Here is a 144179-nt window from a genome sequence, read left to right as displayed (position 1 = left end):
TACTGATATATTTCTAGACCTTTATTTGAATGGTGGATGAATCTAGAAAGAAATGGAACCAGGAATTTTCAGTGTGGATGAGCTCAGCTGAGCTTAGATGGTTAGGAAGTCACCCACTTTTTCGATTCCAGCTGTTGTCTAATGAAACCCTTATTTGGGGGGAGGAAGGAGAGAAGAGAAAGGTGAGGGGAAATGGACGTCAACAGCATCTGGGGTTCTGGGCTAAGCATAGGGCTGGCCTTAGAGTCAGGAGGTCTGCCTTCTGATCACTGTGCCACTTCTAATGATGGCTGTAAGCCTGGCCCTTTTACTGGAATGCTCCAGCTTGCCTGGAAACTTTCTCTTTGTTTCAAGGCCACTTTCTGTGACTCTTGAATCACTCTCAGCAGAGTTAGACATTTTCCTTTTTGCTCCTCAGCATCCTGTTCATCCCTCAATTACAGCAGCTGCCATATTTAATTATAATCATTCCTGGTCAGTGTCACAGAGTAGAAAGAACCAGGAAAACAGATTTGGGGTTCCCAGTCCAAGCCTTCCTCTCACTATATGTGGCCCTGGGGAAGTCTCTGTTCTCTTTAGGTTTCTAGACCTCACTGTTGTGAGGTTTTAAACATGGGAAGAAAAATGTGCATAAACTGCATATTATCATGATGGGCACGTGCTAACTTAACAATAAAAAGTAGGCCCTCAACCCAAGAAGATGGCAAGTTCTGTTAGGACAAGGACCCTCTATCTTCTGTATCTTCAAGGATCTGGACTTTGCTACTAGCTTGAAAAGTGTCCATGTCCTGGCTCTGCTTCTTATCAGGTGTGTGTGTTCTTCGTTACTCAGTCATGTCCGACTTTTTGTTACCCCATGGACTGCAGCCCGCCAGGCTCCTCTGTCCATGAAATGGGTTGCCATGTTTTCCTCCAGGCGATCTTCCCAATCCAGGGATCGAACCCAAGTCTCCCACATTGCAGACAGATTCTTTACCATCTGAGCCACCAGGGAAGCCCAAGAATCCTGGAGTGGGTAGCCTATCCCTTCTCCAGGGGATCGTCCTAATCCAGGAATCGAACCAGGGTCTCCTGCATTTCAGGTGGCTTCTTTACCCAACTGAGCTACCAGGGAAGCCTCCCTTTATCAGGCAAGTGACCTTAGAGCAGATGGTTTTATTTCTCTGAGCCTCCATTTCCTTATCTGTAAAATGGTGACTTATAGGAAAAATGTATATCATAAATGTGAAGTGTCTGGTAGTGTCTGGCACCCACTGTTATAAAAGTCTCAAACTGTTGAAGTTAGCCTTTTAAAGTGTAGAGTCTGTGAGATCAGGAACTATCTCTGTTTTCACTAATGTAACCCTAGGCCTGTTGTGTACAGTCGTACAAGTTGTGCACTACACTACTCCAGAGCATCCTTCATACAGATTTGATGTGTATCGTGTCCTCTAGAGTGGTGCAGTGCATCCACCCTGCAAGCAATACATCTGGCATTGTTCTGAGTGCTGAAAACAGGATCATACTCTCATAGAGCTTGCATCATAGTAAGGAAGGGTAAACACAAGACAATAAGCTAAATATTACAATAAATAAAATAGGGTGATGTGACAGATGGTGAGGGCTGGGGAAGCCTTCAAGGTGACAGTGACTTGAACTGCAGCATGAGTGTCAACTGTGCAAATGTGGAGTGAGGTGTTACAGGGAAATCACAGAGACAAGGGCCCTGGGGCAGTCATGAGTGTGGTGAGAAGCAGGCAGAGGGCCAGCCATCTTGGGCGCACAGGTCCTTCTAAGGGATCCAGGTAGCCACAGAAGATTTCCATTAGGGGTGGGATGTAATCGAGTTTGTGATTGGCAAAGGGGAGGGGTGGAAGCAGGGACCAATCAGGAGACTGATCCAGTCATCCTGATGGTGAAGAATCCACCTGCATTGCAGGAGACACGGGATTGATCCCTGGGTCGGGAAGGTTCCCTGGAGGAGGAAACAGCAAACCACTCCAGTGTTCTTGTCTGGAGAAGTCCATGGACAGAGGAGCCTGGGGTGTTACAGTCCATGGAGTCGAAATGAGTCAGACACAACTGAGCAGCTAACACTAGGATCAGAGGGCGAGTATTGGAACCAGAGAATTCAGTTAGTACATACCAGAGGTAGAGAAGCAGTAGACACAAATGAACGGGATTTGGAAGAGAAGGACTGAGAACTGCTCTCGTCTCGGGTTAATGGGGAGCTGCTTATGGAAACAGGAAACCTGAAAGGGGAGAGTCTGCAGTGTCTACGAGGCAGCCTCATATAGCTGATATGGCTCAACTGGTCAATAAAACCCACTGGATGAATGAATGAACGAATGGGACTCCATGTCCTCTCTAAACTTGGGATAATAATTCCTCCCTTTGTGAAGATCAGAGGAGCTCATGGAGGTCATGGAGAAAGAACCTTGTCTCATGCTGCCCGGAAACGGGACAAATGGCCCTGGTGGTCTGATCCTGAGGGGCCCGCCTCCCTTTCACCTGCCTCCTCCAGGAGGATGGGAGGTGGCACTCCTGGTGTCCTGGGGAGGGGCCAGGACTCTGCAGGACAAAGCTGCTGCTCATTCCCTGTGCTTTCCTGTAACCCCCTAACCCCACTGTTCTCCACACCCCTCAGCTCCCTCCTCACATCTGGTTTTTTCATTTTCTGGCAGGTATTGTCTCTGAACCAAAAGTGTCTGGAAACACTGTGGATTCGTGAAAATGTCAGTGCTCTTCTTTCTGCTCCATTTCACTGTAAATGCTCTTCAGAGAGACCTACAACTTCATAGTAGAGCTATGGGACCAGAGAGATTTGGGCTTAGATCTTGTTAGTCTTGAGCAAGTTGCTTCCAGTCTCTGAGCCTCAATTGCTCACCTACAAAATGGACTACTTGTTCAGCCTAAGTGTTTACCCTCAGACAGGCCCTAGACCCAGGCAGAAGGTCTGGACCAGAAGAGCAGCAGATTGAATGTTAATGCTCAGCTTTCTCCCAAATGGATGTAAAAGCACAGGCCCCAGGAAGCTCACTTCCGAGATTCAAACGTCTACTCTCCAGCTGTTCATTCATTCAGAAGGTATTCCTGAGGCCTGTCCTGTGTGCCAGGGCCTGGGCCAGATGTTGGAGCAGATGGAGTGTGAGTGAGACAGGGAATCCCAAATCTTGGCAAAGGAAAGTCATGTGAATGGGCAGAGAGTGGGCTGCAGGGGGATCTGGGAGTCAAAGGGCCCCCCTGCCCCGGTCAGCCTCTGCACAGGCTGCAGAGAGGATAGGTGTCTGAGCTGAAACCAGGAGAGGGAAGAGCTCCCAAAGGCAAGATGGGGAATGTCACCTACTCCAGGCAATCAACAGCTCAATGAAGCCTAGAGGAAAGGAAGCATTTGCAAAAAGGAGGGAGGAGGAAGCATAAAAGGGGGAGGCCTCGCATGCCATCCCATCCCTTCACAGAGGGCTTGGCAGCTTTAGGCCACACACAGCAGTGCTATTCAATTTAAGGAGTGTCCTGAGGGTACAGACCACGTGGGTGGGCTGTTAGCAGGAGCACAGGTCTGATTTCTGGTTGCTTTGCAGAGAATGAATTAAGGACAGTAGATGGAGCAGGAATTGCTGAAATCAGGCAAGAAATCAAAGCTGAATTTCTCTTCCACTCATGAGCCCTGGAATCAGAAGGGGCCTCAGTTTAAATCTCAGATTAATATTTAGGCAGACGTGGCTAAGTCACTTTTTCTCTCTAAATCCTGGATTTCTCACCTATAAAATGAGAGTAGTTGTAACATTCATCTTTGAGCAGTTGCGTGTGTGTGTGTGCGTGTGTGTGTGTGCACGCTTAGTCGCTTCAGTTGTTTCTAATTCTTTGTGACCGTATGGACCCTGGCCTGCCAGGCTCCTCTGCCCATGGGGATTCTCCAGGCAAGAATACTGGAGTGGGTTGCCCTGCTCTTCTCCAGGGGATCTTCCCAACTCAGGGATCAAACTTGCACCTCTTACATCTCCTGCATTGGCAGGCAAGTTTTTCACCACTAGCACCAACTGGGAAGCCTCTTGGAGCTGTTATAAAATATTAAATGAGTTGATCTATGGACAGTGGTTGGCACGGGACAAGTGAGCGGTAATCAGAAGGTATCACTTTGCTCCTCTTCCTCCCTGTTGGGCACGTAAACACCCACTACTCTAATACACCCTTGGATTTCAGGTGAATCTCTCCCCATTTTTATAGCCTGTTCCAAAGCAGCCACTGTCAGCAGGTCTGGGTTGAGGGGTGAGTCGCAGAAAGGCCTCACAGGACTTGTGCTGTAGCTCAGTTGCCTAGCAACAGCATCAGCCTCTGCATCATTGTGGAGCCAGGCGGCATCCGGCACCCATCAAAACAAAGGCAGCAGCGGAGCTGACTCACAGCCAGTCACTGGGAACTGGTGGGAGCAGGGTCTTTATTGGAGGATGAGGGGAATCAAGTATACCCAAATTCTAGCTCGATTCAGGGACCAGCCTCAGTTCCAGCTCCGGTTTTCTCCCCAGGGGCCCACCCCTCTCACCAGCCCCTGGACTCCCTGGTACCAGGAGAGGACTGAGAGTTGCTCAGGTGCCACTGTTTGCCAGAGTACCCTGTGGGCATTATGCGTGCTGTCTTCAGGATGGTTCTTCTCCAGTTCCTCTGGAGGAGGAAACGGCAACCCACCCCAGTATTCTTGCCTGGAGAATCCCACGAACAGAGGAGCCTGGCGGGCTATGGCCCATAGGGTCGCAAAGAGGTGGACATGACTGAAAAATTGCACTGCAGTCAAGAAGATCAAAACTGGGCTCCTCGTCATCCCTCACCCAGCTCTTCCCTCTCCTGAGTCCTCCTCTTTGTGATAGTATTAGCACCAACAGGGAAGCCACATGAAATAAAGTAGGTGTCCTGGTGGGCCTTCCCTCCCTCCTCAACTTCAGGCCTGTCACCAAGTCAGCAACCGTCCCCTCCCCACCCTTCTTCCCAGGTCATTAATCCAAATCACTGCTGACCCTGGTCTCCCGGCTGGTGTGTGCTCACCCCTGACTGGTGACGGCTTCCCACCCCACACTCCACCCCACAGCTCCTCCCAAAGGCCAAGTCTGACCCTGGCACTTTTTGCTTCAACCCTATATAGCTCTACCCACCACAGTTTAAAGCCCAGACTGCTTACCAGGGCCTACAAGATCCCACTATCCAATTGCCATGCCACCTGCCTACTGCACACAGATACACACAGATACACACACACACACAGCCATCCTGGAAGAGGGTCCCACTATCCATCAAGCCTTCAGATGACTGAAGTATCAGCCAACCCCTGGATTAGTGTTTCATGAGAGAACCCGATCCAGAACCACCCAGCAAATCCACTCCCAGAATCCTGACCCACTGAAACCTTGAGATAATAAAGGTTGGCTGTAAGGTCCCAAGTTGTAGGGTGATTTCCTCCACAGCCATGGATAACTAATAAGATGTCCTGGAGGAAATTGTCTAATCTCTCTGTGCCTCCATTTCTTCATCTGTAAAATGGGATTAATAAGAACACGTGGACAGTGTGAAAATGTGAAAAGAGTTAGTGACTAGGGACGGTTTATCACAGTGTCTGGCCTCTGTGAAACATTCAATAATTATCAGTATTGCTTATAGTTTCCATTATTATTTATTATAAATGTTTCTTCTTCATCTCCAAAGACTCTCATTTCCAAAGTGTGATTCTCCTGAGTAACACTGAAGAACTTTTTGGTATTTTATTTTTAAATATAACTTGCGATGTTTGACAGTTTGTGGGACAGCATCCTTCAGTATTCTCCACTGTTTTGTTGTTTCAGTCCCTGAGGCATGTCCCATGCTTTGTGACCCTAAGGGCTGTAGTCTGTTAGGCTCCTCTGTCCATGGTGTTTCCCAGGTAAGAACACTGGAGTAGGTTGCCACTTCCTTTTCCTCAAGATCTTCCTGACCCAGGGATCGAACTGCATCTCCTGCTTTGCAGACAGACTTTTTACCACTGAGCCACCAGGGAAGCCCATCTGCTTCTTTACTTGCTTTCTTTACACTCGGCAAATATGGAGACATACCAAACCACACCATGCTCTCTTTACCTTGAATTTTCAACCATCAGTTCAGTTCAGTTCAGTCGCTCAGTCATGTCCAACTCTTTGCGACCCCATGAATCGCAGCAAGCCAGGCCTCCTTGTCCATCACCAACTCCTGGAGTTCACTCAGATTCACGTCCATCGAGTCAGTGATGCCATCCAGCCATCTCATCCTCTGTCGTCGCCTTCTCCTCCTGCCCCCAATCCCTCCCAGCATCAGAGTCTTTTCCAATGAGTCAACTCTTCGCATGCGGTGGCCAAAGTACTGGATTTTCAGCTTTAGCATCATTCCTTCCAAAGAAATCCCAGGGCTGATCTCCTTCAGAATGGACTGGTTGGATCTCCTTGCAGTCCAAGGGACTCTCAAGAGTCTTCTCCAACACCACAGTTCAAAAGCATCAATTCTTCGGCACTCAGCCTTCTTCACAGTCCAATTCTCACATCCATACATGACCACTGGAAAAACCATAGCCTTGACTAGATGGACCTTTGTTGGCAAAGTAATGTCTCTGGTTTTCAATATGCTATCTAGTTTGGTCATAACTTTCTTCCAAGGAGTAAGCGTCTTTTAATTTCATGGCTGCAGTCACCATCTGCAGTGATTCTGGAGTCCATAAAAATGAAGTCTGACACTGTTTCCACTGTTTCCCATCTATTTCCCATGAAGTGATGGGACTGGATGCCATGATCTTCGTTTTCTGAATGTTGAGCTTTAAGCCAACTTTTTCACTCTCCTCTTTCACTCTCCTCAAGAGGCTTTTAAGTTCCTCTTCACTTTCCGCCATAAGGGTGGTGTCATCTGCATATCTGAGGTTATTGATATTTCTCCCGGCAATCTTGATTCCAGCTTGTGCTTCTTCCAGCCCGGCGTTTCTCATGATGTACTCTGCATATAAGTTAAATAAGCAGGGTGACAATATACAGCCTTGACGTACTCCTTTTCCTATTTGGAACCAGTCTGTTGTTCCATAACACTTGTCAAATATGGAAACATACCGAACCACACTATGCTGTATTTACCTCAAATTTTCAACCATAGCAGAGACTATTTCTATATAGGAAGACCAACTAATTTCTGTTACCACTCTCATTGTTTGCAAAAGATAAGAGAACAAAACAGTTTCTGGGAATTCAGCTTCCCAATGAGGGAAGCCCACATCATCCATATTAAATGGTAAATAGAAAAAAAAAAAAAAATCACCAGCCTATATTCTGTGATCGCTGGAAGTCAATGTCCTTACTCAGCTTAGAAAAAATTTCAGCCTGATGATTCTCAGCCTTTTCCTGTAGAGTGATGCTTACCCTAAAAACAATAACAATAATAATAAAATAATAGGTAGCCACAGTCCTTACTACCAAGCTCTCACTCTGCTGAGTGCCTTATGTGCATGAATCCTCATGTGCGGGAGCGTCCTCTCCAGGGACAGATGGCAGACTTGAAGCTCAGAGAGCTGAGAGCTATGGCCGAGGTGCCCCAGGGAGCAAGCTGCAGAGCCAGGACACAAACCTTCCCCAGGGACATTTGGCAATCTGGCCTCTCTTCTCACCTCCTCAGGCTCTTCTAAAAGATTGAGCTGTGGCTGCAGCCAGTTTCTGAGTCTCTGTCTTTAGAACATGCTTCCACTTGCGCATCAGGGTCACGGGAACCCAGAGAGCATTCCCCGAAGCCGGGAGCCTGGCTTTGCTTCAGGGTGTAGCACATGTCCCAACCCCCACACCATCCATCAGCTGCCCCAACAGCCCTCTGAGGCCTGCAGATGGAAAGAAGGCGCGAAGGCGTGGAGCGAGTGAAAGTGCCATCCAATCCCGGCTGGGTGACCCCAGCATCCCCTGGCTGAGATGTGACAAAGGCCGTGGCACCGGAAAGCAGGAGGGGCCTGGCTCCATGCTTCAGGACTTCTGATTCAGAGCTCTGCCATCAACACCCTCCTTGAACTTGTCTGTTTGGACAATTCCTGTTCCACCCCCTCTTCCACCCAACAGATGCCCCAAGAGGTGGCTGGCTGTGGCTGTGAGCCCAACAGTGACCTAGCCAGCAGCTATCAGGAAAGTCATCTCTTCTGGCCCTTTGTCCTGGTGCCAGAACAGGAGAATGTGCAGAACTGAGATTCTGTCATCTGTGTGAGACCCATCAGATATTAAAGTTCAAAGACGTTGGGTTCATCTGCCAAAACACAAGCTAGCTTTCCGATCTTCTTTCTCACCCAGCAAGAAGAACTGGACACCATACAGCTAAAGCGTGAAAGAGGGCAGGCTCTCCTTTTGGTTATCTCCCAGAGGCAGGGGGACAAAGAGCCTTTATCTGGCGATGTGATGTTTGCACGACCTTTCAATAGGAAAGCCAGAACTTGAGAGTGGGCGGGAGAGGCCACACAGCCTGCCTTTCACCCTGTTGCCTCTTCTATTCCCTTGTTTAGGGATACTTAGCTTCTCCTTACATAACTCTACTGATGGAGAGCTTACCGCTTCTCAAGACAGCCCTCCCGGAACCCAGATTTTGGAATCAGAGCCCTGGATTGGGTATTCGGCCCAGCACATGACCCTGGAGAAGCCACTTCACTCCTGTCAGTTCCAGCCTTTCCCTTTCCATAAACAGGGCTCCTGGTTCACAGGTCTGCAGGGAGATTCATATACAATATTGGTTATGGATGTTTTGAAATGGCAAGCTGCATGCAGACGGCGAGGGTTATTTTTATCATAATTGCCGTTATTATGAGGCTGTGACACAGCGCTAATTGTTCTGGAGCTTCTCTGATGTAGCGCCCACACTCGCTCCCCATCAGCCTCTGTGCACTGGGTTCCCACCATGGGTCGATCACGGTGGTTGTGGCGAGAGAGAGAAGCATTTGTCCACTTTCTGAAGATGCCAATCCAATGTGAGAATTGTCATTCTGGAAAAATACTGACCAAGGTGGCACTCACTTAGACTCCTCACTAATGAGCCAGTCATAAGGTCATGTGCACCCAAGAGAGGGACATGCTCCCACCAACTCCCTCCCTCTCCTCCTTTCTGCCAGCAAGCATTCTAGAAGCTTCTGTGGTAGACCAGAGTCCTTCCCAGATCACCCAACATAGTCCCAACACAGGCCGCCCCCCTAGTCCTTCTCCTGCTAATATTTTCCCTTCTCTCTGCTTATAACCATCAGATACTTCTTATTTATTTCCCCCTAGCTGTCCTCTCCTGCTAGAGTAGGGCCTTCTCTTTCATGTTTTCCATCCAGGTCCCAGTGCCAGCCCAGGACCCAGCATAAGAGATATTGAATCTATGGCAGTTAGATGAATTTATAAACAAGTGGAGAACAAAGTGTAATCTCTGGACCCATAGAGCTCTGGTGGAGGAATAAAAGACAAGTATAAAGATGGTATCAATCCAGAGCGATTAGGGCCATGATGACAGATAACAAGGAATAGCAGGAACTCTGCTCCTGAGGTGTCTGGGAAGGCTTCCCTGAGTCCAGACTTGAGCTGGACCTTGACGGGTGAGTAGGAGTTAGCCAGGTGGATGAGGAAGCTCTGTGTCCAAAGAATCAGGGTGTGGAACAATGGGATGCATTGGTGGTAGGACATTTTGTTCTTATGGCTGCAGCTGAGGGTTTGTAGGCTCTGCTGAGACAAGGGGGGCTGGGGTGGGGAACTGCTTCTGAAATACAAGGTTAGGACCCAAGCACTTCATCATTAAGAGCAATGCAGTGTTCAGAGAGCTTCTTGGCATGAGTGTGGTGGGATACAATTACAGTTAGGAAGATCAGTTTGATGCCGTGGGGAGGAGAAGGTAGTAAGAGACTGGACGCAGCAATGGACAGGGAGGAGGCTGGTACAAGAGAGCGAAGGTGTGGTTTCAGGGGAAGGACAGGTCTAGGAGAGGGGTGTGTCCAGGGGAGGGGCATGTCTAGGAGAGGGGTGTGTCCCGGGGAGAGGAGGAGCCTCCTGAACAGGGCAGGAACTGGGAGCCAAAGATGCTGCCTGAATGAGAATGTCTGGAATCTGCATAAGAACAAAATTAGCAACTTCAAAGACCTGAGAGATTTTTACATGAAAAACTCAACTGCTTTGTGACATTAGCACTAGTCTAGATTCCAGAGGTAAAAAAAAGAAGGAGATAGAGCCACATGTATATATTTACTATGTGCCAGATACTTTTGGTTCATTGCTTAGCTTGGTCCGTGAGGTGGGCATTATTTTCTCCATTTTACAGGTGAGGAAAAATGTTAAGAGAGGTTCAAGAAGCTGCTCAATTTTTCATAAGTAAGGCAGTGTCAGGAATTAAACCCAGATTCTTCTGATGTTAAAAGCCAAGCTCCTCACCTTCTATCACCACCTCCCAGAAGACTCAGTGGGCATGGGTTTTAGAAAGAGGGGAAGAAAAGTAAGTAGCAAGGGTATGAACGTGTCCCCTCAAAATTTATATGTTGAAACCCTAACCCCTAAAGATGATGATATTAGGAGGTGGGGCCTTTGGAAGGTGCTTAAGTTCAGCAATGCTGAACACCACATTGCTCCTGTGAAGAAGTGCTCGGGTCCTGACCTTGCGTTTCAGGGTGGAGCGCTCATGAGTGGGATTAGTGCCCTTATAAAAGAGGCTCCAGAGAGCCCCCTCACAATTCTCACCATGGGAGGACACAGAGAGAAGGTGTGGGCTATGAGCAAGGAAGAGGACATTCCCTGGAAGGGGGCAACCATGCTGCATCTTGATCTTGGACTTCTAGCTTTCAGAAATATGACCAACATGTTTCTGTCATTTATAAGGTACCCAGTTACAGAGCAGCCTGGCAGGCTACAGTCCATGGGGTTGCAGAGAGTTGGGTACAAGTGACTAAGCGTGCACACACACACACACACACACACAGTTGGTGGTATGGTATTATAGCAGTCCCAACCAACCAAGACATTGCTATTGGAGCCCACCTCCATGGGGATCTTTCTTTCTGCTAAATTCTGTCTTGTTAAGTGTTAATAGTAAAGAGAACAAATTATCTTTTTTCTTCTGTGCTAGTTAGGTTAACATCAAACATTTTTAAAAATCCTGCCTCATTCCTGGATTCAGGCACCATTTTCCTTTTCATACATTAAACTGAGACTGTGGAAATGCAAACTCTGACCTGCTTTGCTCCCTCTTTTCTGGCACCAATTGTTGGAAAAACCTTTGGCTTTAAAATGAGAATTTCAGAACAGGCGGTCCAAGCTCTTAAAAGGGAAGGAAAATCCCAGTTATTGAATACCCAAGAGAGTGCTATTACCGGAGATGCCTTCTGTGCAAGATTGTTGAATCATGACATATAATCATCTTCATTTTACAGATGAGAAAACTGCGAGTCAGAGGTGAACTTTTTCACACCGGGTCACACTGGTAAATGAAGATCAAACATATCAGATCCAGCACATGGATCCGTGCCACCAAGTGGCAAAGGCCATGGCCGTTTCTTCATCACTGGGCACAGTATGGGTACTTAACAAATGTTTGTGGAATGCATGAATGAGTAGATGGATGCGTGTCACCTTGCTCACTGTGACATCTGCTTCTGTACCCGCATTTCCAAGTATACTACCTGATGACGAGTGTTACTCCAGCCAGGTTTATTGAGAAGACTGACAAATCATGTCCTTCTTGGTGCGGAGCAGCAGAACAGTCTCCTGCTGGGGTCCCAACAGTATACCCGTAGTACAGAGCTGTCCCTGCCCCCAGACCATGACTGACACAGGGTCGAGCCATGAAGGTGGGCTTGTGTAGAGCCACCACAGAGAAGGCAGGCTGGGAACTTACCCAACCCATCTGTCTGGTTTCCTAGGCATAGAGGGACCTTCCATTTGTACGCAGATGGGGCCATGTGACTGGAAGAGGGTATGATAAGAACAAAGAGCTTGAGTCAGAAAATAACAGGATTCGGGGTTGAGCTATTAATACAATAAAGTGGTAAGTGTGGCTGGGGTCTGCCATGGCCACTTTTACCCGACATGGCTTTTCTGGGGGTCATACAAAGTTAGATAAGGGGAAAATCTTAGGCAGCAGACTCCTCTTTGCTTTCTTCTTGGACCTGCCACGGAGAGATGGACCAGCTGAAAAGATGGACAAGAGCTTGAGCTTAATGGGAAGTTGAAGATGATGGGACTGAAGATGATGATGGTCCAGGAGGGTACCACTGCGTGGCTTTCAGTTGAAGTGACAAAAAGTGCCCTGACTCTGGTTCCTTTACTAAGAGCATTTATTTATCTCTCATAGAAAAAGTCAGAAAGTGACCCAGGGTTCGTATGTGAGCTCAACAGTACTACCAGGCTAGAGCAATACCCCTGGAGTTCTCTTGTCCTTCTCATAGTTGCAAGATAGCTGTCATGGCACCAGGCATCACAGCCTCACTTGATCATCTTCAAACACGGAGGCAATGGTGGCATGGGGCAGAGTTTATCCTCACACACCTCCTTCTTATTATGGAAAGTTTTCACTGGTCATACGCTGGGAAGAGACTAGTATTTTATGTTGCTGTGGTCACCATGCCCCCACAGCTGCTATTCAGTCTCTAAAGTTTATTGGTCAGTTCAGGACAAGTAGACAAACACATATTGAGCTAATCAGTCAGCCACCAGGAGTAACAGCTCTTCTTCGAACAGCACTTTATGATTATAAAATGAGTTCACATACATTATCTCCTTATGTCCTCAAAGGCAACTTTTCAGGAAGAGGAGATCATCCCCACTTTACAGATGAGAATACTGAGGCTCAGAGAGAGAATGACTAGCATATGGCAAAGCTACATTCATCTGACTAAAAACTTCCCCCGCTGCATCTACTTACTCTTCCTCCATCCAAACCATCTGCCTGGTTGGCTAAAGGGTTCTCACTGCCCAGAAGTTTCCTTCAGAAGGAAGGGGAAGGGGAGAGGGGTCCTGGGCTGTTAATCCTCCACTCTATGCAGAGAACAGATACACAAATCTCAGAGTGATGTCTCTAGATGGTCATTTGGGGTTAGTTCACATTCTAGGCTCTACTGATCTTTCTGTAGACTGGAGGTCTTGGCATGGCCATGTGGGGAATTTGGGTCATCCAAACAGGAAGACCAAGAGACAGACATGGCAGATGTGTGCCTTACTGACTCCCAAAATCGGCTCTGGAGAATCAACAGGAGAGGTTGTGCAGGAAGCGTGGTGCAGAGTTTATGAGCCTATATTTGAAAAAGAGAAGAGGGGGAAATTTACGCCTCTCTTGCCCTCACTTATGCCCCAGGCATGGAAGGAGTGAAACCGGGGAGTGGCTCTCTTCTGTGTCTCCCTCCCTCTCTCTCTCATATCCTTCCCTCCCTCTGTCTCTCACTCCCTCTGTCTCTCTGTCTCCCTCTTTCTAATCTGTCTCTTTACAACCACACACACACACACACACACACCCCATCAGGAAATCTCAGACCGATCCTTCAAAACATAAGTACACAAGGGGTTGTCCCACCATCATTATTATTTCTACTTTGACTTTCTAGCCACCCTCACATCCTAGATCCCGCCAACGTCATCTCTCACCTGAATTGCTGCACAAGCCTCCTAACTTACTCCCACACTCATCCCGCTACATTTTCCTGGCCTCGGCAGTCAGTGTGTTCCTTTAAAACCACAGGTTAGATAACGACACTCCTCTGCTCAGACTCCTACAGCACCATCTCACCTCACTCAGCATGAAAGCAAATGCCTTCTGTGCCCTGCAAGGTCCCACCTGCTGCCCCCAGAACTATCTCCCAGTCACATCTGCTGTGTCCACTCAGCACCAGCCACTCCACTTCCTAGTTGCTGCTCAGACACACTGAGCTCACCCTCTAGCTCAGGGTCTTTGCACAGGATCTACAATGCTCCCCGGCTGGCACAGAACTGACTCCTTTAATGTATTCAGGTTTGGGCTCAAACACTACCTGAGAACCCAGTCTCTATAAGTTGGGAAACATGGCTTTGTCTAGTTCTTTCATGGCTGTATCCCCAGCACCTAGGACAGTGCCTGATGTTCCTTTGTGATCAATGAATACATACTGGATAAATAAATATCCCATATTGGCAACTAACCAAGGGTCAGTCAGGTGGAATTCTGGATGTTGATGGATGTTGACAAAAACCAGATTAGCCAGCTCCTTCACTCCTCCAGATCTTAGGCTCCACTCTAGGAAGAAGCAGGGGAATATTTGATCATGTCCATCACCCTAGAACGGGGACTAAAAATAGAATTAATATAAATGATAGAAATGATGTTTCTTGCGCTAAGTGTGTGGCCTGGGATTCTCAGTAGGCATATTTTCCTTGAAGCAGAAATCATCAGCCAGTTGGGGGCAACCCATCCACAGCCTTTACAGTTTTCTGTAGGGCCAACTCATCTGCTTTTTTCACTTCTGGGCATACTTAAAGAGTAGTGACTCCCTTCTCTGTGCCATACCTGGGCTGGTGGGCACTAGGCTACTGCCAATAATAATGATTAACATATATTGGACATTTACAGTTTCAGAAACTTTGCTAAAGGCTTCCTAATGACCCTGTGAGGTTTGTAAGGCTTGCACTATTATTAACCACCTGTTAGATGGTCCCTGACCTAGAAGCAATCAGCGTTCCATTGGGAAAGCAAAGACACGAATCAATAATTACCATACAGCACAGGCTTGAGCAGAAAGAAGCACAATGCTGCAGGAACACAGGTGGGAAGCTGATTAATTCTCTTTAGGGTGAGGATCAGCAAATGTTCCTTTTTGCAGCTACCCTCCCAGCCTCTTCCTTTTTAGGGCTTCCAAGTCACTTGTGCCTTCTTTCACATACCCTGTCCTGGGCTGTTCCCATAGCTCCTCCTCCTTCAGCTCTAGTCTCCTCACAAATCTGCCCCCCAAAGTAGGATCCCATCTCCCCCACTAGAATGCAAGCTCCCTGAGGGTAGGGCCCCTGTCTATCCTGTTCACTACATAACAGAGATGCTCAGTAGGTATGTATTTACTGGACCAATGTCTATAGGAGTGTGGGAGTAAGTTAACTGAAATTACAGCAGGCTTGGTAGGCTGAGGGGAGGGGAGAGAGGAGCAGAGCATCCTTGTTTTTGGATGGCTAAAGCTGGAGAAGGGTTGCCAGAATGGTGGCAGGAAAGAGCAAAGACCCATCATAGATGTCCCCTACCCCACTCTGCTTCAGAAACCTCGTGGTCATTATTACTGGCCCCTGGTATGAGTACTAGAGAGTTCTAATAGAGCCCTTAGAACACTAAGTAGAGTTCTTAGAACCTACTAGCGTCTCTTGATATTTGATGAATGAGGGAATAACTGGAAATTACTACCTTTCACTGGCAAGAAAGGACATGATCAAATATTCCCCTGCTTCTTCTTAGAGTGGAGCCTAAGATCTGGATGGGTGAAGGAGCCTTAAAAAGGAAGAGGCTGGGAGGGTAGCTAAGCAAATGCACAGCCAAACAGGGCGGTGCCTCCCGCCAGCTTTCCTTCCTCAGCGAGTAAATGACTGTTCTCACTGGCCCACTCACTGGAAGCTTTGATTTAGGCAGATCTGAGTTGGTACCCCAACTCCACCACCTTGGAGAAGCTGCTAAGCCCCTGACCCCCAGCTTCTGCTCCTGAAAACAGAGGTGACAGTATCTGCATGTGAGCTGAGAGGACTGAATGAGATGAGGTGGTCTGCAAAGCCCTCTACATATGACCGATGCATAGTAAAGTCATAATAAATCACTGAGGATGAAGGAATGGATGGATGAATGAATGAATGAAAAAGGGAATATGTGTTTTGGTAAGACCTTAGAGTTTGTAAATATGAGACACCTGGATGCAAAAGAAGCTGAAAATCCACATTTCCAAGCATCCTGAGAGATCAAGCTTATTGAAAAGTGTGATGTGAGCCATGCTGGAGCCTTACCTCATAACCACCCTCCTGATGGAACTAGAGTGGTGGCTTTAAGGGCATTGTCCACGGACGCTGCTGTGAGGATCAGCATCATCCTGTCCTAGTCTGGCCAATCAACCAGAGGCCTACCCCAGCACATGGAGAAGGCCTCGCCACAGCAGAGACTGGGTGTTTTAGGCAGCTCCTAGGGAGCTTACTGGACTTTTGCAAACTTAGTTTAGTAGCCGAGAGTGTGCACTCCTGAGCTGTCTGAGTTTGAAAATCAACTGTGCTTTGTATTATTTGAGCAGCTTTAGACAAGTTACATGACCTCTCTATGCCTTGGTTTCCAAATCTATCAACTGAGAGTAAAACAGCATCTGCCTCTCTGGGTTGTTGTGGGGATTAGTGAGTTCTCACAGGGAAAGCATGAGAGTACGCCTGGAGCACTGTAGATACCCAAGAGATGGATACCAGTTGAAAGCAAAATCAAAGAGATTTTATAACCCTCCCTCACTCCATGTTTGCTCTGTTCTGGATTCTGGACTTGGAGGATACAGAGGTAAATAAGATGTGACTTCAGTCCTGACGTCACACCCCATCTGGAGAGGGAGGCAGCTGTGTCAACAGACGGTGGCCCACCATGGTGACCTTGGTGCCACGGTGGAAGACTAACAGGCCGTGAACCCCCACAACAAGGGCATCCAAGCCAATCTAGGAAACCAGAGAGTCCTTCCTGGAGGCGGTGAGGGACTTCAAGTGGGAAAGGGCACTGAACCAGGAAGAGAGCAGGGAAAGAGCATCCTATGTAAAAGACTGTGTGTGCCGTAGCCCTGAGGCGGGCGAGGTTGGCACAGGCAGGGCACAGGAGGGTGAGAAACACACTGGCAAGGTAGAGGGTGGTGGTCGGCGGGAATCTGCAGAGCTCACACTGTGTGCAGACCCTGTGCTCAGCGCTGGGAATGGGAAAAGCTGACTGGAGCAGCTCTCTAGGGGGCACGCACTCTAGGAAGAGCGATGGAAACCTAGATTACTGTATTATAGTCATAGTAATAACGTAATACGGAGGGCGCTAGGGCTAAATTTTGCCCAGGCGCTGGCAGGAGCCCTAGGCAAGCACATGAGAAGAGTTTTAGATGCATTCTCAGAGGAAAAAATAACTGCAACCATGTTTGTCCTTTCCTTCCTGCTCCCAAGAGGTGGCATGGAATGTGGTTGAGAGTGCCAGCCCTCCATTTAAATCTCAGCCCTGCCTATTTGCCAGGTTACTGTGTGGCCTTGGCTGAGTCTCTTAACTTCTGCATCTTCATTGGGATCATTATAGAATTACACAAGTTAACATAACTCAAGCACTGAAAACCATGCCCCCCACAAAAGTAAATGCTCTATACGTTTGATGGAACAGACCCACTTATTCAGTGACTGTGTATTAAGGTGCACTGCATGCCAGACATAGTTCTAACCACTGGAGACACGAACAGTTCAGTTCAATTCAGTCCAGTCGCTCAGTCATGTCCCACTCTTTGTGACCCCATGGACTTCAGCATGCCAGGCCTCCCTGTCCATCACCAACTCCCAGAGCTTGCTCAAACTCATGTCCATCGAGTCGGTGATGCCATCCAGCCATCTCATCCTCTGTTGTCTCCTCCTCCTGCCTTCAATCTTTCCCAATATCAGGGTCTTTTCTTTTTTTTTTTAACTTAATTTAATTTTATTTTTTAACTTTACAATATTGTATTGGTTTTGCCATATATCAAAATGAATCCACCACAGGTATACATGTGTTCTCCATCCTGAACCTTCCTCCCTCCTCCCTCCCCATACCATCTCTCTGGGTCGTCCCAGTGCACCAGCCCCAAGCATCCAGTATCGTGCATCGAACCTGGACTGGTGACTCGTTTCATATATGATATTATACATGTTTCAATGCCAATCTCCCAAATCATCCCACCCTTTCCCTCTCCCACAGAGTCCAAAAGACTGTTCTGTACATCAGTGTCTCTTTCGCTGTCTCGTATACACGGTTATCGTTACCATCTTTCTAAATTCCATATATATGTGTTAGTATATCAATATCGGGGTCTTTTCAAATGAGTCAGCTCTTCATATCAGGTGGCCAAAGTACTGGAGTTTCAGCTTCAGCATCAGTCCTTCCAATGAACACCCAGGACTTATTTCCTTTAGGATGGACTGGTTGGATCTCCTTGCAGTCGAAAGGACCCTCAAGAGTCTTCTCCAACACCACAGTTCAAAAGTATCAATTCTTCGGTGCTCAGCTTTCTTTATGGTGAGCTATTTCTCTGAGGATGAGAAGAAGACAGCTGGGAAAGAGCTGGAGACAGAGCTGGACAGTGACTGGCAGGCTGGATAACACTGGCTGAATGCATGGAACTCAGCCCAAGACTCACGCCAGAATATCTTCCAAGAGGTCGGGAATCCATGTGGCAAGTTCAAAGAGGAGAAAGCAGATCAGTGTGGCTGGAGCCAAGTTCACCAAAGGAAAAGTGGGAGGAAATGAATGAAACGTGGCCCAGAATGATGGGGTTTGATGAAGTCGGGGCACGGTGACCATTTGCAGGCCAAAGGCTCAGATGTGTGAGTCTGGTTCTGGCTGGACTTCAGGGTGGTTGGTGTGGGTAGTGATTGGAGAAGATGTTGCAGGGATAAAAAGGCACTTGAGCTCTAGCCTCCGTGCCATAGGAGCCACCATAAATCAAACTTGATGTTTTAGGAAGATCACCATACTGTGTCAGTCTCCTTGGGCTGCAGTAACGAAGCCCTACAAACTGGGTGTTTTAAAACAGAAATTGATTGGCTCACAATGTAGAGGCTAGAAGTCTAAAGTCGAGGTGTCAGCAGAGCTGTGCTCTCTCTGAGAGCGGAAGAATCCGGCATCGCCTCTTCTGAGCTTCTGGTTATTTGATGGCAATCTTCGCAGTTCCTTGGGCTTCCCAGGTGGCGCTAGTGGTAAAGAATCTGCCTGCCAATGCAGGAGACATAAGAGATGAGGGTTCTATCCCTGGGTCAGGAAAATCCCCTGGAGGAGGGAATGGCAACCCACTCTAGAGTTCTGGCCTGGAGAATTCCATGGACAGAGGAGCCTGGCAGGCTACAGTCCATGGAGTCACAAAGAGTCAGACACACCTGAGCTAATAACAATTTAATTGTTTTTTGTTCACTAATGATCTTCCCTTGATTACTTATTTCCAAATATAGTCATTTTCACAATTACCAGAGATTAGAATTTCAGCATATTTTTAGAAGATGCAATTAAACTTGCAAGAATGGATAACCTCAGAGTTGTCTCTGGGCCAAATTAGCACATATCTGTATGCTGGAAAATAGAGGCTGGCCTGGGAGAAAAGGTGAAGACACATGAGAGCTGTTTTTTCGAAATTTCAGCCATAAACATTTGCCTTTAAAACCTTCTCAAAAGTGTCTGGGGGGATTTGTTGCCTGGATCCAAACAGCAGTTACCTTCCTGCTGAGGATATGAATCAATAATCTTTTCTCAAAGGCTATAAAATTCAAGACCTTATCTCCCCACTAGAGAAGTGTTTGCCTCCCCTGACTTCAAATGCATTTCAGAGACACAGCGGTCCTCCTGTTAGCTCCACCTGAACAGCAGTGGGCTCCAAGGGCTGAATTCCATCTGCCCCCTGAGAGGGACATCTCTTTGCCTCTCTGGTCTCTGCAGTGGGAGGTAGGAGGCAGGGGTGGGGTGGAAGACTGAAACTTACCAAGCTCTGCCACATGCCCAGGGGGTTATGGACTCTGGAAAGAACCAGAATTTGAAACTAAAGATGCTAAACTTATCAGCCTTTGCCACAGTCATGCCTCCCTGCCTTCCTCTCTAGGCTAGAAGAGTGCTAAGTAGGTGCTTTCAGATCCTTTGTGTGTGTCAGAATAGACCAATTGCTGTAACAAACAACCCCTGCATTTTGGTGGATCATCGTAAGAAAGTCTCTTGCTCATTCACACAGAAGTTCAAAGTGAATGTGCCTGGGTGGTAGATTCCCTAGGTAATGAGGAAGAATCATGAGGCTCTAAGCTGGCTTGCCAGCACTCCATGGATGCTGGCAGAAGGCACCGGACTCTGGATCAGAGACAAACAAGCTGAGTGCCACATTCACATTGGCTCCCCTTGCCCCCAAGCCCCATGGCAGCCAGTCTGGTGCTGCACAGCTAGCTTACATTGGATGGGGAGACCCATGCTTCCGGAACCAAAATCTTTTGGCTTGGGTGGTAAGTCTACCTGATCTTTGCCCTGGAAGGAAGTATTATCTTTATTCTAAAGGCAGCAAACAAACCTGCCCTCTGCTCCAGAAGCAGACACCTCTTTATCTTCCAAAGCTCTTCACTGTAGAAACATCCTTGAAAAGAGTAGTCCAGAGTGAAAATTGCTAGTACCTCTGCTCTCAAGACATACAGAAAGGCAAGAGCCCCAGCAAACGCTGTCTCCCAGAGGGCCTCCCCGCCAAACAAGGGCTCAAGGATCCAGCCTCCTTCCAAACCCTCCTCCAGATCCTTAGAGCTTTCTCTATGTAACTGGAGGATAGTGAAAGAGAATAAAGGATCAGGAGGAGAGAGAATTTAATGGTGCAGACCTGAAGTGGTGTGGCCATATTACACTGGCCAGAACTCAGTCACTGAGCCATGACTGTCCACAGAAGGCTGGGAAGCGTGGTGTAGCTTGTGCGCAGAAGGAAGAGAAAAAAGGAATGATTTCATGAACCGCTAGCCAGACGCTGCCATTCTCTTTTTTTTTTCTTGAAGTATACTTGATTCGGAGAAGGCAATGGCAACCCACTCCAGTACTCTTGCCTGGAAAACCCCATGGACAGAGGAGCCTGGTAGGCTTCAGTCCATGGGGTTGCGAACACTCAGACACGACTGAGCGACTTCACTTTTACTTTTCACATTCATGCATTGGAGAAGGAAATGGCAACCCACTCCAGTGTTCTTGCCTGGAGAATCCCAGGGATGGCAGAGCCTGGTGGGCTGCCATCTATGGGGTCACACAGAGTCGGACACGACTGAAGTGACTTAGCATACTTGATTCACAATGTTGTGTTAGTTTCAGATATATAGCAAAGTGATTCAGCTAGATAGATAGACAGACTTTTTCAGATTCTTTTTCCTTATGCTGCTGCTGCTGCTAAGTCACTTCGGTCGCAAAGAGTCGCACACGACTGAGCGACTGATCTGATCTGATATATATATATATACTACATCTTTCTCATCTATCCCTCTGTTAGTAGACATTTAGGTTGCTTTCATGTCTTGTCTGCCATTGTGCTTTAATCCTAAGCTAAACTTTACAAAGATGTTTCAAGATTTCCAGGAATCTCCTAGGAAGCAGAGGTAAAGATAATGGGGAGTGGGATCAAGAAACAGAAATAAAGGGAGGACCACTTCTTTGAACATACAGTGAGGTATCTGTTTAACAAGAGTACAGAGACTTCCCTGGTAGTCCAGTGGTTAAGGCTTCCACCTTCCTATGCAGGGGGTTCAGGTTCAATCCCTGGTCAAGGAGCTAAGTAAGATCCCACATGCTTTGCAATCAAACATCCAAAATATAAGACAGAAACATCCAAAATATATCCGGTAACAAATGCAATAAAGACTTTTAAAATGGTCCACATCAAAAAACCCTTTAAAAAAAACAAAAGCACAAGATTTGAAAAATGAGAGGCACAATTTTAGAGACTATACTTAGTATATTTAAGAGACTATTTGAGACTCTATTTCCCTGGGATGACTCCTCACCCCAGTGTGAGGAGTTCTTTGGATATGGGACTTTGGGTATTTGAAGCCAACTGAAGCAGCCAATCCAACCAGTCCATCCTAAAGGAGATCAGTCTGGTGTGTTCATTGGAAGGACTGATGCTGAAGCTGAGACTCCAATACTTTGGCCACCTCATGTGAAGAGTTGACTCATTGGAAAAGACCCTGATGCTGGGAGGGATTGGGGGCAGGAGGAGAAGGGGACGATAGAGGATGAGATGGCTGGATGGCATCACCGACTCGATGGACGTGGGTTTGAGTGAACTCCGGGAGTTGGTGATGGACAGGGAGGCCTGGCGTGCTGCGATTCATGGGGTCGCAAAGAATCGGACACGACTGAGCGACTGAACTGACTGACTGACTGCCTGAAGCAGCCAACATCTTGGCTCTGTAGCCTCCAGAAGTGATTTTGCCTTTCTGAGCCCCATGCTCTTCACCTAGGAAGTGAGACATAACCTTGTCAGCTACCTTACAGACACTGTGCTGAGGGACCCAGGGAGATGATGGGTGGGGAAGTCTTCTATAAAGGATCTCATGCATGTGAGCCAATTTTGAAATATTGTTTTTCTAGTTTTCAGAAGTTCTAGTTTTCAGAAACTAGAAGGTCGGGGTGGAGCAAAGGGAATTGGATCTAAGCAGGGGGAAAGCTCGGAGACCTCATCATTGAACTGGTTTAACCTATAAAAGAGGAATCATGAGACTCAAGGACAGTAGACCTGAGAAGACTCATCCAAGGCCCCCCAGGAAGTCTGTGGCAGATTCGGAACCCAGGCAGTGAACGCGTGCCTTTCAGCTGCCTCTCGTGGAGTCTCTGCCTTCCAATACCTGTATCTAGCAGGACCCTTGTGAAGTCTACTACATCCCACACAGATGAGTGTTCCTGAAAGCCATTTTTGCTGTAGATGGGGAGAGCCATCATAGATGCTCAAATCCTTATTCCCCTGCTCCTCTGCCCTTCTGGTTGCCTGCTGCTGCTGCTGCTGCTAAGTCGCTTCAGTCGTGTCCGACTCTGTGTGATCCCATAGATGGCAGCCCACCAGGCTCCTCTGTCCTTGGGATTCTCCAGGCAAGAACACTGGAGTGGGTTGCCATTTTTTTCTCCAATGCATACAAGTGAAAATTGAAAGTGAAGTCACTCAGTCGTGTCCAACTCTTGGCGACCCCGTGGACTTCAGCCTACCAGGCTCCTCCATCCATGGGATTTTCTGGTTGCCTACTGCTACATAAATGGAGTGATCGCAAAAGGAAATTTTTTTCACTGCCATGAGTATTTATTTCCTTCAGTAAACTCTGGCATTGTATTATGAGAGCCCTAAAATATTGGTATTCCCCATGATTTGGAGTCAATAGGGAATAAAGTACTTTGCACAAATCCTGGCTTATAACTCTGAGATTTAAAAATGAACTTCAGCATTTCTGTTCAAATTTCAAATAAAAACATTGAATTCAGTCTGAGTCTGCCCAATTTTCTAACCTTCATTGGAATATAAATATGATTTGCTTTCTTCTTAAGTCCAGAAATGTGTTTGACTAAGTCTCCTAACTGTTTTTGTTTGCAAGAAGCTAATTTAGCATGACAGCTTGTGTAGGATTAGGCAGGGAATCTGCTCAGATGGACTGCCCCCGTCTTTATCTGCAATGAAATGTTCACACGCTTCATCGTGAATGCACCATCATGTATTAACAACCAAAATAGAATTCTTTTTTTTTTCCACCCCAAACCTGGTTTTCTTCCCAGGTTCCCTGTCATAGTAATGCCAGTACCATCACTTAGATGCCCAGAAACACAAGAATATTCTAAACTCTTCCCTATTCCTCTCTGCCATTGTTAATCTGGTACACGCCTCATCATTTCTGCCTCGTCGTGTATGTCTCCTAAATCAGTTGACATGCCTCAAGCCCTTTTATGTGCTTAGTTCAAGTCTTACCCTCTTTCCCCCAGACTATTACACCAGAGCCCTGACTGGGTCCTCTGACCCCCTCCCTCCTCTGATTTCTATACCACCTAAGCTAGCAGTCAAACATCCTTCTGATGGTCTGCATTTTTCTTTGTTTTACTCTTCTCTCCTTCCTCCCTGATTCTTTCTGAGCATTATCCACCTCAGCACTCAGCTTAATCTATCTCGTGTGTGTGTGTCTGTGTTAATCACTCAGTTGTGTATGATTGCGACCCCATGGACTGTTGCCCACCAGGCTCCTCTGTCCATGGAATTCTTCACGCAAGAACACTGGAGTGAGTTACCATTCCCTTCTCCAGGGAATCGTCCCAACCTGAGGATCGAACCTGGGTCTCCTGCATTGCAGGCAGATTCTTTACCATCTGAACCACCAGGAAAGCCCAAGGTATCTCATGTGTGACATTAAATATGCATTGATTCCTATCAGCTAAGAAAGGTTGCTTTGTATAAAATGCATTTTAATTTAAAAAATTGTATCATGTTATTAAGTTCATTTGGTTTCCCTTCTCTCTCTGTTGTGTTGCATGGAGACCTTTCCAAGCAGCTATAAATATACCCAGTTTGAGGTTTCAGGCTTCTGCAGACTATCCCAGCGGGCATCTGTTATATTTCACTTGTTCTTGCCCCAGTGGTGTTCACTCAAGTTGCCTTCCATCCTCTCTTCCTCTTCCATTCAGAGCCTAGCAATGACTGTCCTAGGACATGCTCCTTTGCAGACCTCAGAAGGGATTTATCTGTGCTGTAAACCTAAGAATGTGCTAAAGGGAATGTACGGAATATGCAGGCTTCATTTTGCTAAGTGATTCAGAGCACTTTCCAGAAGGACTCTGGATCGATGTTCCTGTTTCTAAGCCAGGGAGTTCTGGTCTCCCCACATGCCCATCAGCATGTAGAATTATTTGCTTATTAATGTTTGCAAAGTCATACATGTAAACTGGTGATCACAGTTGTTCTCACTTTCACTTTCCCCCATTTCCAGTGACTTTGAGCCCTTCTTCATGTACTAATTAGCCATATGAATTTCCTCTTCTGTCCCTCTCTTTTGCCCAATGTCCTATTGAATCCTGCCTTAAAAAAATTGATTTGTAAGAGTTCTTACATACCATTGGCTTCCTTGGTGGCTCAGCTGGTAAAGAATCTGCCTGCAATGAGGGAGATCTGGGTTCGATCCCTGGGTTGGGAAGATCCCCTGGAGAAGGGAAAGGCTACCCACTCCAATATTCTGGCCTGGAGAATTCCATGGACTATCCATGGGGTTGCAAAGAGTTGGACACGACTAAGCAACTTTCACTCACTTTTATATACCATTAACTTGTTGATATGACATACTACAAAGACCACCACTGAGTCTGTCATTTGTCTGCTAACTTTTCTGGTGCAATTCCTCATTGAGGGAGAATCCTCCACTTTAATGTCAGATTCATCCAGGTTTGCTCTATGGCTTGTCAGGAATGCCCCCTTTCCTCCCAGTTTACTCCTGGTCCCAAGCAGGTGATGACTGCTGAGACAATCTCATGCCTTCAGGGTTATCTTCCCTTCATGGATACACGTGACTGAGTCACAGGAGGGCACCTGGCTTCGCTGAGCCAGTGATCTCATTATTAAGGAAAGTGAAATGGGGACTCAGAGCAAATCAATCAATCTCTTCCCAAGTGTGGCTATCAAATGTGAGAACTGTTGATGACTATTTTCTGCTGTGATAAAGCTTCAGGATGACCCCAAAATACAACAGATGTGTGGAGAGAAGCAGAAGCAGGACTCAACGGGAGGATGTTGCAACACAGATGTCCTCCCCACTCTCTTGCTCCTGAGGTCCAGCCGCCTAAGATGACCTAGGGATCTTCCTTCTTATATTTCCCAATCACCTTACAAAAACCAGTGTTTGGGCATTCAAACACCATTTTTTTTTTATATTGATCATATTCTTTCGCCACATCTGCTACTACTTGCTAATACTTTTCTCTCAATTGACTAGATACTTTTTTCTTAACACTTTTGATTTGAAGAGGAAATTTCATGCGAAGGCTGTAAATAAAAAGTTTACAGAATTTGTCTACCCAGAAGTAATAATGGAAGTGAATATAATAGAAATTAAAGGATGTAAATGCTAACTTGGTACCATCACACGCTGAAGAAATGCATTCAGACAGAGTGGACCCAACCTGAGACTTTCTTCTCAATGTAATCAGGATCCACAGAGGTTTAGAGAAAACATAACCCTTTCTTGGAGTCATTCAGTGTGACTGCATACCTTCTCTCCAACTTCCTAAAAGCGTCTTCCTGCCTCAGTGGTTCTGAAACGTGGACACCAAAGGGGAAGGGAAGTGGGATAAACTGGGAGGTTGAGATTGACATATATATATATATATATATATATATATATATACGCTACACTGTGTATGAAATGGATGACTAATGAGAACCTACTGCGTAGCACAGGGAACTCTACTCAAAGTTCTGTGGTGATGTAAATGGGAAGGAAATCCAAAAAAGAGGGGAATATGTATAAGTATACCTGATTCACTTTGCTGTACACCACATCATAAAGAAACTATACTTTAATAAAAAATTTTTTAATCTAAAAAAAAAAAAAAAAAAGCTAGTTTTCAAATAAATCCCTTCTCTCTCCCTCTGATAGATTTGTTCTCCTTTATCTACATCTATTAACAGCAAGGAGATCCAACCAGTCCATTCTAAAGGAGATCAGCCCTGGGCGTTCTTTGGAAGGAATGATGCTAAAGCTGAAACTCCAGTACTTTGGCCACCTCATGCAAAGAGTTGACTCATTGGAAAAGACCCTGATGCTGGGAGGGATTGGGGGCAGGAGGAGAAGGGGACGACAGAGGATGAGATGGTTGGATGGCATCACCGACTCGATGGATGTGAGTTTGAGTGAACTCTAGGAGTTGGTGATGGACAGGGAGGCCTGGCGTGCTGCGATTCATGGGGTCACAAAGAGTCGGACACGACTGAGCGACTGAACTGAACTGAACTGACTGATTAATAGTTTTCTGATCACGGCAACCAAACACATAACAACAAAATGACGTACTTGCAATTAAGGGGCCCAGTGGTTCTAATTAACCATTAAGAACCAGGCTTGCAAGAAGATGGTGTGCGTCACCTCCGTGAACAAGTAGTCCAGGACTCGGTTACAGGAACCCCTCCTAGAAGCAAGAGTCTGGGAAATGTAGTCCAAAGCTCAACAGCTAATTCCTTGCAACAACTCTATACCACAGAAGGAATGCATAGGTCTTTTGTGGACGGTATCTGCCACACACTGTCACAGCTAGCACAGGGCCGAACAAGTTATGGGAACTCAGTTGAGGGAGGGAAGAATGGTAGAAAAAAGGGACAGAAGAAGACAATTTGCCCTAGTTCTTTTCCTTTAGGTGGAAAAAAATTCTACTCATCCGTAAGTCTCATCATTTTAAATGAGCATGAACTACTTTTTCTACAGATGTATGAATAGTTAGGATAAAGCAGTGAAAACCTTATTGTTTTATTAAGCAGATTTATTTTCACTCCCAGAATCTTTTGGGGAGTATATCATGCATAGATTTATTCCTGAAAGGTCACTTGTAAAATACTTTTCTATAAATTAAATCTTATCTTCCCTTGACCTTCACAGCGCTATCAGAGTTGTTCTCCGGGAACATATTTCTAAGCCATATCCTCTTTACGAATCCAGTGAAACATGTAATGTCACAATCTTGAGCGTGTGTGTGTAAGATGGTCCTTGAAGCAAGTCACAAAGGGAACTGACCGGGGACTAAGAATTGCTTGGATACAGTATTCGTTTCCTAAGGATGCAGTGACTAAGCACCACGAGCTGGTGTCTTAAACAACAGAAACCGATTATCTCATGGCGTCTTCTGAGATGGGGATGGTGCTGTTGGTCCCACATGTCGACTATGAGGAGGAACCTACCCTGTGCTTCCCTCCTGGTGCCCAGTGATTTGCTGGGCACCTTTGCATTCTTTGACTTGTGGGTGTGCCACCCTGCTCTCTGCTTCCAGGTTCCCAGGGTATTCTCACTGGGGCATGTCTGTCTCTGTGTCCAGATTTCCCCTTCTCATCAGGACACCAACCGTATTGGATTATATGACCTTAACTTGATCATCTGGAAAGAACCTATTTTCTTTTTTTTACCCTACAAATTATTTTTATAACTATATTTTGTTATTGATAACACTATTGATATTGCTGTTTCAGAATACCATCTATGTGGTATGGCTTCCTTTTTAGAAAAGTTTTAGGTTCACAGGAAAATTGACCGGCAGGCGCAGAGATTTCTCACGTAGCCCTGGTGCCCACATATGCATCTCCTCTCTCACTGTCGACATCCCCCACCAGAGTGGCCCATTCCTTACAACTGGTGAACCTGCTGACGTGTGTCATTTCACCCAAAGTCTATAGTTTATTGAGGGTCCACTTTGGTTGCTGTACTTTCTATGGGATTGGGCAAATGTAAAATTACATATATCAACCAGTACAGTGTCATACAAAGTAGCTTCACTTTCCTAAAGCTCCTCTATCTTCTACCTATTCGTTGCCTCTCCTCCCTAAGCCCTGGCTGATATTTTGACTGTCTCCTTAGTTTTACCTTTTTCAGAATCATATCGTTAAAATCACATAGTTGCAACACCTTGGAAAAACTCTTTTTTCCAAAGAAGATCGTATTCTGAGGTCCTGGGGTGTCAGACTTGAACATATGAATTTGTCAAAGGCATAATTCAACCCATAACAGTCATTGTCTCAAAATCAAAATGTCCAAAGGAGAAATAGCAGGCACCGTGTCGGAACAAGGCGCACTGCCCGGAAGCCAGTCCGCCTCTGTGATGCCTCCTGATCCGCAGCGAGAGGACAGAACACACCTCTGATTTCCCCAGGGTTCTTTACCAGGACTGAAAACAGGAACTGACCTCTAAATAATGGATTGTGGGCTCGTCAAGAGAATTAGACGGTGGGCGCTAGAGGCGGACGGCCTGGGCCCTGATCCAGGTTTACACTTAACCAACTAAACGAATTTATCACGAACCTTTGTTTTCTCCTCTATAACCTAGGCTGATGCAGAGCTCATAAGATCATCGTAATGACTCAGTGAGCAAAACACCTGATAAGTAGCATCGGGCTAAGGCGTACAGAGCGATGCTTAGGACAAGCTTACTCCAAAAGAGTTTTATGGTGAACAGCCATGTGCCCACCACCTAGATGAGATTAGTGCTTTGCTACATCCCCCTAACAAACCTCTCCATCTCTCCACCTCCTCTAGCCCTCCATTACTGCATCTCATATTTGATATATTTCAAAGTAAGTTGCCAACATCAATACTCTGCCTCCTTAACATTTCAGCACTCACTCAGCATTCAATATATTTTTTGAGATAAAATTTAGCATAGTGAAATGCACAAATCTTAAAAGTGCCTTGTGTTTTGACAAGTGATACCCCTATGAAATGCAAGCAATTATCAAGACACAGAACATCCATCGACTCCAGAACTTTCCTTCTTGCCCCTTCTGAATCAATCTCTACACCCACCTACTCTGCAGAAGCAGCCGTTGTCTTGATTTCTATCATTAGAGACTAGTTTTGATTGTTTCAAAACTTTATATGCAGAATCAGACAGTAGGTTCTCTTTGCGGCAAGCTTCTTTCACTCACAACATGTTTTCGAGCTACCCCTGTGTTATCATGTCTCAGTGGGCTGTTCCTTTTGTCTCTTGAGTCATCTTCCATTACACAGATAGATCACAGCTTGTTTAGCTATCCTCCTACAAATGGACACCTGAGCTGTTTTCTGTGTTTTGGTTGTTCTAAAAAACAGTGTTATGGATATTATTACATGAGTCTTTGTATCCGATGTGCTTTCATATTTCTTGGGAATTTAACTGTGGGTCAGAGAGTAGGGATATGCCTAATTTTATTTAAAAAAAAAAAAAACCTCCAGAGTGTTTTACAGTGTAGCTAAATCATGCTATGCTCCCAAAAACTTCCTAAGATTTTGAAAAAGGGAGATCACCCAGGTGGCCTCTCAGGAAGGTGAACTGGAGGAAGGAGGGCCCAGACCAGGCAGATGATGGACAGAGAGGCCTTTGCAACCTTCTGGAGCAGGGGACAGGAGCTGCGTAAGGGCCTCCTGAGTCCCCAAGACCTCTCTCTTCTGTTTAAAAGGTTCGTAATGCAGCAGAATTTTGATCCTGTGTGTGTGCTCAGAATAATCCCACACTACTACCGGGACACCAGATGGGGCTGAGAGAAAGAAGTCTCCATTCTGAATTTAGACAGTAATTCTTGGGAGAAAAGAGACTTATACATGTGGACTACTTTAACTTTTGTTAGAGCATATTTTTTTTTTTTATTAACTCTAAAGAGGTTTGACCTATTTCATACCAAAAGGGGACAGTCTGGGCCTGAAATGAGGATATTTTTGTGCTGTTTCTCATTTGTTCTCCAACCGGAAGCCGGTGCAGTGAATGGTCTCCCTGGCAGCGTCCCCCGACAGGGTTGTGGGTGCTGCCCAGGGAGCTAGGCTTAGCTTGTGTTGGAGTCTCCAGCTCTCTTAACCAAGCTATGAACCTCTTAGAATTTTTTTTTTTTTTTTCAGAATTTTTTTTTTTTTCTTTTGGCCACACCTGTGTGGCATGTGGGATCTTAGTTCTCTGACCAGGGATCAAACTCATGTCTCCTTCAGTGTAAGGCTGGAGTCTTAACCACTGGATCACTAGGGAAGTCCCACTTAGCAAACTTTTTTTATATTTATTACTTTATTTATTTGTTTCTTAGGCTGTGCTGGGTCTTAGTTGTGGCATGGTTTTGGTGGTTTTGTTGCTAAGTTATGTCCGATTCTTGTTACACCATGGACTGTAGCCCACCAGGCTCCTTAGTCTGTGGAATTTCCCAGGCAAGAATTCCTGGAGTGGGTTGCCACGCCCTCCTCCAGGGGATCTTCCCGACCTGGAGATTGACAGCCTCCTGCATTGCAGGCAGATTCTTTACCTCTGAGCCACCAGGGATAGATTGTCGCAGCATGTGGGATCTCTAGTTGCCACATGTAGGATCTAATTCCCTGGCAGGGATCAAAACCAGGCCCTGTATTGGTAGCATGGAGTCCTAAACCTCTGGATCAGCTGGGAAGTCTCCTGTAGCAAATTTTAATCAACCCCTTTTCCTCCTATACTATGTGGCAATCTTCAAACCAAGGTGGGGAGCAGATCCCAGAGAGAATGCAAAGACTCAGGTACGTTTTGGGGACTCAGTTTCCAGATCTTCAGCCTCCAAGAGCCCTGTTTGTAAAATGCACCCTCAGGTCACTTCCAGGATCTGCCTGTTCTTTCCCTCCTTCTCTTTCACAATCATGCCTCTTGCAGTTCACAAAAGAAAGCTTGCTTTTCCTCCAGGGTATTATTGCTACAAAAGTCAAACACCCCAGGACCAAAGAAAGGGTAAGAGTCCAGATGACCAGCTCCCAGCTGAGGGAGTCCCTGAGCAGTGAGGAGTCCCTCCCTGCAGTGAGGAGCTCCAAAGCAGACACCTTGCAGGAGCCCTCTAACTTGATTCAAATATCTGTCTGTCTAACTTATAGTTTTTGTTTTTCAATTGTTTTTGAAATATAGTTGATTTACAATGTTGTGTTAGCTTCAGATATACAGGAAGTGATTCAAGTTTATATCTTTAAAAGAATATATATATGATGTGTGTATGTATATATGTATGTATATACTTCTTAAGATTCTTTTCCATTATAGGTTATTACAAGATATTGAGTCTAGTTCTCTGTGCTATACAGTAGGTCCTTGTTGGTTATCTATTTTATATACTAATTTAGAATTCAGAACTACAGTAGTTACCTCATGGTCAAGTTTATTTGAAGTAAGTAATGAAGCTAGATGTTTTCTTTCGAACACTTTGAGTTGGGTGATGGTTTTAGTAAACGACTTTGCAATTTAGGTTGCCATTTTTCAAAGTTGAAAGCTCTAAATGTGTAGCTTCAAGATTTCAAAGAAAATTGATTTTAATAAAATACTTATACAATGAATAGTAAGCTATATATTTTACAACCATTTAAACTTGTCACTTAAAAGAATTTACATTATCAACCTAAAAAAAAAAAACGTGCAAAGAGAAATAAAGTTTTAAAATTATTATTGTTTTAGGGGGATTTGAAGTAAAATTTTTTCAAGACCCCTGCCTTGGGACGTCACCCTTCATCCAAACTGGCTTCTCAAGGTGCTTCTTCCAAATAAATGCTATTTGTGTTCTTTTCAGGAGGAAGTCTGGAGAATTGAATTCTCCCCATCTCATGGCATTAGAGGAAGGAAATGATAAAGCTGTCCCTTTACTGAGGGGAAAGGAAATGCATTTGCAAAGGATTTGATTAGCCACAATAAAGTTGCCTGATGGGCCTGATGAAAGACTGCACATGTCAGAGACTAACAGAATCACACGGTGCTCTTTTCAGCCCATTCATATTCCACAGGCCTCCACTGAAAGAGGCTCTCTTTCCAGAATTGCAGGAAGGGGCTGCAGGCTAAAGTCCAACCAAATGTACTGCTTGTTGCTTCCCACCAATGCTGAGTCTAAATCCCACTTGCCACCTCCACTTGGAGGACAGTGCTCCCTCCAGTGAAGAGCTTTTCCCACCAACAGTGGCCCCTTGCTTGTTTAGGAAACGTGGAAAGAGGATGGATCTGGCTGCAGGGCAGGCTCAAGCCCAGCTCCACGTTCCATGTGTGCTGTTGAGAAAAAGGTCAAAGAACAACTAATTAAAAGCACCACTTCTCACGCTGGAGAAAATACAATAATGCCTTTAAAGGATTTTCCTGTTTTCTTTCTGAACACCATTACATGCCAAGCACCTTGGCTGATCTCAAGTCCAAATGGCTGATGCTATTTTACCTAACTCATGATTATAAAAGTGTTGGAGAGCTAACAGCAAATATGCGAGGGAGAGAGTTTGTTTTCCAGCTCATCTAGTCTAAATGAAGTTTCTCTTATTTTTTTTTTCCCTCTGTAGGCAAGCTCATGGTTGGGCTGCAGTGGGGGGATGTGTAACAGTTGTTGTTGTTGTTGTTTTTAAACTCTCTTTTTAAAGAACATGACCTGTTTTTTTTTTTAATATATATTTATTATTTGCATATTTATTTGGCTGCACGAGGTCTTCATTATGGCACTTGAGATCTTTAGTTGTTGCATGCAAAATCCTAGTTGCAGCATGTGGGATCTAGTTCCTTGACCAGGAATCAAACCCAGGCCCTTGCACTGGGAGTGCAGAGTTTAAGCCCTGGACCACCAGAGAAGTCCCGTGACAATTGTTATTATCTGTGGAGTGTGCTTCCCTCAGCACACTGTGGAACCCCCAGCATCAGAGTCTGTGGCAAACTCCCTTCCCAAAGCCCCCTTTAAACTGTTTGTAACCCTGCCTCCTGTCTTACAAGGGTCAATCTGGGAGCTCTATAAGGGCAGAGATAGGTCCTCCCATCTGAAAGTCCCAAGCAGCTGATCCAGGCCATGTGGGCACTGCCTGCATGACTCCAGGATACTTGAAGGGATGAAAGAGCATGGCTTTGGAGCTGTATGTGTTTGGTATCTGTTACTGTTTCTGTAAAGGGGCTCCCCAGGTGGTGCTAGTGGTAAAAAACCGGTCTGCCAATGCAGGAGATGTAAGAGACTTGGGAAGATCCCTGGAGGAGGGCATGACAACTCACTCCAGTATCCTTGTCTGGAGAATCCTATGGACAGTGGAGCCTGGTGGGCTACAGTCCACAGGTCACAAAGAGTTGGACACGGCTGAAATAACTTAGCATGCACACACACACACACACACTGTCTCCTTGAAGGTGAAGTCTGCATTTTAGATGTCACTGGTTACTCAGTTCCTAGCAGAGACTCAGCACACAGGAGGTGATCAGTGAACACTGAATGGGATGGATCACTCAACTTTTTATTCATTTCTTGTAATGATGCTTATTCTGGCCTCTGTATCCTGACACCAAATTAAATCTCAGAGAAAGAGTTTTGGGTGAAGTAGAAAGAATAGCTTTATTGCTTTGTCAGCAAAGGGGGCCACAGTGGGCTAAAATTCTCAAAATTTACAACCTGGAGAAGGTAGTAAAGAGTTTTAGAGTAATAGTTCAAAGAGGCTCTGATCAGCTCATGGACATTCCTCTGACTGGTTGGTGGTGGGATAAGTTGGAATTAGCATCATCAATCTTCTGGTTCCAACCAGTCTGAGGTTTGCATGCTTGTGGACAGCATACAGCTAATTTCTTTCACCTAGTGGGGACTTCATTATCTGCAAAACAGCTCAAAGATGTTGTTATGATCGTCCCTCGATCACCCCTCGATGGGGGAACTAGGACCCTACCCCAAGGCTGCATTGTTGCTTCTAGATTGTCCTTTATTGTCTCCGCATCCCCTCCCTTCTTTGATTAGCAGCTGTTTGAACACGCCCTTTGGAACTCAGGGAAGGTCATGGAGGCTGAATGAAGCCTATTTCCTGTAATCAAAAAATGGGGGTAGAGATTGGTTCAAGATGGCAGAGTAAAAGGATGTGTACTCATCTCCTTCTTAAAAGCACCAAAATTGCAACTAGCTGTTGAACAATCATTGACAGGAGGACACTGAAACTCACCAAAAAAAAGATACCCCATGTCCAAAGCAAAGGAGAAGCCACAATGAGATGGTCGGAGGAACATCAGTTCAGTTGCTCAGTCATATCCAACTCTTTGTGACCCCATGGACTGCAGCACGTGAGGCCTCCCTGTCCATCAACAACTCGCGAAGTTTACTCAAACTCATGTCCATTGAGTTGGGGATGTCATTCAACCATCTCATCCTCTATTGTCCCCTTCTCCTCCCACCTTCAGTCTTTCCCAGCATCAGGGTCTTTTCAAATGAGTCAGGAGGAACATAATCGTGATAAAAGCAAATCCCATACTTGCCAGGTGGGTGACTCACAAACTGGAGAACAATAATACTGAAGAAATTCTCTCACTATTGTTAAGTTTCTGAGCCCCACATCAGGCTTCCCAGACTGAGGATCAGCAAATGGACTAAGAACCCCAGGGAATGTGAATTTGAAGGACAGCAGGATTGGACTGTAGGACTTCCACAGGACTGGGGGAAACAGAGACTCTACTCTTGGAGAACACAAACAAAATCTTGCATGTACCAGGACCCAGGGGATAGGAGCAGTGACCCCACAGGAGACTGAACCATACCCACCTGCTAGTGTTGGAAGGTCTCCTGTGAAGGTGTGGGTCACCAGTGGCTCACCATGGGATGGGGGCGCCAGCATCTTGCAAGTCACCATTAATCCTACCATAACACCTGTAGACTCCAGGGCTGGGTTGCCTCAGGCCAAACAACTAACAGGGAGGGAGTACAGCTCTACCTATCAGCAATAATCAGATTAAAGTCTTACTGAGCATGGCCCTGCCCACAGAGCAAGACTCAGTTTTTCCCACTGCCAGTCTATCCTACCAGAAAGCTTATACAAGCCTCTTAGACCCATCTACCATAGGGCACACAGAAGCAGCAAAAGAACCACACTTCTGCAGCTGACCACATCACAGAAAGTTCATCAAAATGAAAAGGCAGAGGATTATGTCCCAGATGAAGGGACAAGATAAAACCCCAGAAAAACAACTAGATGAAATGGAGATAGGCAATCTTCTAAAAAAATAATTCATAATAATGATAAAAAAGCTGATTCAGAATCTTGGAAAAAGAAGAGAGAAGATGCAAGAAAAGTTTTCCAAAGACCCTGAAGAACTAAAGAACAAACAGAGATGAGCAATACACTAGAAGAAACAGATAGCAGAATAACTGTGGCCAAAGAATGGAGAAGTGACCTGGAGGACAGAATGATGGAAATCACTGCTGCAGAACAGAATACAGAAAAAAATAAAGTGAAGACAGTCTAAGAAACCTCTGGGACATCATTAAATGCACCAACATTCACATTATAGGGATCCCAGAAGGGAAAGGGAGAGAGAAATATTTGAAGAGATAATATCTTAAAACTTCCATAACATGTGAAAGGAAGTAGTCAATCAACTCCAAGAAGCACAGAGAGTCCCAGGCAGGATAAACCCAAGGAGGAACACACCAAGATACATAATAATCAAATTGATAAAAATTAAAGACAAAGATAAAATATTAAGAGCAACAAGGGAAAAATGACAACATACAAGGGAATTCACATAAAGTTATCAGATGACTTCTCAACAGAAACTCTACAAGCCGGTAGGGAATGGCATTATATATTTAAAGTGATGAAAGGGAAGAACCTACAACCAAGAACAGACTATCTAGCAAGACTTTCATTCAGATTTGATGTAGAAATCAAAAGTTTTACAGACAAGCAAAAGTAAAGATAATTTAGCATCACTAAGCCAGCTTTACAACAAATGCTAAAGGAACTTCTCTAGGCAGGAAACACAAGGAAAAACCTACAAAAAATTAACCCCAAACAATTAAGAAAATGGTAATAGGATCATCAGTTCAGTTCAGTCGCTCAGTCGTGTCCGACTCTTTGTGACCCCATGAATTGCAGCACGCCAGGCCTCCCTGTCCATCACCAACTCCTGGAGTTCACTCAGACTCACATGCATCGAGTCAGTGATGCCATCCAGACTTCTCATCCTCTGTCGTCCCCTTCTCCTCCTGCCCCCAATCCCTCCCAGCATCAGAGTCTTTTCCAATGAGTCAACTCTTTGCATGAGGTGGCCAAAGTACTGGAGTTTCAGCCTCAGCATCATTCCTTCCAAATAACACCCAGGGCTGATCTCCTTTAGGATGGACTGGTTGGATCTCCTAGCAATCCAAGGGACTTTCAAGAGTCTTCTCCAACACCACAGTTCAAAAGCATCAATTCTTCAGCACTCAGCTTTCTTCACAGTCCAACTCTTACATCCATACATGACTACTGGTAAAACCATAGCCTTGACTAGATGGACCTTTGTTGGCAAAGTAATGTCTCTGCTTTTCAATATGCTATCTAGGTTGGTCATAATTTTCCTTCCAAGGAGTAAGTGTCTTTTAATTTCATGGCTGCAGTCACCATCTGCAGTGATTTTGGAGCCCCCCAAATTAAAGTCTGACATTGTTTCCACTGTTTCCCCATCTATTTGCCATGAAGTGATGGGACCAGATGCCATGATCTTCGTTTTCTGAATGTTGAGCTTTAAGCCAACTTTTTCACTCTCCTCTTGCACTTTCATCAAGAGGCTCTTTAGTTCTTCTTCACTTTCTGCCATAAGGGTGGTGTCATCTGCATATCTGAGGTTATTGATATTTCTCCCAGCAATCTTGATTCCAGATTGTGTTTCTTCCAGCCCAGCGTTTCTCATGATGTACTCTGCATAGAAGTTAAATAAGCAGGGTGACAATATACAGCCTTGACGTACTCCTTTTCCTATTTGGAACCAGTCTGTTGTTCCATGTCCAATTCTAATTGTTGCTTCCTGACCTGCATACAGGTTTCTCAAGAGGCAGGTCAGGTGGTCTGCTATTCCCATCTCTTTCAGAATTTTCCACAGTTTATTGTGAATAGGATCATATATATCAATAATTACCTTAAATGTTAATGGATTAAATGCACCAACAGAAAGACATAGACTGGCTGGATGAATGAAAGCACGTCTATGCATGCATTTCCACTCACCACATCACTCTACCTGACCCCTCAAATGTATGTAATTATTTTGTATTGTTAGGTTCATCATGTTTCCATTATGGCTTACAATTGTAATTATCTTTTATTTTTTTGGTCTGACTATTGATTGTGAAAACTGATAAACATCTTTTACTATTGTGATTATGTAACTTTTATTCATTTTAATACCATTGTATCATGATTGGTCAAAAGAAAATAATAGAATTCATTTAATAGAAAAAAAATGTAATCACTCTTTAAAATCTAGATGCAATTAGAATTAGCTTGGCATTTTTTGAAAAATAAAAATGCCCAGGTATTGTTTTTTCCCCTCCAAAGCTCCAGATATGATTCTAATGAAGAGTCATGTTTCAAAATAAATGGACTACCTGATTAGCTTTTACTTTTATCTAGTTTGTTTCACTTTTTCTATTTCATATTCAGTGCTCCCATTTCATTTAGTTTATGGTTTCCAATTTCTCCATTGGTTTTTTTTGTTGTTGTTATTGTTATTAATCAAGTATAGTAGAAAATCTTTATACACAAAGTGTGTATAATATATATTTTAGAAAACATGAATTTTTGCTTGGCTAAAAAATTTATGACATTTTGGTTCCACTTGTTTTACTTCATATGAAAAGAATGCTAGATTTCTAATTTATATTCACTCAAAACCTTAATATAGTTTTATTTATTCTGGCATCTAGTATTACTGCTAAAAGTCTAAAAAGCTTATAATTTTAGTAATTAAAAAAAATTTGAATGAGGCTTGAAACTTCTAATCCAACTCTGAGACTATAAAGAAATACTATGTTGTAAAAAAAAAAAAACAAAACAGGAAATTAACATGCAATACAGTATTATTAACTCAAGTAAAAATTTTACTGAAATTTCACAAAATTTTATACTAGTGTCAATTATCTGTTTTCGTAACTTATTCAAGATTCCATATTGTATTAAGCTGCACTGAGCAGCTTCAACTACCTACAACAAATTCTGGTGAATTCTCTTTTCATATTTATTCTATTACAAGCATTTTCTATTTCCTTGTTATGGCTTCTTAGATACATCCATCATTTAAAAGTAGACATTTAATTTCCAAATATATGGGTTTTTTTAAGTATCTTTGATATTAATTTCTCATTTAAATGATTTATTCTCTGCAACTTCTCTCTGTGTTTTTTCAGTCCTTTAACCTTATTGAGTTCAATGCTTAAGTCAAAGATCTTTCTTGGTAAATGTCACACTGCACTTGAAAATTTGTGGGCTCTTTTCAAATATCTTTTGATATGGATTTCTGACATAATTCCACAGTGATAAGAGAACAGACTCGGTATCATTTCAATACTTTTAGACTGAGATTTTTGCACCTTGTTTTATGCCCCTGGATATGTTCAAGTGTCTCCTGGTCTATAGTCTATGGGAACCTGAGTAGAATTTGTATCCTATACTGGAAATTGTATAAATCTTAATTATGTTGAACTGGTTCCTAGTGCTTTTCAGGTCTATTATATCCTTCTACTTTTCTGTCTATTCATTCTACTAATTTTTGAGAGTTTGACATTCAAATTAAAACTAAAAATCTTAATTTATCTACTTAAAAATTGTAATATATAGTTGAACTGTATGTAATTTTGTTCTGTATTTTCCAAGTTCTGTATTTCCACATGTAAATGTGTTATCATATTTTTATAATTTAAAAAATAAAAAAGAAAGAAGAAAAAATAGAATATGACACAAATAAAAAACAGAAATGGGGATCACCCAGAAAGACTTTTGTTCCCCAGAGCCCCCGAGTTCTGCTTATTTTCAGTAACAACTACACAGTGACTCTTGTTACATGCAGTTCAGGGAAAGAGCACAGCTCTGAGGTCTGTATTAGTCGGCCAGGACAACAGACTGAGTGGCTTAAAACAACAGAAATATGCAGTCCTCGTGGTTCTGAAGGTTGGAAGTCCGAGATCAAGGATGGGTTGACGGGGTCTGGGCTGCGGGGGAGAACCTGCCGCTTCCCCGCTCTGCATCCTGGACATGTGCAGGCAGTCTCTGTGTCTCAGTTTCTAGCTGCATGGCTCCCATCCTCTGCCTTCACAAGGTGCTCACCTCGTGCGTGTGTTTCTGTGTCTGAACTCCTCCTTTTTGGACACTATTCACATGGGATTAGGGGCCACCTTGCTTGAACTTGGTTATCTTGCTAATGACCGTTTTCCCAAATAAGATCACAATCTGAGATGCTAAGGGGCTCTAGCATATAATACATCATTTTTTTTGGTGGGGACACATTTCAATCCACAGCAGAGTCAACCAGACACGGGTAAGTTTTCTGCAGTGGGACCCTGTGCTCTAGGGTCTTAAGAGGATACACGTGTGTGTTTTACTGCAATTTAATGTAAAGCACTGTTCTTTTCCTACTGCCAGAGTACCTTAGAATTCCCCAAACACCTGGATTCTTTCTCAAATGAACTTTCTAGCCATGCTGTGCAGTAGCGATCAGCAGCACAACTTCAAAATTGAAGAAAGTGAGGCTCAGAGAGGTGAAGTGACCTGCCCAGAGCTGGTGGGCAGAGAGCAATGAGACTGGGATTCAAATCCAGGTCTGTTTGACTCCCAGCCCAGGACTCTGGATGCCACAATGAAAGCTCCTTCATTTTCCCTTTCAAGAGCTCACTGGTCTGACTTGTGTTGTTTTTTCTTTGTTAATTAGTGGGAAAATTTGCATGGAGGGGAATAAATTGCTGGCATAGAGAAATACATCCTCCTAATCAAGTGTGTTTGTTTAAAGCTGCGGGAAAAAGAGCTGGCCTGTGGAGATGCGGTGGATGCTGAAATCATGCAGGAGGGCAGGACCAGAGGCCTCCAAACCAGATTGCGGATGGCTGCAAGGAGGATGGAGGGTGGCAAGGGTGGACACAAACAGAGTCCCGGCCAGGGTGCTGAGGCTGGGCACCCGCACAGCAGGGAGCGTGCAAACCCAGCACTGACCCTTCTGAGCCTGTTTCTTCACCTATGAAATGAAAGAAGACGAAGAATACCGACCACATATTCTACTGAATGTATAAAAAGATTACAAAGTAAGGAATGCAATAGAGGAATAGTCAAGGAGCTCTGAACGCCCAGAGGAGGGGCTCATCCAGCCACAGCAAGTCTGTACCACGAGGCTGATGAGACTGACCTGAAAACAGGAAGAGATGAAGATGATGAGAAGGGCAGAGAGGGTATGTACCTCCCTCCATAAGTGCAGGGGGCAAGGTCTCTCTTTTCTCCCAAAACTCAGTGAACGCCTACCTTGAGCCCTCATCCTGTTGGGCCAGCAGGAGCTGGTGCCTCAGCCCTGTGAGAAGTCTGGTCCTGTGACCTGAGGCGTCTCTTGGAGACGCAATGTGCCTGTTTCGGCCACCTGTTCAGTCTACTCCGGAGCTGCAGATGGACCCCGACAGTCTCCTGGGTGACTGACCACTCTCCCAGACATGCAGTTCCCCTTCCTCTCCTGGGCCTTGGCGCCCTTGCAGGAGGGGCCCCCTGGTGAGCAGTGTGCAGGGCCCTCCTCCGTCTGAAATCCCCAACCTCTCTGCTCCATCCCCTGCTGCCTTCAGGAAGAGAATCTTTCCTGGAATGAGACAGATTTTCTGTATATTTCTTCAAGACACTTGATGTGTACCTAGGAACGGTCTCCCCTCCGTGGTATGGATTTTGGAAACAAGTGCAAGAAGGTCAGGAAAGCACTTTCTGTTTTCCTCGCTGCCTCATCTTTCTCCCACGAAAGGAGCACAAAGACAATTCTCAATCTCAGTCGGGAGTGGTGAGGAGGATGGAGGAAGGCGAAAAAGTGAAACAGTCTCCATCATAGTGCCCCAGCTCACAGGGCATATGAGACAGTGTGTGTGCTGTGAAGCACCAGTTCAGTGAGACGGAGAGTGCATGGTGGGGGCGGGGGCATGGTCCATGGAAGACATGAGGGGGTGAGAGCAGCCGGGGGTCAGACTGTGATGGGCTTTTGATGTCAAGGTCAGGGACCTACACTCAGATTCTGGCAAAGGAAGGGGCCGACTCGAGCTACTTTGAAAATGGAATGGTCAGAACTTAGCAGCCAATCCAATGTTCATTGATGTAAAGGGGAACATCAAAAGCGGCACCTGGGTCTAGAAAGCAGAGCAGCAGGTGGAGTCATCACCCCACTTAAAGGACATGGGACATAAAGCATCTTTGGGGGAAATATGATGAAGGCTCTAAAGGACATTTTGACCTTGAAGTGTCTGCAAGGATATTCAGTTATCAAGGACCAGAAAGAAAGAATATACATGGAGTGAGTCTCAATAGAGAGATCTGGACTAGAAACAGACATTTAAAAGTTATTGGCATAGAGCTGATTTTTTTCACCCATCCATTCAGCCATCCATCCAGGATACCACCGACAAGTAATTTGATGACAAAAATAGATTGTAGTCATTCTGTGACACAGGGATGCGCAGAACTAGTGTGTGTGGGAAGGTAGGGACTGTTGTGGAGAATCCTATCCAGTTTGGGGAGATCACAGAACAATCGGCACCTGAACTGAGCCCTGAGGTGTGGACTGGAAAGAGCTTGATGGATGAGAGGGCTTGGGGCCTGGGGGGCTTCTTTAAGAGAGCTCATCTGAGGACTGACCTGGAGTCACAAGCCTGACCCCAAAGGAGTGCCTGGCCTTTGTCACAACCAATCCTAAATACGGCGTGGTACCCAAATAGAAAATAGATTTCCTGTGTGTACTGGTCATGGTAATTCTTTTTACTGTAACAAATAGACCCCCAAATCTTGGAAGTTCTCTTTCATTCATATAAGAGCCCAGTGTAGGCAGATGGCTGTCCACCTGGGGACTCAGGGATCCGGGCTCCTCCCACCTTGCATCTCCATCATCCCCCCAGGAGTCCTCAGCTTCACCACATCACAGAGCAGGGAGGAGAGGGAAGGAAGAGAGATTAAAGAAGCTGCGTCACCTGCCTGCAAGTACCATCCTAGAAGGAACACACATCACTTCCACCTTCCACTCACGTTCGAATGCTGAAAACTAGTCTAATCAGGCTTGGAAATGAGGGGCTGGGAAAGAGAGTCCCTTACCAATCGAGGCCATCCTGGTGACAACTCCAGGCTATGGAAGGAAGTCACGGGGTTTTCAGTAGAACCAGTGATCCCTGTCACTCTCAGCTTCAAAATGAGAGAGAGGGGGAAGTGGGGAACTGTTGTAAGGAAAGATAATATGGCTGCGGCAGGGCTCAGTAAGAAAGTTGATGTGACAGAGTCATTGTCTGCTGCGGGTGCAGATAAGAACAGTTATGGTGTGTGGCCAGTTACTTCCAACCCCAGCGTCATAGCTCTTCCTCAAATTTGCCCTTTAGTGCAGTTGCATGGATTCATGTTGGGGTCCCAGGTAGAGTGTGAAGGAGGTAAAGGCGCTGTCAGTAGAAGAACGAGTCCTTTGGTTAAACTCTGGAGGGCACAGGAAGCGCAAGCCATCCTAGGTGGGCCCCGAGAGCAGAGTGAAATTCGAAGGGAAGAGGACGACTTCTTTCCTCACACCACCAGAGCCTGGGGAACCGTCAACTGCACGGCCCTAGCACATCAGTGGCCTCGTCCCTCAGTTTTAAAAGCTGGGGACATCCATGGAGCTCAGTGGAGAGCAGAGTCAGTAGGTTCACACCTGTTCTCCAGCACATGTGAGAGTCCCCCTGGGCTGGGGAGAGTGGTCTTCACAAGGGGGCAGAAGGTCCCATAAGCAGTTGGGAGCAAGTGTCTATGACATTTAAGGTGCTATTGTTTTTTTGTTTTTTTTTTTAATTTAATTTTATTTTTTAACTTTACAATATTGTATTGGTTTTGCCATGTATCAAAATGAATCCATCACAGGTAAGGGTGCTATTGTTATTAAAACCTTGTCACTACTCTGAATGTAGGTGGTGAGACCTGAGAAACTCAGCTTAAATATAACACAATACACTGTGCTAAGTCGCTTCATTCATGTCCGACTCTGTGCAACCCCATGGACTGTAGCCCGCCAGGCTCCTCTGTCCATGGAGTTCTCCAGGCAAGAATGCTGGAGTGGGTTGCCATTTCCTGCTCCAACACAATACACTGATTCCATCCAAAATGTTAGCCTAACAAAGTAAGTGGCTTTATATACGTCTTTTGGAGAAGGAAATGGCAACCCACTCCAGTATTCTTGCCTGGAGAACTCCATGGACAGAGGAGCCTGGCGGTATACTGTCCATGGGGTCACACAGAGTCAGACACAACTGAGCAGCTAACACATATACATCTTTACAATGAAACACAAAGCAAGATGATATATCCTAAAATACCAAGTTAATTACTCAAAACATCTCTCTAGTGATGTCAGAAATTCTAAATGTCAAAAAAAGTCACATATCTGAAACGACTTTGTATGTATATAAGAGATGAAAGAGTGAGTAAATATGTTGTAAATAATAGAGTCATCTTTCTCACTATCAGAGAAAGAAGCTACAATCAAGCAAAGAGAGGATGGTACAATACACCCTTTGGTTTTGCATTGAAATCAGAGGTATCAAAATAAATGTATATTTGATTTTGATAGAGATAGAGAGATAGATGATAGATAATAGAAGGTAGATAGATAGAGATATGGGGGGAGAGAGAGAGAGGTGTCTGTGCATACATACACATCCATCATGTCCCAACTGTCCATGAAGAGGACAGTGAGAAGCAAGGAGACTTCTCTAGCAAATGAGGGTGGGTGGGAGGTAACTGACTTTTGCTATGGACACGTCACAGCCACTGCCTTGTTTTAAGCCACAGCAACTCTATGAGGGGGAGGGGTTGTTGATAAGTAATTCCGATTTACAAGTGAGGAACCTGAGTCTGAGAGAGACTTACTCAAGATACAGCAGCCACAATTTGTTGAGTGCCTGCTATAGGTAGAACTTTACATATTTCATTGCATTTTTTGCAAAATGAGGCAGATAAAAATTATTATCCCCGTTTTAGAGATGGGAAGCTGCAGCTTAGAGCGAGAAGAAGGGAACCAACCAATGCCACAGAGCCAAGAGGAGCAGAATTTGAATGCCATGCTCCTTCTGAGCTCCTCTGAGCTGTCTTGCCCTCTGCCGCACACCCCACCCCACACCGGACCCAAACCCAGCACAGCACTCACGAGGGCCCTCAAACTGAAGCATAAATTACAGCACCAGTCCACACCTCCAGACACCACTCCCTTGAAGGAGACAGAGAGGCAGAGAAAAGACAAGGACAGATCCAGATGAGAAGGGGCAGGTGTCCGAGAGGGGTGTGGCCATCTCTCCAGGCAACTTGGACTCGTGATCTCTGGGGCTGGGTTCTCTGAAACACATCATTTCTGACAAAAGAGCAGAGTCAGATGAACACCCCGCCATTCCAGACTGCTTCTCATGGCCTTGATGTTGCCATGGAAACCAACCCTTTTCCCTCAGTGGTTCAGGCGTGTTGTTTTTCTAAAGAGACTGTGTTGTGTGCTTGTTGAGTTAGGGACTGAGGATTTCTTTCTCTTCCTCCACAAGAGACCCCCTGGGATTAGAGCACATTGTAGGGGTGGAGATGGGGGAATAAAGTGATTGACAGCAGTTCCGACAAGTGGTCTTTCAATTTGCCAGAAAAATGTACCTTTCCCTCATATCTTCAGACCTGATTGATGGCTGGGATTACCCCAGGCGCCATCCCTGCCTCTCCCCGAAGTGCAGCAACTGTACCATCATTTCTCTCCCTCCCGTCCCCCATCCTGAACCACGAGCCCCAGGGCAGCGGCAGCAGCTTCCTGTGCCTGTTTAACCTTGGGGTCTGGCACTGGCAGCGGGGAGAACTCCCAGCCCTGGGCTGTCTCCCCTTAGCACCTTGGCAATGCAGTTCCCAGAGCCTGGGGGGATGACTCTGGGGTGTCTTCTCTGCACCTTCTGATTTCTCCCTGTCAAAATGCAATGGATCAAGGCTGAGGTCGAAGTCGAGCTCCTCCAAGAGCCCCCACTGCCACGCTCTCCCTCCTGAGAATGTCCGCCCCAGTTCCCCTTCCTGTGCCCATGTGGAATGTGTGTCTGCCCTTCCCACAGACTGTGAGTGTCTTGAGAGGGGTCCCCACTGCTAGTGAGCAGATTCAAAAGTGCAGAAGCCACAAACAGAGCTTGTTCTATGAACCAAAGAGCTATCTTTACCATTTTCTGGCTTAACCCTTTGTCAGCCAGCAGAGCCCTGCAAGATCCCATTCTCCAAAACCCAGAGGAGCTTCCCCCAACCAAACTCCACTTGATTAAACTCTCCTAGAACTAATCTCCCACTCTTTGGGTATTTGTGGGAGGAGTTAAGCATCCTCTTTTTTTTTTCTGATGAGGAAATTCTGACTCTGCCAGGAATTGCACATAGCCCCAGGGCCTCTCTTCAAACCAGAAATTTCTGCCATGTCTCCAGTCCCTGACATGTGCCCTTCCTTCAGTCACACACTCACAGAGCCTGCTCGTTCCAGAGAAAAGATAGCTTTGGTTTATTTTTTTGAGGCAATGGAGTGGCAAATCCATTTATGACAGAATGTTTGAACATGTGTTCATTTAGTCTTTAGCTGACTCTGTGTAATTGAGAAAAATAGTGGGTGTTTACACACTGGCCGTATGGATGAGGCTGCCTCTGCAAGAGGGAGGCCAGCAAAACAGCCCTGCCTGCCCAGATCCCTGGGCCCTGAAACCGCAGTCTAAAGGCTTTGTGGGTGCAGGCGGGGTTGTCTAAGGCCCGCTCGTGCTCAGCAGCCTGTGCAGCCCCGAAGGGCAGGGCTCAGGTGGCCCTTCCTCCTTCCCGCCAGCCACGCGTGCACGGCCACCACCCCGGTGCAGCACTGAGCCTGGAGCCTCAGCCTCCAGCTCTGTCCCCAGTTAATCCTGCCCTCTCCCCCAGTGGCCTGCATCCGAGTCTGAGAGGAGTTGTGAACACACACTAGAAACTCCCAAAGTGCAGAGAGGAGCTGGTAGAATGGCACCATTGTTGAGACACTGGTATTCAACGTGTGGGTTGGAATCGGCTACCTCCTAACGGCAGGCCTCCTTTGTAGATGAGGCACTGCTCTGAGCTTCTATTCCTTCATCTCAAAGTAGGGGTGATGATCATATGAAGACAGCGATGTTAAGGATGGGGGTACCCAACTCATGAGACTGGAGGAAGAGTTACAGGAACCAGGACGCCCAGAGCACTTAACACTTGGCCTGGAGCAGTAGTTTAGTGTCAGTCGCTCAGTCGTGTCCCACTCTTTGTGACCCACCGGACTGTAGCCCGCCAGGCTCCTCTGTCCATGGATTCTCCAGGCAAGAATGGAGTGGGTTGCCACGTCCTTCTCCAAGGGATCTTCCCGACCCAGGGACTGAACCCAGGTATCGAACCCATTTCTCCTGCATCGCAGGCAGATTCTTTACCATTTGAACTGCGGGGAAGCTCTAATGGTATGTGGCATGTAGCAAGGGGCTGTTAAATGTTTACTATCCTTAACACTCACTGCTGATGCTGATTCAGGTAAAGGATAAGCTAGTTCGCTTTTATAAATGTGACTTGACTTTCTGAGGCATGTACCTTAACAGTGTTGCTCTGGGTCTTATAAAAGCAGTCGAAGGGGATAAAGTAGTCACACACACACCTGAGTTTGAATCTCAGCTCATCTGCTAGAGTCCCAGGCATCTCTCCATCCTCCTGAGCCTCAGTGTCTCAATCTGTCAAATGGGTACCAATAATTTCTACCTGCCTAGGTTATAATAAGCTTTAAGTGGGCTCATTATGAAAAGGGTCCACTCATCACCCATCAGCTTCCTCCTCAAACTGTTGGCAAATGGCCAGATGGCACTCTCAGACTCTTCTCATGCCAATGTCTATTTCCACATCTGACTCTACCTTCAGACTTCAGGGGGTGAATACGTGTCATGTGGGGCTGGGTGCCCCATACCCAGCACAGCCTGGCCCTCTGCAGGTGCTCATCAGATGCTCACAGGATGAAGGATGTTGTGCTGCAAGACAACAGCCAGCTGCATCTGTTGGTCCTTGCCTCTGACCTCAGCATCATCACTGGCGGAGGATCGAGGTCCCCCCACCTCAGTTCCACCCCCAGCCTAACAGGACACCGTGCCCGCTGCATCTTTCCCACCAGGTTCACTGAGCAGAAGATGAAGAAAAATGCAAAGGAAGGTCAAGACTCTCAGACACATCTATCTTTATTTGTTTCCTGTCAGAAAAGTTCAAGAATTACACCAAAAAATACTTCAGCCTCTGCTACCTACTGACAAAAATACACCACAAAATTATAAAGCGCTCAGCAGTTTCGCTAGGGACAATTTGTTATTCCACTTTAGATGACAAATGAATTTACAGGTGACTCGAGGTGACTGGAGGGTGGGGGCGGGGAGAGGAAAAGTCAAATGATAGCTTTTAGCAGAATAGTTTGAGCTATGCTAGTCTCGTTACCCAGCTGTTGTGCAGGATGATTTCAGCATCATAGCAAGCCACTAAAAAAATGCCCTTTAAACGGCCTGTTCAAGCTTCATGGGAAAACAGAATCACATCTCAAATAGCCAACTCTCCCAGCCAGTTCTGGCCCTGCTGGGCCCAGAGCCAACACCACACAGAGGGGTCTCCCCAAAACATTAGTGGGAGAGCTGTGTGGGACTGCCTGATGTGGGTGCAAGGCAATGGGTAGCCTGGGCAATGCCAGCTGTCGCCTCCTGATCAGAAGCTTCTAGAAGCAGATGGCAAAGTTTGGACTATGCCCCTGTCAACACAGTGAAGTGTGCACAAGACGGCCATGGTTCTCAGTTTCCCTTAGACAAAACGACTTAGCATTGCTGAGACCCAGTCGAAAGCCTCCCTGGCTGTCACCTGGTCACGACCCTTCCTGTTCTTCCTGGTCATTACCACTTTGGGAAACAACAAACCAACAAAAATGTTAAACTTGGGTGCTGTGCTTACAGCTCGGTCAAATGCCACCTGCCTGTCCATCCTCTGCCTTCTTCATCCTGCAGTCCCTCCTTCCTCCTCTTTCTACCCCTGCCATCTCCTAGACGTGGGCAGCACCCAGGTGTAGGGCTAGAAACTCAAGAGAAAGGCAAAGAAAGCCTGCCTGCTGTTGAGTGTTCACTTCTATCCTCTGCATCTCCAAACCATGCAGCCCAAGCCCCGCTCTGATGCCCATACAGACAAGTTTATCCTCACTCTGCAAAACACACATGGTTGAGGCTTCTCTCTTTGGGTTGTGCATGTCCCAGCCTTACAAATGCCAAACTCAGTCTTCTTTCTAACTTGACAGTTCCTAACTTTCAGTGTTCCTCCTCTGCAGACCAGAGGCCAAGCGAGCAGACTGCCTGCCTCACTCGCATTCTGCACCTTCCAAAGCCTACCCTGAAGCAACCATCTCCCCCAGTCTGAGCAGCCCGGAACGTCTGTGCTCTTCAACACCCTTCACCACACGCCAGATGCAGCCAGTCTACGACTTCCATGTTTGTTTTCTTTCTCTCCTTTCCTGTTTTTAAATTTTCCTAACAAATAATAAGCAGTGGCTTTGAAAATATCTTACATGGGAACAGTCAACACGAAACATGCCTTTGTACATGGGCCTGACTCAGGGACGAATCAACGATACCAAAGGACAAAAAGAAATACTGATTCAGACAACTCCAGCGCACGAGATTTTCGGTGAGCTCCCCCCACCCACCCCGGCCCCACCCCCGCCCCCTTTTCCCAGGAGTACAGTGTTGTCTTGTAACTGGAGCTCGGCTTAGCCAGCGGGGTTCTCCTCCCCACTCCCCATGCTGGCTGGCAGGGGCGGCCTCTAGTGGCCCTGGGTCTTGGGCGGCTTGGGCTCGTGGATGACGGCAGCCGCCGACAGCCACGGCCCGATGGCCCGGGCGGTGCTCTGCTTGGCCACGCTGTAGTGGCTGATGACTGTGTAGAAGCGGCTTCTGGAGCTGGGGTCCTGGGATGAGTAGTAAGCATCCAGGGAGGCCGGGATACAGCGCTTGTGCTGGGGAAGAGAGAGACAGTCAGGAAGAGCTCAGCAAACGCTTCCCACCTGCCCTGCAACGAGGCCATCCCATCTGGGGGCCCCGGCCATCCCCGGCTCACAGCCAGCCGGCAGGGGATGGCATCTGGCCCGGGCCTGGTACTCGTCAGACCTTCCTTCATGTCATCACCATCACCATCATCAAAGCTGCCACCTACAAGAAGACAGAAGAAACTAACCTGATGTTAGAATCGTTTCCAGAGGCGGAGAAGGGGTGAGAGAAATGGGTCAAGGAAATCAAAAGGTACGAGCTTCCAGTTATAAAATGAGTATGTCCTGGGGGTGTAACATACAGCATAGGGACACAGTTAATAATACTGTAGTGGATATTTTAAAGTTGCTAGGAGAGTCGGTCTTAAAAAGTCTTTATTGCAAGAAAAAAATTTGTGACTATGCAGAGTGATGGATGTTGACTTACAGTGGTGATTATTCTGCAGTATTTACAAATATTTAATCACTATGTTGAACTCTTGAAACTAATACAATGTTATATGTCAATTAAACCTCAATAAAAGGAGAAGAAATAAAGGAAGGGAAGGAGGGAGAGAGAAAGAAAGGAAGGAAGAAGAAGGAGGGAAGGAGGGAGGAAATTGATGCCAATACTAATTCAAGGTCAACACCCTCTGCTTACTAACTGCAGGGTCGCAGTGGACACTGTTGATAGGTCTTTGCCTGGCTGATTCACCCATCCCCTAACTGCTTCACTGGACCACTGCCTGTAGCCAGTTGCTGCCCATTTCTTTTCTTTGATTGGCTATTTATTACTGTGTCTTCTTATATCAAAGCCTTGGTTCCTAACAACATATAATTATATATTTGCATTATCCTACAATATCAATCAAATGGTCCCAAAATAACAGCAATATGATGAGTAACAGACTACTGAACGGACTATATCATTTCTCTGCAGCTCTCTGTGTCCTTAGAATATATTCCACTGAGGGCATAGAGTCAATATAGTGTATTAAACAGTCATTTGGAGCAATTACTTTCTTGGCAAGTTTAGTCCTCAACTTGATATACAGCTGGATTTTAACTTGGTTTTAATTTTAGGAAAAATTTTTTTTTAATTTAGTTTTTCCAAACATGTCAAACATTGACAGGCACCCAGGACAAATGCTTATCAAGACAAAGGCAGAGAAGCCTCGCTTCTCATCGTTCCTTCTGTTCCCTCCCTGCCCACCTGACTCAATGTATTTCTGTTATTGTTGTTGTTTTAATTTATCCTTCCAGAATTTCTCTCTGAAAATATAAGCAAACATCATTCACACTCCCTTTTCTCACTCAAAACCAGCACCTTCTGTTCTTCACTCTTATCCCAGAGGGTGTTCTCTCTCCATGTCTGGAGACCCCCTCACTCACTGTCACAGGTTGTTCGGGGTTTCATATGCAGACACACCCTAGTTTATTCCACTGTCTCCTACTGACATCCCAACACTGATAGTGGTTGCTAGTCTTTCCGAACCCCAGGTTCTAATGTCCAAGGAGGTCATCTTAGGAAGTCATGTGGCAGAACCAAAAGACATGTGTTTTTAAGGCAGAACAGTCCCTGTTTGATTCCCTCACTTTGGAACGTAACAGCAGTGATGTCTTAGAAAACTCTAAAGACAGAATGCTCTTAATCTCCGTTTCCTCACATGCAAAATGGGGGCAATGAAACCTCCTTTTCAGAATGGGTGGACAGCTCAATTGAGATACTACTTATGAAAATAGCCTAGGAAGGAAGGTGACATCTAATTGGTACTCAGTAAGTGGTAACTTATCAACATTCATTTCAACTCTGAACTAGATTCTAGCTTTATTACCTCTAATAGTTATTGCCAGCCCATTCTCTAGCAGGCCCTTTGCTGTCTTGATTTTACTTAAATTCTTTCCAAGATCCCGTGGGCAGACATCATTGGTGCCCACTGCAGGCGAGACACCCGAGGCTCAGAGGGGTGGGGGAGGGCTGGAGGTCATGCAGCCAGTTCAGTCTTTCAAGGGAAGGCATGCAATCAGAGTGGGGAGGAGGCGGCCCAGCTGCAAGATGGGGAGGCCACCTCAGAAGTTCTGTTCCCTGTCTTCACATCTCTGCAGGGACAAGGAATCAGCCATTAAACCAGGATCACCCCAAGGTGCAGTGTTCTGGAGATGGAACGAGGAGCTCTCCCCAACTTCTGACTCATAGTCCGAAGCCAGCCTGCCTCCCTTCCCCACACTCTGGAGGGCACCCTCCATTGCCTACTGGCGCCCAAGTGCTTCCTGGAAGCCTGAAAACTCCCTGCCACACGTAGGACTTTTTTATTGTGATTTTATAATTTCACATCAAAATGTATTGTAAATATACAGTATTTTAGAGAGTGAAAATAATTTTAGATTGCCACCATGGATTGTGCTTTGGTGTTACTTCTATATTTCTTTGTACTTTTTTTTTTTTAAACATATTTCAATTCCTTTATTGAATGCATAAAGTTTTCTTTTTTCTTGAGGTATACTTGATTTATAATACTTTGTAAGTTTCAGGTGTATAACAACAGGAGTCACAATTTCTAAAGCTTATACTCCATTCATAGTAGTTATAAAATATTGTCTCTACTCCCTGTGCTGTACAATGTATCATTATAGCTTATTATTTCATATACAGTAGTTCAAACGTCTTAATCCTCTACCTCTATCTTGCCTTTCTCCACTTCCCTCTCCACACTGGTAACTGAAGTTTGTTCTCTCTGTCTGTGAGTCTGTTTCTTTTATGTCGTATTTACTAGGCTGTGGTATTTCTTAGATTCCACATATAAGTGATATCATACAGTATCTGTATTTCTCTGTCTGACTTATTTCACTTAGTATAATGCCCTTCAAGTTCATCCATGCTGCTGTAAGTGGCGCATTTTCATTCTTCTTTATGGTTGAGTAGTATTCCATTGTGTGTATAACAGGTATAAAACATGTGTGTATACACATCACACGCATGTGACATCTTTATTCATTCAGCATTGATGGACACTTAGGTTGCTTTTATGTCTTGATATAAATAGTGCACTGTTATCAACATTGGAGTGCATATATCTTCAAATTAGTGTTTCCATTTTCTTCAGACACACATTACATTTTAAACAATTTGCAGAGAGGTGACCATACCCAGAATTTCGATGCCAATGAAAAGAGGTTGACCCTCTAACTGAAGTTGATGGTCACCGGGAGCCACTCCCCTGCCAGAAGCCCCTTACCTTGTAGACAAATCCCTCTGGGCAGCTATGGTCGTAAGTGAAGGCTTTGTAAACCACCAGGAACACGATGCAGGCGAGGAAAGCTAGGGCCAGGCTGACGAGGATGGTGACCTGGAGAAACACAGGACAGAAGGCTCCAGCCTCAGCTTGCCTGCTTTCTGTCCACACATGGAGCCTTCAAAACCTGGAGCTGGTAGGAGGCCTGGTATGTTAGAAAAGGTAGGGGGTGACCAGGGACCCCAAGAACCAGCTCAGTCTCAGCTCCGTCACCAACCTGCAGTCTTTGAGCCTTGGTGTCCGTCTTCCAATATTCTTGGAGGCTCCGTCCTGGCCCCATGTGTGAGGTCCACGCCCCTCCCCATGTACTCTCCCTGTTGATTTTGTATAGGGGTTGATCATCAAGCGATCACTTCTAGCAGTTCTGCCTTTGATCACCACCTCCCTGCCACTACTGAGTTCCAGTCTCAGATATCAAAGCTTGTTCTACCTCCACTTGGATGCTCAATACTCACCTGAATTGCATTCTCAAACCCCTGCTCCCCTCCCATCCAGCTCCACCCAACTTTCCCCATCTCAGAAAATGTCAACGCTACCTTTGCAGTCACTCTGGCCAAAGAATTTGAAGTTCTCTCTGACTCTCTCTTCCTCACGCTCTACATCCCAGCCACCAGCAGAAGCTATCATTTCTGCCTCCCAACACACGCCTCATGGAATCGCTTCTTACGCTCTCAGGCAGCTCCACCGGGGCCAGAGCCATCATCACCCCTCACCCGCGGGACTGCAACTGCCTTCTAACTAGTGGCCTCCTCGGCCCCCACGTGCATTCACACAGTAACCTGAGAACCCCACTCAAAATCCAAGTCAAGGCACATCCCCTTTCTGCTCAGAAGCATCTAATGGTCTCCAAAATTGCTCACAATGAAAGCCCAGCTCTTGATCATTATCAACAAGCTTTAAAAAAATACACCACCAAACAAACTGAAGGCACCATCAGGCTTTACTAGAAAGGATGGAGTGGCTGATTCCAGAGGCACCTTCAGGTCTGCACTGGCCCCATGTCGCCACCTGCGTACAAAGTGGGGGGGCCACCGCCCCGATGCTGCGCTCTGGGTGCTATACACAGAGCCGGCACCTGTGGACAAAGTCGGGGGGCAACCGCCCTGAAGCTGGGCTCTGGGCATTATACACAGAATTTTTTTCTACATTACTTTCAAAGCTGGTAGCCTTTTGAGTCAGTTGACCTAGAAATATGGCAGAATTCCTGTCATAGAGAGAAGGCTTATTTTGATTTGGAAGAAAAATAAAATCATCTTGGGGTGGCAGGTGTGGGGAGGTCCCTATCCCATCTCCTTCCCACCTCAGGCCATGGTTTATAAGGACAAGAGGAGATGGGATTCTGCATTGCTCCCAAAGGAGTTGTATGTTAGCAGCCATAAATCCTGAAAGGAAGGAATCTGAAGTGGAAAAGAGGAAGATGGATGTGGGATGCAGTCATCTGAATCCTATGGGCAGACACTGTCCATGAAATTCCTCTGCATGTGGGTATGAAGTTTCAGATTAGTGGACTATTGTGATATAAGAAACATATCTATTTGGTCTTGTTCCCAGTTCCTGGCACGGAGTTAAAACCCATATAATTTCCTAGGTGATAAGAGTAGGGTAGCAGCATCTTTTGTTCTAATATTTAGTTTTTGTGCCCAGTTCCTGAAATAATTCCAATTCATAAAAGTGAAAGGAGCAACTTTTATTATTCATAACAACCCCTTTCAACTATACCTGAGTTAACGCTATGTTATGTTATGAGGTGACTTTTGGAAGGCCCCTAAGGCTGGGGAAGGAACCACTGACAGGAGGCTTGTAACTTAACTGCCTCCCTCACCTCAGAGGCAAGAAAGAGGGGCTGGAGATCAAAGTAACCACCTTAATAAATCATGAAGGCTCCATAACCCTAACTGAAGGGCTCAAAAACCTTCCAGTCTGGTGAACAAGAACACATCATGCCTCTGAAGGGGGTGCACCCCAAACTCCACTGGGACAGGAACTCCTTGCTCAGGAGCCTTCCAGCCCTTGCTCCATGTGTCTCCTGGGCTGGCTGTTCATGTGTATCATTTAATATCCCTCACAATAAATCAGTAACAGTAAGTAAAGTGCTCTCCTGGGGTCTGTGAACCATTCTAGCAAATCATTGAGCCTGAGGAGGAAGTGGTGGAGAGGCCCAGTTTATAGCCTGAGATTTGCGAGTGGCATCTGAGTGGATGCAGGCTTGTGGGACTGAGCCGTTGACCTGTGGGGTATGTGCTAATGTAGGGCAGTTAATGTCAGAGTTGAGTGAAGTTGTAGGGAATTCAGTCAGCCTCCACCAAGAATTGGAGAATCGCATGGTGTGGGAAAAACCACACATTTGGTGTCAGAATCAAGGGTACAGAGAAAAAGTATTTTTCCCTTTTATATGGTGACAGGTGAAATTCATTTCTAATGACTGTCCACACGATGTGCTGTCCGCCCTCTCCACTGACATCCCAAGCTCTCTGCTGCAGCCTGTTGCTCACTCATCAGCCTCCTGGCCAGGACCGGGGTACAGTGGGCAGACTGGAGTCCCCCAGCAAGTTGTGGAAAGAGAGAGAGATCAGAGGCCAGAACATGGAGCAAGAGGTGCCTCAAAGACGCATATCCCCCTTGCTATGCTAAGCTGCTTCAGTCGTGTCTGACTCTGTGCAACCCATAGACGGCAGCCCACCAGGGTCCTCCGTCCACAGGATTCTCCAGGCAAGAATACTGGAGTGGGTTGCCATTTCCTTCTGCAGATTCCCAATAACCAGTGCATAAAAGGTAATTAAATGGATACCATAATTCACCATCGGCCAGACCAAAAAATTAAAGGAAAAAGTTTTAATCTTATATCTGATTAAAGATCAGTTCAGTTCAGTTCAATCGCTCAGTCGTGTCCGACTCTTTGCGACCCCATGAATTGCAGCACGCCAGGCCTCCCTGTCCATCACCAACTCCCGGAGTCCACCGAAACCAATGTGCATCGAGTTAGTGATGCCATCCAGCCATCTCATCCTCTGTCGTCCCCTTCTCCTCCTGCCCCCATCCCTCCCAGCATCAGGGTCTTTTCCAATGAGTCAACTCTTCTCATGAGGTGGCCAAAGTGTTGGAGTTTCAGCTTCAGCATCGGTCCTTCCAATGAAAACCCAGGACTGGTCTCCTTTAGGACGGACTGGTTGGATCTCCTTGCAGTCCAAGGGACTCTCAAGAGTCTTCTCCAACACCACAGTTCAAAAGCATCAATTCTTCAGCGCTCAGCTTTTTTCACAGTCCAACTCTCTCATCCACACATGACTACTGGAAAAACCAAAGCTTTGACTAGACGGACCTTTGTTGGCAAAGTAATGTCTGTGCTCTTGAATATGCTATCTAGGTTGGTCATAACTTTCTTCCAAGGACTAAGCCTCTTTTAATTTCGTGGCTGCAATCACCATCTGCAGTGATTCTGGAGCCCCAAAAAATAAAGTCAGCCACTCTTTCCACTGTTTCCCCATCTATTTCCCATGAGTGATGGGACCGGATGCCATGATCTTCGTTTTCTGAATGTTGAGCTTTAAGCCAACTTTTCCACTCTCCTCTTGCACTTTCATCAGGAGGCTCTTTAGCTCCACTTCACTTTGTGCCATAAGGGTGGTGTCATCTGCATAGCTGAGGTTATGGATATTTCTCCCGGCAATCTTGATTCCAGCTTGTGCTTCTTCCAGCCCACTGTTTCTCATGATATACTCTGCATAGAAGTTAAATAAGCAGGCTGACAGTATAGAGCCTTGACGTACTCCTTTTCCTATTTGGAACCAGTCTGTTGTTCCATGTCCAGTTCTAACTGTTGCTTCCTGACCTGCATATAGGTTTCTCAAGAGGCAGGTCAGGTGGTCTGGTATTCCCATCTCTTTCAGAATTTTCCACAGTTTATTGTGATCCACACAGTCAAAGGCTTTGCATAGTCAGTGAAGCAGAAATAGATGTTTTTCTGGAACTCTTGATTTTTCTATGATCGAGCTGATGTTGGCAATTTGATGTCTGATTCCTCTGCCTTTTCTAAAACCAGCTTGAACATCTGGAAGTTCATGGTTCACGTATTGCTGAAGCCTGGCTTGGAGAATTTTGAGCATTACTTTACTAGCATGTGAGATGAGTGCAACTGTGTGGTAGTTTGAGCATTTTTTGGCATTGCCTTTCTTTGGGATTGGAATGAAAACTGACATTTTCCAATCCTGTGGCTGCTGCTGAGTTTTCCACATTTGCTGGCATATCGAGTGCAGCACTTTCACAGCATCATCTTTCAGGATTTGAAATAGCTCAACTGGAATTTCATCACCTCCACCAGCTTTGTTCCTAGTGATGCTTTCTAAGGCCCATCTGACTTCACATTCCAGGATGTCTGGCTCTAGGTGAGTGATAACACCATCGTGATTATCTGGGTTGTGAAGCTCTTTTTTGTACAGGTCTTCTGTGTATTCTTGCCACCTCTTCTTAATATCTTCGCTTCTGTTAGGTCCATACCACTTCTGTCCTTTATCAAGCCCATCTTTGCATGAAATGTTCCCTTGGTATCTCTAATTTTCTTGAAGAGATCTCTAGTCTTTACCATTCTGGTGTTTTCTTCTATTTCTTTGCAGTGATCGCTGAGGAAGACTTTCTTATCTCTTCTTGCTATTCTTTGGAACTCTGCATTCAGATGCTTATCTTTCCTTTTCTCCTTTGCTTTTCACTTCTCTTCTTTTCACAGCTATTTGTAAGGCCTCCCCAGACAGCCATTTTGCATTTCTTTTCCAAGGGGATGGTCTTGATCCCTGTCTCCTGTACAATGTCACGAACCTCCGTCCATAGTTCATCAGGTACCCTGTCTATCATATCTAGTTCCTTAAATCTATTTCTCACTTTCACTGGATAATCATAAGGGATTTGATTTAGGTCATACCTGAATGGTCTAGTGGTTTTCCCTACTTTCTTCAATTTAAGTCTGAATTTGGCAATAAGGAGTTCATGATCTGAGCCACAGTCAGCTCCTGGTCTTGTTTTTGTTGACTGTATAGAGCTTCTCTATCTTTGGCTGCAAAGAATATAATCAATCTGATTTCGGTGTTGACCATCTGGTGATGTCCATGTGTAGAGTCTTCTCTTGTATTGTTGGAAGAGGGTGTTTGCTATGACCAGTGTGTTCTCTTGGCAAAACTCTATTAGCCTTTGCCCTGCTTCATTCCATATTCCAAGGACAAATTTGCCTGTTACTCCAAGTGTTTCTTGACTTCCTACTTTTGTATTCCAGTCCCCTATAATGAAAAGGACATCTTTTTTGGGTGTTAGTTCTAAAAAGTCTTGTGGGTCTTCATAGAACCGTTCAACTTCAGCTTCTTCAGCATTACTAGTTGGGGCATAGGGTTGGATCACCTTGATATTGAATGGTTTGCATTGGAAATGAACAGAGATCATTCTGTCATTTTTGAGATTGAGATATCCCCCTTAGGTCCCTCAAAGATAGTATTTGACTCGCACAGAGTCAGACACGACTGAAGCGACTTAGCAGCAGCAGTAGCAGTACAGGGACAGGAGCACCCAAGACCACTGCCCAACGCTGAGGACCTAGGAATACTCAGTGAGCAGACGTTTGGAATAAAGAATTTTAAATGCTCAGTCTTCCCAGTAACCAACAGGTAGAAATAGCCTGAATGTCTATCAACCGATAAATGGATAAACAAACTGTGGTCCATCTGTACAACAAAATATTATTCAGCTATAAAAAGGAACGAAGTTCTCATACAAGTGTGGGTGGGCTTTGAAAACATGCTAAATGAAAGGCCACATACTTTATGGTTCCAATTATATAAAATATCCAGATAAATAACTCCATAGAGACAGAGTGCAGACTGCTGGTTGCCAGGGGGCATGGGAGATGACTGCTAACGGGGACAGTGTCTCCTTTTGGGGTACTAAAGCATTTCAGAACTAGATGGAGGTGATGTTGCCCAACGCTGTGAATGTACTCAGTGCCACTGGAGTTTTTACTCTAACGCTCTTAACTTTACGTCATGTGAATTTTACCTCAGCTTTTTGCTTTCTTTGGCTGCTCCGGGTCTTACTTGCAGCACATGGGATCTTCAGTCTTTGTCGTGGCATGTGGGGTCTTGTTTCCTGACCAGGAATCAAACTCAGGCACCCTGTACTGGGAGTGTGGAATCTTAGCCACTGAGCCACCAGGGAATTTGTCCTACCTCAACTTTAAAATACATGCCCCGAGCTCTGGCTGATTCTGTCAAAGGGACCTTAAGCTCCTGCAAGCACCCCATCACCTGAACTCCCCCAAGACTGGGACAGACATGCTCAGAGGCAACTCCACGGACGTGCAGACCTTGAACTTGCAAAGAAAAAGTCGAGAGCTTTTGCCCACCCTGCCACCACCACCAGCCTGATGCAGGGTCTGGGAGAACACATGGACAGCCCCCCATCCTAATGGCCACATGCAGCTCCAGCCTCTGCCTGAGCAGAGAGCTGGGCCTCTCTGTGACTCAGGAGCAGGGCAAGACTCCAGCTCAGGCGTCTCCGGCGGGTCTGGTCCCCGGCAGCCCGGTGAAGCTGCTGGGACCTGGAGCAGGGCCCTGTAGGCTGGCTGTGGGACAGGTTCCCTTACAGTGGGTTTCTTTTTGTGTTTGGGTTGATGGGGGGGTGCTCTTTCATTCCTAACAGCCCTGAGCTAGCAGCCCCCCCCTAGCAGGGGCAGTGTCTGATTCACCACAGCACTCAGGCTTGACTGGCAGAGCACAGCACATGTTTCTGGAAAAGGAAAAGAGAGGGAGGGAAAAATGGAGAGAGGGAGGATCCTAAAGAATTCAGGGCTGATGCCTGGACGGCCACCAACCGGTGCATTCTGATTTATCAGGTCAGGGACAGTGGGCCCAAGACGCTCTCCAGGTGACTTTAGTGTACAACCAGACACGAGAACCACTACTCCAGGATGACTAGGTCTGAGGCTTCTGGAGCTTAGAATCACCTGGGTAGTGCTTTAAACAATCCTGATCTTCCGGCTCCATCCAGCCCAACTACATCAGAGTCCCATGGTGTTTGCCATGTGCAGGCAAGTGTCGAGAAGAGTCAGCACAGAGAGAGACGGAGGCGTGTATGTGCGACCACAGGAGTCAAGGGTCTGATGCTGACTGGGACGCCAGGAGCACAGCCCACCCCGAGGATTCTACCAAGCAAGGCTAACTTCTGCCATGCATTCCACAGCCCATAATGAGGGGGATGGGAGGCCATTTTAGGCAAAGATAAGTCTGCCTCCCCACACTGAACCTTGGTAACTTCTGAAACAACTCGAGGTCAGTCATCCCTTAGGGGCCTGTGGAGGTCAGAGAGGTCAGGGCTGTGAGCTGGGCACCAGTCTTCGCTCAAGGCCTCACAGGCCACAGGGTGAGGGAGAGGTGGGCCCGAGGACACAGGCACTTGGAACACAAGGGTGGCACCATGGTGGGGTGCAGCCCGGGGGGCGGCTGGACCTAACCAACCTGGGGGTGGGGGATCAAGGAAAGCCTCCTGGGGGAGGCGACTCCGGAAATGACTTCAGGGAAGAATGCCAGGACAGGGGAGGAAGAAGGGTCTGAGCAGAAGAAGCCACATCTGCCATAGAGCAGACTGGAGCTGTTCTAGAAACATCATATGGCTTGTCGTGGCTGGTCCAGAGGATGCAGTGAGGGAGAGATGGGCCTGGGGCAGTGGGCGGGTAGGAGAGAATAAGTAAAGAAGGACCAGGCTAAAACTTAGGCTTTAGCTCCAGGCTGACAGAGAGCCCCTTAAGGTTTTAAGCAGGAAAGTGACAGGATCAGAAAGATGGTAAAGGAGGGAAGTGAACACAGAGGCATATATAATTTGGGAGGGGCAAGGCTGGAGGCAGGGAGGCTGGTGGGAAGGCTGATGTACCAGGGCATGACCTAAATGCTGAGACCAGACCTGGGGTTGTGAGGGTGGAAGGGGTCGCCAGCTTGAAGAGGCCTGGGAGGTGAGGAGAGTGATGTGAAGAGGAAGGAGGAGGGGGCTGACTCTGCGGAGGATGTTTGAGCTGCGTCTGGATTCTTATCCTTAATGACCGAGTCAGTGTTGGCTACTGTGTGGGGGGATGGGAACACCACTGAGGTTTCTGACTGTGGTCGGGCTGAGATTTTTCCTGAAGGCGGGTCTCCATAGAGCACCCTGCAGGCAGCTACAACTTTCCCTTTCAGAGGGATTAACCTCACGGAAGGGGGAGGTCCCAGTGCCTCCTCCCGGCAGCAAAGCTCCCGATGCGGGGGTGGGGGGACTGTGGGAGCGAGAGGACCTGGGAGAGAACCACCTCCCCACCCCCACCCCACGGCTTCCCCACAGAGAGCCTCTGAACATGAAAGCCGGCCATACTTCAGCGTCTATTGGCTCAGTTTATATAACTTCGTTGCTTGCAGATGGTGGAAAGCCCTTGGCTTTACCTCCCGAATGCAACAGCCCAGGATTAGAAATAAACAAGTTCCTGGCGCTGGATTTGAGAGTTTCCTTGAGATGTGATCCTCCCTGCTCCCCATCTCCCTGCTCATCCATTCATTCCCTCAGCACATGGGGAGTGCAGAGAAGAGGGTCAGATGCTGAATAAGCAATCACCTGATAAAAAATGACAAAACCAGACCTGAGCAGGATCTGGACAGCGAACAGGAGAGGAGCCTGGATACGGTGGGCAGGGGCGGGAGGGGGAGCCCCACACAAGAAGACCCTGGGCCAGAGCCGCCTCAACCGAGGCTCCGCCTCAAAGCCTAAACAGAAGAGGAGCTCAGAGCTTGGGAGGAACAGCTGCCTGAGGTGGGGAGAGAGCATTGAGGGGAGTCCAGGGCTATGGAGACCACGGTCACCTCCTCCGACCCAGCAGAGGAGCTTCCTTCCTGCTTCCATCCGGTGCTTTCCTGGACAGGCCCCGCTCAGCCTGGCCCCCCCTGCCAGCCTCTAGCCTCCTTCTGCTGGAAGTGCCTAGGGCAGCCCCCAATCTCATCCTTTTCCCCTGTGCCCAGCACCATGACTCCATGAGGAGACCGGCATTTCCTGAAGAGAAATGCTGAACTGAATTAAGACCTGGAGTGCACACACACACACACACACACACACTCACACATACACACATGCACACCCCTCTCCCCAGACACACACCCAAAGATATGCAACCTGCCACAAAGCACACTGTATTCCCGTGGGATGCGATGGAGCCTGAAACATCTGTTCTTCTCCGGTCACTAGTCTCAACTCCTTCCACCACACACACACAGGCTCAAACTAAAGAACCTTAACCTTGGAAAGAATCAAGGTGTGGGGTAGCTTCAACTAAGACCTGCCCAAGATTCTTCTCCAACTTTTAAGCATAGGTTAAGGAGAGAACCACTTCAGTATTCTTGCCTTGAGAACCCCATGAACAGTATGAAAAAGCAAAAAGAGAGAACAGTGAGAGTTGAACTCCCCAGGTCAGTAGGTGCCCAATATGCTACTGCAGATCAGTGGAGAAATAACTCCAGAAAGAATGAAGAGAAGGAGCCAAAGCAAAAACAACACCCAGTTGTGGATGTGACTGGTGATGGAAGCAAGGTCCAATGCTATAAAGAGCAATACTGCATAGGAATCTGGAATGTTACATCCATGAATCAAGGCAAATTGGAAGTGGTCAAAAGGAGATGGCAAGAGTGAACATTGACATTCCAGGAATCAGCAAACTAAGATGGACTAGAATGGGTAAATTTAACTGAATTTAACTCATCTGAATTTAACTCAGATGACCATTAAATCTACTACTGTGGGCAGGAATCCATTAGAAGAAATGGAGTAACCATCATAGTCAACAAAAGAGTCTGAAATGCAGTACTTGGATGCAATCTCAAAAACGAAAGAATGATCTCTGTTCGTTTCCAAGGCACACCATTCAATATGATGGTAATCCAAGTCTATGCCCTGACCAGTAATGCTGAAGAAGCTGAAGTTGAATGGTGCTATGAAGACCTACAAGACCTTCTAGAACTAACACCCAAAAAAGATGTCCTATTCAGGTCCCTAGGGGACTGGAATGCAAAAGTAGGAAGTCAAGAAACACCTGGGGTTGTGGCAAATTTGGCCTTGGAGTACAGAATGAAGCAGGGCAAAGGCTAATAGAGTTTTGCCAAGAGAACGCACTGGTCATAGCAAACACCCTCTTCCAACAACACAAGAGAAAACTTTACACATGGACATCACCAGATGGTCAACCCTGAAATCAGATTGATTATATTCTTTGCAGCCAAAGATGGAGAAGGTCTACATAGTCAACAAAAACAAGAAGCTGACTGTGGCTCAGATCATGAACTCCTTAGAAAAAAATTAGACTTAAATTGAAGAAAGTAGGGAAAACCACTACACCATTCAGTTATGACCTAAATTAAATCCCTTACAATTATACAGTGGGAGTGAGAAATAGATTTAAGTGACTAGATATAATAGACAGAGTGCCTGAAGAACTATGGACGGAGATTCATGACATTGTACAGGAGACAGGATCAAGACCATCCCCAGGAAAATGAAATGCTAAAAAGCAAAATGGCTGTCTAAGGAGGCCTTATAAATAGCTGTGAAAGGAAGAGAAGTGAAAAGCAAAGGAGAAAAGGAAAGATATAAGCATCTGAATGCAGAGTTCCAAAGAATAGCAAGGAGAGAGAAGAAAGCCTTCCTCAGTGATCAGTGCAAAGAAAAAGAGGAAAACAATAAAATGCGAAAGACTAGAGATCTATTCAACAAAATTAGAGATACCAAAGTAACATTTCATGCAAAGATGGTCTCAATAAAGGACAGAAATGGTATGGACCTAACAGAAGCAGAAGATATTAAGAAGAGGTAGCAAGAATACACAGAAGTATATAAAAAAGATCTTCATGACCCAGATAATCACAATGGTAGGATCACTGACCTAGAGCCAGACATCCTGGAATGTGAAGTTAAGTGGGCCTTAGGAAGCATCACTATGAACAAAGCTAGTGGAGGTGATGGAATTCCAGTTGAGCTGTTTCAAATCCTGACAGATGATGCTGTGAAAGTGCTGCACTCAATATGCCAGCAAATTTGGAAAACTCAGTAGTGGCCACAGGACTGGAAAAGATCAGTTTTCATTCCAATCCCAGGAAAAGGCAATGCCAGGGAATGCTCAAACTACTGCACAATTGCACTCATCTCACACACTAGTAAAGGATGCTCAAAATTCTCCAACCCAGGCTTCAACAATACTTGAACCATGAATATCCAGATGTTCAAACTGGTTTTAGAAAAGGCAGAGGAACAAGAGATCAAATTGCCAATATCTGTTGGATCATTGAATAAGCAAGAGAGTTCCAGAAAAACATCTGTTTCTGCTTTATTGACTATGCCAAAGCCTTTGACTGTGTGGATCACAATAAACTGTGGAAAATTCTGAAAGAGATGGGAATACCAGACCACCTGACCTGCCTCTTGAGAAATTTGTATGCAAGTCAGGAAGCAACAGTTAGAACTGGACATGAAACAACAGACTGGTTCCAAATAGGAAAAGGAATACGTCAAGGCTGTATATTGTCACCCTGCTTATTTAACTTATATGCAGAGTTCATCATGAGAAACACTGGGCTGAATGAAGCACAAGCTGGACTCAAGACTGCTGGGAGAAATATCCATAACCTCAGATATGCAGATGACACCACACTTATGGCAGGAAGTGAAGAAGAACTTTTATCAAGAAGCCTCTTGATGAAAGTGCAAGAGGAGAGTGAAAAAGGTGGCTTAAAGCTCAACATTCAGAAAACGAAGATCATGGCATCTGGTCCCATCACTTCATGGGAAATAGATGGGGAAACAATGGAAACACTGTCAGACTTTATGTTTTTGGGCTCCAAAATCACTGCAGATGGTGACTGCAGCCATGAAATTAAAAGACGCTTACTCCTTGGAAGGAAAGTTGTGACTAACCTAGAAAGCACATTAAAAAGCAGAGACATTACTTTGCCAACAAAAGTCCATCTCGTCGAGGCTATGGTTTTTTCCAGTAGTCATGTATGGATGTGAGAGATGGACTATAAAGAAAGCTGAGTGCCAAAGAATTGATGCTTTTGAACTGTGGTGTTGAAGAAGACTCTTGAGAGTCCCTTGGACTGCAGGAGATCCAACCAGTCCATCTTAAAGGAAATCAGTCCTGAATATTCATTGGAAGAACTGATGCTGAAGCTGAAACTCTAATACTTAAGCCACCTGATGCGAAGAACTGACTCATTTGATAAGACTCTGATGCTGGGAAAGACTGAAGGCAGGAGGAAAAGGGGACAACAGAAGATGAGATAGTTGGATGGCATCACCATCTCAATGGACATGAGTTTGAGTGAACTCCAGGAGTTGGTGATGGACAGGGAGGCCTGTCGTGCTGCATTCCATGGGGTCACAAAGAGTCAGGCACAACTGAGCAACTGAACCAACTGAACTAAGGAGAGAAGAGAAGAAGGGAATGGCAACCCACTCTACTAGTCTTGCCTGGAGAATTTCATGGACAGAGAAGCCTGGTGTGCAGTCCATAGGGTCGCAAAAAGTCGGACACAACTGAGCTACTTTCACTTAAGGAGAGAAGAGTGGAAGAACTTAAACAGAGCATGCATCCAGGTGCTCTGGCAAAGGTGTGCTGACACCTCAGTCATCATGCCCATTCTCAGTGCGTCACACTCCAAAGAATGATAACAGTAGCAGTAGTGGTATTCATAGTAACAATAGGTGCTAAGAGTTACTGGGAAATTCAGTCAGTTAAGTTCAGTTGCTCAGTCGTGTCTTACTCTTTGCGACCTCATGGACTGCAGCACACCAGGCTTCCTTGTCCGTCACCAACTCCTAGAGCTTATCAAACTCATGTCCACTGAATCAGTGATGTCATCCAACCATCTCATCCTCTGTCATCCTCTTCTCCTCCAGCCTTCAATCTTCCCCAGCCTTAGGGTCTTTTCCAATGAGTCAGTTCTTCGCATCAGGTGTCCTAAGTATTAGAGGAATACTGGGAACTTACTGTATATTAATATCACCACCATCATATGAAGCAAATAGAATTTTTAACCCCATTTTGCTGATGGAGAAACTAAGGCTCTAAGAGGCAAGGTGATTTGCTCAAGGTTCCACATTTAGTAAAAGATAAGTCTGGCCAATGTCCTCAAGGACACCTTGAGCTCACCATGCCAAAACCAGCCTGGTATCTTTGCCTCACCCATGGTGGGAAGTCACTCTGCCCACCTGCCTCTGGAACCTGCCTTCCTGCAGCCAATCCCGCCATCACTCACTTGTTTCCTTGAACCCCACCCCAGTCGGCCACCAGTTCCCAGAGCTTCTGCCTCCAGCATGGTGCGTTTTTCTCTCTCCACCATCTTCATCATAACTTCCCTGGGTGGGACCACCATCCATGCAGTGGCTTCCTCAATGCTTCCCTGACCTCCAGCCTCCTGGCTTCCAGACCACCCTAGACTTTCTAATGAACCAACCTCGGCATGCAGCTTTCCTAGTGAATGAGCTGTCACAACTATAGGGTCAAGTCTGAATTCCTTACGCAGCAGACAAGACACTTCCTGGTGGAACCTCAGTGTGCCCCTCTGCCCTAACCCCTCTACTGCCTGATGGCACCCACGTTTCCCCACCTCCAAACTCTTGAGCCTACTGGTCCCTCTGCCCTGAACGTCAGCCTCCCCTCCCGAGTGCATCAAGCCCCTGTTCATTCTAGACCTAGGTCAAGTTCCTCCTCTTCCCCAAAGTCTTTAGGTGATATATAGCCACTTCCCCGTCTGCTCACAGCTCCTGAGACACTTCTCCCAGAGCACTCTAATTAACCACCACGTGTATGCCTCTCCTCCCTAGAGACAAAGTACAGTAATACTTCACATTTCCATTTACTAAGCACTGATGATGTCCAGGCATTCTTCTCATCACTGTATATGAATTTGTTCTTACAACAGCCCCATAAGATAGTACCATTTCATTTCTTTTGACTAAAGCACAGAGAGGTTATGTCGTTTTCACAAGGTAACACAGATAATTAAGTAATACAGTTAGGACTCTATGAAGTGTTTTTAGCCTATGATATATTCCTCATAAAGCATTTATTCACTAAACATTAACTGAGCACCTACAATGTGCCAGAGAATCCCACACACTGAGAGTAGAGTGCTGAGGAAGGGAGGTCCCTGCTCTCCTGAAGTTTACCTTTAATCTATTTCAACAAGTGTCCACTTCTGTAAAGCAGAATAGTAATGGAATCTGCCCCTCAGAGTTCGGAGGATTAAATCAGATGGTGCATGGGAAGCCCTGTAGTGTGTTGAATGATGACCTCTTAAAAGATAGGTCCACATATTAATCACCAGAATCTACAAATATCATCTTACTTAGAAAAGAGGTCTGTATGCTGCTGCTGCTGCTGCACTTGGAAAAGAGGTCTGTATAGATGTAGTTAAACTAAGGATCATGAGATGAAATCATCCAGGGCTGTCCAGGTGGGTCCTAAATCCAAGGACAAGTGCCCTTATGTGAGACACACAGGGAGATAAACACAAGGAGGAGAGAAGGGCATGGAACTAGAGAGGCTGAGATTGAAACGATGCAGCCACAAGCCAAGGGACACCTGGAGCCACCAGAAGCCAGAAAAGGCAAGGACAGATCCTTCTCTAGAGGCTTCAGAGAGAGCATGGCCCTGCCAACACCTTGATTTTGAACTTCTGATCTCCAGAAATGCAAAAGAATAAATTTCTGTTGCATTCATCCAGTGTGTGGCAATTGGTTGTGGCAGCTCCAGGAAACTAACCCACTGCCTTCCCACACTGCCTGGCATATGGGCTACAGATGTGTGTGCTCCCCTTTCTTGCCATGTCATCTGCCATGCTCTTCAGCATGCACTTCAAGGGCTCCAATCACTCAGGAAGACTGCCATTTCTCAACACGGATTTCTCTTGTATACATGTTCAGCCCTTTTTTCCTTGGAGAACTCCTATTCATGCTTCAAAACCCAACTCACAACATCTCACCTCCTCTAGGAAGCCTTCCCTTGCTAACTTGTTTTCTCACCACACTTTGCTTTCCCTTCACCACACAGCACTCAGCCACTGCATCACGACTATCCAGACCGTACCTTGTTGGCCTCTGTGGTCCAGCTCACGACTTGGCACAGATCAGATTTCCCATCCCACATTCTGATGCCACACGTCTTTCTTCATTTTTGGCACAAAGCGCTTCCTTGAGTGAATTTTAGGGCCCCATTTAACTGTTCCACACCTGACAGAGTAACCGGATAAAATCACTGCATTGAGCCATCTGAGGCAGTCTGTCTGATGCTGGGAAATGATTAGCCTTTCCCATGAAGCAACCTCCTTGTCTGCCTGCTATGCCCTGAGAAGATGAGAAATTTCTCTCTGATGGCTGGGAGAACTAGGGTTTTCGTTCTAGGCAATGTCCATGCAGTTTTCTGCAGTAGCTGTGGCCCCATCCCAAGAAGGTTCCCATTCTGCTTCAGATTCTGATGAGCTGTGTGACCTTCCACAAGGTGCTTCTTCTCTCTGAACTCCTACTTCCTCTTCTGTTGAATGGAAACGAAAATTCCACCCCACAAGATTGGTGTGATGATTGTATGAGATGATGCCTGTAAATTACCTGGTCTTGTCCTGGTCCCTGGCCTTAACCGATAATAGCAGTCGCTTATTGACTGTTCAGTGAGGTGCCGGGTACTGTGCCAAGAGCTTCTTATATAATATTTCCTTTAATCCTCATGATAGCCCCATATGCCTCATTATTACATCCATTTTACAGCTCTGCACACTGAGGCACAAAGGCATAAAGTAACTTGTCTGAGCTCAGGTGGTTATTGCAGTAACAGAGCCTGATTGGAATTCTGGAATATCAGCTTCTGAAGCCCTCAACCCTAAACGCTACCTTAACAGCCCTTTGGATAAATATTTCTCCGCCCTGCAGTTGCATTTGCTTGGAACAGTGCAATGAAGCAAGATGATGTGTACAGTAAACTTATTCCAGGAAGATAACGTCACAGCAGACATGAAACCCCAGGAGTGAGGAAGAGAAAAGAGAAAAACACTGTCTGTTAAGCCAGGGCGCTGATATAGGACACTCATTATGCAGTGAAACATAAACTTCATTAGCATTCATGTACTGCACCATCTCGGCACCACGATACCCAATAAACCATCCTTCTTTATGAAGAATGCAAACCCTGGAAACCTCAAAACAATAGAATCACTCACATCGGAGAAATAAGACTTTGTGGGGAGATAAAAACAGAGCTGCCCGACAGATATTTGTCTTCCGTATGTGACAGCTGGAACCTCTAGAGACAGAATTAGGCCGCCCGACGCCATGCTCCTGGCTCGGCCCCAAAGATCCTGACAAAAGGGCTTGAGTAGAAAGTGCAAGAGGATCGCCGAATCCATAAATTCTGCCCAAATGACACCCTCTCCTACCCCTCTCCCTAGTACCAAGCAGCAAATGGAGTAGAGTCTCCAGGGGGGTCTAGTCTTCAAGTCCAGCTCCGACTCTTATTTGCTGTGGCCCTGGGCAAGTTGATTGCTTTTTCAAATCTTCAAAAGTCCTTTCCACCAGCTGTTGTGAGATAGAATTTGATCGTGTCTGAAGCCCTAAAGCATAGGCCTAGCCCAAGGTAATGACCTCAGTTAGCATCCAGAGGGAACACACACACATCACTTTGTGTTCTGCAAATCTGTGGGAAAGGTATGAATAATGTACCCATTTTACAGATTATCTATCAGAGGTAGATGGAATGACTTTACCTACATGATGGGAGACAGGATTTGAACTCAGGTCTGTCTAACTCAGAAGTAAGCTACCTAACCATATGTATTCTGCCAATAAATCACAATAACTGTGTTAGAGTTTATTTTTACTAAAAATGTATTGTGTTATAAGAACAAAATGGGAAATCAAGAGGAGAAACACCTGTTATGACGTTGCCACCATCTCAAGTCCGTTTTTACATGCTTGCTGTATGTTTCTATCCATATAGAAAGTCCTGATCCCCCTGCTCCTTCTCATTTTACCCATTTGTGGTCGATCCAACTTTTTCTGATCACGTAGAACTTCATCACAAGCCCAGTCCAGGCCATCCCAGAACAAGACAGGTCTCAACTTCATCATCTACAAAATTACTCCAAATCATTACACTAATCTGCACAAAACTGTCATGAGGTGCAACAAAGATGAGTGATGCAAACGGCGAGTCACTCATGTAAAGGCAAAGAAGATAAACTCATGCTTCTTATTGCCACCAATGCTGTTGTTACAGTTGCGCATTACTAGAGTTAAGTTTAATTCAGTTACTTCCTCAGCACAAGGACCGCTGGGTGTTACGCTGCATTACCATCACCTGTGGCCTGTCCTCCCAGACTGACCAGCGGCCCCTCAAGAGTGGAGCAGTGCTCTGTCTTTCAGCGTCTGGGGCCCTGAAAGTAGAGCGTGTTAGTCCTGGGCCCTGCACTCACAGATCTGGGTTCCTCTGGTCTGTGCAACACTCACGAATCAGCATTCCGACCTAAGTTAGGAGGTTTGGATGCGAGTGACCTGGAGCCTACAGTTAGATCCAGACAAGGGCCAACATGCTTCGCCTGGCTTCTGAAGAGAAGGTGACAAGGACCGTACGTCCTTGAGAGTCAGATATTTAGCACAAAGAGGGTCTCAGTCGGTCCCTCCCAGTGTCCCATTAAGTGGGTACTGCCCACATTCTTGCTTCTCAGATGGAAACTGAGGACTGCAGAGGCTGTATAGTTGTCAGGATTTTCCAGGCCATCAGTCGTAGAGCAAGACCCAGAAGCCAGGTCTGTGTGGATCTAAAACACGTTTTCATCCCTTGGCACTGCATTTAATCCTCTGGTCCTGCTTACCTATCCTACACCACCAACCGCTGTGACCCTAGGAGCCCTCTCTCACGCACACAGAAATGCACAGATACACACACAGGCAAATACAGACACACAGAGACACATGTAGACACAGAGACCCATAGACACACAGACATAAATATACACACACACACAGACTCATGCATACAAATATACAGATATACACAGTAACACAGACACTACAAATACACCCAGATTCACACAGGCAGAGGCACACACAAACACATGCACACACACACACACACACACACGAACACCCAGAGACAGAGAAACACAGCCACACAGACACACGCAGACGCACACAGTATAGGCCTGGTCCCTTAAATCCCAGACTCTCTGCTGCTGGACGCCTTTCCACTGTCTTCCCCTGGAGGGTGTCTCCCCGACACCCCAGGAAGCTGCGCCAGACCTCTCCCTCAGGAGGGTGGTCTCTCTGGGTTCCCCCAAACTCCACCCTGGCCACTGTCACGTGCTGCTCTGTGTCATCAAGACTTCTAAACCCATCAGCCTGCTCCACCACACCATGAGCCTCTGGGGGGCAAGGACTGTACCTCACCAACCTCCAGCCCAGCTCTCAGCCGGGGCTCAGCACCACGAGTACACAAATGAGCTTCAGAGATCTCATATCCCTTTGCTTCAGCCAGCCCAGAGCTAGGCCCAGCACAGGGCAGGTGGTCCCTCCTCCAGGGTACCAGCCACACACGTCTTGGCCACAATCAGAGGTGCGCCACTGCCTCACTGCCTCCAGCCGAGCCTTGTCCAGACGCAGCCTGCATCTTCATCTCCATGGAGATGCCAGCCCTGCAGCCCAAATAGCCTGTTCTGTTAAGCTACTTTCTTTCCTCAATCCTCTTTCTTGGCAGAAGAACTGATAAAAAAAAAAAAAAATCAGGTCAGCAAAATTGGTTTGGAAAATTAGAAATCATCTTCTCCAAGTTCCCATGTGTGGCGCCGCTTGGATGCCAGCGTGGGGTTCTGAGCCAGATAAGCTGTTCCACGTCTTCCTGTAATTCCTGCAAGGCTGAGCGCCGATGCCTGCCAGTAACACAACAGCACACGCAGAGGGATCGCCTCGGTACAGAAGGTGGCCACGTTTGGGGGAGGCAGCATTTCTGCCTCTATTCAATTCGCTATTTTTGTCCACAAGAAGGAAGGAATCTCTACCCAATCTTCCACCTCCTCACTCCCTCACTCCTCCCACCCTACATATATACATGCATACACACACACACACACACACACACACACAGGCACACACTCCCTACCTAGGAGGAGTCTTGGAGGAGTTTTCACAGAACACAGTTAACATATCAGGCCTGAGACTGCTTCCCTTGGCAAGGTCCACTTACTAGCTGGCATCCAGGAATTTGGTAACAGGAGGGTTCCCATGATGCTTGCCTGGTGGCTCAGATGGTAAAGAAACTGCCTGTCATGCAGGACACCCAATTGTGATCCCTGGGTCAGGAGGATCCCCTGGAGAAGAGAATGGCAACCCACTCCAGTATTCTTGCCTGGAGAATCCCAGGGACAGAGGAGCCTGGCGGGCTACAGTCCATGGGGTCGCAAAGAGTCGGACAGACTGAGCAACTAACATTTCCCATGAGTCCCAGAGCTAGTAAGAAGGACTCGCTGTGCCTATACTATTCAAACAACATGGTTTACGCTGAACACCTGCATTCTTTTTGGAGTCCAGAATTAGGTACATGCAAGTCTGCTGATGTGACCCAGCTCCCAGCAGAAGCCCTGGGCACTGATATCTAGCTAGTTCCCTGGTCTACCACTCTCCATGAGTATGCTCACAACCCCTTGCTGGGGCGCGTGAGCATGTCCCGTGTGACTCCCGGAGGAGAGGCCTCTGCCAGCTCCCGCCTGCTTTCCTCTGGCGCGATCCCTGCACCTTTTCCCTTTGCTGCCTGTGGTTTGTATCCTTTCACTGCAATAAATCATAGCTGTACTACAGCTACACCCCGAGTCCTGTGAGTTCTTCCAGTGAACCATCCTCCTCAGTATTCTCTGATACAGCTCCCTTGATGTCCCCTTTTTGGTTTCCACTGGATCTTATTTTTCAGAGCCTGGCAGCAAAGGTTACACCTTACTACAGACACTCTGCCTTAAAAGCAGCGCCAGGTTCCAGCTGTAAACCTTTCCCTTCCTGCCCCCATCACCCAGACCCCATGCCTCCTTGCCACATGGGTCCGGATGGAGGGAAAGTTCCCACTCTTCCTATGTGGAAGGAGCCTGTGCCATCTCTTTTCCATCCATCCTTCCCCATACTTGCAGCATCTTGACCAAGGTTATCACTGGGTGAGACCGATTCACTAAGAATTAGGAACAAACACTCTCCTCCTGCCTTCTGCCTCAGTTTTCCCTCCAGGGATGGTGAGTATCCATCAGCATGAGATCCCTCCCTGGGGTGAGGGTGGGAAAAACAGGCTGAGAAGCTAGAAAACCGCCTGGGCTTCCCATCCAGAGCCTCAGGTCCAGCCATGCTCATGGGAGAAGCTGCCTCCTGGATTACCGGATGCCTGGCAGGTGAATAGGGTAGTTCTTCATCTGCCGTTTGGGGTCCATTCTTATGTTCAGATCTCCTTGGCAGTAGCCTCAGAAGGAAATAGTGGAAGGATACTGGCACTGAAAACTCTTTCCAGCCCTCGTCAGTCTACAGCTGTGGGTGTGTAGGCTGACCCCTTCAGCCAGCTGACTTGGTCAAGGGTTCACCATTCTCACATTTTAGTCTCTCCTAGAAGCTGAATCTACCCTCCAAGTACAAACGTTCCCAGGTCAGCGAAGTATGTTTCAGTGTGGCCTTAGATGGAAAATTTTCCATCATCCTGTTCTGTCTCAATAAAGAGAGAAAAATGGGGTGGTGGCCAGAGCCCTGACTTGGAAGCCAGAAGTGCCCAGGTTTGTATTCTAATCCCACCACCTCCTGGTTCCCTTTTTATATTTCCTGGGTTTCAGCTTTCTCATCTGGAAACTGGGATCCTAATAACTACCTTGGAGCATCAGTGTAAAGATGATATGAGATCACTCAGTGAAGACACTGCAGACAACACCTGTCACAGAGTCAGTGCCCAGAGATGTGTCCTGAGGATCCAGAAAGAAGGGACACATCTCAGGATATAAAACCATGTGCCTTCTGACTGTCCCATTGGTCCACGATTTCAGTGATTTTTTTTTTTTTTTTCATACCAAACAGACACATCCACTCAATCAGTGCTAAGGAATTCATTCTCCTGTTTTGGACTCATCAGACTGATGCACATAGCAATGAATGGGAAATAACCAGAAGGACCAAAGCAAAGACGTACAGCGTTTTTTGTTGGATGTTTGAACTAATCAGAAGAAAAGAAACCGTTTCCTTTGGTGGTGGGGAGGGGGGGAGGTTGTGAAATATTGGGACAAGACTGAAGACAGCCATCACTGCTAGCCAGAGCCAGGCCAGAGCCAGTGCAGACTCTGAGAACACACACGTTCTCCACTGGCAGCTCTTCCTGCTACTACCCAGGTGACTTCAGACAAGTTCTGTGACATCTCTAAGGCTCAGTTTCTTCATCTATGAAATGGAAGTTACAACGATCCCTAGTTCCCAGAGGCGAGGGTTCAGGATGGGGAACACATGTATACCTGTGGCGGATTCATTTTGATATTTGGCAAAACTAATACAATTATGTAAAGTTTAAAAATAAAATAAAAAAAAAAAAAAGACAACATGAGGTCATACAGATCACCTGCATGGCTTTGGTCTGAAGCAGTGTTCAGTAAGTGGCTTCTAAGTGAATGTATCAGAATGCTTTCTATTGAAATGTTCTCTCTCAGGTAGGAATGCCAGCCCTAAGATGGCAAGATCGGTCTGGAGGGTGAACATCTGTTCTGTTTACTGCTCGTATTCTGTTTAAGTCCTCAGTCGGGGTCAGTTCCTAGAGAAGGAGTTGGTTTTGCTTATGAACTGTGCTCCCATGAGCAAGATGGTTTCATTGGAAAGGCATAAGATAAACATTAAGGATTAATGAACATGGTATATATGTGTATATATATATGTATAATTTATTTCTTATTAATAATTTTTAAAACCTAGAAGATAGGTCTTTTAATTTTTTCCTGTTTTATAAATGAAGAACCAAAGACCCAAGGAAGTGAAGTCACTTGCCTAAGTAAATTCAAATAGTGAATGAAGTAGATTTTGAACTCAGGTATCAGCCCCAAGGCTGTGTGTGCTACTCACTCCCTCCACTTCCCCTGGAATGGATGCTACCAGATTAGCTGTTTGGAATACAAGTTTCTCTCTATCCCAAACCAAAAAGATTATGTATCATACTGGTTAGTCAGTTCCCCATGAAAGCCCTCCGATATCCATTAAAGAAGCCTATTATCTAGGGCCCCAGTGAATCCCGTTGAGTAAATTGCCTTCTGAAAGGAAAGGGAAAATGAAACATCTGTGGCCTCAAACTTTATACGAGCAATAATTCAAGGGTCTCTTTCAGAACCCAGAGAGGACAACTCCCCATGGAGGCAGGGGCAGTACAGAAGCGTGAACCTGGCCAAAGCCAGAAAGTCATTAATATCAGCAGAACCCTTGAAAGAGAGAAAGCACAATTTAAATTGGAACACTCCAAAGCAATAACTCATTTTCCAATTTAATTTGCTATTGGCACAATCATTAGAAAGAAGAAATGGGGGCCTGGGGCCCAGTTTACGTAGGAGATAAATCTCTGACCTCCTGAAGCATTTTTTCATTTTGAAAGTGCAGACCCTTGTTCAACTTGGATCAGAGGATATCTTTGAGAGTAAACTTCTTACAGGTTGGAGAAACTGAGGGCTTACTTCACAAGGTTGTGTCTTTATCAGTTGATTAACAAAGGCAAATGTAGAATATAGATCTTAACCAGTATGCACGTGTGCATGCTCAGTCACTTCAGTTGTGTCCAACTCTTTGTGACCCTGTGGACTGTAGCCCGCCAGACTCCTCTGTCCAAGGGATTCTCCAGGCAAGAATAGTGGAGTAGGTTGCCATGCCTGCCTCCAGGGAATCTTCCCAATCCAGAGATCGAACCCATGTCTCTTTTGTCTTCTGCATCGTCTTTACCACTAGCACCACCTCGGAAGCCCCTTAACCAGTGTACCTAGATTGAAACAACCTAACAAAGGGAGGAGTCGATGTTTCCTGGTCACCTACTCTGTGCAAGCCAGGTAACTGAGGGAAGAGGGCCAGGTGTGGGGAGTGGAGGGAAGAGGAGGGAACGTGCCACATCCACATGGGGCAGCTGCCCAGTCCCTGACAATTGTCAAGGATGGGAATGAGGCCCTCATATGATTGGTGTTCTGCGTTTTCCAGGAAATACGAAGATTTTGTCCATAAGCAAAATGTCCCGATCTTCAAACTAGGGGCAGCTGATACACTATGCTTTCTTTCATTATTTATTCTAAACCTTTCAATGACTCTGTAAAGTCAGTCTTTTAAAACCTATTTTACAGGAAATATGGTTCCAAAAAGTGGTTGGTCCAGGGTCAAACAGCCAGCAATGGTTGAAACCAGCACATGCTCCCAATTTGTTCTGAAAGGGAGGTGCCCAGGTCTAAGGGGATGAGCTGGGGAGTGTGACTGGTCTGGGGCTGAGTGGAAAGTCAGTGCAAAGTGGAAAGTCAGTGCACCAAGAATATCTGTGACACTGTGTCAGGCCAGGTGGGGATTAGAGGGGTCTGGAGTGCATTCTAGAAAACAGCTGAAAGTACTATCTACCATGGCGGAAGGATTGGGGGTCATGGAGAAGGAGGACCTGATGTTTACTGAGCAGCTACTAGACGCCAGACCCCAGGCTCTACATGCATCGCTTTACTGAATCTCCACACAAGGCTGTATACTGTCACCCTGCTTATTTCACTTCTATGCAGAGTCCATCATAAGAAATGCTGGACTGGATGAAGCACAAGCTGGAATCAAGATTGCCAGGAGAAATATCAATAACCTCAGATATGCAGATGACACTACCCTTATGGCAGAAAGCGAAGAAGAACTAAGGAGCCTCTTGATAAAAGTGAAAGGGGAGAGTGAAAAAGTTGGCTTAAAACTCAACTTTCAAAAAATGAAGATCAAGGCATCTGGTCCCATCACTTCATGGAAAATAGATGGGGAAACAATGGCAGACTTTATCTTTTTGGGTTCCAAAATCACTGCAGATGCTGACTGTAGCCATGAAATTAAAAGACGCTTGCTCCCTGGAAGAAAAGTTATGACCAACCTAGACAGCATATTAAAAAGCTGAGACATTACTTTGCCAATAAAGGTCTGTCTAGTCAAAGCTATGGTTTTTCCAGTAGTCATGTATGGATGTGAGAAGTGGACCACAAAGAAAGCTGAGCACCAAAGAATTGATGCTTTTGAACTATGGTGTTGGAGAAGACTCTTGAGAGTCCTTTGGACTGCAAGGAGATCCAACCAGTCCATTCTAAAGGAGATCAGTCCTGAATATTCATTGGAAGGACTGATGCTGAAGCTGAAACTCCAATACTCTGGCCACCTGATGTGAAAAACTGACTCATTTGAAAAGACCCTGATGCTGGGAAAGACTGAAGGCAGGAGTAGAAGGGGATGACAGAGGATGAGGTGGTTGGATGGCATCACTGACTTGATGGACATGAGTTTGAGTACACTCTGGGAGTTGGTGATGGACAGGGAAGCCTGGAGTGTTGCAGTCCATGGGGTTACAAAGAGTCAAACACTACTAAGTGACTGAACTGAACTGAACACAACTCTTTGAAGGTGTTATTATTGCTGTCTTCCTGAGGGCACTTCCCAGGGCCACACAGCCAGCCCACGGTGAACCTGTTCATTCTAACATTTACTCAAAACACCTGGGCTTTAGGCAAGGCGAGGCCTGGAGCTTCCACTGCCATGTGGTCAACCACCAGCATTTTGTGAGTAACAGTCCAGGACAGAAGGCCTCACAAATCTTACCAGGGTTATTTTGCACGTAGTGAAACTCAGTAAATTAAGATGTCATACAAGCTTTGCTATTTCCACGGCGAGGGACTGTAGCTACAAATCTGTCCCAACGTTCAGGCAAATGGGCTCTGAGCAGATAGGTCATGAAGTTTGTTTACTGCTGCTGTGATTACGATTTTTATTTACTGTTAAGAAAATGAAAGGCACCCAAGGGTCCAGGGTCCAAGGGGGTGACAGTCCGCTTGTGGCTCTGCAGAGACTGGGATACAGACATCCTACAGGGAAGCAATTTCAGGTGGTGTGAGAGCGAGCCAGGTCCTAGCACCACACTGACCTGGATCCAATCTCTGCTCCACCACTTACTGGCTGTGTGACCTCAGGCAGGTGATGCCACCTCTCTGAGCCTCAGTCTCCTTATCTGCAAAAATGGGATTCATCATAATGCTCACTACCAGGCACATTGGTAGGGACTCCCAAGGACACTGGGTATAAAGCTCCCAGCAAAGCTGGATATCATCACTGGATATCATCACTGGATATCATTCATTACTGAAGTACATTCCATATGCAGTTGCCCATAAAGCCACCTGCTTGACATCCTGTCACTAAAATAGCAGGATGCCTGGACCTCTTAATTTCATCAAAATCATCTGTTGAGTCACAGCTTCAATTAACCTTCCCATGGTTTCACTGGGAAACCACGTTTCAGGCCCTTGCCTTTCGTCCCTTCTCCCTGGCTCCACATGATGGACGTTACGTCTCTTATAAACCATTCTGACTCTACACAGATGAGTAAATCACCCGTAGAGTCACACGCTCAACCAGACTGCAACAATGCAAAGCTGTCCACAGAGCATTACGGAGGCAAAGGCTTGGAAACTAAGGAAATCGCCTTCCCTCAACGAGTTCCCTACAGTAGCTGCAATCTGGGTCCCCGGATGGTGAGCGTATTCAACTGTGACCTCAGGCCGCGTCTTCCCAGCACCCCTGGAGGGGTGAGCTGGGCTTGGTGACCCAGAGCAAAGGGTCAGTGTGCTTCACATATGTGAAGCTGCTCTTTGCAGGGTTGCTGGAAAGCATGGGGCTGGGAGGTGAGGTTCAGGTCGGGGCTGCTTCCTGGGTACAGAAATAAAGCAAGACAGGATATACCGAGAGGGCAGGATGCTCTGAGCTACAGGCTCCGTGGTGGGAAACTGCCAGCCGGCTGAGAAAGCTTGTGTGGGACTTGAATTTTGACTGAGCTGTTTGCTCCTTGGGGGCTCCAGCCCTTGAGGATTCATCTTGGTAGTCCCTGCATTTGACTGCAATGGGTGCAAGATAAATCAGTGCTTAGTAAATAAACGCCCTTAACTAGTTTCATTCATCTTATTTTCATTACACTCCTTTTTCCAGAAATAATTTAAGGCAGCTTACAGGCTACATGATTAGTAATTACTAACATTTGCTAAGTGCTCCCAATATGCTAGGTTCTGCCCTAAACATTTTATATGATTTCCTCATTATGTCTTTACAGCAATCTTTCATGATAGGTATTATTATTATTGTCCCCATTTTACAGATAAGGAAATTTTACGGATAAGGAAAACAGGAACACAGTAAATGGAACATCAGGAACAGACCCTGATGCTGAGAAAGATTGAGGGCAAGAGGAGAAGAGGGTGGCAGAGGATGAGACGGCTGGATACTATTAATGACTCAATGGACCTGAGTTTAAGCCAGCTCTGGGAGATGGTGAAGGACAGGGAAGCCTGGCGTGCTGCAATCCATGGGGTCACAAAGAGTCAGACGTGACTTAGTGACTGAACAACAACAACAAAATGGAAAAAGATGAGTGTTCATCAGAAGCAGGTGTTGCAATAGTGCCTGTACTTGCTGCAGGGGGCAATACATTGGTGAAAGGTATTTCAGAAGCCTAGCCAAAGACAGGAACTGGATTCACTGTAACATTCAGGAGTCCAGAAGATAGAAACAAACTGATTGCTCAGAATATACACAAATTGCTCCTATCTAATATGTGGTGTTGGAGAAGACTCTTGAGAGTCCCTTGGACTGCAAGGAGATCCAACCAGTCCATCCTAAAGGAGATCAGTTCTGGGTGTTCTTTGGAAGGACTGATGAAGCTGAAACTCCAATACTTTGGCCACCTGATGCGAAGAGCCGACTCATTTGAAAAGACCCTGATGCTGGGAAAGGTTGAGGGTGGGAGGAAAAGGGGACGACAGAGGATGAGATGGCTGGATGGCATCACCAACTTGATGCACATGGGTTTGGGTGGACTCTGGGAGTTGGTGATGGACAGGGAGGCCTGGCATGCTGCAGTCCATGGGATCACAAAGAGTCGGACATGACTGAGCGACTGAACTGAACTGAACTGAATATGTGTGGCCATGGGTAAGTCACAAGTCACTTCTTTTTCATCCTCTGGCTTCTTGGTTTTTTTTTTTTTTTTCCTGTTCAAAGAGAGTGATTACAATAATGTCCCCATCACAGAGCAGTTACAAAGGTCAAAGGAGATGATAAATGCAGCAAGCCCAGTGCCTGGAACCCAAAATCTGTTCCATCAATTACTCAGTCTGTCATATTTCTGGCCTTCTCTCTCCTTCCACTTATTGAAGGAGGCCTCTTGGAGCGTGGGTGTTTAACTGTAAAATCATTGGCAAGACTGCCCAGCCAGTTCATTATTGCCTAAAGAGAAGAAAGGAGCTGTGCAAGGCTTTTCAAGCATCCCTGCTCCTAAATTTCACGAGCAGTAGGCAGGTAAATGGTTCAGTGAGTTCCAGTCTGGGCCCTGCTTAAATCCACGTTAAAATGGAAGGTGCCTCTTACTCCCCATTATAGCGCTGTGCCCTGGGATGCTCAGGAAAGTCACGCTTTCCATAGTCTCCTGCAGCCAAGAAATGCAATTGATTTTCCTGGCCTCGTTTTCATATTTTAAAGAACTGTGTCCCCAGGGCTCCTCAGAGAACTGAAATGGGGAAAATCTCATCCATATTTTACCATGTACCCCAAAGACTAATCATGTACCTGACAACAGATCCTGGTGGTACACCTGGTCCAGAGCAGGGCCAGGACCAGACACATGGGATGCAGGATGACATGCTTGTGGCCTCTGTGCTCACGGGAGACTTCAGAAGGCAAGGCAAGAAGCACTGTGACGGAGAAAGCACTGTGACGGAGAAAGCACTGGAAAAGGGGTTCCTAAGCCAGCCTGGGAGGAGATGGAGAAAGGGTAATTCAGGCAGAGAGGACAGTCTGTGCAAAGATATGGAGGTGTGGGTGGTACATGAAAGATGAAGCTTAAAAGGTAAACAGAGGCAAGCTCAAAGGAGCATGGCTGTCAGACTAAAGGGTTTATTGTGAGCATTGGCAAGCTAACAGCTATTTGATATCTGGTATTCACTGATATGGCTTCATTGTTTTAAAATGAAATTGGATGGGTGGAGATTTAATTGGAGGAGATGAAACTGGGAGGTAGGAGAACCAGGCAAAGGCTCTAAAAATAGTCCAGACCTAAACAAGTATTCCATGAGTGTCTTCTTCACAGCCCAGTACTGAGTTACTTTGGGAAAAACCAAAAATAAAGAGGGAGAGATAAACTGACTGGGTGCCAAATGTATTTCCATGCTTTACAGATCTTGTCACATTTAAGTATCACAGAACAAGATTAGTACCTCTGTCTTACAGATTAAAAAGCCTAAAAAGTTCAGGAAGGTAAACAGAAGTGGTTCATAGGGGGAAAGCCTGTGATAAGGTAGGTCTAACAGGCTCCACCCACTGCTGACCAGTGTGGCTCTACCCTGGAGACCAGTATCAGAAATGGGGCAGGCTCAAACACAGAAAGTGTGTGTTAGTCGGTCAGTCATGTCTGACTCTCTGCAACCCCATGAACTGTAGCCTGCCAGGCTCCTCTGTCCATGGGATTTCCCAGGCAAGAATACTGGAGTGGGTTGCCATTTCCTTCTCCAGGAATAGAACCTAGGTCTCCTGCATTGTAGGCAGATTCTTTACCGTCTGAGGTATCAGCCTGCTGCTGCTGCTAAGTCGCTTCAGTCGTGTCTGACTCTGTGAGACCCCATAGATGGCAGCCCACCTGGCTCCTCTGTCCCTGGGATTCTCCAGGCAAGAATACTGGAGTGGGTTGCCATTTCCTTCTCCAATGCATGCATACATGCTAAGTCACTTCAGTCATGTCTGACTCTGTGCAACCCCACGGACAGCAGCCCACCAGGCTCCTCTGTCCATGGGATTCTCTAGGCAAGAGTACTGGAGTGGGTTGCCATTGCCTTCTCCAAGCTACCAGGGAATTCCCTCAAATACAGAAAGGAAAGACAGTTTGTTGCATCTCTGTGTGCAGCTTGGAATGAGAAGTTGTAGTCTCGATCCAAAGATGACTAATGTGTGCCTAAAGGGTGATCTATAAACACAGAGCCCCGAGCTCTATTAATATTCAATGATAAATGATGTTGCTTTCAAATCAAATTCATATAAATGGAGGTTTCAGCTGTGTGCCAGCATCCCAGGAACATTAGGTTGGGGGCCATGCCTGGTACATCCATGAATCACCTATACCTTCTTCAAGGCTGGAGACATGGTGGCTACTGTCTAAATACATATTGACTGAATGGGGCCACTACAAGAAAAATTACTAAAGGGAGCTACAATTAGGAGAATGTCAATGAGTGCACTTCGTACGTCACCTTTTAAAGCTTCAGAGAGATATCTGGATACAAATGGAATTTGTTTATTATTAATAACTCTCCACTTGTTTACTGAAAATGACCCACGCCCTCCCAATAACACTAAGCCAAATGACTTTATGGGTTAACTTTGTTTTATAAAGGGCTCAACGAATCATTATTTCTCGGCCTTTCCAATATTCTAAAGTGTGGAGAAAGGAAAAGGCATGTACATTCTCTTTACAAAAACAGTATAACTCTAATAACCTTACCTGACAAAAATGGCACATACACGAAAAGAAGCTCAACAAAACTTTTCATTATGATTAAAGTGACAGTGTTAAATAAGATATTAGCAAACAGAATGCAGTGATACACAACGACCAAATAGGAAATGTAAGAGTGAATTAATATTTAAAAGTCTATCAGTATAATTTACCAGGTTGAAGAAAATGAACCATATGATCATCTCCATAAATGCAGAAAGAGCTTTTGAGGGGGAAAAAAATCATCAAAATTTACATGGTGAGATGCTAGAAACAGTAGATCTAAAGTACTGACCCGTGCAAAAATGATATTAGGAGCCTAATAATTTCAAGGAGGAAATAACATAAGAAAACTAAATATACCAAAAGGGAAGCAATATTAGTATTATGGACAGAAGATACAATTATATGTGTAGAAAAGACAAAGAATTGAATTTTTAGATAAACTATTAGAAATAATAAGAGAAATTGGTAACTGTGTGGTGGCAAATAAAAGTACAAAATTCAAAGTATCTTTATTAAGTATAAGTAATAACTTAATAAAAATTAAGTTAGCAAATATAATGGCAGAAAAGGGCCTTTTAGGATACCAACAAAAATTAGGTAAAATACTTTGGAATAAATTTAATAAGAACTGTAAAGATGATTTTAAAGTTTAACTGAGAACCTCAAAAGGAGATTTTAACAAATGCAAAATTAAATCTTATTTGATATCTCTTATGCATAGAGTCTACAAAAATTGTACAAAACAGAATTAGAATTATAGATGTAGAAAATAATCATGGTTACCAGGGGTGAAAGTGAGGGGAGAGATAAATTGGGAATTTGGGATTGACATATATGTACTACTATATGTAGATAACTAATAAGGACCTACTAATATAGTATGGGGGTACTTTTGCCTAGAAAATCCCATGGACGGAGGAGCCCAGTAGGCTGCAGTCCATGGGGTTGCTAGAGTCAGACACGACTGAGCGACTTCACCTTCACTTTTCACTTTCATGCACTGGAGAAGGAAATGGCAACCCACTCCAGTGTTCTTGCCTGGAGAATCCCAGGGAAGGGGGAGCCTGATGGGCTGCCATCTATGGGGTCGCACAGAGTCGGACACAGCTGAAGCGACTTAGCAGCAGCAGCAGCATATAGCATGGGGAGCTCTACTCCATACTCCGTAATGACCTATATGGAAACAGAATCTTAAAAAGAGTGGGTATATGTATATGTATAACTCATATACATATGAGTTGTACCACAGAAAGCAACACAACATTGTAAATCAACTATAGTCCAATACAAATTTTTTAAAAATAAATAGACTAAATAAAGATGTAGTCCTCTTCAAGTTAATCTTTGAATTCATGCAACCCAAATTTGAAAGTTAACAAGAGTTGTACCACAGAAAGCAACACAACATTGTAAATCAACTATAGTCCAATACAAATTTTTTAAAAATAAATAGACTAAATAAAGATGTAGTCCTCTTCAAGTTAATCTTTGAATTCATGCAACCCAAATTTGAAAGTTAACAAGAGTTTTTGGACCTAAAGATACATTAATATGTATCTGGAAAAGTAAGTGTGCAAGAATGGATTGAGAGTTCTTGAAAAGTAGAAGAATACAGATTTTTAATACACAGATTTTTAAGAAGTATTATAAAACTATTAATTGAAACAGTTTGGCATTGTCTCGGTTATTGATAGCAAATAATTGTCAGATACATGGAAGAAAAGTGCAGAGAAGTAAACTCAAATGCATAGGAAATATCTAAAAAATGTGGCATGTCAAGTCAGAGGAAGGACGAAGGAGTAATCATAGATCAACCGTCAAACTGCCGTTCAAAAAGAAGTAAAACTGGACTCCCAGTCTACTGTTTACAAATTCCAGATGAATCCAAACATTAACACAAAATCACAAAAGTGGCAGAAGAAAACATGAGTTTACGGTGAGAGAAGGCTTTCATTTTTATAGTGTCAAATGTACCCATAATCGGGAGTCTGTGATTAATTTGAATTAAAGCAAAAGTAAGAAATACTGCAGGCTGAAGAAAGAAGTTTTACCATAAACAAAACAAAAAGGCAAAGGACAACTGAGAAAATACTAAATAAGTGAGAATGACTAAGTTCTCAGCTTCTGGAAGAGGTCATGCAAATCACTAGGAAGGAAGAGCAAATGGTCTGACCAAGCAGGGTGTGTTCCAGGAAGGATGCGTTAAACAGTCAATTGGTATGCGGGAAGAGGCACGCCCTCACCAGCAATGAAAGACATACAGACCGAAGCAAAGGTGAAGAGCCTTTTTCTACCCATCAGACTGATGAAACTTTCTTTAAAATTTAATTTAATTTTTTAATTTTCAAAGTACAGTCGATTTACAATGTTGTGCCAATCTCTGTTGTACAGCAAAGTGACTCCATTATACACATATAGACATTCTTTTCATATTCTTTTCCATTACTGTTTATCCCAAGTAAATATATCCAATCTTCCAGTGAAACTGTTAAACTTAATTAAAACAGATGCTGGCAACATGGGGGAAAACACATTTGTAGGCACAAAGGAGGATGTATAGATTCTTGGGAACTTTTTGGAAGGTAATTTGGTAAAATTTATTAAAATTGAAGACTCTCATTAACTCTGGAAACTTTGGACAATACAGATTCTCATACCTTACAAATATACTTGTAGAAATATATGAAGGGTGTGTGTGTGTGTGTGTGTAAAAACACATATACTAGGAAACGTACTGAAGCAGAGCTCTACGCAGCAAAAGACTGAAAGCTGAAACAATAGGGGACTGATGGAGAAAGACTGCAAAAATCCTCAGTCTACAGTCATTAACAAGAATAAAAAAGGAGCCCAATGTGCTGATGTGGAAAGATATCTGAGATACATTATTAAGAGCGAAAAAAAAAGCAAGGTACAGAAGAATGTATATAAAATGGTCTCATTTGAGAAAAAGAATATCAAATGTGCATATGCATATATATGTATATGCTGATGTGTAAAAAATGCCTCTGAATAGAAACATAAGGCGATGTTCCTGGGCTAGTCAACAGAGCTTTCTGCAACATGATGATGCCCTGTAAATCTGTCCAGAATGGTAGCTGCTAGGCTCACGTGATTATCGAGCACTTGAAATGTGGCTTGCGTGACTCAGAAATTCAATTTTGAATTCTAGTTTATTTTGATTAATTTAAATATATATAGTCACACGTGGCTAGAAGCTTCCAATCTGGATAGCACAGACATTGACAATGGATAGTTTGGATGAAAAGGATTGTGGAGAGAAGGGGAGACATTTTTTCAGTTTTTGTCTTTCTATACCGTTGGAATTTTGTGCATGTACTATATGTATTACTTTTTTATAGTTTAAAGCAGATTTTAGTTATCGTCAACTTCTTATCTGTGTAAAGTTTTCTCTACCCAGCAATCTAAGTGCTCTTCAATGGGCATTTCCTACACAAAATCTCCAAAACTTTTGCTTTATTTATTTCTCCCAGTTTTATTGAGATATAATTGACATATAGCGTTGAATACGTTTCAGGTGTACAGCATAATCATTTGACTTACATACCTTATGAAATGACTGCTACAATAAATTTAGTGAACACCCATCATCCCGTATGAATACAAAATAAAAGAAAAAGTTTCTCCTTGCGATGAATACTCTTAGGATTTACTCTCTTACCAACTTTCATATGTAACATACCGCAACATTAATTATATTTATCATGTTGTACACTAGTATTTATCTTTTTATAAATGGAAGGTTGTACTGTTGAGTACCTTCATCCAATTCTTACGCATATTTTAAAAGTTACTGACCCCTAAGGTCCCAGGGTCAATAGTCAGAGGAGAGGATTCAGAAGTGAACCAAGGGTGGTGCCTGTCCTCAAGAGCCCAGGCTTTCATAGGGCCGGAGAAAACACAAGCAAGAAAACCACTGCGAGGAGGAGGTTGAGCTGACAAACTCCCCAGTGAATGAGGTCCCGGGGAAGAAAGGGGCAGGACCACAGCCGACAGTGGGGGCGCGAGGAGGGGCTGTGAGAACAGCCTTCACCCGGAAGGGGATGCGTGAGCCAGCCTGTGCGATGAAAAGGTGCATGCTAGACCACAGCAGAGAGAAAAGCATTCAGGGCGGAAGAAACAGCTGTTTGGAGGAGTGGACGCAGGATAGGACAGAGTGCGTCCAGCATTCCATGAGTAATTTAGGTTGGTGTGAGGGGTGTGCAGTGAGAAAGGAGAGGAGGCTGAAGAGATGAGAAAGAGGTGCTGAGGACCAGGGACAGTAGACTTAGGAGTTTAGATTTCACCCTGAGGGCCAGGGGAAGCCCCAGAAGAGCTTTAAGCAGCAGGGAAAGGTAGTCACAAAATGACTCTCAGAAGAGACAAACACTGGCTAGAGCTTGGAATGTCAAAATCAAAGACAAGCTGGAAAATGAGGGATGCAGTTGAAATATATACATGACTTATTTTTGTCCTACCTATAAAGATAATAAAGCTATTTATGGATTTAAAATTGCATCGTGTACATTTTACTTTGCCCGTGAACAATCACCTTTGATCCATTAAGAGTTATGCAGTACCAAGGGAAAAGAAAATTCAAAAGAATTCATTTTGCCCACTTTCTGTGACTATCTCGTATTTTATCAAGTCCCTTAGGACCTTGAGAGGTCTTGTTTTTACCTTTACTAATTTTTCTAGGGCTTCAAATCTCCAGGAGACAGCTAGGATAAGAAACTGAATATTCAACAAATCTAATATGTCATGGTAGGGTGACAGGGGCGTAATTCCCATTTTCAGACCAATAAATTTAGTGATAAATCCTGGGCCAAGTTTTCCTCAGCCTCAGCACTATTGATATTTTAGGTAGGGTAATGCTTCATTGTGGGGAGCTGTCCTGTTCGTCATAGGATATTTAACAGCATCTCTGGCCTTACTTAACCCACTGGATTGGAGACCAGTAGCACAGATACATTCAAACACACATACAGACTGGTGACGACCAAAAATGTCTCCTGGGGAACAAAGTCACCCCTGATGGAAAGCGCTGCCTTAGAACATCTCAGACAGAAGCGCCCTTGGGGACCCTCCCACTCAGCTCCCTCATTCCACAGATGAGCAAACTGAAGCTCAGAGACTAAGACTAGAAACCAGGTTTCCTTACTCAGGTTAGAATATTTTTTAGAGATCAGATATCTTTTTTCTTAGCCTCAGAGAAATGCAATTGTTTTTAAAGTGTTGGAGGAATTCTAAATATCAGTTTCACATGGATGGGTCTAAAGATCATCATACTAAGTGAAGTCAGACACAGAAAGACAAATATATGATATCACTTACATATGGAATCTTAAAAACACACACACACACATACAACAGAAATAACTTATTTACAAAGCACACTCACAGACTCAGAGGAGGAACTTAATGGTTACCAGTAGGGAGGAGTGGGGCTAGGGCTAGACTGGAGGTGAGGGATTGACATGTACACACTGCTGTATTTAAAATAAGGTAACTGACAAGGATCTACAATAATAGGTCCTTGCTTGTTGTCCATTTCCTTTTTTTTTTTTTTTCTTTTATAACTGAGATTTTATTGGTTGTTTTGAGGATCACTACACAGACATTTCAATTTGTACACAATTCTTCACATATGTACCAGAAATCTAAAATATCATGTAGTTGTGATTCATAACAGTTATTCCAGTGACTTCCAGCTTAAAATTTGGAGCAAACTTTCCTTAACAGGATATCAAGTACCAATATCTTCAAATATTGATATGTTGTTACATCATAAGTCCCACTGATTCACAATTTAATATCATATACACTACATACCCAAACTGTCAATCGTTCACAGCACATTAACCAAGTTACTAGGAAAACTGGACTACCACGACGAAAGATGTTATAGTATAGTGCACAAAATTCTGACCAGGAGAGCCAAGATCAAAAAGTGGTTTGCTGTAGGAAATAATTCTACCAAAACGATATGGGAAGAGAAGTAATTTCAAGTGCTCAAGACATTAAATGCACAACTGACTCCAAACTGCCATTTAGTATGCTTTTGTGTTACAGGATATAAAAGCTACCCCCCATCTACGGAATGTTAAGCTGACACCCAAGACAATCAAAGCCTCCCGTATCCAATATCCCACTATTTTCTGGTTGTACCAAAAAATAAACAACCAGCAAATGATTTCACCTCTTAAAAAAAAGCATTTACACTTAAAAAATGGGATGAGGTGGGATTCCCTCCTTTTTAAAAATGTTTCTAGAGCTACTAAAAAACTTGCATTTACAAAATAGTTGATAAAAATATTCCTCTGGATTGTACAAGAAGGGAAACAGGGACCACTGACAGGACTCGGTATGTGGTTATTAATCCGACTTGGCTTCTTTCTCTTCTGCTTCATCAGAGGCTGGGCTCTCCTCGTTTTTATTCTCTCCGTTTTCTGCAGGTAAGTCTTCTTTAGTCTCCTGGCTCGCCACTTCCGCCTGTTTTCCCTTTGCTCTTTTCCCTTTTGTTTGCACTTTTTTGTCTGAAGATTTATCCTTTCCCGACGCCTTTTTTGGCTTCGTTTCCACTTTTGCAGGAGCCGGTTTAGCTGACAACCTCGCCGACCTCCTCTTGGGCTCCTCCTTCGCCGCCCCCTCGGCGGAGCTGACCTTCCTCTTGGGCATCGTGGCGACGGGGCGGGCGAGAGCCGGGTGCCTGAGGGCCGCGGCACGCCGAGAGCCTTCGCGAAGCTGAGTAGCCTGACCGCTGCCGCTCCTCCCGCCCGAGCTCTGTCCATTTCGAATACAGCAGTGTGTACATGACCTTCCCAAACTCCCTAACTACCCCTTCCCCCCAGCAACCGTCAGCTCATTCTCTAAGTCTGGGAGTTTCTTTCTGTTTTTGTAAGTAAGTTCATTTCTGTCATTTCTTTTCAGATAAAAGAAGTTGAAAAGGAATAGATACATCACTTTGCTATACACCTGAAACTAAAACAATACTGTTAATCAACTATGCTCCAAAGTAAAAGAAAAAAATAAAGCAAATTTAGTTTCATCTAGCTGAATCTTCATTTGTTTTTCCTCTCTCCTCTCTTTTCAACTCTCTCTCCTTGATATAAATTATTCAGCCTAGAATTTCTATTTACTTGTTTTCCTAGATACAAATGCTAACAAAATTAATAATAATAAAAAAGATTATGAAAACATCCATACTTCTCTAATTCAATATTTTTCTTTTTTCATTTGTTAGCAGTGAAGAGGTGAAGCGGAAGATGTTCAATATATATATTCGAGTGTCTGTGTGCCAGGCACTTTGCCTGGCACACCCTAAACACGGTTATTACAACAACCCTCAGAAGTGGGCATTGGCAAGCTTACTCATATTCCTAAAGAGGAAACTGAGGCTCAGGGAAGTAAGGTGACATGCTCACACAGCTAGTGAGTTCTCAAACTGGCATTTGAACTCAAGTCTGTCAGACTGTATAGTGAAACTGAGCTCAGGTTGTAGAGACTTAGAATGGGTTCACGATTACTGCCCAAGAGAGAGCTGAATCCCTTCAGAGAAACAAACTCCCCCGCAATTGTTCGGATCACAGAGCTGAGGAGCTTGCCAGCATCTCCAGGAGGAAGCCAGGCCTCTGAGGCAGTTGCTATGACGACTAGTTTTCTTATAATTATAGAACATGGTGGTGACACGACAAAGCTGCACAGACAATCACTTTGTTAGGACCTGTCTTCCTCTGACAGTTCCAGGAGCTTAAATATCATAATTTTTTTAAGTCCCATTTAAAATAATCATGCACTGCAGCAGCAGAGGCCCAGGGAGTGAGAAAGTCGAGGAGATTAACCCTCCTACTGTGTGAGAGGACCAGGAGGCAAGCCACACGGCAAGCCATGAGGAAAACAGCACTTCTCCCTTGGGAAGTGTTTGCTTCTCTTTTTCCTTTTGGGTCAATGCTTTTAGGATTTGGCCAAACAGCGTATTTAAAGAGAAGAAAAAAAGAGAGCCAAAGAAAAATTGGCCTAATGCTTGGCAAATAACAGGGATAGGCAGCAAAATTTTAGCATTCTAGTAAACCGCTTTTCAGTTTAGTTTAATTTAGCCAATTCCCCATATGTGTAGGGTTTCCTGATTTGGAAGCTGATACAGACAAAAGGGCACACACACAAACATATATGCACATCACAGACAAACATACCCCTCTGAGCCAGAAAGCCTGACTGTACCTTATTAGCTGTGTGACGTTGAGCGTCTTAACTAACCTATCTGATCCTCAGTTTCCTTACCTGTACGTCAGAAACAATGCCTACTTCATGAGTTAAAGATAAAATGGAAAATGACTAGCAAACTACACAGCACATAATAAGAGCTCAATGAAATCAATTAAGTAAAAATAATAATTTTTAAATCTTGTTTCACTTTCCATGAACATCTATCTTCCTTTTATTATCCCAGCAGGGGACGTGAGAAAACTTTATGAAGCCCTTCACTACTTTCAGCAATCCAACCAGGTATCACGGGAACTCTAGGTGAAGTCAATGTGCCATCTCAGGGGAGTGATGGGTGCAGGAAAGGCTGGGACTCTGGGACTCCAGATGAGAAAGTGACTTGGGGAATCAAGGGTAAGTTTCAGAAAGGAGGTGAGACCTGGTCTGAGTCACAAGGCAGAAAATGTAGGCAGTCGAGCCAGAGGAAACCGCATGGGCAAAGACCAGGAGAGGTGAAAGGAGAGGTGGTTTTGTAGAACTGAGAGAGGCCTGAAGCACTGAGAACAGGGAATGGCAGAGGGACGAGCAGCAGGGGCCACCTCTGGGGAGCCTGCAGTGCCAGCTAAAAGCTCACACTGTTGACCACAGGACGTGGGGGCCGCCGGGGATTTCTCAAGCAAGATCTGATGGTTGTCCTAACCACACAAAGGTGGAAAGGCAAAGGTGGGATGGAACTGGAAGGCCAAAAGCTGGCCTGGTGGAAAGGGTGGGAGAGGAGAAAGAGCTGAGCCACGGTGTTGAGACAGAGGGCCTAGTGAGATGCAGCCGGCTGTGGCTCCCCACTGAGGCCCGCCCTAGGTGGGAGCATTCCATCCACTGCGTGACCAACTTCCCAGAAATGAAACAGGAGGAGATTCACATTTCTAAAGCTTCTGTGGGGCTTATGTTGTCTCATTTTGTCCTCAGGCCAGGCCTATGGTGCAGACAGCATTGTCTTATTTTACAGCTTGGGAAATGCAGGTTCAGAGACATGAAATGACTCGCTGTCGTTTGTATAAACCCACAGTGCCAAACCTCCAACCCACAGAATTCCCCTTTTCTGTACTGCTCTTCACACAAGCGTGCTGGTTAACTGCCCTGGGCTCGGAAAGGAGGGTGATGCATGATTTAGTGTTTGCTCATTGCCATGGTATAAATATTCCCCCAAAGCTTGGTTACATACCTCTAACAGTTTAACAACTGGTGTGCAGACTTTAAATCGGCCAACTCCCTCAGGAGTCCCACAGGAAATAAGAATATTCACTAAATTCTAGGAGTCTTCTATACCAAACTTACTAACAAGTAATTTGCTTGACTACAGCATTTATGTGCCAGTGTTTGAATCAATGAGAATGACAACCTGGCAATAACAGCAGCCCAGGCATGAGGCTCTGGAGTGGAGCTGTCACCGAGTCATCCAGGGCTTGCACGAGCCTCACACCCTGCGCACATTCCGCCTGAGACAGCACCACAGACGTTTTCTCTCCCAGGGAAATGTTTTGTTAAAAAAAAAAAAAAATAAGCCACATTCGCTTTTCAATTCTCAGTAATATATGTTTCTCAAGGTTACTCCAATAGTGCAATTTCATGAGGCCAAGAGAAAGCACCCAGCCATAAACATAGGCTTGCATCTTTGTTCTGATTTTCAATAAAGCCCTAGCCAGAAGTGCAATAATAAACATCAAATACTCTTGCAGCCTTTTTTTTCCCACCAAGCACTCACATGCAAATTCTCTTCATGCCAGATAATGACTCTGCTCCTAACCCAGCAGGCAGTGTTTTTAATAACTTACCTAAAGTGTTTCTCAAAATTAAAAAAAATAAGAGAGCAATAAAAACCAAGACAACAGATAATAAAGTAAAATCGCTTATCTCCATTTGCTGCTGTCAGCAAATATTAGAATCCCGTCAATGGAAGGCAGCCCCTGGGATTTTGATAAAAAACTGGAAGAAGCAAATGGCAAAGCTATAAAAGAGGTCTCACCTCCCGGGGAATGTGATATCAGGAAGAGGACATCTATGAGAATGTGTCATCAGCAAGAAGCTTAGAAGCAAAGATATGGCCCCAATTTTAAATAAATATATTGAAAATGAGTCAGCCAGAGCTCTGGTGTTTATCAGCATGGAGTTCTTCCATCAACCATGGGGATATTTTGTTTGTTTATTCATTTACCTGCTCATTTATTAAAGATATCATTTGGTGCCTAGGGTGGCCAAGCATTCACTAGGCTTTTGGGGTGCAAAGATGAAGATAGTGGGAGACACAGCAGGTAAAGCTGATGCCAACACTGTGTCTCTGGAAGGTTATACAGCAGGTGTGGGAATCCCGAGGGGGAGGGACAGACTGCACATGGGTGGGCAGGCAAGCCTTCACAGGCAGGGCCATTTGAGTTGGGTGCTGAGGGGTGAGAAGGGAGTTTGCCCAATGGTGGAGGCAGGTAAGGCAGTTTGGTTGGAAGAGACAGCATGAACAAAGACGGGGAGGCATACGACATACGTTACGAGGAAAGGACCAGGACTTAGGGCAGGTGAGGGCACCTGTGGGAGGAGGCAAATGAGCAGGGCACCTGTGGAAGCCGTGGGATGGTTAGAAGGGCAGCAAATGCATCATGCATGTATGCACCCATACATGCATTAGGAAGAGTCTTCCTTTGGGGAGCGAGGAGAATGGGCAGGAGGGGGCTGAGAAAGGAGGCAGAGGGAGCTGGAAGGAGGCTGGGCCAGCAGATGATGAGTGGGACAGAGACCAGAGCAGAAAGCGTGGTGACCAGAGACTTGCAGGCGGGAGAGGGGTCTGGACTCTGCTGACTGTTAGACATGGCCACCCTCCTGGGGAGACTGGTTCTGGCATTCCACCGTGTAGTATTGGGGGGAAGGTGAGAAGAGTTGTGGCCTGAGACAGAGTGCCAACATCCCCAACCTTTGGCCAGAAGCGGAAGAGAAGAAGGAAAGAGGTGACTGGCAGCTCGGTGGGCTCAGCAGCAGCCCCTGGCTGTGATTCTCTGGTAGCCTGGCCCCCCTTCCCCTGGCAGCAGCTTCCCTCACCCCTTACACTCAGCCAAGGCCCCTGCTTCAGGCCTGTAAGTACAGCCTGGCTCCACAGCCTCCTGGGCATGGAACTCGGGAAAATGCCCAGCCTCTGTGAGCCTGTTTGCCTCACCTGCAACCAGGGTGACAATCTCACCAGTGGGCTATCTTACATAGTGCCAACCACAGGTCAGGCCGAAAGCAGAGCACAAGCCTCAGACGCTGAGTGGACCGACAAATGGATGGAACGCTAAGTCAGTATCCTGTAATATGAGTCCCGAGGCTTCAGCTGGGTATCTGTTTCTTTTTGTCTTATTGGTGTGCTGTCGCCGCTTGTTTTTAGCAACAGGCCACAGACACCAACCCTTTAAAAACTGCTAGCTTCTCACTTCTAATTCTCCCCACCACTTTTATGCTAATGTACCCATCTGCCTGACAGGAATAATGAGGCCTGGCCCCTTTGCACTGATGCGTCCCTTGCATTCCGCATTCTCCCCACTGACTGTGCTCTGGGTCTGGTCTACAGGCACCCTCAGGATCTTTCCCCACATACCTGGACACCCTCCAGTCTGAGTGTGCCCAGGTCATAGCCACCAGGGGCAGGTTTTCTGTATCCTGACTCAGGATGTATTATCAGGGATGGACGCTGAGGCAGTCCCAAGACTGGGTGGGGCTCAAGCTGTAACACACCGGACACTCACTCTATACTATACCCCCTTCCGAGAGCTGAGAACACACGAGTGGGCCACTGCCACCCTACCCTCCAGGGACCAGAGGCTGAAGGTACCAGAATAGCGCAGCACAGTAGTACGCATGACCCCCTTATGACCTGCAGAGCTCAGACCAGTCATCAGACTCGGAAGATCAGGGGAGGCATCTCAGAGGAGGTGCCCCTACAAGGACACAGACAAGAAGTTGGTTGGCATCTTCTTGTCTAAACCGCACGTTTGCAAGCTCCTCCAGAGCAAGGCTTCGGTCTTGCCCGTCTGCGGGTCTCCCAGCAACACATCTAGTGCAGCCCAGTGCAAATTTGATACAGACAAAAACAAAAGGGGAGAAAGGGCAGAAAGGGAGGAAGTCAGGCAAGCCACAGCTGGGCAGGGTGTCATCGAGGTATAGCAGAGAAAATGGGTTATGGAGCCATAGTTCTGGGTACTTATTTGTCCTTAAATGTCCTTGCTGCATGGCCTTGCCAGACACTTCACTTCTTTGAGCATCAGTTTCCTCAACCATAAAATGGAGGTAATAATAAGAGTGGTGATAATATAATAATAAAAGTGGTACTGATAATAATAAGAGTAGTAGTACATAAGGTTGTCATCAACCTGAAAAGTGGATATAAAGGCATTTTTAACAAGTACTAGGATTATTCATGTTATAACTGATGTGTTGAGAAGTAGCTTACCAAAAAATACTGCCTGCATTCCTCAAGAGGCAAAGAGATGACTCCCGAGGTCACTGTAGAGAGCCAGAGGCAGCCCATGGGTTCTGACATTGAATTGGCTACTCTTAGAACAGTTCCTCCCAGAGAAGGCAATGGCAACCCACTCCAGTACTCTTGCCTGGCAAATCCCATGGACAGAGGAGCCTGGTAGGCTGCAGTCCATGGGGTCGCTGGGAGTCGGAAACGACTGAGCGACTTCACTTTCACTTTGCACTTTCATGCATTGGAGGAGGAAATGGCAACCCACTCCAGTGTTCTTGCCTGGAGAATCCCAGGGACGGGGGAGCCTGGTGGGCTGCCGTCTCTGGTGTCGCACAGAGTCAGACACGACTGAAGCGACTTAGCAGTAGCAGCAGCAGCAGCAGCAGCAGAACAGTTCCTCCAGGTTTATCCAGTCACTTTCCCAGGAGGAAAAGCCAGGAAAGGGAGGACCAGGTCTGTCTCAACCAATTGTCAAAATCCAGCTAATTAGGCAGAAAACTTAAGAACCCAGGATGAAGGAAAGGGATCCGAACAGGAAGAGAATAAAATGATCATTCACTGAGAACTCGAGTGCTCCAAGAACTTAAAGTTCGGGCTATCTCAAGACTGTGTCTTAGCTAATGGATGAGGAATCAAGAGCTCAGAGAGGTGAAGAGAATTCCCAAGGTCATGAAGCTAAGAGGTGACAGGGACATGACCTGAGTTGCCGGTGAATCTGGTCCCGAAGTACAGGTGTTCCCTAGAATACCTCTCCTCACGTTAGCACAGCTTCCAAATGCAAGACTCAAGTTTCTTCTCTCAGGTGAGCCTGGGGACAGACAGCTCCTTTCCCAGCAAAATCAGCTTCAGAAGAAACTCCAGCTCTCCGGACTAAGAAAGAAGGCGGGGCTTCTCTCTACATGCTCCCATCTTCTCAAAGAAGCCTGATGAACATTCTCGCAAGTCTGTGACCCTTGGCAATGACTGTAAGAGCCTTCATGTTTAAAAAAAAAAAAAAATTCCAGGCGATTCTTTCAATCTTTCTCCATTCATCTCTCCCTCCCTGCTCTCTCCTCTCATTCTCTCTCAAGGTACAATTGCTATGAGCTGATCACCCCAGGTCAGATTTGAGCTGTGAAGTCACAAGCTGTTCCACTTCCTCGAAGGTACTGGGACTAAGGGTCAGATGCATCTTTGTCATCCCCATGGTTACTTCTGCCGTGGGTGATATCCTGGAGGGGGCGCCTGGCCATTGTTTATCAGCCTTATACTCTCTGAAATGAACTGGGAATTTTCTGACTTCAAGCTCCAGTTCCCTAGCCTCAATTTCCATCCTGAGCTCCAGACCAGTTACATCCAAGGGTGGCCAGACTGCCTCCTCCCCCACTCACCTCTCCCATGGTACCCGCACACCCTCCACTCAATGTGCTCCCCACTGTCCAGTCCCCCATCTCCCATCCAGTCAGCCAAGCCAAGCACCCAGAAGCTCCTGATGGAGCCTCTGATTCTCCAACCAGGAACAAGTCCTGCAAGTTCACCTCCGTAACAGCCCACCTGGATGCCTGAGTGCCCCTGCAGCTGACGCTCAGACCCTCAGACTCCTCTCAGTCACCACCAGCCTCCTCCTTAGACTGCAGCATCAACCATCACCCCAGTAGAAACATCTTCCACGTGGCCCAGGGGAAGCTCTCGTTAAGGAAGTGAAAAGCTGGTCAAATGGATGCTTGCAGCTTTACAAAAGCAAACAAATTTGCTCCATTCCTTCCATTTTGTTCCAAGTGGCAGGGCCCTCCACCCACACCACTGCTGACAAAGGTCTGACCCCAAATCCCAGCACCCCTTTTTTTCCCACCCCCAGGACCAAATGAGTCCAGTTGTGGGGGGCTGGGGGGCGGGCTTCCACAGGCCCTGATCCCTGATGAGCTACTCATTTTTTCTTGGCTGACTCACTTCTGTTCTAACCCATAGTTACCTATGGCAGGCCGCGTGGATGAACAGACAGTCCCGGCCACTAGCTAGTGCGGGAGCAGGTTGCATTGCTGCTCTGAGCTAAAGTTCCTCTTGGAAAAAAAAAGGGACTATATCAGCCTCTCAGGGACCCATGGGCCTCATGATATGATATGATGTTTACCATATGATAAAACAGCCACATCACCGGAAGCTGTCAACAAAGAGGAAACAAAAATGAATCAACGTGATCCCAGCGCCGCTGCTGATGACACAGCCACAGACGACATTCTGAAACATTTCTTTCCTCTGTATACTTGTGGTTTTTCCATAGTTCCAATCATAGAAAACATACAATTTTAATCTCTGCTTTTTTCACTCAACCTCCTCTATAATAAGTATCTGCCCAAATTATCACATGCCTTCATAACCATCATTTTAAATGATTGCTAAATAAGGATTAATTCCATCAAAAACTGTAACACTCTATTTGGTAAAACGAGCGAAATTTTTAAATGCGTCTAATTTTTTCTGATTATTGTAGCAAGTCATGCTCTTGTAGAATTGGGAAAGTAAAAGAAAGAAGAAAATATCTCACGAGCCCGTAATTCAGAGTAAACTACTCACCCCGCAAAAGTGGTTCTTAAAAAATTGTTGAACTACTCCGTCCTATGCATGTGGTCTTACATATGGAATCATGAGAAAGTTGCTGAAAACCTAGCATTGTTTCCAATGCTTTGAGTTTACCAATAACACTGCAATAAACATTTGTGCTCATGAATCTGGACATATTTCTGATGATCTCTGCTGCTAGGAGGACAGGTCAGCTTCACTCCCTGGCCTGGTCCCCACACACTGTGTACCAAGACACGCCCACCCTCCCCTCATGGCTATCTGCTGGCTCTTGCAGGTAGGTACCTGCACGCAGTTCAGGCCAGGTCCAAGCTCACTGGGCCCATGCTGTGTGCCAGACATTAAAGCCACAGTCAGAAATAAAAGCAATCCTTGCCCTCTAAGAGGGGGTCAACATCTAGCGAAGTCCCACATGCTGGGGGATGTACACAGAGGTGCCGTGCTCCCTCCCAGGCTCACACACCCAGCTGCTCTAATGTAGATCAAACAGGGAAAAACACAGGGACAGAAGCAGACCAGCATATGCACCCGCATACATACTCCAATCCCCAGACAAGCAACCAAGGACTGTTTCCACGTCCAAAGCCCCTGAGCCACAGTTGACACGAAATAGCTGCTATTAGTCATATACTTCTTCTGCTTTGCATGTATTTTGTACGTCATCCTCACAGTGACCTTCTGGTATTTCCCTTTGATAAGTGAGGTTTACTGACTTGTGTGTGCTTCCCAAGTGGCTCAGTGGTAAAGATTATTCACCTGCCAATGCAGGAGATGCAGGAGATGTGGATTTGATCCCTGGGTCAGGAAGATCCCCTGGAGAAGGAAATGGCTGCCCACTCCAGTATTCCTGCCTGGGAAACTCCATGGACAGAGGAACCTGGTAGGCTACAGTCTATGGGGCTGCAAAGAGTCGGGCATGACTTAGCAACTAACAACAACTGACTTGCTTGTGGCCACATGGCTGGTATGAGGCAGAAACAAGAGCTCAAACCCTGCCAGACTGCTCCAGCATCCTTCTACAGAACCACTTTTTCTACTGCCTCCATGGCAGATTTTGCCTCCAAAATATCTCTTAGGTCTCTAATCCACTCACCACCCTTCTCAAAGCCACTACTGGTGTTTGAGCGTGGACAAATGCAGTAGCCCAGCAGTCTCTGCATGTTCCCTCTTGCCCACTACACTCTGTTAGTCATGTAAAAGCCAGTCTTCTTTTTCCAAAAACCAGCTGTAATCATGTCCTTCCTTTACCTGAAGTTCTTCTAGGGTGTCTTCATAAAAACCCAAATTCCTCCATACAGCATATGAGACCTAGGATTGTCTGCCCTCTGCCTATTTCTCCTGCCTCCTCCCCACACATCTCCTAGAGCCCAGATTCGCTGCCCTTATGCCTATTCAGTGTTGGGTCCAACTCCCCTCCAGCCTCAGGGCCCTAAGTCCTAAGTGACTTCCCCATGGTACTTTCCTGAGGTTCCTCCACACATCTTTGCAGAGCAGGTTTCATGGCTCTTTCATGCAATTCATCACAGTGATATATACTCCTCAGTTCTCCTAGTGACCCCTCTACCAAGAAATAGAAATTCAATCATCTAGTTTTTACCACTAAGTCAACTTTTCTCTACCTTTGTTGTTTTCGTATTTGTTGCAATCAGCTACTGTCTACAATTTGCATTTCTTTACACATTTCCATCACATTTCCTGGAGACTGTGATGGAAAGGCAGAGAGATGGGGACCAGATGTAAAAGAAGAAATGAGACACATTTAACAATTATCAAATTGTCTGAACATTTCGGGGCCAGAGAAAGGCTAATTCATCCTCAAGAGGCAGAGTTTTGTTATTTGACTAGACTCAGTGACTCATATGCAGTCTTTCTGTTACACCATCAAGACACTGACCGTAAATTCGGCAATTTTCGGCACCCGGAACTTCCCTTTGTTCTTCTGTTCAGGCTGATATTCTGTTCTTGTCTTCACAATCACCTAAAATGATCAACCAGTGTTAGCACACATAAATACTTGGAAGAGTTTTCTCTTCATTTTTTTTTAGTAACTAGAATTAACTATATATTGCATAAAGATCAGAAAACACACACTTCCTCAAACACACACAAGAAAATTAAAAATTAAAATTACCCATAATATTTTCCCATTCCAACAGAGACAACCCATAATATTTTCCCATTCCAACAGAGACAACCATAGGTGACAATTCTGGTCACACCTTTTCAGACGTTTTTACACGCACATATACGTGGGCTGCTGTCTCTGGGGTCGCACAGAGTCAGACACGACTGAAGCGACTTCGCAGCAGCAGCAGCAGATGTATTATATTGCATTTATGTATTAGCTATTTATACAAATATATTTTTGTGAAATGGACTGGCACTTCATTTTATCACACAACACTACACTAACATTTTTTTCCATGTAGACAAATATATGATTTCAGTTTGCCTTTTGATGTCCTTTAATATTTCATTGTATGTGTTACTACAATTACTCTAAGCAGTATTGACCGTTGAACATGTAGGGTGTTTCCACGGTTTGGATTATCTAAGTAAGTTATGATGAACATCTTGTAGCTAAACTTTTGCACATATACTTAATTCCAATTTAATTTGGAGACTTCCACAAAGCAAAATATAAAGGTCTATTGAATCTATTGTATCATCCTATTTTTCTGAAGTCTGAATATTTTGCAGAGGCGGCTAATATCTTTTCAAGATAAGCTGTCAACCTGCCAAGACATTTATGGAACTTCATCCCACTGTGTAGGCAAAGTGGAAGAAAAAAAGAAACTTGACAGATAATCAATAACTATTGCTGAGTGCCACAGTGTCATGGGGGGCACAGGAGCTGTCTGAGCCTTGGGGTCTCACCTGTAAAGTAAGGACAATGATCATAATAATAACCCCTATTTAACAAGATTGTTTTGAGGGTTAAATTAGATGATCATAGGCAAAATTTTTGGAATAATTTATTATGTGCCAGGGCTAGATCAAGCTCTCCATATACTTTATCCACAAACCACTACTATTTCCATTCTCCTGAAAGGGAAACTGAAGCAGAGAGCTGCCAAGTCACATATCCAAGGTAACACAGCTCAAAGGAAGCAATCTTCTAACTATGATCAGTCTTCTCATTAGAGCTTAAATTAACTGAATTTTCACTGAAAACTTTCACCCTGAGTTTTCCTAGAAATGACAGTCAAGTGTATGGACTCCTGCAAGAATTCTATGAAGAATGCTCTTTAAGGTCTCTGAGGCATACTGTGGACAAAATACAGCTCACAAAGGAAGGGGCAGGGGAGGAACTTCCATGATTGAACATCTCCTGTATGGCACTTAGATATGTTGGTTAGGAGGATCTGGGTCCCAACCCATGCAAAACACCGCTCCCTCCCTGACACACAGAATTCATCTGCAGATGTAAATTCTGTTGCTGTGGCCCACCCTCTTTCAATTCTGCTCCTCCAAACAATAAAAAGTGATCCCTGGCTTCCTTAAACTAAGAAATGATACAGTCAAACAAGGGTGAGGGATTTGGGGGGAGAATGGGGTTAGGGAATGTTCAATTTTTTTCCATCTCCTGCTCTAAAGAAAAAGAAAACAGAAGCCTCCTTGCCACAAGTAAAAAAAATATCCCTCATGCTTTGCAAATGTACTGTACAGCAGACACTGAGCACTTGACAGGCACTACCTCATTTAATTCTGTGTTGTGGGGCAGATACTGACATTGTCAATATTGTAGGGAGGTGAAAGATTGCACAATGTGCTTGAATCCCAACTCTAGCGCTGAGCCTTCTGTGTCTTGGTTTTCTCATCCATTAAATGGGAAATAACCATAAGTTTTTAGGAGGCTTATGTGAGTCAATATAAGTCAAGCACTCACATCGTTTATTCAATAATAAATGCTTTTTTAAACACTGCCTCTGAGCGCTGCCAAATGTTTTTCCAATAGATGTCTGAAGCAGATGTAGCTTGGGCCTGGCTTGCACATGTCAACCTGTAGGTCCTCCCTATCCAGCCCTTACAGAACAACACAAGGAGTTCTCAAGAATGATGCTCTTCAAGCATGGTCTAAAAAGGGGGCTTTCAAGGATGAATACCGTTTTCCTGAGTGGACAAGCCAAGACATTTTATGCAAAGTGAACCACACGGTTTAGGAAACAAAAGTGTGAAACAGCATGTAGCCTGCGTGTTTGGATGCTTTGGTGTCACATGAACTTCAGTGTATAAGTAAGAATTGAGAGCTAATATAACTACAAGAGCAAGTGCAAAAGCACAGCTCATAGGCAGTGCTGTGTGCTTAGTCGCTCAGTCATGTCCGACTCTTTGCAACCCCATGGGCTGTAGCCCACCAGGCTCCTCTGTCCATGGGGATTCTCCAGGCAAGAATACTGGAGGGGGTCACCATGCCCTCCTCCAGAGCATCTTCCCAACCCAGGGATTGAACCTAGGTCTCCCACATGCAGGCAGATTCTTTACCGTCTATGCCACCAGGGAAGCCCAAGAATACTGGAATGGGTAGCCTTTCCCTTTTCAAGTGACTAAGCACAGCACATCACATCCCTTTTCCTGGGGATCTTCCTGATCCAGGAATCAAACTGGGGTCTCCTGCATTGCAGGCAGATTCTTTACTAGCTGAGCTACCAGGGAAACCCTCTAGAGATGGCTGTGTGGCCTCCATAGGCTAGCTGTTTCTATTAGAAACTCATAATATTCTGGGAAGGGCCAAATGAAATATGCTCGTGTTTTGTGAACTTAAAAGATACTCTATAAATTGTAATCATTAAAAATTGTTGGGATAGTACTAGAAAAACTGGCAGGTTATGAAATGTATAGAATATTTAGATGTCTGACCATTTAAAAAAATATTTACAAACTGGGAATTATAGTTTCTTCTCCCAATTCTTCATGTTATATGTGTGTATATGCCTCATGTGTGCATGTATATATAAACATATTATAATACAACTCAGTATCTATTTCTAAGCTTAGTAAATTTCCTGGTCAATGTGCTATGTAACCCATAAAACTTGGGGCAATAATTGCCTTTGTCTTTTATGATAGACAGCATTCTAAGATAGTCCCCAAACTTCCCAGCCTATCCCCACCCCCATATAATCTCCTTCCTCAACAGTGTGGACAGGACCCATGAATATGATGGCACAGTCACTCCCATGAGTATGTTATGCTATCTAAAACTCCATCAGAGCAGACTGGAGAGAGATGCTCCTTCTGGCCTTCAAGTAAGTCAACATGTTGGAGAGGGCTATGCAGCCAATGCCTGAGGGTGGACTCTAGGAGCTGAAAATGACCCGGGCCGATAGTAAGGTCATGCAAGAAAATGGCACTTCAGTCCTACAACCACAAGTAACTGAATTCTGCCAATAATTGGCATGAGCTTGGAATAGGGCCCCAAGCATCAGGTAAAATGCAGCCCAGCTGAAACCTTGACTTCAGAACTGTGAGACCCTCCTGAGCAGACAACCCACCTAAATTGTAACTGGACTTCTGACCTATAAAAACCTGTGAGGTTTCTGACCTGTGAGGTATCAAATTTGTATTGTTTTGAAGTACTAAAGCTTTGGTAACTGGTTACATAAAAACAGAAAAACCAAAATTCCTCCCCACATTATCAAGTCCATCTCAACCATCTCTTAACTAGACTTGTTCATTTCTAGATCCTTAGCCATCAGACTCATCTCAAGCATCACACATCAAATTTCAAGAAGTATTTCCTACTTAGTCTTCTCCTCTGCCCTTCTATTTTATAGATATCTTTCTCAAAACTTCTCAAAATGTTCTAGACCATTTATATCAGTCCATTTAATTTAAAAGACCTCACGCAGCAGTCAACATGTTGAGACAGGAACAAAGCTAAACAAATATTACTGCTGAAATAAGACAATGAATAACCATTACAGGCATATCATTCTGCTATAAATGCCATAATAAATATTTTGTGGTTGTTTCTCTAGTATCCATTCCCTTCTTCAATCAAAAGCCCCTAGTCCTCCTTTTAAGAGCCCTGTCCTATGTAACAGCCATGTGGTTTGGTGGAATTGTTGCCTTCCTTGAGGGCAGGGATGGTCCCTAATTAAGTTAGGCCAATCAGAACATACTGTTCTATTGATCACAAAATTTGATTGACTCAGAGATGCACATGTTACCCAATTTGGATCAAAGTATATGAGACGGTTGGGAACACGGAGCCATTGGAGTCTATTCAATGGGGTTCCAGACCAGGCAATGGAGCAGGTAAATGAGCTCAACAAGAAGGGCAACGAGGCCCTGAGAGCTGGCAACACTGACGATGCGCTACAGTGCTACTCTGAAGCCATTAAGTTAGACCCCCAGAACCATGTGCTCCGCAGCAATCGCTCAGCGGCCTATGCCAAGAAAGGAGACTACCAGAAGGCTTATGAGGACAGCTGCAAAACCACTGACCTAAAGCCTGACTGGGGCAAGGGCTATTCACGAAAAGCAGCAGCTCTTGAATTCTTAAACCGATTTGAAGAAGCCAAGCAAACCTATGAGGAGGGTTTAAAACATGAAGCAAACAATCCTCAGTTCAAAGAAGGTTTACAGAATATGGAGGCCCGGTTGGCAGAAAGGAAATTCATGAACCCTTTCAACATGCCTAATCTGTACCAGAAGTTGGAGAGTGGTCCCAGGACCAAGACTCTGCTTGCAGATCCTACCTACCGGGAACTGATCGAGCAGCTGCAGAACAAGCCCTCCAACCTGGGCACGAAACTGCAAGATCCCTAGATCATGACTACTCTTAGCATCCTGCTCGGAGTTAATCTGGGCAGTATGGATGAAGAGGAGGAAGTTGCAACACCTCTGCCACCACCTCCCCCCAAAAAGGAGACAAAACCAGAGCCAATGGAAGAAGATCTTCCAGAGAATAAGAAGCAGACGCTGAAAGAAAAAGAGCTGGGGAATGAAGCCTATAAGAAGAAGGTCTTTGACACAGCCTTGAAGCACTACGACAGAGCCAAGGACCTGGATCCCACCAACATGACTCACATAACCCACCAAGCAGCCATGTACTTCGAGAAGGGTGACTATGGTCAATGCTGGGAGCTTAGTGAGGAGGCCATTGAAGTGGGGCGACAAAACCGAGAAGACTACCGACAGATTGCCAAAGCTTATGCACTAATTGGCAACTCTTATTTCAAAGAAGAAAAGTACAAGGATGCCATCCATTTCTATAACAAGTCTCTGGCAGAGCACCGAACCCCAGTTGTGGTCAAGAAATGCCAACAGGCAGAGAAACTCTTGAAGGAGCAAGAGCGGCTGGCCTACATAAATCCTGACCTGGCCTTGGAGGAGAAGAACAAAGGCAATGAGTGTTTTCAGAAAGGGGACTACTCCCAGGCCATGAAGCACTACAGAGAAGCCATCAAACGGAACCCCGAAGATGCCAAACTGTACAGCAACCGAGCTGCCTGCTTCACCAAGCTCCTGGAGTTCCAGCTGGCGCTCAAGGACTGTGAGGAGTGGAGCCAACCTTTATCAAGGGTTATACCCGGAAAGCCACCACCCTGGAGGTGATGAAGGACTACACGAAAGCCATGGCTGTCTACCAGAAAGCACTCGACCTGGACTCCAACTGTAAGGAGGCCACAGATGGTTACCAGCGCTGCATGATGGCCCAGTACAACCAACACGACAGCCCTGAAGATGTGAAGCAGGAGGCCATGGCCAACCCGGAGGTGCAGCAAATAATGAGTGACCCGGAAATGTGGCTCATCCTGGAACAGATGCAGAAGGACCCGCAGGCACTCAGCGAACACTTAAAGAATCCTGGGATAGCACAGAAAATCCAGAAGCTGATGGATGTGAGTCTAATAGCCATCCGGTGATGACTTGCTCATCATCCCCTTCCCTTCGCCCTCATGTGGAAAGAGGAGCTGGGACCGCGCCAGGCAGCACGGAGCAGAAGGAAGAGAAGGGGAGACAAGCGAACAGCGTATCTATATGTTTATACAGACCTACATGGAAGATTCAGAGACTTACACTCGTGTATTCGTGCAGCTGCTGCCTCTGGGCCCTCCCAGCACACACATGGCCCTTCCCCTGCCCCCCAGTCATTGTCTCAGCTGCTCTCCCGTAGTTGGTTATTTTTTATTTGGGGCAGTGGGCTTGTATGGGGAGGGGAGGGTGTTCTTCCCAAACTTAGGTCCCAACTGTCTGCATTCACATTGTTAACTCCACGTCCTCTTCTCCAATAAAACAAGCCAGTCAGGTGTCGTTATATAAAAAAAATGGATATGAGGAAATACTGACTGGAAACTTGGGGGAAGACGCCTCCTTGCTCTTTACGAGTGCTCCTTAAAGAGCATGGTCTTCCTCTGGACTGTATAGTGAGGACCTCATTCTGAAACTGTTGATGCATTTGTTGCTACTACGAGGACGAGCCAGGATGAGGTCAAAGGCAGCATATAAAAGAGGACAGAGTCAAGAGGAACCCGGAGAAATGGATGTGAGCCCTGATGACACCCTGCCCTCTGGATCATACCTTGCCTGAAACCAGACCCACACTGAACCCTGCAGTCATGGGGCAGGGGTGGAGGAGTCAAATCTTACTCTTTGGGCCTTACTCCAATTTATGCTGGGTTTTCTGATATTTGGTGTGAAAAGCTTTCTATCTGATACAAGTGTGTTCCAAGAAAAATGAACTGAAAAGCTATTAGAATTTAGTAAGATAGCCAAGTACTAAAATCATAACAAAAGCAATAGATTCTTGGCACCAGCAAAAAAAAAAAAAAAAAAAATCACCTCAGAATATGATGGATCCACCCAAAGATACATACAAAAATGTTCACAACCACTTTTTTTCATGATAGCCCAAACTGAGAACAACTCAAATGTCTATTAACAGGAGAATGGATAAATTGTGGTTTACTCATAAGATGGAATGTTAAACAGCAATGCTATACACATGGGTGAATCTCACAGGCATTACATTGAACTGAAGGAATCTGATGCAAAACATTTTTTTATATCCTGTGTGATTTCATTTATATCAAGTTCAACATAAATGAAATAATTTTTATATGATCTTCTACTGCTTCTAAGTCGCTTCAGTCATGTCCGACTCTATGCGACCCCATAGACGGAAGCCTACCAGGCTCCCCTGTCCCTGGGATTCTTCAGGCAAGAACACTGGAGTGGGTTGTCATTTCCTTCTCCAATGCATGAAAGTGAAAAGTGAAAGTGAAGTCAGTCAGTCGTGCCCGACTCTTAGCGACCCCATGGACTACAGCCTACCAGGCTCCTCTGTCCATGAGACTTTCCAGGCAAGAGTACTGGAGTGGGTGCCACTGCCTTCTCCATTATATGATCAAAACAAATATATATATACTATATATGTATACTATATATAGTATATACATATATAATACTATATATATATATATATATAGTATCCCAACTACCATTTACAATAATACGAGGGATGCTGAGTTTAGTAGAGTCAGGGTCATAGCCCTCCACGTCCTGCTTTGCCCTGAACACCTAAGCGATGTTGCTTATGCTCTGAATGAGTTTCTAATGAAAACACTTCTTTTGGCTTCAGAATACTTCCCAAACCGCCACGTTCAAACTAGGCCAACAGACAAGGGGGCCCCTGACCCCATGCCCATCCTCAGTCATCTGCTCCTCCCTTTAGCTAAGCCATACTTTCTCCAAAAGCAGCCCAGCTAATATTTTACCTTTGCCCCAAGGAAATATTAGCTTATTAGAACCCCTTCTCCACATCAAAAGCAGGTCTTTGCCTGTTTGCCTGGAACAAATGGGCAGTCCTCTGGACTGGTCTTTTTCAACCTCTCAGTTATATTTGACAGGCTTGCTCACACACTCCTCCATAAAGGTCCTCCTCCCAGGACCATGGTCCTCTTCCTGCTCACTGACCATCCCTCCTCAGTTTCCTCCTCAAGTCTCACCCACTCTGCTTAACCTCTCAGCATTAGAATCTCTCAGGGTTAGGTCATGGGATACTTCTTTCCTACAAATTCCTTCTGAAGGTTCTTACTCCTATCACTTCAAGCTCCATCTTTATTCTCCTAAGTCTCAAATTTACACCTCCAGTTCAGACCCTATTCAGCATTCAGATTACCCTACTGGATGTTTGCCCTTGGACAGACACACCTGAATTTATCGTGTCCACAGCAAAGCTCTTGGGTTCCCTGACTCACCTTCCCCAGCCATCTTGCCCTTGACATTCTCTTCCTTGTGTAATCCCTAGCTAAGAAAAATAGCAGCATGATAAGCCATGGTTATGTCAAGTCATACACAGGAGTCCCTCATGATCCCTCCCTTCCCTTCAGTCTCCAGATCCATCCCACCACCACTAGTCTCCGCTTCCTCAAAACTTTCTCTCAAATAAACCCATTTGTCCAGTTATACTTCCCTAGTCCAGAGCACCATCCTCTCTCCACGAACATTTGCTCCGACCATCTTCCTTGCTTCCATCCTTGCCTCCCAAAATCCAAATAAAAAGAGCTTTCTAGACTAAGAGAGCATCAGCCAGCAAACATTCAGAAGACATCCAGGAGGCTGGACCTGGGAGGACCACAAAGACGTAGTTTTTTTTTAATATAAATTTATTTAATTGGAGGTTAATTACTTTACAGTATTGTATTGGTTTTGCCATACATCAACATGAATCTGCCACGGGTGTACACATGTTCCCCATCCTGAACCCCCCTCCCACCTCCCTCCCCATACCACCCCTCTGGGTCATCCCAGTGCACCAGCTCCAAGCATCCAGTATCATGCATTGAACCTGGACTGGCGATTTGTTTCATATATGATATTATACATGTTTCAATGCCATTCTCCCAAATCAGTGGACTGGGAACAGAGCGGGTGAAGTGAGGGGTAAGCCGAGGCTCTGCATGCCTTGCCTCACATATTAAAGATGAACTCGAGAGCAGTGAGGAGCTAAGGAAGGTTTATAAACCAGAGAATGGCTTTCCAGGCAGGCATTACAATTAGAGGAGAAGCCTCTGGCACAATGGAGATACACTGGAGAGATGCAGAGAGCAAGAAAAAACAGCCCTACAGTTACTGGAACCAACCAGCTATTGGGCATGTGATGAAGCATGGTGTGCTGTTCCCATGGACTGCCGCCAGAACAGATCCTTTCTATAAAAGGAGACATAGTAACAGTGACTTTTTTTAGTACTATGAAGGAGAAAGCATAAGAAATGTTAGCCAATCATTATTAATTGTACCTTGGAGGAATCAGCTTGCTTATGCAAAGAAAGAGAGAAGAGAGAAAACAAATTTGGTAAAAAGGTTCTATTTTCTGCAGTTGAAAAAAAAATGGAGCAAAATGGAGCTCTGAGCTGCTTGATTAATAACTGAAATGTAATGAAAAAGTGGGGAGGAGGGAGGAAAAATTTTTTCTACTTGTTTTTATTAAAAGTAGGGTTTTATAGATACTTGGAAGAATGAAACTCCTGGTTTTCAAATATCGTTTTGAATTTAGGCAAAGAAATAAATTTGTTTTCTTCTCATATCGATACATCAGCCCCTATTGTTCTGTTGGCAGTTGATATGAAAAACATAATTTAACATAATTGGCATTGTGAAAATGGGATACATTATTCATCCCAAAAGGACCCCTTGTCTGGATATATTCCCCCTTCGCTGGCAAGGCCAGATAATACATGGTGGTTCAGATGGCGCAAAGTACAGATCATAAAAATTTAAAATACTACTTCCCAGGATTATCAATAGTGAAGAGGTTCCCACATGAAAAGGCCCCAGGATTGGCAGGAACAATAAATAAAAGTGCAGAAGTGCTGACAAGGAGCATAATTGTATTTTTATGAGCTGGACTGGCACAGGCCAGAAATAGATCTAAGCTGTACTTTCAGCTCATTCTTGCAGCAAAGAGAGAAGTTAGAGCAGGACAATGAACCTGCCTCTGAGCACTTCCTGTGTGCCAGACACAGTGCTACTCATGTGTACTCATAAAGTCTCACACCCACTCCCCCGCTTATAGATTCTCTCTGACCTTCACGTCTCTCCTTTAAAATCATTATTATGCCCATCTTTCAGATGAGGAAATTTAGCCTCAGAGACTTCAGTCACTTGCCTGTGATCAAATGATAGGTAAGTGGTTGAGCTGGTATTCAAACTGAAGAACATGATGCTCTTTTCTATAATTTTTAAGGTACCTGCTATGTGCCTGGCACTGTACCAAAAGCTTTACATCCTGTATCTCAGACAATCCTTTCAATCACTTTGAGGAAGGAGAGAGTACCCCCATTTTACAAGAGCCAGAGTCTCGGGGAGCAGAAATGACGGCACAACCTCACATAACCACTAATGGGCTGACTCAAGGCTTGAGCCTGGGCTTCTGGCTCAAATCAACTGCCACTAGTAAGGCCATCATTCAAAAATCATAGCACTCAAACTCTGATCCTGTGGCACCTGATGCTCTATAAATGCTATTGAATGAATGCCCTAATGAGTGAATCCTGCACCTAAAGAGACAAGGTGAAGCTACCCCAATGGGGCCTGGGTACAGAGCTGGGAACCTTCTCCCATTTACCACCTCACTCCTCAACTCACACTCCATCTCTTTGGGTCTGAGTCTCTCCCTGGGCCCTTGAAGTTTGGTACTAGGCCCAGAACACAAGTAAGATATCAGTGTTCAAAGAACATTAGTGGTAGTATTGTCCAATCCCACCGATCCACAGATGGGAATATGGGAGCCCAGAAAGGGGGAGGGATTTGCTTGAGGTCACACAGCAAAGACTGCAGTATGGACCTGCTGCCTCCCAGTCCAGGGCTCTGTCTGTGGGCTCAAATCTCTTTTCCTTGCTGGGCCTTTGACTTCTCAGGGTAGAATTGAATATTGGCCTGGAAGGCCACATATGGATGGGCTAGCCCAGTAAGTCTATGACTCTTCAACTGTGACAAGGCATATAGCTGGGGAAGATGAGGGACTCTTCATTGGTCCTACAGGGACTGCCAACTCCTGCTCTGAGCAGAGGCTAGTTGCCTGGGCTGGAGTCTCTACAGCCATCCAGACCCATCCTCTACAGGGCAGAAGCTCAGCCCCCCTCACTGTTCAACCTTTCTTGCACCCCTGGGCACTCCAGGAAAAATGATCCTGACTATGGGACTGAATTGATGATGATGATTGTAACACCAATTGTAACAACAACCTTGCATTAAGCACCTACCCTGTGCCAGGTATTGTGATAGACATTTGACATGCATTTTCTCATTTGACCCTTTAAACACTTCTTAAAGGAAGATACTATGGTCCTCAATTTAACAAGAAAACAGAGGGGCAGAGTTAATTAGTAAACTTGCCCAGGGTCACACAGCAAGTAGGTGGTAGAATTAGGATTCGAATTCCAACTGCATTGTTACAGTGCATGTGTCTCTGTTTAGGCCACCCTTTGCTTGCAGGGGCACTGGCTCACTAGCTCGCTGTCTCTCTGTGCATGAACATAAGCAAGTAAGGCACTTCAGCTCTCCGAGATTGCTTCACCATCTGTGAAATGGAAGTGATTTATTAAAAAATACATAAAATTTGATATATCCTCATGGTAAATAAAATAAGTATGAAACTTGTAGAATTATATATATATATATACATACATACAGTCTTCAAATGGGCCCCAACCACCCCATCCATAGTCCCTAACCATTCGATGGTTTTTTGTGTGTCTTTTCAAGACTGTTTTATGAGTTATAAGAATGAAACATACACCCGTATTTCCACAAATGGGGCTCCATGACACATTCTTCAAAGTTGTTTTAAAGGAACAATGTGTCTGTTGCTTTTTCCACATTAGCACAAACACAAGCAAATCTGTCTCATCCTTATAACAATTGCTTACTTTTCCACATCCATGCACTATGGTTTATTTAACCACTTCAATCTCATAGAACATTTGTTTAACCACTCCAATCTCCACATACATATATGGCTTTGCAGATTTGAAAAATATATCCATAGGATAAATTTCTGCTGCCAGTAGCAACATACCAATCAAATGGGATATACAGTTCTAATTTATAAGCAATGTCCAAATACCCTCTAAAAACCACTGCATCAAATTATATAACCAACCGGAGTGCAACAAGAAGATCTGCTTTCCCCTAGCGTTAGCAACACCAGGCATTATCACTTTATTTATTTATTTTTTTTGCCAATCAGATATGTAAAATGTTATGTTCCATTTAAAATTATTATGTTTTAAATTATAGAGAATTTTCAACCTGCTTATTGGTCACTTTCTGTCTGTTTGTTGGAATCACCTAGTCAGAGCCTTTGCCCCAATTTGGGGTGATGCACAGTCTGCCTCTTGTGAGCCCCTGAAGAGCAGAACAAGGGGGCTCTATCAGCTTGGAATCTGCAGGGATGTGCATTTTCTGCTTCCCAGGGAAAGGCTGCTGGTTCTCTGATCCTGTGTATCAGGGAGAAAAATAAATCCTCTGGTAAAGCCACGACAAAGACCAAGAAGGCATGCAGGACTCAGTGACAGGAGCAGTGTCTCCTTTGCTCCTTTCTTTCCAGATCTGCCCCATCGAACCCTGAACCTCCACCATTGAAACCCCATCCTTCTCAGCAAGTTTTACTTTTATAGTCATCCTCCAGAAATGTCACTTTGGGGAGACACAGTCTGAATATCCAAGGAGAGGAAGGAAACTGTCAATGAGCCCCATGTTTGAGTCATTAGACAATTTTGACTTGTTTCCTCACAGTAACCCTGTTAGGTAGCGATATGCTCATTTCACAGAAAGAAACAAAAGGGCCCAGAGACACCAAGCAACATGCCTAAAGCCACACAGTACATGAATAGTTTAGCTGAGGTTTGCATAAAGTCTCTAGGACAACAGAGCACACATGGTCTACCACACAAAATGTGAAACGTGCCAAACATTAATAACTGATCTTTTAAGGCCTGCATTCCTTTCCTCCCACAGGCAGGTGAGCCAGCCTCCTGTGGGACGTGTAAAGATTAGTAATCAGGAGAAAGGAAAGGAACAAACTGCCTAGAGCCTCACAGCTGGCTTTGCTGAATACATGATTCATCTGGGCCTTTGCCAAGGAGCATTGTGCCTACCTGGCTTGCTTTCAGGGGAATAACCATCCTTTAGCTGGCATTTCCCAGACTCCTGGGTGCAGATCTTGGTTGCACTGTTTTCTTTTGGTGTGTCCTAGGATAGTATTTTACTTCTCTGAGCCTGTTTTCATATGGACATAGTGGTCATGACCTCATAGAGGAATTGTGCAGTTATCTGGGTTATCGTGGTCACTTAAATAAACCAAAGGCACATCCTGGAGTTTGGTATCTACAGACTGATGTCCCAACTTCTCAAGAGCTTGCTCCCATGGCCTGGAGGGAAGCTACCAAACTGCATAGATTTAAATGGATTAGCTAAGCCTACCTTTACACTAGGCAAGGGGCCAGGGGTCTCATTCAGCCATCATTTCCGATTTCCCACCATATGCCAGAACCAAGGCTACAAAGATGAGACAGAGCCAGGACCCTCAGGCCTAGTGGGAAAAGCTCCTTAGGGCTGACCCAGCACTGCCATAATCAATCCGTCCATCTCGCCATTTCTGTGCCGATCACAAACACAGCAGAGACTTTCTAGTTGATCTCCTGCCCGCCACTCTTCTCTTCCCCGACTCATGGAGGGAGGGTGCAGCTAGAAACCCAGTAGCCTCTATTTGGGGGAAATTTCTCTGGTGCTGCCTCGTTTGGAAGATGGATTGGAAGAAAGGGGGAAGAAGAGACCAGGCCGTTGGGTAGCCCACAGCAGCCAGAGTAATCTTCCTAAAATAGAAATCTGATTCTGTTACTCGACTTCTTTAAACGCCTTCCGAAAACGTACCACGTGAACTGGCGGCCACTCCACCTCACGTGCCACGCCGATCCCGCTCACGCACCCAGCAGCTCGACCTCCTGACTGTCCTCCTCCTCCTCTCGGCACCTCGCGTGCAACGTCGACCCCACTCACACACCCAGGCAACTCGACCTCCTGACTGTCCTTCTCCTCCTCTCGGGGCTTGTCCATATGCTTACCCCTCTGCCTCTACCCGCCTCACCGCCCCCCCCACCACCCTCCAGCTCTCAGCCAGGGATGCTTCTTCAGAAGGACCTTCCCTGACCACTGTTCCACCATAATTAAGCCCTCTTAAGTCTTAGCCTTTACAATCTAGCACCTTACTCTTTCCTTAATAGCCCTTCTTGCAAGTTGCATCTCTGAACTTCTATTTGTGTGCTGGCCTGTTTGAAGACCCTCTTTCCCACTGGGACTAGAAGCTCCATGAAAGTATTGACCATGCCTGACTTTTCCTGGCTGTGTATGTATAGCCTAACGTAGCGCCCAGCACATAGAAGGTGCCCCATAGAAATGCTGGATGAGTGAATGAAAGAATGAGTGAGTTCCTCCCAGCATAGTAAGTGTAACCTTAGCTATAATTATGAGTGGCCTGGGAGGGTGTCCAGGAGAGCTGCCATCTGAACTGGGTTTCAAGCTACCATGAGCACTGGCTTATCAGACAGGAAAAGGGACAAGCAGGGTATTCTGGGCAGAAGGAATGGCATGGGCAAGGAGGAGGGAGCAAGAAACACCCTGGAGAGTATGGAAAATTCCAGGGCTGGTTTTTCAACCTCAGCACTGTAGACATTTTGGGCAGGACAGTTCTTCAGGGGTGGCATTTTGTGCATTGTAGGGCATTTACCAGCATTCCTGGCCCAAAGCACCCCACCCCTTATTGTCACAACCAAAAAGTGTCTCCAGACACAGCCAAATGTCCCTCTAGCAGGGAGGGGAGTCACCCCCTGGTTGAGATCAATGGCTCAAGGTAGCTCTGCCATGCTGGTGTTTAAGGGACAAAGTGAGAAGTGGTAGGAATGGAAGCCAGTGGAGCAGGTGATGGAGGACCTGGAGTGTCAAGGTCAGGATTTGAGGACTGTACCCTGCAGGGAGGACTGTATCCTGTGGGGAGGACTGTACCCTGTGGGGAGGACTGTATCCTGTGGGGAGCACTAGAAATGCTTTCCAAGGGAGAAGGACTGATCACAGCTCTGGGGGCACTACCACAGGTGTGGTGTGGAGGACTGATCAGAGTGATAGAAGAGGTGGGGAAACAGGTATGAGGCCTCCTCTCCTAAGGTAGGCACAGCTTCTCCAGCACTGGGGAGGGAGGGAGCACTGGAGGCTGTGATGCTCTCTTTCTAGGATGGCCCCAGGCGTCACCTGCAGGCCTAAGAGAGCACAACAAGGAGCCTCGGCCAGGGATGAAGGGATGTAGAGTCTGAGGAAGCACTGCCTGGGGTGGGAAGTTTCTCGTTATTGAAGGCAGCAAGGTGCAGAAGGGGAAACCGAGGTATCAGGGGCACTGGGCTTCCAAACTCAGCTCTTCCACTCTCTCTGTGAAGCTTGGGCAAGTCTATTGATCCAAGCCTCAGTTTCCCCACCAGTGAAATGGGTGCACTAACACCCACCTCATAGGGTTGCTGGGAAGATTAACTGAAACCATAGCTGTGGATGCCCTGCATGGCCCATTTCTGGCCCAGAGCAAAGGCTTCAGACATACTCCTCCTCTCCACTTAGCCTCCAAAACCTTTCCCCCAGAAGCTCACATCCCATACTAAGAGTACTCAGTGGACAAGTCTAGAAATAATTGTCAGTATTACATGCCAAAGCACACTCTGTATTTTACATTTTCAGGAAGAAAACTCGTGATATTGGGGTCTAATATACACCTTTCTGATAACTTTTTAGCTTTAAACCCTCACCATCTGGCTGGACCCAATGAGAGAGCTGACAAATGTGTCAGAGCTCGCTTCACCTTCTCTAAAGCCCTGTAAGGTTGAGTGCTCCCTCTACCCACGAGGAGGCTGAGGCTGAGCCAGCTGGCCCCCTATTCCTGCTGAGGTGGAAGTTTCTAGAACAGCACTGCCTGGGCTCTGGATCCTCCAGGAGGCTTACCAACTCTCGGATTTGGGAAGTGACTTTACCACCATGCCTGAGTTTCATCATCTTTAAAAACTGGATTAAAGAAGCAACTCCTTTATTAGATCCTATTAACTACTGAAAGGATGAAAGAAAATTCTGTGTTTGTGTGTACGTGTGTACTTCTGACTTAAAATCTAGCAAAAGTAGCAAATGAAAATGATAATTATTATCTCTTATGGCTAGTTTTGTGCCAGGCACTGTATACATATGGCCAAATATAACACTGCTCCGACTATTAACGAAGTAGGTGTGATCCTCCTCACTTCACAGAGGACACTGAGGTCCACCTGGTATGAAGGCTCTGTTAAGGACACCTGCCAAAGTCTGTGAGGTGCCCCTGGGGATGTGTCCACTCAAGGATTTTCACCCTTCAGGATGCACTGATTTCCCTTTCCATGCCTGCAAGTCCACAGTGTACTTATCTTCAGGCTTTGGGACAGTTTTTTGGCACATCTGGACTGGCTTAGTTGTTATCAGGCACATTTCCTGTCTCAAGGAGAGAAAGCAGTCCTTGGAGGTGGGAAATGGGGTGAGGAGGAAGGGGTGACAGAGACCATGATGTCTCTGGATGGCCCGCAGGTGTGTGTAGAGTTAAGGGGAGAGGTAACCTCACCAGTCCCTTTTCCTTGCATGCCTCTCAGGGACGTAAAGATTCTTGAGACTACAGGGGAAAGATTCTTCCTAAAACTTTGCAAAACTTTGAGTGAATATCCCCTCTGCTTGTCCTCAGTTTCCACTAAATCTGTGATCAAATTCCAGCATTGCCACTTACTCCTCTGTGAGTTTGAATAAATCACCAAATTTCTCTGATCCTCCTCCACCTTTTGCCTGCAAACCGTGGATGGATGTATAACCCCCCAGTAATGTGCATCTAGCACAGTGGTTCTCAACTTTGGCGGCACACAGGAGTCTACCTGGGAAGGTTTAATTAATAGTGATGCTTGGGTCTCACCCCCCAAGAGATTCTGATACAATTGTTCTGGGGTGTGGCCTAGGTATCAAGATTTTCCAAGGTTCCCCAGTTAACTCTAATATACAGTCACAAACTGAGAACCTCTGCTATACAGGTAACCAATACCCAATTCATATTACTCCTTCACAGTAACAGTGTTAACTGCCTGTTAGCAAATTTTATTTTCAAAGGGCCTTATCAGTTTCTCAGGATGGCTCAGTGATTCTTTATTTCTGGAACCCCTATGCATATTTTCATATTGACAACCTCTGCACTTTCAAAACAGATGACTCAACCCTCAGCCAATCAGCCAGGCCCTTTATCTAGCTTTGACTTCTCTTCTGTTCATTGGATACAGCCAATTGGTTAAGACACACAATGCCCTCCTGGAGATGCCAATGAGAAAATCAAACAAATGGAATGATCCATTGTTCACTCTTCAGCTAGGGAACTTCATCATTTGCCTCCTAATCTATCTCTTATGGCATGCAAAAGCTCACATTATAAAACCCCAAGTTCTCTCAGAGGGATCTTAATATCACTTCTCCCACCTGTGCTCATAGGATAACTCCCCCACTTTTGTATAAATGCTCACCTCCATTCTTCATGGACTACTCCCATGTCAGGAGATGTGCCATCAGCCAGTCACTCATTTCCAGCCACGCCTCCCCAAAAAACACTCTATTCCAGTCATGCTATTTTCCAAAAGCTCTCCATGCTTTGCACATTTGTGCCCTTTGCCTTAGATGCCTTTCCCTCCAATGGCCTACCTGGGAGGATTTTACTCACCTTTAAAAACCAATTTCAAATGTTCCCCTCTGCAGCTGACCTAACCTGTCCTCCCAGTTCCCTCTCTGCCACAACAGAATTTAGCTGTTTCCACCCCAGTGATCTCACAATCTTTGTAACGCTCAGGCATTGCATTTACCATGATGCTTTATATTAAGTCTTATATTGATGAGGGATTTTGTAATGTGTGTTTTTATAACCAACTTCCAGGGTAGGAACATGGCTTTAGCAGATGCAAACTAAATGCTTATTGGACTGAATCCAATTCTCTGTCCTCCGATTTGTAGCACTCAATTTTTAAAAGACCTTCCTCAAATAATCAAGACCATTTTCTTTTTCTTCAAATCTAGAAGCTTATTAGTATTCATCCACTGTGATAAAACTTTTTAAAAGAAAGATTAATGTTTTTGCCTACATATGTGAACAAAAACATGAATAAGCACTTACCATAAATCTGAAACAACACAAGAGGTGTCATGTCTCTAGAAGGAATAACTACATTTTACAAGAAACGGAACGTATTTGGCTGGTAAGGGAATGAAAGGGTTTGAGGGAGGTGGGATTTTCTTGCTGCTTTATTTCCTGAGATGGGGGAGCACAGGGGCTGCTGATGAGGACCGGGGCACCTGCTTTACCTTTTCCGGAGCAGGCAGCTGTAAGTGATTAACCTCCAGGGGCGTGATGAGAGGGACGGTCTGGAAGCCGTCCTCAACCGACGGTGGTTTGGCTCCCTTCTCGCTGGGGTTACTGTTCAGCTTCACCATTCTGACGCCTTTCTTCCCAGACCTAAGACAAGCAGTAGAATTCTAGTTACAGTGGGGAGAGAGGCAGGAAAGAGAGGGCTGATGACAGAGAAGACAGCACTGCCCTCAACAGCTCCACTCTGGCGGCTTCAGTGTAGACATCAGTCATCGGTCTTCCGCTAGATTTCCTGACATGATCCCTATTATCCAGGAAAACTTCTTTAATCGTCAAGAAATGCCACCTGCCTATGGCACTCACCAGCTTTCAAATTTGAGGAAACTCAAGGAAAATTCCAGTCTTATACACAAAATATACAACCTTAAAAATATAGCCAAGACACCAGAGCTAACATAATCACATAATCTCAGTGGAAAGCTAATTCTTAGTGAAAAAAATAAATCCTATTATTCTGGGTCATCCTGCAGTATGATAAATTTCACCTTACCATCTTGATAGCTATTTTATTATATTGTGTTTCCCCCCCATTAATCTCCCTAAAATACAATAAACACATTTAATGCCTCTATGTGTAGTATACCCTTTTACACAATATGTAGGTTGTACAGGAGATACAATTTCTTAAAACAAAAAAGGACTGTCTTGAACCTGATCCTGTTATTCAGCCATGGAATGCCTCCATTTCCTCAATAGCAAAGGGCCATTTTTTTTTGTTTGTTTCCACGGAAAGTTAGCAACCCCCGAATTGCAAGATTGCCAACTAAATAAACAAATCACATTTATTTCTTTCCAGCTCCCTTGGAAGTCAAACGGTGTTCTCTCCCCACCCCCAGAAGCCCAGCACAACTGAATTTTTCTTGTCAATCCTGCTGATTGGAACGTTATTAGACAAAATAGGGTTGTTGTCTGGGTGAAAGGGATGGGCAAGGGTTGGAGGATACTGGGGAGTGGTTATAGCAAAAACAAATGCCTACTTACTGTGCAGCACTCTGGGGGTCAGAGCAGATTCAAACCAGTTTGAAGAGGAGGAGGGCGGCCAGGAGTCCTGCCTCCTCAGCCGGAGCTTGTGGTGCTGAAAGGACAGCGCCTTGCGTGCGTCTGGATGGGGAGCTTCTGAGAGCGAGGCGCCAGCGAGCGGGCTCCTGGCAGCTGTCTGCCGCTTGCTCGCTCGCTCGCTCGCGCCCCCTCCCACCGGGAAACGGGCTCCCACACCATCTGTCATCTGGCACCACCTGCTGTTTCTCATGCATGGCCACAACCACAGCATGGGACAAAATGGTTTCAAGAAAGTGGGAGGGATTCTGGCCATTTAAAAAAAAAAGAAAGAAAGAAATTAATAGGCACTGTATTATTATACAAGCAACCCTTAAGCCTTTAGAAAAACTGGAGGAGGCTGCATATTCATTAGGAAAAGGGACCACTCCGAAGATTTTCCAGGACAATATTATGAAACACAAAATTGTTCAGGACTTAACACCGTGCTCTGACCTGTGTATGGAAAGAAGAACTAATATTTATTATCTACCATGCCTTGGGCCCTTTTCCGGGTTATTTCAGACTATTTCTTTCATTTGCAAATTGTGATTTCTAATAGTGCCTACATGATGGGGTTAGAGTGAAGTGTGAATGTGATAACTTGCAGAAAGCGTTTAGCTCAGAGCAAGGTGTATGACTAGCAGTGCATAAACATAAGCACCTTTTCTCACAATGCTGTGACCATGCAGGTCAGCTAAGGTCACAGAGCTAGCAGAGCACCAGGTATCTGAACCCTGATCCACTGTTGTCAAAATTTGTATGCAGTCCACGTTACAGAGATTCTAGGTTGGTGTCTGGAATCAGAGAGGGCAAAGTGCTGGAGTCAGTACTATGCAGTTCCGGCTGTGGGGACATTTTGAATTCCCTCTCCAAGCCTTCTTTATCTCTGATATGGGTATAATAACATCTCCCTTGCCAAGCGGTTGTGAATATGAGAAGATATTGCACTCAAGGAAGCCCCTTTCAGCTCAGGGACAGGGTTCTGAATGGTTGAACTGTTTCATCCCTGGAGATTGCTCTTACATGCCCTTTCAATCCTCTGAGGTCAAGACTGTTTCCACTAGTTCCTCCCAGACGTATTCACATCACCACTGGCCATTCATTCCCAGCTGCAATGCTGTTTATGATGTACTTCATAAGGTCTCGGTATAAGTAATAGCATCCTCTTTCACTGTCAAAAGTATCCCAGCTTGCACGATAAATTATTTGGTCACCTTGGCTGGTGTTCACATATGGAGCATAGCATACACTCGCCTAGTTAAAATGCCAGGAGAAGACACATATATTACCTGTACTGTTTAGGAATGAAGTGGGTGTGTGTATATGTGTGTGTGTGAGTGTGTGTTTGTGTATAGAAAAAGAGATGTTTATGAGACAATAGAGGCTATATTGCATCAGAGCTGAGTAGGACACTTCTATTAATAGAAGAATGCATACATATAAGAGGGAGGTATTCCAATAAATGTGAGCCCTCCCTTCCCTGCTTTTCCAAAGACCTGGGTGATTTTCAGGTGCAGGCACTAAGGGCAACCTAATGGAAGCAACTGTGAACACTTGTACTTGATCCTGTTACTGCTGCCTCCAAAGGAAAAGGGAAGTCCCCTTAACACAGCTTACGACAGAGTCACAAGCAGAAAACCACAGGACCTGAGAGTTTAGTAAGGTCCAGGATAAGGGCCTGCCTCGTGTAAAATCCAGGATTCTTGATATTTGAGGCCAGGAGAGAGGGTGCAGAAAGAAATGAGGGTCTGGAGTGATGTAGAGAAGCCCTTTGTTGGAGAATGATATGAGGGATATTTAATATAATGGACAATTATTCTCTTGTAGAGCCCTGGAAAAGATGTTTGACAATTGACAACAAAAATAATGACATTCTGTCATGAGGTTCTCCAAGTATGTATATGTAGATGTAGTATATAAGACAGTAAGTGAAGGGTAAAGGGGCCAATCTGATGGTATTATTTCTGTATTCCACTTGAAGTGGTAAAGTATTGATTCCAATTAAACTATAAAAATTTAATTATGCTTATTGTAACCCCTAGCATAACCAAAACATACCAAAAGGTGAAGTCCAAAATGTGACATATAAGTTTAAATGAAATACAAAAAAAAAAAAAAGTTCAAGTAGCCCAAAAAAAGGCAGGAAATTGAACACAGAGGTACTGGGTCAGGCTTTCGGCTTTCAGCTCAGAGGAGGTCACAGTGCAACTTTCTTCTCTCCTCCCACATCTGGGTTTATCTGACACCAGGTGCCTCTGTCATGCTGCCCAAGTTTGACCCCAATGAGATCAAAGTCATGAAACTTAGGTTCAACAGTGAAGAAGTCAGTACCACATCTTCCCGGACCCCCAAGATCATCCTTCTGGGTCTGTCTCAAAAAACAATGTTAGTGATGACATCACTTAGACAACTGGTTACTGAAGGGTCGAAGGATTACAGAGAAACTGACCTGACTCAAAAGAGACAGGTGAGATTAAATCTCAGCTCTGTCACTTGCTATATTTCTGATTTTAAGTAAAAGTTACCTAACCTCTCTATGCCTCAATGTCCTCATTGTAAATTGAGGGTACTAGCAATAATTCACAGGGTCATTATAAGGATTGGATAAGTATAATGACCCTGTGAATTATTGCTATATATATACATATATATTGCTATATATATACATATGTATGTATATATATGAAGAAAGCCTTCCTTGGTAGCTCAGATGGTAAAGCATCTGCCTACAATGTGGGAGACCCGGGTTCGATCCCTGGGTCGGGAAGATCCCCTGGAGAAGGAAATAGTAACCCACTCCAGTATTCATGCCTAGAGAATTCCATACACCAAGGAGCCTGCAGGGCTACAGTCTTTGGGGTCGCAAAAAGTCGGACACGACTGAGCGACTTCATTTTCACTTTCACTTTATATATATGGGCTTCCCTGGTGGCCCAGATGGTAAAGAATCTGCCTGCAATTCGGGAGGCCTGGGTTTGATCCCTGGGTTGGGAAAATCCCCTGGAGGAGGGCATGGCAACCCACTCCAGCATGCTTCCCTGGAGAATCGCCATGGACAGAGGAGCCTGGTGGGCTACAGTCCATGGGGTTGCGAAGAGTCAGACATGACTGAGCAACTAAACACACACACACACACACTGCACTGAACAATACCTATAAGTGAAAAACAAGTATTTATTATTATTATTCAATTATTAGATAATCATTTTCTATAATTAGCTTTCAGGGCTTTTTTAGTTTTATAACCTATCAATTTATTTTTAAAAATTATTTTCTTATTCTTTACTTCCTTATTTTTGTCCCATTTTTCTGTTTTGAGCTTCCCCAGATATCTAGTTTTGATTTGCTTTCTGTTTTATAATGAATGAAATTAATGCTACTACTTTAATGTATCTCTGATTAGTGATGCTTTTTATTATCCTCCTTCAAATAGTGTATAACTGAGTATTTGCTTCTTTGACTCAAGTCATTCAGTAATAGAGTTTTGTTTCATAAAATGAAAAAAAAAATTTTTTTAAATGCTTGACTTTCATGGTTGCTAATTTATATCTCTTGAGACTAGTTTCTAGTTTCATTGCATGTAGTCCAAGACTGTTTTCTGTATATTTTCTGCTTTGGGGAGTGTATTAAATTTTCTTTGTAGCCTAAAATATGAACTATTTCAGCTAAAATCCTCTGAGCATAAGGAAAGAAATAATATTCTATATGTGTGGACTGTGTGGAAAGTCACTCAGTCATGTCCAACTCTGCGACCCCATGGACTGTAGCCTATCAGGCTACTCCGTCCATGGGATTTTCCAGGCAGGAGTGCTGGAGTGGACTGCCATTTCCTTCTTCAGGGGATCTTCCCAACCCAGGAATTGGACCTGGGTCTCCCACATTTCAGGCAGACGCTTTACTGTTTGAGCCACCAGGGAAGCTTTTATATTCTATATAAATACAGATTATTATACATAACTATTAAGTCAAGTCTCTTCCTTAAGTTATTCAAATCTTCTATACTCTCATTGGTTTTTTACTTATTTATCTATCAAGAAATGAGAGAGGGGTGTTTCTATTTTCCATTACTGTTGTGATATTTCTCCTTGATGCCACATCTTATGGGTTTTGCTTATAGATGTAAAATAACCTATTAATCATAATTAATGTTTCATGATTTGAATTCTTGTCTGTATAAAATGTAATTGCAAACATTGTAAATACAAACCCTAGTTTGTATTTTACTCTTTCAAACACAGGAAAACAATAGAATGGGAAAGACTAGAGATCTCTTCGAGATAATTAGAGATACCAAAGGAACATTTCATGCAAAGATGGGCACAATAAAGGACAGAGATGGTATGGACCTAACAGAAGCAGAAGATATTAAGAATAGGTGGCAATAATACACAGAAAAGCTGTATAAAAACAATCCTAATGACCCAGATAACCACAATGGTGTGGTCACTCACCTAGAGCCAGACATCCTGAAGTGTAACATTAACGGGGCCTTAAGAAATATCACTACAAACAGCTAGTGGAGGTGATGGAATTCCAGTTGAGCTATTTCAAATCCTAAAAGACAATGCTGTTAAACTGCTGCACTCAATATGCCAGCAAATTTCGAGAACTCAGCAGTGGTCACAGGACTAGAAAAGGTCAGTTTTCATTCCAATCCCAAAGAAGGACAATGCCGGAAAATGCTCAAATTTTCATACAACTGCACTCATTTCACATATAGCAAGATAATGCTCAAAATCCTTCAAGCTTGGCTTCAGCAGTACATGAACTGTGAACTTCCAGATGTACAAGCTGGATTTGGAAAAGGCAGGTCAAATTGCCAACATCTGCTGGATCATAGAAAAAGCAACGGAATTAAAAAAAAAAAAAATCTGCTTCATTGACTATGCTAAAGAATTTGACTGTGTAAATCACAAGAAACTGTGGAAAATTCTTAAAGAGATGGGAATACCAGACCACCTTACCTTCTTCCTGAGAAATGTATGCAGAACTAGAAGCAACAGAACCAGACACGAAACAACAAACTGGTTCAAAATTGGGAAAGGAGTACATCGAGGCTGTGTATTGTCACCCTGCTTATTTAACTTCTATGCAGAGCTCATCATGTGAAATGCCAGGCTGGATGAAGCACAAGCTGGAATCAAGATGGCTGGGAGGAATATCAATAACCTCAGATATGCAGATGACACCACCCTAATGGCAGAAACCAAAGAGGAACTAAAGAGTCTCTTGATGAAAGTGAAAGAGAAGAGTGAAAAAGTTGGCTTAAAACTCAACATTCAAAAAACAAAGATCAAGGCATTGGTTTCCATTACTTCATGGCAAATGGAAGGGGAAAAAGTGGAAACAGTGACAGATTTTATTTTCTTGGACTCCAAAATCACTGTGAATGATGATTGCAGCCACGAAATTAAAGACACTTGCCCCTTTGAAGAAAAGCTATGATGAAACTAGACAGCATATTAAAAAGCAGAGACATCACCTTGCCAACAAAGGTCTGTCTAATCAAAGCTATGATTTTTCTTCTAGTAGTCATGTATGTATGTGAGAGTTGGACCATAAGGAAGTCTCAGGGCCAAAGAATTGATACTTCTGAAGTACAGTCCTGGAGAAGTCTCTTGAGAGTCCCTTGTACTGCAAGGAGATCAAACTAATAAATCGTAAAGAAAATCAACCCTGAATACTCATTGGAAGAACTGACACTGAAGCTGAAGCTCCAACACTTTGGCCACCTGATGCAAAGAACTGACTCACTGGAAAAGACCCTGATGCTGGAAAGATTGAGAACAAGAGGAGAAGGGGGCAACAGAGGATGAAATAGCTGGATGGCATCACTGACTCAGTGGACATGAGTTTGTGCAAACTCAGGGAAATAGTGAAGGACAGGAAAGCCTGGTGTGCTGCAGTCCATGGGGGTGCAAAGAGTTAGACCTGAGTTAGCCACTGAACAAGTATTTTATAATCGAACTTTCTTGATGAGGTCACTTTACGTAACTTTTTTAAATATGGGAATTTGACTCCTTATAATTAACACTTGGAGAAGGCAATGGCACCCCACTCCAGTACTCTTACTTGGAGAATCCCATAGACAGAGGAGCCTGGTAGGCTGCAGTCCATGGGGTCGCTAAGAGTCAGACACGACTGAGAGACTTCACTTTCACTTTTCACTTTCATGCATTGGAAAAGGAAATGGCAACCCACTCCAGTGTTCTTGCCTGGAGAATCCCAGGGACGAGGGAGCCTGGTGGGCTGTCGTCTATGGGGTTGCACAGAGTCGGACACGACTGCAGCAACTTAGCAGCAACAATTAACACTTACCATGAATGAGCAACTTTACTTTCACTTTTCACTTTCCTGCATTGGAGAAGGAAATGGCCACCCACTCCAGTGTTCTTGCCTGGAGAATCCCAGGGACGGGGAAGCCTGGTAAGCTGCCATCTATGGGGTCGCACAGAGTCGGACATGACTGAAGTGACTTGGCAGCAGCAGCAGCATGATGTGTATTGTCCTGTACTTATTATAATTTTGATAGTTCCTTTCGAGCTCCTTCATTGTTTTCCTACAATACACTTTTGCTACAGTAACCCTACATGAACTTTTTTCCACCAGTAACTTGGAAGACACAAATAATTCTTTAAAATCATCCTTCAGTTATTTTTTAATATGTCAAAAAAAGATATGAATAGACATTCATCTCCTAGCCTTCAGAATAAAACAGATTATTTTGATACCCACTATATGTAAAATGAGATAATTAGCTCACATGTATTTCTTCTCCTTTCCTGCCTCTCATTTCTCCCATATGTATCAGATGTTAAACCCAAGTTTTTATTTTCACTAATGCATATTTTCCTGCTTTATTTCCATTTCCTGTTACACTCTTGTCAGAATTGGAAATGGAAGAAAAGTGAATACAATGTGAGCCATTTTCCAATGGGCTTGATGATGACTTATCTGAAAATAATAATTCTGCATACATAAGTTTCAAAGGATCTGTGATGCTTCTGTGATTGGTTTTCAGTATATCTTAGCACTTAAGATCCGTTTTGTTTTGTTTCCATGCATAGATACACCTCCGATGAAGAGATGATAAAAGCACTTTAGATGTCTCATTATAAATCTCGTTGTCAATTTAAGAATGTATTCAAAGTTTAATAGTATGATAGGAACATAAGCTTTTTAGAAATCTGTCCTAAGAATCTCCCAGAGGCAAGTATAAAAGGAAGCTATTCCTATGTTATTGCTAGGGTGCTCTATATTTAAATTTCAAATAACGGCAGTTGGAAAGCTATGAAAAGCTCGAGATTCTCTTTCTTCTTAAAAAGGGAAGCAGACATTGCCTACTTCTGATTTAAAGGGAAAAGGGACAATGAAGAGGCAGAAAGGCAAATGGCAGAAAGGCCAGCCCACATTTCTCCTCTGATTGGCTAGAAATAGATGAAGGAGACACTAAAGGAGGCAAGCCCTGGGGGTGAAAATTGACATCAGCTTAGTTCAGGCAGGAGGCTCACAAAGAACCTTTGCAATTAAAGTCTGGGGATCCACTTAGAAAGAAATAAGCTGATAAGAAGAAAGGCTTTTTGAGGAAGTTTTTGAATTTTGCCTGGAAATCTGTCTTTAGAAGGCATTCCATGGGACTCTTTTCCTATTAAATGATCGATCCAGTTGTGTGTCTCTTCCAACAAAAGCCTTCGCAGTCTAGGTTGTAGAATTAGTCCCAGTTGAGTAGAAAGTTTTGTTGTGGGACGGATTCCTCCAAAAGCTGATTTTCAGAGTTTTGAATGCACAAAGTTTACTCGGGAGTGCTCTCAGGAAAAAGAACAGAAGGGAAGAAAGCAGAACTGGTTAGAGGGAGAACTTGAATGGTGAAACTGTCCCGAGGAAGCCCTCAGCCAACATCAACACGCACCTATAAAGCTGGGATAAGCCCTTTGTAGTTGTGCTGAACTGAGATACAGATGAGCGCCCTTCCCCAAGAGAGCAGGGCCTGGGCAAGGCGTCACTCTTCAGCCAAGGGCAATTCCCGGAGAGGGTTAATAGCTAAGGCTGTTAGCTAGCAGATGAGGAACAAAGGCCGGACTTCCCAGCCTGAAGGGGGGACCTATCTGGGAGCGTGGCATCCACCACGGGCTCTGTCCTCGTCTGTCTTCACATCATACTTCCTCATGTAACCACCACAGCCTGAGACTTCAAACGCCGTTCATATATTTGTAAGTCTTAGATTCCAGCAGACAGATTTCTTCTGGACTCCAGACCCTATCTGCAACTATTTCCTTGGCATCTGCACTTGAATGGTACACAGCCACCTGCATCTCAACATGTCCCAAACCAAACTCCTGATCTCTCCCGCAAAACTGCTCCTTCTCCTGTATTGTCTTTCAGTGAATTGCCCCACTGTCCCCATTGCTCCACCCAGAAAACCGAGAGGAGCTCCTGATGCTTTCCTCAGTCCCACATCGGTCACCACGCCCTGCTTCTTCTCCCTCCCAAGTGCTTCTCTCAGCAGTCTGCCTTCCCTTTGTCGATGACTCTCCCTATGTGCACTCTACCTCCCTACCCAACAAGCTTTCTAACAACTGTGCTTTCCTCGCCACCAACCTATTCTTTAGACAATAGTCCAAGCAACTTCTATAAAATAAAATTCTGGTAGTGTTGCTTCCTTGCTTAGACCCCTTGAGAACTTTTCTTTTAAGATAAAGACCCAAATCTCAAACTTAGACTGTAAGGCTTTCATGATTTCTCCCGACTACTCCACAAACTTCACCTGCTGTCACTCTTCCCTGGAAACTGCATTTCAGCTTTACTGACCTTCCAAATACGCACTCCTTTCCCACCCAGGTGACTTCTCACCTGATGCTTCCCCTGTGGTTTGCTCGAGGGCATGCCCTTTCCCACTCCTTTAATTAATGTGTCGTGAGTCTTCAGACTCATTTAAATATTACTCCCTCAGAGAAGTCTCCTCTGAGACACTAGACTGTATCAACTCCTCTTGAACTCAGTGCTCCTTCCTCTATGCTTAAATACCTTTTCTCAAAAATATAACATATGATTATCTACATAATTACAGTTTAGTGACAGTAGGGACTGAGCTCTTGGAACCTAAATAACAGCCACTAAGGAGTGAATGGGTGAATTTTGGTTCATCCCATATTGTGAAACAGTATGCAGTCTTTAAAAATATAATAGAATAGTGAATAACATGGGAAGTGTTTATAATGTTGAATAAAAAGAGGAATCAAAATTGTATTAGATAGTATGATTTCAACTATATGAGAACATAGAGACTGAAATAACAACTACTAAAAAGAAAAAAATTATGTAATGTAATAGAGGTGCTAATTTTTGCTACAATGACAATCATATTACAATACATAAATGTGTCAAATTAACATGTTGTACATCTTACATTTATAGTGTCATATGTCAAATATATTTAAATTAAAAAAAGACTGAAAAAAAAAAAGACTGAAAGGAATAAAAATGCTTATAGATTTTTTTTCTGGATGGTTTATGGGTGATTTCAATTTTAATACTTTTTGTTCATCTTACCAAAACACATTATTTTTAAATCAATCTTTAAAAAATGAATAATTTCCTGCTAGAGAAAAAAAAACTACCAAGTTCTAGAAAACATAAAGCACTTTTTCAAAACAGTGAATTTACAGAGAGACTAGTAAGCCAACATGGTGAAATCAAATAGGTGAATATTAGTTCACTTGCTGTTATGAAAGACCAATGGAAAATTTCTTTTATTCCCCTGTGATGTACCAGAGACGATTAATGGCTTATAAATATCTACTAATATTTTTTCTTCCAACTTTATATATAATTAACAAATAAACATTATTCATATGTAATCAATGTAGTATGTTAATATATGTATACATTGTGGCATGATCACCACAATCAAGCTAATTAACATATCCATCACTTCATATAGGTTCCATTTGCATGTGGGGGGAGGGATAAGGACATTTAGGATCTACTCTCTTAGCATATTCAAAAACATGATACAGTATTATTGACTGTAGTCACCAGGCTCTACATTGTATCTCCAAAATGTATTCATCCTGAATAACTGAACTTTGTACACTTTGATCAACATATGCCCATCTTCCCCTCTTCTCAGCCCCTGGCAAATACCATTCTACCCCCTATTCCTATGAGTCTGACTGTTTTGGATTCCATATATAAATGAGATCAGGCAGCATTATCTGTCTGTGCCTGGTCTAATCAGTTAGACAGTCTCCTTTTAAGGTAGATAGTGCAGTGAACATGAGAGTGCAGATGTTACTTCGAGATAGTGACTTCATTTCCCTTGGGTATATGCCCAGAAGTGGGACTGCTGGTCATATGGTAATTCTATTTTTTATTTTATTAGGAACCTCCATACTGTTTTCCATAGTGGATGAACATTTCCATCAACAGTGCACAAGGGTTCCCTTGTCTCCACACACTTACCAATATTTGTTATTTTTTACCTTTTTGATAACAGCTGTCCTAGCAGTGTGAGCTGGTATTTCACTGTGGCTTTGATTTACATTTCCCTGATGATTAGTGATGTTTAGCAATTTTTCATGTACCTGTCATTCCTGAAGTGCAAGAAGAATGTGAGTGACCTGTCCCAAAAGGTGGACTATGTATCTATCTACACAAAGGAGGGAGAGCTTATATTTGCAAATTCCAATGAAAAGTTCCTCTTTGTAGAGAAATTTCACTTGCTTGACTTTTTACGTCCATATTAAAGAATGGAAAAAAAAAAAAAAACTGTCTCTGTATCATATAAGAAAGGCCTGCCTCCTTCTAATCCATTCTCAAAGCAGTTGCCAAAGCAGTTCTGTTAAATGTTAGTCCATTCTTGGCAGTTCTCTGCTCAAAACTTTTTAATAGTTTTCCATCTATGGGAAGTACTCAAAACAGCATACTTCACTTCTCTACCCTCTCCCCTCATCTTCTACCACACCTTTCTTACTCCACCAGGACTCTTCTGCCGGGGACCAGCCCCGGCTGATCCAGGGTATTCGAAGGAGAGACGGCGTAGGCAAGGATCAGGAAACAATTGCTTAATTAAATGTTAATTAAGGATATAAAGAGTAATAGAATGAGGATAGCTCAGTGAGGAAATTTCAGTGAAGAAAAGAGGCTGAAATAAGTATAGCTCAGTAGGAAAATTCAGTGAAGAAAAGAGGCTGAATAATTCAGCCAGAAGGTAAGAGAAAGAACGACATGGTGAGACCAAGTTTCGGTGAACAAGGCCCGCACTTTATTTTCCAAAGTAGTTTTTATACCTTAAGTTATGCATAGAGGATAATGGGGGAAGGGGTAGAGTCCTGCAGCAAGCCAGGCTTTCTTCCTGCAAACCTACCATATGCAAAAGCTTAGGTGATTTGCATCATCTTCTGGCCCGGAGGCCTGTTAACATTTTAAGACCCTTTCTTCAGAAAACTTATTTTTCTCTAAAGGTGATAAGTCAAGCGCCACCCTCCAAAAGCATTAGATAAAGTTGCATTCCTATAGGGCAAAGGTGTGGTGGGCTATAACAAGAAAAAGAATTAACTCAAGGGTCCCAGGTTACAAACATTAAAGCTACTACTTACACCAATTATATTAATCAATACACTGCCAGGGACACAGCAGGTAAGGGATATGGAAACTTAGCAGCAAACATTGGCCCAACAAGTGAAAATCCCTTCACCAATACAATTTCTAATCAATCTTTTAACTGCTCAAAGGAATCTGTATTTAGACAGTTTAGAACATCTCCTGCCTCTCACAGTTGGGAGGCTCTGAACAATCACATGTGGCCAGAAAAACCTATTCAGGTAGGCTAGAGGATTTCCAAAGGAGTTTGTAGGTTGAAACACTGTCACACCCAGGAATTATTAACTGGAGCTGTAAGCTAACTCTTTTTTCAGAGAGAGGTAGTGGGGGACAGCCCCCCGTAAAGTCAGAGGTGTAGGTGAAAGCACAAAGCAGAAAGTAGGCAGACTCTGGTTTTGGGGGTAGATGGGGGACTCCTGAGGCTCGATCCCGCCTTTGCGTATGCCGAGCCTCCTTCCTCATGACCTTTGTCATGGGCGGAGTTCCTCACTGGCTCCTGGCAGTGATAGAATTCCAGTTGAGCTATTCCAGATCCTGAAAAATGATGCTGCGGAAAGTGCTGCACTCAATATGCAATATGCAATATGCACTCAATATGCAATATGCCAGATCCCGTCACTCTTCCTTTTTTTTTCCTGATCTCCAGCCTCAGGTCCTTGACCTCTACCCAAACATTCTATGCTGCTTCTGCATGTCTGACTTCCTTACTTTAGGTTTTTATCTAAATGTAACCATCTACATGATTTCTTCTCCTCATCTCCCTAATTAACAGGGCATCCCTTGACATACCCTCATCTCCTTTATTTTTCTCCAAAGCATTTTTTTCTTACACTGTACATCTTAATTATTTTATGTCTTTCCCTGCAGATATTGATTTTTGCATATTTTTTCACTTCTGTTTCCCCAGGTCTAGAACAGAATCAGCAGTGTGATATGGATTCAGCAAATATTTCATAAATAAATGAATTAGTGAAGAATGAATGCCTCACTGCAACGAGACTCATATAAGTTAGGGTTAGATGTCACCACTCCTCCACAAGCTCTACCCTCAGTTCAGTTCAGTCACTCAGTCATGTCCGACTCTTTGCAATCCCATGAATTGCAGCACGCCAGGCCTCCCTGTCCATCACCAACTCCCAGAGTTTACTCAAACTCACGTCCATCAAGTCGGTGATGCCTTCCAGCCAACTCATCCTCTGTCGTCCCTTCTCCTCCTGCCCCCAATCCCTCCCAGCATCAGAGTCTTTTCCAATAAGTCAACTCTTCACATGAGGTGGCCAAAGTACTGGAGTTTCAACTTCAGCATCAGTCTTCCAATGAACACCCAGGACTGATCTCCTTTAGAATGGACTGGTTGGATCTCCTTGCAGTCCAAGGGACTTTCAAGAGTCTTCTCCAACACCACAGTTCAAAAGCATCAATTCTTCGGTGCTTAGCTTTCTTCGCAGTTCAACTCTCATATCCATACATGACCACTGGAAAAACCAGAGCCTTGACTAGATGGACCTTTGTTGGCAAAGTAATGTCTCTGCTTTTGAATACGCTATCTAGGTTGGTCATAACTTTCTTTCCAAGGAGTAAGCGTCTTTTAATTTCATGGCTGCAATCACCATCTGCAGTGATTTTGGAGCCCCAAAAAATGAAGTCTGACACTTATTCCACTGTTTCCCCATCTACTTCCCATGAACTGATGGGACCAGATGCCATGATCTTAGTTTTCTGAATGTTGAGTTTTAAGCGAACATTTTCACTCTCTTTCACTTTCATCAAGAGGCTCTTTAGCTCCTCCTCACTTTCTGCCATAAGGGTGGTGTCATCTGCATATCTGAGGGTATTGATATTTCACCCAGAAGTCTTGATTCCAGCTTGTGCTTCTTCCAGTCCAGCGTTTCTTATGATGTACTCTGCATATAAGTTAAATAAGCAGGGTGACAATATACAGCCTTGACGGACTCCTTTTCCTATTTGGAACCAGTCTGTTGTTCCATGTCCAGTTCTAACTGTTGCTTCCTGACCTGCATATAGATTTCTCAAGAGGCAGGTCAGGTGGTCTGGTATTCCCATCTCTTTCAGAATTTTCCACAGTTTGTTGTGATCCACACAGTCAAAGGCTTTGGCATAGTCAATAAAGCAGAAGTATATGTTTTTCTGGAATTCTCTTGCTTTTTCAATGATCTAATGGATGTGGGCAATTTGATCTCTGGTTCCTCTGTCTTTTCTAAATTCAGCTTGAATCTGGAAGTTCACGGTTCACATACTGTTTAAGCCTGGCTTGGAGAATTTTGTGCATTACTTTGCTAGTGTGTGAGATGACTGCAATTGTGCAGTAGTGTGAGCATTCTTTGGCATTGCCTTTCTTTGGGACTGGAATGAAAACTGGCCTTTTCCAGTCCTGTGGCCACTGCTGAGTTTTCCAAATTTGCTGGCATATTGAATGCAGCACTTGCACAGCCTCATCTTTCAGGAGTTGAAATAGCTCCACTGGAATTCCATCACCTCCACTAGCTTTGTTCGTAGTGATGCTTTCTAAGGCCCACTTGACCTCAAATTCCAGGATGTCTGGCTCTAGGTCAGTGATCACAGCATCATGATTATCTGGGTCGTGAAAATCTTTTTTTGTACAGTTCTTCTGTGTATTCTTGCCACCTCTTCTTAATATCTTCTGCTTCTGTTAGGTCCATACTACTTCTGTCCTTTATCGAGCCCATCTTTGGTTCCCTTGGTATCTCTAATTTTAATATTCCCTTGGTATCTCTAATTTTCTTGAAGAGATCTCTAGTCTTTCTCGTTCTGTTGTTTTCCTCTGTTTCTTTGCTTTGATCACTGAGGAAGGCTTTCTTATCTCTCCTTGCTGTTCTTTGGAACTCTGCATTCAGATGCTTATATCTTTCCTTTTCTCCTTTGCTTTTCGCTTCTCTTCTTTTCACAGCTATTCGTAAGGCCTCCCCAGACAGCCATTTTTATTTTTTGCCTTTCTTTTCCATGGGGATGGTCTTGATCCCTGTCTCCTGTACAATGTCACGAACCTCCATCCATAGTTCATCAAGCAATCTATCAGATCTAGTCCCTTAAATCTATTTCTCACTTCCACTGTATAATCATAAGGGATTTGATTTAGGTCATACCTGAATGGTCTAGTGGTTTTCCCTACTTTCTTCAATTTAAGTCTGAATTTGGCAATAAGGAGTTCATGATCTGAGCAACAGTCAGCTCCTGGTCTTGTTTTTGTTGACTGTGTAGAGCTTCTCCATCTTTGGCTGAAAAGAATATAATCAATCTGATTTTGGTGTTGACCATCTGGTGAGGTCCATGTGTAGAGTCTTCTCTTAAGTTGTTGGAAGAGGGTGTTTGCTATGACCAGTGCGTTCTCTTGGCAAAACTCTATTAGCCTTTGCCCCACTTCATTCCATATTCCAAGGCCAAATTTGCCTGTTACTCAAGGTGTTTCTTGACTTCCTACTTTTGCATTCCAGTCCCTATAATGAAAAGGACATCTTTTTTGGGTGTTAGTTCTAAAACGTCTCATAGGTCTTCATAGAACCGTTCAACTTCGGCTTCTTCAGCATTACTGGTTGGGGCATAGACTTGGATTACTGTGATATTGAATGGTTTGCCTTGAAAACGAACAGAGATTGTTCTGTCCAAGGAGTGGTGGCTGCGCGAGTCGAGAGGAGCTACTCCACGTTCAAGGTCAGAAGGAGCAGCCATGAGAAGATACCCCTCGTCTAAGGTAAGGAGCAGTGGCTGCACTTTGCTGAAGCGGCAGTGAAGAGATACCCCATGTCCAAGGTAAGAGAAACCCAAGTAAGACGGTAGGTGTTGTGAGAGGGCATCAGAGGGCAGACAGACTGAAACCATAATCACAGAAAATTAGTCAATCTGATCACACTGGGACCACAGCCTTGTCTAACTCAATGAAACTAAGCCACGCCGTGTGGGGCCACCCAAGATGGACAGGTCATGGTGGAGAGGTCTGACAGAATGTGGTCCACTGGAGAAGGGAATGGTAAACCACTTCAGTATTCTTGCCTTGAGAACCCCATGAACAGTATGAAAGGCAAAATGATAGGATACTGAAAGAGGAACTCCCCAGGTCTGTAGATACCCAATATGCTATTGCAGATCAGTGAAGAAATAACTCCAGAAAGAATCAAGGGATGGAGCCAAAGCAAAAACAATACCCAGCTGTGGATGTGACTGGTGATAGAAGCAAGGTCCGACGCTATAAAGAGCAGTATTGCACAGGAACCTGGAATGTTAGGTCCATGAATCAAGACAAATTGGAAGTGGTCAAACAGGAGATGGCAAGAGTAAACATCGACATTCTAGGAATCAGTGAACTAAGATGTACTGGAATGTGTGAATTTAACTCAGATGACCATTTATCTACTATTGTGGGCAGGAATCCCTTAGAAGAAATGGAGTAGCCATGATGGTCAACAAAAGAGTCCAAAATGCAGTACATAGAAGTTCTACCCTTCAGTTCAATTCAGTTCAGTTCAGTTGCTCAGTCGTGTCCAACTCTTTGCAACTCCATGAATCACAGCACGCCAGGCCTCCCTGTCCATCACCAACTCCCAGAGTTCACTCAGACCCATGTCCATCGAGTCAGTGATGCCATCCAGCCATCTCATCCTCTGTCGTCCCCTTCTCCTCCTGCCCCCAATCCCTCCCAGCATCAGAGTCTTTTCCAATGAGTCAACTCTTTGCATGAGGTGGCCAAAGTACTGGAGTTTCAGCTTTAGCATCATTCCTTCCAAAGAAATCCCAGGGCTGATCTCCTTTAGAATGGACTGGTTGGATCTCCTTGCAGTCCAAGGGACTCTCAAGAGTCTTCTCCAACACCACAGTTCAAAAGCATCAGTTCTTCGGCGCTCAGCCTTCTTCACAGTCCAACTCTCACATCCATACATGACCACAGGAAAAACCATAGCCTTGACTAGACGGACCTTTGTTGGCAAAGTAATGTCTCTGCTTTTCAATATGCTATCTAGGTTGGTCATAACTTTCCTTCCAAGAGTAAGCATCTTTTAATTTCATGGCTGCAACCACCATCTGCAGTGATTTTGGAGCCCAAATAAATAAAGTCTGACACTGTTTCCACTGTTTCCCCATCTATTTCCCATGAAGTGATGGGACCAGATGCCATGATCTTCGTTTTCTGAATGTTGAGCTTTAAGCCAACTTTTTCACTCTCCACTTTCACTTTCTTCAAGAGGCTTTTTAGTTCCTCTTCACTTTCTGCTATAAGGGTGGTGTCATCTGCATATCTGAGGTTATTGATATTTCTCCCGGCAGTCTTGATTCCAGCTTGTGCTTCTTCCAGTCCAGCATTCTCATGATGTATTCTGCATATAAGTTAAATAAGCAGGGTGACAATATACAGCCTTGACGGACTCCTTTTCCTATTTGGAACCAGTCTGTTGTTCCATGTCCAGTTCTAACTGTTGCTTCCTGACCTGCACACAGATTTCTCAAGAGGCAGGTCAGGTGGTCTGGTATTCCCATCTCTTTCAGAATTTTCCACAGTTTACTGTGATCCACACAGTCAAAGGCTTTGCATAGTCAATAAAGCAGAAATAGATGATTTTCTGGAACTCTCTTGCTTTTTCCATGATCCAGCAGATGTTGGCAATTTGATCTCTGGTTCCTCTGCCTTTTCTAAAACCAGCTTGAACATCAGGAAGTTCATGGCTCACGTATTGCTGAAGCCTGGCTTGGAGAATTTTGAGCATTACTTTACTAGCATGTGAGATGAGTGCAATTGTGCAGTAATTTGAGCATTGTTTGGCATTGCCTTTCTTTGGGATTGGAATGAAAACTGACCTTTTCCAGTCCTGTGGCCACTGCTGAGTTTTCCAAATGTGCTGGCATATTGAGTGCAGCACTTTCACAGCATCATCTTTTAGGAGTTGAAATAGCTCCACTGAAATTCCATCACCTCCACTAGCTTTGTTCGTAGTGATGCTTTCTAAGGCCCACTTGACTTCACATTCCAGGATGTCTGGCTCTAGGTCAGTGATCACACCATCGTGATTATCTAGCTCTACCCTAGACCATTATATATTGATAATTGAAGACTCCCACCTTCAGGCGGGAGTGGGTAGTACATGTTTGGGAACAATTTGGTATGACTTGTGTTGAGATAAAATCCATGGACGGAGGAGCCTGGTAGGCTGCAGTCCATGGGGTCATGAAGAGTTGGGCACGACTGAGTGACTTCACTTTCACTTTTTACTTTCATGCATTGGAGAAGGAAATGGCAACCCACTCCAATGTTCTTGCTTGGAGAATCCCAGGGACGGGAGAGCCTGGTGGGCTGCCGTCTCTGGGGTCACACAGAGTTGGACATGACTGAAGCAACTTAGCAGCAGCAGCACTGTTGAGATAATTAAGTTTTCAACTGGTCTCTGTCTCTTGATATCCAGAAGACTGCATTTTTTTTTTTTTAAAGAAATTAAAAGATCAGGGTCAGAGAGAACATTTCCTCTCTGGCATATACTTGACTTTTAGAAAGCTCAGAATAAAACAAATGAACCTCAATGACAGTCAACAGTATGTATAATATTTAAAAAATAATATTAATGGAATGTTAAAAGTCTAAAAAGATTATATGCAACATAATGTCCTCTTTAGAAAATTAAACACCTAGATTTATAATGCAAGTTTTAAAAAGATATATAATTGCAATAAAACAATAAAAATCCATAAAAAGCAAAACTGCATGGATTCAGTATGATACTTATCTTGAGTAGAAGAGGTAATAAAAATGGGTTGCGAGGTACTGGGCAAAATGATTAGTGTAAGTTATTTTCAAGGTAATATTTTGATGGTAGGCTCACAGTTACTTAATGTATTATTAAAATATTTTATATAAACAACATAATACAGTTAATTTTAAAATATAGCTATATATACAATTATATGAATATACAAATTATATATAAATTAAATATTTTATATTAAATATAATAAAATTTAATATAATTATATTTAAATATAATTTAATATAATAAAAATAAATATAATTTTATATTTTTATAAATTAAAATGTAATTTTATCATAGTTAAATACAACTGTTAAAAATAACTAAATAAAAATGGGCCATGCACTGATCATTAGAATGTCATGAACCAAGGATTAGTGATGAGTCCAATCTATATTTTTGAGATCCATAAATCTGACAGGGAAGAGATAAAATGGTTATAGCGACACCATAACATGAAATTAATTATAATCGACTGGGGAGTCAATGGACCAAATTTCTGAATTCAACTTAGTATGTACCCGACTGGAAAGATCATCACTTCCACTCTAACAGAAAGAAAGGTACATATCTGCAAAATCACAGTTTTTCTTTAATTCATCAGATTTCTGAGGTAGCCATACAACCTACTTACTTGAAATCTGAGGGAAAACAGGCATCTCCAAGCAGAGACAAGATGCCAGCATTTTCTTACCTGGGGTAAATGCCAGACATTGTACAAGTTGGCAAGAATAATTCAGCTTAAAAGTGAAATGGAAGCTAAAAGCTGAATGTGAGCCAGTGTCAAAGTACAGAATCACCAGAAACCACATACAGGAGAATTTTCACCTACTCAAAGGTCTTCTATTCACATAGTCACCTATTCATATATCTTACCAGGTGCTCACAAGAAAGACTTTAGTCAGAACAGAGATCACAGACTTAGCAACTAAGCAACAACAACGCAGTATAGAACTTGGACAGGAAAATAGCAGCAGGGCAAGAAAGGCACTCAGTTCTGTTCAGACCCCTTTTTCCTGTCTCCCCTCCAAGCAAAATCATTCAGCACTGGTGGATCCAAAAACTAGGAGACACACAAGGAAGCAAGGGGAAAATTCAACACACAAAGAAATCAAAAGAAAAAGATCCATATGTGATACTGATGTTGGAATTAACAGACAGAATTTAAAATAAGTCTGATAAACAGGATAAAGTCTCTAGTGGAAAAGATAAGGAATGGCAATGCCAGATAAGGAATTTCATCAGAATAATAAAAACTGTAAGAAGGAATCAAGTGGAAGTGCTAGGAATTTTTAAAAATGCTAGAATTAAACATGTTTAATGCCAGTAACAGAGATGAAGAAGGCCTTCTGAAGCCTCATCAGCAGACTTGACACAAATGATGGAAAGAATCAATGAACATGAAGATAAAGCAATAGAAATTACACAAACGGAAAAACAAAGATACAGAAGAATGAAAAAATAAAACAAGAGCATCCACAAGCTGTGGGACAATATCACATCTCTAATATATGTGTGATTTGGATACCAAAAGAAGAAAGAAAGAACAGAACTGAAGAAATATTGAAGAGATAACGGCCAGGACTGTCCCTTAAACAGAAGGAAACTCTTGATGGCAGCCAGAGACAAAAGAAACTTCATACACAAAGGAACAAACACAGAAATAACAGCAGACTTCTCATCGGAAACTATGCAAGCTAGAAGACAATGGAGTGTCATCTATAAAATGCTTAAAAAAGAAAGTTGGCCCAGAGTTCTATACAGGGAAAATAGTCTCAAAAAATGAAAATAATAAATTATTTTTTTCAGAAAAAAACAAAAATAAGAGTAATCATTACCATCAGACATGTAAGAAATGTTAAAGGAAGTTCTTCAATCAGGATGAAAATGGAAAGAAACTTACGTTTCTTCTTGATAAAGAAGATCAGTAGAAATGCAATAATGACTGTAAGGCATATAATTCACATTTTTATTATTTTTAATTGCTCTAAAAGATTATTTGAAGGTAGGATGAATAATTTAATATGTATATTGAAAACCCTAACATCATGTCAGTCGTCGGTCGTGTCCAACTCTGTGCAACCCCATAGACGGCAGCCCACCAGGCTCTCCCGTCCCTGGGATTCTCTAGGCAAGAACACTGGAGTGGGTCGCCATTTCCTTCTCCAATGCATGAAAGTGAAAAGTGAAAACCCTAAAGAGATGACTAAATTTTTCTTAGGAGTTAATAAATAAAAAGCTGTGATAGGTACACTTCTAAGATCTCCACTCTGGTGTTCACCTCCTCAGGTAATTGCTTCCTCCTGAATACAGGAGAAACAGTGACTTGCTTCAAACTAATGTAACTTTATAAAAGTGATGAAATATCACTTCTGGCTATAAAAGACTATGATTTCCACATTGCTAGCAATACTTTCACTATTTTGAAGAGGCCCACATGACAAGGAATTGAGGGTGGGAGGAGAAGGGGGCAACAGAGGATAAGATGGTTGGATGGCATCATTGACTCAATGGACATAGTTTGAGCAAACTCCAGGACATAGTGAAGGACAGGGAAGGCTGGTGTGCTGTAGTCCATGTGGTTACAAAGAGTTGGACATGACTGAGTGACTGAACAACAATAAGCTAGTAACTAAAAAGGAACCAAATGCTGCCAATAACCAATGAGTGAACTTGGAAGTAGATCTTTCTCCAGTTGAGCCTTCAGATAAGACCACAGATGTTGAGCTGATACTTAGAGGCCTTGAGAGAGACCATGAAACAGAGTATTCGGTTCAGCTGTGTCTGTATTCCTGACTTATAGAAATTGTGAGATAATAAATGTGTGTGTTTTTAAGCCACTAAATTTGGGGATAATTTGCTGTGAAGCAATAGACAACTAATACATAAGCCAATAGTTGAAATAAAATGGAATAATAAAAAAATACCCAATCTAAAAGAAAACAGAGAATCAAAAGAGACAGAATCACAAAAAATAGCTTAGGTGGTAAACTTTAATCCAATAACATCAATAATTGTACTTATTCTAAATGGCCTAAACATACCAATTAAAAGCCAAAATTTAAAAACAATTATAGGCTTTCTACCCAAAATATACTTTAAATATAACATGGACACATTAAAAGTAATAGCATGGAAAAAGATATATCATTCAGTGACAATCAAAAGAAGACTGATGTGGCTATGTTAATATCAAACTACAGTTCAGAAGAAGAAACATTACCAGGAATAGAGGTATTACCTAATAATACAGTTATCAATTGACCTTTATCATAGGTCATTACAGTTCTAAATATGTATTCACCTTATATTATATGAGAATAGCATTACTGTGATACCAAAACCAGACAAAACATTGCAATAAGAGAAAATTATAGATCAACACCCATCATGAATATAAAGGCAAAAACCCTCAATAACAGCAAGTCAATTCTAATAATATACAGAAAAGGATATCACATCATACCCAAGCAGAGTTTATCTCAGAAATGCAAGGCTTGCTCAACATTTGAAAATAAATCAATAGAATTCACCTTATTATAGTTACATGTACTTCTCTCAAGCTCCCAACTCTCCCTTAATCCCTGGAAACCACTCATCTATTGTTCATTTCTATAATTTTCCTATTTCAAGAATGCTATATAAATAGAATACACAAGAGATGGGAATACCAGACCATCTGACCTGCCTCTTGAGAAATCTGTATGCAGGTCAGGAAGCAACAGTTAGAACTGGACATGGAACAACAGACTGGTTCCAAATAGGAAAAGGAGTTCGTCAAGGCTGTATATTGTCACCCTGTTTATTTAACTTATATACAGAGTACATCATGAGAAATGCTGGACTGGAAGAAACACAAGCTGGAATCAAGATTGCCGGGAGAAATATCAATAACCTCAGATATGCAGATGACACCACCCTTATGGCAGAAAATGAAGAGGAACTCAAAAGCCTCTTGATGAAAGTGAAAGTGGAGAGTGAAAAACTTGGCTTAAAGCTCAACATTCAGAAAATGAAGATCATGGCATTTGGTCCTACCACTTCATGGGAAATAGATGGGGAAACAGTTGAAACAGTGTCAGACTTCATTTTTCTGGGCTCCAAAATCACTACAGATGGTGACTGCAGCCATGAAATTAAAAGACGCTTAATCCTTGGAAGGAAAGTTATGACCAACCTAGATAGCATATTCAAATGCAGAGACATTACTTTGCCAACAAAGGTTCATCTAGTCAAGGCTATGGTTTTTCCTGTGGTCATGTATGGATGTGAGAGTTGGACTGTGAAGAAGGCTGAGCGCCGAAGAATTGATGCTTTTGAACTGTGGTGTTGGAGAAGACTCTTGAGAGTCCCTTGGACTGCAAGGAGATCCAACCAGGCCATTCTGAAGGAGACCAGACTTGGGATTTCTTTGGAAGGAATGATGCTAAAGCTGAAACTCCAGTACTTTGGCCACCTCATGCAAAGAGTTGACTCATTGGAAAAGACTCTGATGCTGGGAGGGATTGGGGGCAGGAGGAGAAGGGGACGACAGAGGATGAGATGGCTGGATGGCATCACTGACTCAATGGACGTGAATCTGAGTGAACTCCGGGAGTTGGTGAGGGACAGGGAGGCCTGGCGTGCTGCGATTCATGGAGTCGCAAAGAGTCGGACACGACTGAGTGACTGATCTGATCTGATATAACCTTTTGGGACTTTTTTTTCACTCAGCATAATTCTCTGGAGATTCATCAGATTGTATATATCAATAGTTTGTTTCTTTGTATTGCTGAGTAGTATTCCACAGTTTGTCTAGTTATTCATCTGCTGAAGGCTATCTGGATTATTTTCAGTTTGGGGCTATTACAAACAAAGCTGCTTTGATTATTCATGTACAGTTTTTTTTTCCTAATTTGATGAACTCAAACTTACCTGCTTTGAATTCTTTGCTTAATCCTCTGTCATGAAGACCTTCTATATTTTCTTCTAAACATTTTATGGTTTTACATTTTACATTTAGATCCATGATCCATTTTGAGTTAATCCTTTTTTTTTTTTTTTATATGTAATGACTGTAGTAATCAGTTTATTACACAGATTAATCATTCTTGAACATACAAGCTCCAGAGGAGCAACTGGGTCTTTAAATATACACAAGTATTTCCATCAAATGAATTGTCACCCTTACATCCAGATAGACCTAAGCAGTTAAAAACATAAGAAAAGTTAATCCTTTTTTCTTATTGCTTCATTATTTTATTCACTGGATCATTTTACCTGGAGTATCTTTGCACCTTAACATGTAATTAACATTTGAAAATAAGCCAATTATACTAATCTTATTTTTTATTCAAAATCATAGACCATTGTTACAATTTGATGACACTGTCCCAAATGAGATGGTCAGAGCCTTGCCTGCAGCCCAGGAATCCATATATTCTCACCACGAGTCACTTCTGTAATAAATGAATGAGTGGCTGTGCTGTTTTCAACTCTGCTCTTTTCCCTTTCCAGGACCTTTCATGGCCACTCTGGAACATGACTGCCATGCTACCACCACATATACTGGCTTGCAATCATGATCAAACCAATGCATCAGACTTTCCCTGCTCTTTCAGCTGGTTGTACTGTACGAGACTGCCCATGTGCCCATGAGGTGCAAGAGGGGGAGTGGAGCTAGTGCAAGTGATGCAGCTGACCTACTTGCTCATGTGCCCTGTGTTCTCCAGTCCTGCTTGGTCTTCCTTCCCAGATGCGGTATTTCCATCTTATGATAGTCTGCTGCAGGTATTCTGATTTTTTTGACGAGATAGGTTCAACAGAATTCTTTTCATAAAGTGAAGTTTCAGATTCAGTCTTTGGTGCTTCATTACCATGCAGTCTGTCTCTTCCAGAACCCAAAACATGTTGGAGCTATTTCTCAAAAGGTGTTTTGTTTCATGCTGTAGACATAAATGTATAACTCTATTATAGTTTATAATCCTATGATGGCGTGTGTAAGCTTTTCATAAGCTTCACAGTACCTCTTTTCCCACTGAAAGTATCTCCAACACCATAGGGCCTTCCAAAGCTTAGGACCCAAGCAACACGACTGCTTACACCACAGCCTGGACCTACTGCAGAGCTCTTTCCTGCACTGGGTCACGAGGTCCCACTCAAAGTTGGCAACCCTTCTATGTCACCTATACATGGACCAGGTCAACATTCCTTGGTGAAAAATGTATTTCCTCTAGAATCAAAGAAGCCTACCATGCATGTGCTTCAATTTCTGTGGCAAAGGATTCAGTACACGTTTTTTTTTTTCCCCTTTGTTAGGGATATCTTGGCATATTTCTGACCATTGGACCCTAAAAACATCAGTGACGTTTTCTTCATTGGAATCCTAAAATCTTCACTAAAAATTCAAGAAAGTTTTTGAAACTTTGCAGTTTATTTTACACACTCTGGAGCACATGTGCATTGTCAAGGCTTTCAGAGTACTAGCCCCCGCTAGTTTGACTTGCCTGATCAGCATTATTAATGTTAATGGATCACTGTGAGGTTTTGTGGGATGACCAAGCAGTCTGGATCTCTTTGTACTATAATATAATGAAAGGCAGGAAAGTTAACATAGCCCTAAGGCAAAACTAAATGAATATTGTCTGCC

The 144179-nt window shown here is 44.5% G+C and overlaps 3 protein-coding genes across 3 annotated transcripts; 1 reads left to right on the top strand and 2 right to left on the bottom strand.

Annotated features, from left to right (window-relative positions):
• Positions 1-47509: 47509 nt before the first annotated feature.
• Positions 47510-119291, bottom strand: NSG2 (neuronal vesicle trafficking associated 2). The gene is given in 5 exon segments (NM_001076296.1): positions 47510-49329; positions 52575-52685; positions 99582-99665; positions 118082-118232; positions 119127-119291. Coding segments are annotated over 4 exon segments (516 nt in total). The 5' UTR covers positions 118211-118232; positions 119127-119291; the 3' UTR covers positions 47510-49137.
• On the bottom strand, positions 88613-89212 carry LOC104975196 (non-histone chromosomal protein HMG-14-like). Its single transcript, XM_059878851.1, has one exon. It carries the CDS (start codon positions 89110-89112, stop codon positions 88810-88812), a length of 303 nt encoding a protein of 100 aa, XP_059734834.1. The 5' UTR covers positions 89113-89212; the 3' UTR covers positions 88613-88809.
• On the top strand, positions 103755-105561 carry LOC782443 (stress-induced-phosphoprotein 1-like). The gene is given in 2 exon segments (XM_059878816.1): positions 103755-105194; positions 105197-105561. Coding segments are annotated over 2 exon segments (1680 nt in total). The 5' UTR covers positions 103755-103879.
• Positions 119292-144179: the final 24888 nt, after the last annotated feature.

The sequence above is a fragment of the Bos taurus genome, chromosome 20, assembly GCF_002263795.3.
Source record: "Bos taurus isolate L1 Dominette 01449 registration number 42190680 breed Hereford chromosome 20, ARS-UCD2.0, whole genome shotgun sequence".
In the NCBI taxonomy this organism is placed as follows: Eukaryota; Metazoa; Chordata; class Mammalia; order Artiodactyla; family Bovidae; genus Bos; species Bos taurus.
This window is presented reverse-complemented; position numbering and strand designations above follow the sequence as displayed.

Excerpts from the sequence above, each read along its gene's own strand:
- LOC104975196 (XM_059878851.1), bottom strand. The coding sequence starts at position 89,112 with ATGCCCAAGAGGAAGGTCAGCTCCGCCGAGGGGGCGGCGAAGGAGGAG.